Below are 119975 nucleotides of genomic sequence, written 5' to 3'. Positions count from 1 at the left end.
CAGCCAGCCGCTGTCAACCCCTTTCATAGATGATAAACAGTTTTAGCAGATTTAAGAGGAAGATCAATTTACAAACAATACAGTTCTCATTTACCTAAACAAAGTCATTTGGAGTCTTTATTTGATTTATATTATACTTGTGTACTCAAGTATAATTAACTCAAGTTATTACTAGGTATCTACGCTTCCTCATACACGTAGCGCAACGTGTAAGTTAAAGTAGTGAGTCAAGTTAGACCCACTACACAATTGGCCCATATCCAAAGGCGACTGGTCAGGCAGAATCATGTGTGCCAGACACCAGGCGCCGAAAAGCTACAACGGGGCGACCCTTCAGAGCGACCCTCCAAGCAGCAACCGCCAACTTCAAAGAGCAACTACCGCGAATCCCAGACCGGCAATGTAGCCATCGCTGTGTAGCCACTTCATATACGAGACCATGAAGTCATACTTCAGGCCCTGCAGGCACACCGCAGGCTCTTAGTCACATCCTAGGCTCGGAGCGGCAGCTGTCTTTCACCAGTCTTCAATTAACCTCCCAAACACCGTGTGTCCAGACGCCAACTTGTACCCACAACTACCGGATCTCAGTTTTGGCCCAAGTTGAAAGACTGCCAGGTTGAAAACCTGAGCTGGGACCAAATTACGCTACTGATTCCATATCCCGGCTGTTCAACCAATTTGACATGTCTCAATTCTGGCTCGAATTCTGGGACTCTGAGGCTAGGAATCTGAGCTGGGGGTAAAATTACGATGTTGATTCCACATCCCAACTGTGACACCAATTTGCCGAGTCTCCGTTTTGGCTCAGATTCTGGGAATCTGAGGCTGGGAATCTGAGCTGGGGGCAAAATTACGATATTGATTCCGTACCACAGCTGAGGCACCCCAGAGCCAAGATGAAATCAGACGCCGCACAACACACTCTCTTCCCAGACCCCAGACTACACATCTTAGGATCTGGTCCACAGGCAAACCTGAGATCGAACTCCAAATCCCAAAGTCTCAGACTTTTGACATCACTATCAGGTCCCAGAACCCCTGGCACTCCAAGTTAGGTCTCCAATCTGAGATCTGGGATCTGAGACTTAAGCAACCATGCGACTCCAAATCACAGATCCAAAAGGCCGAAGCTCAGTTCTCTGCCCATGGTCCGACTCAAGGCCTGGAACCCCAGAACTGCGGCCTCTAGAGCGAATTTCAGACCTCAGCCCCCAGACCGATTTCAAATCTCAGACCTGGGGCCCGGGGTCGTTACATCTTAACGTCCACAGAGCCCAGTTTCCAGATGCAGCCAGTCCAACTTGAAGTCTGTACAAAGACCAGACTTGGGTCAACAAATATCTGCGATTCAACTGACATGTGGCCGGTACGTGGTAGGGTTTTGGGCTTCTGACTGATGAGTCCTGGCCTGTAATTGGTTGGGACCTCATCGCAGTGTTCCCGCGGAGATGGCATCTTCCAAGCTGTCTCAGCACCTTACAGCCGCAGAGGCACCGACTTCGAGCTCTGGTGGGAAGATCTCCAAGGATATTTGCTTCGCATGCATGTGAGAAGTGAAGGTGGTCGCGCACGTAGTGTAGCTATTGATGCGAGAGCTGCCGGAGGACGAATGCGCTTTGTTAATCACTCGTGCAACGCCAACGCGCAATTTTTTTAGGTGGCCAACAAACGCCGGCATGCAGTGGTCGTTGTTAGCACCCGCCAGATTATTCCTGGTGAAAAAGTGACTGTGAACTATGGAACGGACCTATGGTTCGTGTTTTGATGCGGAGCTCCTCAGTGCATTCATCGGAAGCTCCCGCTCCAGCATCTGGACGATCCGTAAGCGCAAGAGGGATGGTGACAAGTCCGACGGGGCTGACAGCAGCTCTGTTGAGTATACGTTGAAGGCGAGTGACTGAGAGGGTAATGCTCCGTAAACAAGTTGAAGTGAAGAAGGGACAATCGTTTTGGTGGCCTACTGCGCAGTCGTGCCAGTTACCGCGCCACGAATCAGCGTGTCCGAGAGGAAAGGCCCCGCAGCGGGCGACCTGTAGTGGGTCTAACTTGACTCACTACTTTAGCTTACACGTTGCGCTACGTGTATGAGGAAGCGTAAGTACTTAGTACTTACTTAGGTTAACTATATTCGAATACACAAATATAATTTAAATCAGATAAGACTCCAAGTGACTTTGAATAGGTAAAATGAGAACTGTATTGTTTGTAAATTGATCTTCCTCCTAAATCTGCTAAAACTGTTTATCATCTATGAAAGGGGTTGACAGCGGCTGGCTGTCAGAGCCCCGCCAATATGCACGTCTCTAATTGGTAGAAAGATCCTGCTTTCTACCAATAGGATATTTGGGTAGGTGTGGCTCACTCATTGTGGTGGCCCACTTCAATGTATCCATTGGTGTGACTTACACCAAGGTGAGGAAGTATCTAAAACTTTTAACAGATATCCTATCTGTTAAATTCAGAAGTGGCTTGTAGCCACTTGTACGTGTAACCCCGTTACACCATCCCCCCCTTAAGGTTAGACGCGCGGGGTCTCCGCACATCAATCTTCTGAATTGACCATTCGTCAATTCTCCGCGTTTGGAGAAGAAATCCGCGCTCATTCAACGATGAGCGCGCCACAAAAGAAGACCTCGAAGTCGGTGGGGAGTCATCTCTCCATCGACGACTACTTCGAGCGTCAGAAGGCGAAGTATGGCGACGTCGTCGACTTCGACGACGACGATGAGGACATGGAGGACGAGGAGGACTCGCCCTCAAAGCGCAAGGACGCAGTGTCGAGCGAATCGCTCGACCCCCACGCTATTCGCCCGCGTGAAGGGGACGAATCGGACGCTTCGAGTTCGAAGCGTTCGCGAACTGAGAGTGATACCCCACTCGCTTCCGCTGGGGCTCTCAGTACTCCGCGCGCTGCGCCTGCAGCGTGCGATCCGTGGATGCCGTCCGCGTCTGAGATCTCGGACCGGTATGGGAACTCGGTACCTCCGAACGAGGTGCCGCTGCACGTGTGTAGCGCCATCAAAGATGACGCCGTGGCTGCCGAGCTGCACTTTGATGCGGAGACGCATCAAAGGCGCGATTACTACATCGGACTCTTTCATGAGCTCCGATGGTTCCAAAGCAAGAAGACCTCTTCTGGCAGCAAAGTGCCCGAGTGGCAAGCACTTTGTCAAAGTTGGAACGCTTTTGTTGAGAACTTCAACAAGAAGCCGAGTGCTTACCGTGATCGGATTAAGCAAGCGCGTGATCGCTTCGAGACGTACTCGAAGCGTGGTAAGTTGGAGCAACTCCATGTTGCTGCGGAGGAGGCTAATGTGCCGTGCGCTGTGCCCGAGGGCTTTCAGTGCACGAAGTGCTTCCCAGGCGCGGTCCGCTTGGGCGACCGCGACCTGAACGGGTACACGTCGTTCCGTGTGCCCGAAAGTCTCAAAGAGCTCCGTGCTAAGTTCTTAGCACGTGAGGGTTCGGGCGGTAGCGATGACCGCAGCGCTCGCACTACTTCCGCTGCGCCAGCGCGTACTGCCCTTCGTACGCCCTCACCATTTCCGGAACGTCCTCCAGCAAGACGTTCCGCGGCTCCCATGTATCTTGATGGAGAGGAAATTCTCTCCAACGAATACGAAAACGAGCCCCTTGAGGGTTCGTTTTCGGGATACTATGGTCAACAATCCGCTCAACAATCCAGCGGGTTGAGCCGCAGGCGTCACGGATCGGCGGTGGCGGGGGTGAGAACACGCCCCGGGTATGATCAACCCCGGGCTGATCAGTACGCGCCTCTCCACGCGCGGGTGACCGCCGTGGAGCGTCTGCAGGGCGCTGAGTTCGCCGCCCTGAAGCAGGAGCTGGCGAACCAGAAGGCCCAAGTCGCGGCAGTCTCGCAGACCACCTCGAATATCCAGGTCGAGTTGGGGACCCGGATGAAGGGGTTGCTCCAGCGCGCGGACGCGCGGTGGCGGAGAGGCTGCTCGTCGCCGAGGCCAAGGCTTCCGCTTCTGCCTCGGCTCCTGCCGAGGCTTCGGGTCAGCCGAGCTAGATGGCTCGTGCTGCAGGTATGGCTTCAGCCGTCCGACGTAAAAGGTCGGATGGAGGCGCATGCTAGACAGTATGTCTAGCGTGTATGCGTTGCCGTGCCGTGCCAACACAGTGAACGGCCCGATGAAGCGCGGAGCAAGCAAGCTTGCTCCGAAATCCGAAACGGCATGTTTAGGCAGGTTTTGAGTAGCTAACAAAACTAATGAACCAACTTTAAATTCATTTGTGTTGCCTCTGCCCGCATTGTCTGCGTTCAGCTTCTGTTGGTCAACAGAAGCTGCTATTGTGTCTTGGACAAACCGAATCACGGCTTGTCTTTTGGTGATGAAACTGATTGCATCCGAGCTGAAGTCATTCAACTCGCTCTCCGCTAGAGGCCCGGCCTCTGCGTGGTTCTTCGCGGTGTCTGCGCCCTGCGCAGACCCGTGGTCTTTGTCCTTGTTGTTCGGGGAGTCTGCTCCCTATGCAGATTCATGTGGTTTGTCCATTGTTGCAGCTGACACTGTGCAAGTGTCAGCGGTTTTCTGCGGCTGCTGTATTGCAGTCGTAGATCCTCCACCACTTAAGGTGGGAGCCATCACTCCGAGTAAACTCGGTAGGCGTGGATGCCGCATGGCATTCACGTAGAACGGTGTATGCCCGGTCGAGGCATGCACTGAGTTATTGATGGCAAACTCCGCCATCGATAAGCACTCGCTCCAGTATTGGAACGAGTGAGCGTAGCTCTTCAACATATCGACGAGTACGCGATTCACGCGCTCGCTTTGGCCGTCCGTCTGCGGATGATCCGCAGTCGACATGGAAAGCTGGCTCCCAAGAAGTGTAAACACTTCTTGCCACAGGTGCGCTGTGAAGCGCGGGTCTCTGTCCGACACGATGTCGGTCGGCATGCCATGGTGTTTGAACACCATGTCGACGAACAAACGGGCCGTCTGCTTCGCGGTCACTTCTGCCGGCACCGCAGCAAGATGTACCATCTTGCTGAAGCGGTCGACGAAGACCACAACACCGGTATTCCCTCCGCTGTCCGGGGCAAGACCAAAGATGAAGTCCAAAGACATGGACTTCCAACACTCCGACGGAGTCGGTAGTGATTGTAAAGGAGCCTGCGCGAATGGCGCAGGCTTTACGCGTTAGCATACCTCGCAAGCACGGATGTACCTGCGCACCCACTTATACTGGTGGTGCCAGTAGAAGTCGCGCGTGAGAAGGACGTATGTTTTCTCACGTCCGAGATGTCCCGCAGTCGGGGCATCATGATATTCGTACATGATCCTGAGTCGCAGATCATGGTCATTCGACACGACAACGCGGACCGCGTTGTCGTCGACCGCATTATAGAGGAGCAGTCCGTCGTGCACCCGATATCGGTGTGCACGCGCACGAAGGTGCTTGGGCAACTTCTGACGAGCCTTGCCAGAAGGTGCTGTGCCATTGGCCAGCAAGAGTTTCGCGTCCGCGTCGTGCGCGTATGCGACCTTCACATCGTCCAACAGAGACGATGTTGGTGTGCTCGTTCGCTTGACGTCAATGGCATTGACGTCGGCAGCTTCTGCGTAGTCCGGTCGACGTGATAACGCGTCGGCCACTACATTCAATCTTCCGGGTTTGTATTCGACCCGGAAGTTATACTCCGCAAAGAATGAGAGCCATCTCGCCATTCTTTGTGATATGTGTGGTGACTTCACTGCAGTGCGCAGTGATGCATGGTCGGTGTAGACCACAAACCGTCTACTTCCAAGCAAATACACTCGAGACTTTGCGAGTGCGTATTTCATGGCAAGGAGTTCCTTGGCATGTACCGGATAGTTGCGCTCAGCTGGCTTCAGCTGACGCGATTGGTAGTAGACGACACGATCACGGCCCTCGTGATCGTGCTGCATCAACGCGCATCCGATCGCGAAGTCGGATGCGTCGCACACTACGTGAAATGGGCGATCTTGGTCAGCCACTGCCAAGATCGGCGCCTCAGTCAAGCCCCGCTTGACTGCATCGAATGCCTTTTGGCAATCGGTTGTCCAACTCCACACAGCTTCCTTCTTAAGAAGCTGCGACAGCGGGCGGATCTTGCCCGCGTAATCCCCCACGTACTTGCACAAGTATGTGGCCAAGCCAAGGAACTGCCTCAGTTCCTTGACATTTGAAGGCGTTGGCCATTCATTGATCACTCTGACCTTTTCCGGGTCAGGGCGAACACCAATTTTCCCTACGAGACACCCGAGGACGGGTATCTCGCTCGCCCCGAAGATACACTTCTTCAGGTTCGCGTAGAGCTTATGCTTTCGCATAAGCTCAAGTAGCTTCCGGAGATGCACCCTGTGCATCTCTACGTCGGTCTTCCCGTCCACAGCTCGGCTGTGGATGAACACATCATCGAAGTAACTCGGTGCGAAGTCGCGCACCGAGCGCAACAAGTGCGTCACGCACCTGTTGAAGGCCGCAAGGGCGATCTTGAGCCCCTGAGGCATTACCGGCCACTCCCAGAGCATGCCGCTTGGCGTGCTCACTGCCGTGAGAGGGATATCGTTCTCACGCATTAGGATCTAATAGAATCCGTCTCGCAAGTCGAGAGCGCTGTAAACGGTGCTCCCGGCCATCAAATCGATGATAACATCTTTTCGTGGTATCGGCGTCTGCGCCGGTACCGTCGCATCGTTCAGCTTGTTATACGCATGAACGATGCGCCATCCGCCCTGTGGCGTTTTGACACAGAACGTCGGAGCACTGTGCGGGGACTTCGATTCCCGCACTTGTCCTGCTTTGCGACGACTTTTAAAGAAGTCATCGATTGCTTTTACTTGCTCTCGCGGCAGTGGCCACTGCCGCGTGACACAGTACTTCGTGCCCGGCATGAGATCAATCTCGTGCTGTATGCCCTTGTCCTGCGGAAGCTCCGCAGGAATCTCTTCTGGGAGTACGTCTTTGTACTCCCTCAACAATTCGTAATAGGGACTCGACTTCAGCGAGGCCCAGCCTTGTTCCTCGAAGCGCTCTCGCTTCGGCTTCGCACTGAGAGTGTTTTCACTCTCCGTGGTACTTCCCATGAAGAACTGTCTCAGCTCTTCGCTCTCGCTCTTCGTTCTTTCGCTGTTCGAAAGAACGCAGACTTGCTCGATGCGTCCATCGTGCAAGTCGCGCGTGAAGCGCTTCCAGCTCATGGCTGGAAGCGAAGTCAACTCCGACGCTTAGCGTCTCGACGTCCGGCGTCACCGCCTCAGTCTGCTCAGCAGACTGCTCTCGTGGCGTCTCGGTCCCGGACCGAGACTTGCGCAGCGTTCTTCGCATGCGCCGTCTTCTTGTTGTGCGGAGCCGGGCTCCGCACAGTGGTTCTTCTGGTCCAGGCCCGGCCGTGGACAGTTGTTCGCCGGCGGACCTGTCCGCGGGCGCGCGGTATCAAGCCCGGCTTGACCGCAAGTTCCTTCGTGCAGCCCGGCTGCACGGAATGTGTTTCTTCGCCGGCAGACCCTGTCTGCGGGCGCGCGATATCAAACCCGGCTCGATCGCATGGGGCTTCGTCGTGCAGCCCGGCTGCACGACAGCGTGCAAATTGCGTCAGTGCGGTACGTTTGCAACCGTCCGCACTGTTTGCAGCGTCAACTCCCAGAGTTGACACACCTTCGTCACCTCGACGCCATTCATTGGCGGAGCCCCTCATGACCGAGGGTGCGTCGGCTCCCGGAGCCGACGCGTCGTTGTTGACCTGACCTCTTCGGGTCAGGGACTGTCCCTTACACATTTGAACGTGGGTACTGGTTCCCGGAACCAACACATCTTTTTTTTCCGACGTCGGCAGCATTGCCGACGTGGGTCTCACTTGTGCGCGCCCTTGCGCACTTCTTGGGCACTCCGGGACAGCAGCATTAAGCGCTGTCTCGACTGGTGAGCTGCGCGCACCTGCTGGTGCGTGCGCTGCGGTAACAGGGCCATCGCTCTCTGTTCCGCTGTCGCGGCCGAAGCGCACGAGCGTGCGCTTCTTCCAGTCTATTACCGGATCATGCCGTGCAAGCCACGGCATGCCCATTACTACGTCGAACTTATCGTCCAGGTCCAGGACGATAAAGTGTTCGACAAACACTCGTTGTTTGTACGAGAAGCGCACGTTCACGACGCGCTTCTCGGTCTTCACGATGGCACCTGTTGCCAGTCGTACCTCCAGAAGACTTCGAGGTGTATCTACCTCCTCGAAGTCAAGTCTCGACAGGCTTCGTAGTCGAACAAAGTTGTTCGACGCGCCTGAATCTACCAAAGCTCGAAGAGAGTCACTCGCTCTCTTCGAGTAAACCTTCAAGATGACTAGGTTCGGCCTGTCATCTTGTTTCTTGCAGTGAGAGCTGGTCTCACTGGGGGCTGCAGTCCTCAGTGTCGCGTGCCCGATGTCGGCACGCGCGACTGCATTACCAGTAGGGCGCCCCGCGCCTACTGGATGTTCGCGTTTTTGTTGGTCCGCGGCGATGCCTAGCATCGCCACGACGGCCACCTCCAGGGGGCATGGGAGCTGTACACTCCCGTGCAAAGTGACCGATCCTTCCGCAGCGGAAGCATCGCACGTTACCTCCCTGCTGCTGGTAACCAGCGGTTGTTGCGCTCGAGAGGTCCATTGGCTCCGGACCTCCCGTCCTCGCTACCGGGCGCGGTTGCGGCCTCGGTACGTTTACATGGAGTTTAGCCTGCCGCAGGCTAAACTCTTCTTGCATGGCAAGAGTGATTGCAGCTTCGAGAGTACTCGGGTACTCTCGGAAGAGATAGGTCTTCACAGGCCCATCTCTAAGCCCCTTCATGAACGTGACGACCTTGGTCGCCTCGTCAATCGGGTTAGTCACGATATTTGATACCAAATATCGTGCGCGCTGTGCGTAAGCATGGACGTCATGCTTACCCTGCTGAAGGTCGAGGAACTCCGCCCTCGACCGGAACTCGTTTGCGGGGGCTCAAACGCTTGTTTGAGCTCCTCTTTGAACACTTCGTACGTGCTGAAGCACGTAGGATCGGAGAGTCGGCGTCCATACGCCCAACTCCTTGCGCGTCCGCCAAGGCAGGACATGGCGAACGCGACCTTCGACAGCGGGTCGACGATGCGTCGAGCCGCTATGGCTGTGTCGAGTTCGACAAGCCATCGGAGGAGAGGCTCGCCCTCTCTTCCCACGTAATTGCTTACGCTCAACTTTAATGGTTGAGCACGCGGTGTCGTCCCTGACGACGCCGTCACTGAGGAAGCAGCGTCACGCTGCTCCTTCATGATGAACCCCAGAGCAACACCATGTTGCTCCGTCGGCGGTAGCGTACGCAGCATTGTAGCTATCGCCTCTTCTCCAATGACTGTTGACAGTCGTTGGAGGGCCTCCCACTCTGGGTCAGACAGGTGGGGGCAGTCAGCGCGTGCAACATGCGTTGCAGGCGTGTTGGAGCTCTCCATGGGCACCTCCGTGCTCATGTGGTTCTCGGCTCCGCGTTCGTACACCGCGTACGAACGTCAAGCAGTCGGTCGTTGGACGGACTACAAAGTGCTACCAGGTGTCGTGGGTCTAACTTGACTCACTACTTTAGCTTACACGTTGCGCAACGTGTATGAGGAAGCGTAAGTACTTAGTAATTACTTAGGTTAATTATATTTGAATACACAAATATAAGTTAACTTAGACAAGACTCCAAGTAGCTACTTTAAGGTAAAATGAGAACTGTATTGTTTGTAAATTGATCTTCCTCTAAAATCTGCTAAAAACTGTTTATCATCTATGAAAGGGTTGGCAGCGGCTGGCTGTCAGAGCCCCGCTAATATGCATGTCTCTGATTGGTAGAAAGATGCTGCTTTCTACCAATAGGATCTTTGGGTAGGTGTGGACCACTCACTGTGGTGGTCCACTTCAATGTATCCATCGGTGTGTCTTACACCAATGTGAGGAAGTATCCAAAACGTTTAACAGACAACCTATCTGTTAAATTCACAAGTGGCTTGCAGCCATTTGTACGTGTAACCCCGTTACAGGAAGAGAGGGCGAGCCTCTCCTCGGGTGGCTTGTCGAACTCGACACAGCCACAGCGGCTCGACGCATCGTCGACCCGCTGTCGAAGGTCGCGTTCGCCATGTCCTGCCTTGGCGGACGCGCAAGGAGTTGGGCGTATGGACGCCGACTCTCCGATCCTACGTGCTTCAGCACGTACGAAGTGTTCAAAGAGGAGCTCAAACAAGCGTTTGAGCCCCCGCAAAACGAGTTCCGGTCGAGGGCGGAGTTCCTCGACCTTCAGCAGGGTAAGCATGACGTCCATGCTTACGCGCAGCGCGCACGATATTTGGCATCAAAGGTCGTCACGTTCATGAAGGGGCTTAGAGATGGGCCCGTGAAGACCTATCTCTTCCGAGAGTACCCGAGTACTCTCGAAGCTGCAATCACTCTTGCCATGCAAGAAGTGTTTAGCCTGCGGCAGGCTAAACTGCATGCGAACGTGCCGAGGCCGCAACCGCGCCCGGTAGCGAGGCCGGGAGGTCCAGAACCAATGGACCTCTCGAATGCAACAACTGCTGGTTACCAGCAGCAGGGAGGTAATGTGCGATGCTTCCGTTGCGGAAGGATCAGTCACTTTGCACGGGAGTGCACAGCTCCCATGCCCCCTGGAGATGGCCATCGTGGCGATGCTAGGCATCGCCGCGGACCAACAAAAAACGCGAACATCCAGTAGGCGCGGGGCGCCTTACTGGTAATGCAGTCACGCGTGCCGACGTTGGGCACGCGACACTGAGGACTGCAGCCCCCAGTGAGACCAGCTCTCACTGCAAGAAACAAGATGACAGGCCGAACCTAGTCATCTTGAAGGTTTACTCGAAGAGAGCGAGTGACTCTCTACGAGCTTTGGTAGATTCAGGCGCGTCGAACAACTTTGTTCGACTACGAAGCCTGCTGCGACTTGACTTCGAGGAGGTAAATGTACCTCGAAGTCTTCTGGAGGTACGACTGGCAACAGGTGCCATCGTGAAGACCGAAAAGCGCGTCGTGAACGTGCGCTTCGTGCAGCCGGGCTGCACGACGAAGCATGCCGTGGCTTGCATGCGATCAAGCCGGGCTTGATATCGCGCGCCCGCAGACAGGTCCGCCGGCGAACAACTGTCCACGGCCGGGCCTGGACCAGACGAACAACTGTGCGGGGCCGGGCGCCGCACAAGAAGAAGACGGCGCGTGCGAAGAACGCTGCGCAAGTCTCGGTCCGGGACCGAGACGCCACGAGAACAGTCTGCTGAGCAGACGGAGGCGGTGACGCCGGACGTCGAGACGCTAAGCGTCGGAGTTGACTTCGCTTCCAGCCATGAGCTGGAAGCGCTTCACGCGCGACTTGCACGATGGACGCATCGAGCGGTCTGCGTTCTTTCGAACAGCGAAAGAACGAAGAGCGAGAGCGAAGAGCTGAGGCAGCTCTTCATGGAAAGTTCCACTGAGAGTGAAAACACTCTCAGTGCGAAGCCGAAGCGAGATCGCTTCGAGGAACAAGGTTGGGACTCGCTGAAGCCGAGTCCCTATTACGAATTGTTGAGGGAGTACAAAGACGTACTCCCGGAAGAGATTCCTGCGGAGCTTCCGCAGGATAAGGGCATACAGCACGAGATTGATCTCGTGCCGTGCACGAAGTACTGTGTCACGCGGCAGTGGCCACTGCCGCGATAGCAAGTAAAAGCAATCGACGACTTCTTTGAAAGTCGTCGCAAAGCAGGACAAGTGCGGGAATCAAAGTCCCCGCACAGTGCTCCGACGTTCTGTGTCAAGAAGCCACGGGCGGATAGCGTATCGTTCATGCATACAACAAGATGAACGATGCGACGGTACCGGCGCAGACGCCGATACCGCGAAAAGATGTTATCATCGATTCGATGGCCGGGAGCACCGTTTACAGTGCTCTCGACTTGCGAGACGGATTCTATTAGATCCTAATGCGTGAGAACGATATCCCTCTCACTGCAGTGAGCACGCCAAGCGGCATGCTCTGGGAGTGGCCGGTAATGCCTCAGGGGCTCAAGATCGCCCTTGCGGCCTTCAACAGGTGCGTGACGCACTTGTTGCGCTCGGTGCGCGACTTCGCACCGAGTTACTTCGATGATGTGTTCATCCACAGCCGAGCTGTGGACGGGAAGACCGACGTAGAGATGCACAGGGTGCATCTCCGGAAGCTACTTGAGCTTATGCGAAAGCATAAGCTCTACGCGAACCTGAAGAAGTGTATCTTCGGGACGAGCGAGATACCCGTCCTCGGGTGTCTCGTAGGGAAAATTGGTGTTCGCCCTGACCCGGAAAAGGTCAGAGTGATCAATGAATGGCCAACGCCTTCAAGTGTCAATGAAGTGAGGCAGTTCCTTGGCTTGGCCACGTACTTGTGCAAGTACGTGGAGGACTATGCGGGCAAGATCCGCCCGCTGTCACAGCTTCTTAAGAAAGAAGCTGTGTGGAATTGGACACCCGATTGCCAAAATGCATTCGATGCAGTCAAGCGGGGCTTGACTGAGGCGCCGATCTTGGCAGTGGCTGACCAAGATCGCCCACTACACGTAGTGTGCGACGCATCCGACTTCGCGATCGGATGCGCGTTGATGCAGCACGATCACGAGGGCCGTGATCGTGTCGTCTACTACCAATCGCGTCAGCTGAAGCCAGCTGAGCGCAACTATCCGGTACATGCCAAGGAACCCCTTGCCATGAAATACGCACTCGCAAAGTCTCGAGTGTATTTGCTTGGAAGTAGACGGTTTGTGGTCTACACCGACCATGCATCACTGCGCACTGCAGTGAAGTCACCACACATATCACAAAGAATGGCGAGATGGCTCTCATTGTTTGCGGAGTAAAACTTCCGGGTCGAATACAAACCCGGAAGGTTGAATGTAGTGGCCGACGCGTTATCACGTCGACCGGACTACGCAGAAGCTGCCGACGTCAATGCCATTGACGTCATGCGAACGAGCACACCAACATCGTCTCTGTTGGACGATGTGAAGGTCGCATACGCGCACGACGCGGACGCGAAACTCTTGCTGGCCAATGGCACAGCACCTTCTGGCAAGGCTCGTCAGAAGTTGCCCAAGCACCTTCGTGCGCGTGCACACCGATATCGGGTGCACGACGGACTGCTCCTCTATAATGCGGTCGACGACAACGCGGACCGCGTTGTCGTGTCGAATGACCATGATCTGCGACTCAGGATCATGTACGAATATCATGATGCCCCGACTGCGGGACATCTCGGACGTGAGAAAACATACGTCCTTCTCACGCGCGACTTCTACTGGCACCACCAGTATAAGTGGGTGCGCAGGTACATCCGTGCTTGCGAGGTATGCCAACGCGTAAAGCCTGCGCCATTCGCGCAGGCTCTTTTACAATCACTACCGACTCCGTCGGAGTGTTGGAAGTCCATGTCTTTGGACTTCATCTTTGGTCTTCCCCCGGACAGCGGAGGGAATACCGGTGTTGTGGTCTTCGTCGACCGCTTCAGCAAGATGGTACATCTTGCTGCGGTGCCGGCAGAAGTGACCGCGAAGCAGACGGCCCGTTTGTTCGTCGACATGGTGTTCAAACACCATGGCATGCCGACCGACATCGTGTCGGACAGAGACCCGCGCTTCACAGCGCACCTGTGGCAAGAAGTGTTTACACTTCTTGGGAGCCAGCTTTCCATGTCGACTGCGGATCATCCGCAGACGGACGGCCAAAGCGAGCGCGTGAATCGCGTACTCGTCGATATGTTGAAGAGCTACGCTCACTCGTTCCAATACTGGAGCGAGTGCTTATCGATGGCGGAGTTTGCCATCAATAACTCAGTGCACGCCTCGACCGGGCATACACCGTTCTACGTGAATGCCATGCGGCATCCACGTTTACCGAGTTTACTCGGAGTGATGGCTCCCACTTTAAGTGGGGGAGGATCTACGACTGCAATACAGCAGCCGCAGAAAACCGCTGACACTTGCACAGTGTCAGCTGCAACAATGAACAAACCACAGGAATCTGCATAGGGAGCAGACTCCCCGAACAACAAGGACAAAGACCACGGGTCTGCGCAGGGCGCAGACACCGCGAAGAACCACGCAGAGGCCGGGCCTCTAGCGGAGAGCGAGCTGAATGACTTCAGCTCGGATGCAATCAATTTCATCACCAAAAGACAAGCCGTAATTCGGTTTGTCCAAGATGCGATAGCAGCTTCTGTTGACCAACAGAAGCTGAACGCAGACAATGCGGGCAGAGGCAACACAAATGAATTCAAAGTTAGTTCATTGATTTTGTTAGCTACTCAAAACCTGCCTAAACATGCCGTTTCGGATTTCGGAGCAAGCTTGCTTGCTCCGCGCTTCATCGGGCCGTTCACTGTGTTAGCACGGCACGGCAACTCTTACACGCTAGACATACTGTCTAGCATGCGCCTCCATCCGACCTTTTACGTCGGACGGCTGAAGCCATACCTGCAGCACGAGCCATCTAGCTCGGCTGACCCGAAGCCTCGGCAGGAGCCGAGGCAGAAGCGGAAGCCTTGGCCTCGGCGACGAGCAGCCTCTCCTCCACCGCGCGTCCGCGCGCTGGAGCAACCCCTTCATCCGGGTCCCCAACTCGACCTGGATATTCGAGGTGGTCTGCGAGACCGCCGCGACTTGGGCCTTCTGGTTCGCCAGCTCCTGCTTCAGGGCGGCGAACTCAGCGCCCTGCAGACGCTCCACGGCGGTCACCCGGTCATGGAGAGACGCGTGCTGATCAGCCCGGTGCTGATCATTCCCAGGGCGTGTTCCCACCCCCGCCACCGCCGATCCGTGACGCCCGCGGCTCAACCCGCTGGATTGTTGAGCGGATTGTTGACCATAGTATCCCGAAAACGAACCCTCAAGGGGCTCGTTTTCGTATTCGTTCGAGAGGATTTCCTCCCCATCGAGATACATGGGAGCCGCGGAACGTCTTGGTGGAGGACGTTCCGGAAATGGTGAGGGCGTACGAAGAGCAGTACGCGCTGGCGCAGCGGAAGTAGTGCGAGCGCTGCGGTCATCGCTACCGCCCGAACCCTCACGTGCTAAGAACTTAGCACGGAGCTCTTTGAGACTTTCGGGCACACGGAACGACGTGTATCCGTTCATATCGCGGTCGCTCAAGCGGACCGCGCCTGGGAAGCACTTCGCGCACTGAAAGCCCTCGGCCACAGCGCACGGCACATTAGCCTCCTCCGCAGCAAGATGAAGTTGCTCCAGCTTTCCACGCTTCGAGTACGTCTCGGAGCGATCACGCGCTTGCTTAACCCGATCACGGTAAGCACTCGGCCTCTTGTTGAAGTTTTCAACAAAGGCGTTCCAGCTTTGACAAAGTGCCTGCCACTCGGGCACTTTGCTGCGAGAAGAGGTCTTCTTGCTTTGAAACCATCGGAGCTCATGAAAGAGTCCGATGTAGTAATCGCGCCTTTGATGCGTTTCCGCATCAAAGTGCAGCTCGGCAGCCACAGCGTCATCTTTGATGGCGCTGTACGTACAGCGGCACCTCATTCGGAGGTACCGAGTTCCCAAACCGGTCCGCGATCTCGGACGCGGACGGCATCCATGGATCGCGCGCTGCGGGCGCAGCGCGCGGAGAGCCTTGAGCTTTAACGTCACGCGCTGCAGCAGCAGCGCGCGGAGTACTGAGAGCCCCAGCGGAAGCGAGTGGGGTATCGCTCTCAGTACGCGAACGCTTCGAACACGAAGCGTCCGATTCGTCCCCTTCACGCGGGCGAACGTTCTTGGCGTGAGGGTCGAGCGATTCGCTCGACACTGAGTCTTTACGCTTTGAGGGCGAGTCCTCCTCGCCCTCCATGTCTTCATCGTCGTCGTCGAAGTCGACGACGTCGCCGTACTTCGCCTTCTGACGCTCGAAGTAGTCGTCGATGGAGAGATGACTCCCCACCGACTTCGAGGTCTTCTTTTGTGGCGCATTCATCGTTGAATGAGCGCGGGTTTCTTCTCCAAACGCGGAGAATTGACGAATGGTCAATTCCAAAAGATTGACGTGCGGGGACCCCGCGCGTCTAACCTTAAGGGGGGGATGGTGTAACGGGGTTACACGTACAAGTGGCTGCAAGCCACTTGTGAATTTAACAGATAGGTTGTCTGTTAAACGTTTTGGATACTTCCTCACATTGGTGTAAGACACACCGATGGATACATTGAAGTGGACCACCACAGTGAGTGGTCCACACCTACCCAAAGATCCTATTGGTAGAAAGCAGCATCTTTCTACCAATCAGAGACATGCATATTAGCGGGGCTCTGACAGCCAGCCGCTGCCAACCCTTTCATAGATGATAAACAGTTTTTAGCAGATTTTAGAGGAATATCAATTTACAAACAATACAGTTCTCATTTTACCTTAAAGTAGCTACTTGGAGTCTTGTCTAAGTTAACTTATATTTGTGTATTCAAATATAATTAACCTAAGTAATTACTAAGTACTTACGCTTCCTCATACACGTTGCGCAACGTGTAAGCTAAAGTAGTGAGTCAAGTTAGACCCACTACACCTGGTAGCACTTTGTCCGTCCAACGACCGACTGCTTGACGTTAGTACGAGGCGTACGAACGCGGAGCCGAGAACCACATGAGCACGGAGGTGCCCATGGAGAGCTCCAACACGCCTGCAACGCATGTTGCACGCGCTGACTGCCCCCACCTGTCAGATCCAGAGGGGGATGCCCTCCAACGACTGTCAACAGTCATTGGAGAAGAGGCGATAGCTACAATGCTGCGTACGCTACCGCCGACGGAGCAACATGGTGTTGCTCTGGGGTTCATCATGAAGGAGCAGCGCGATGCTGCTTCCTCAGCGACGGCATCGTCGGGGACGACACCGCGTGCTCAATCATTAAAACTGACCGTGAGCAATTACGTGGGAAGTGTAGTGGGTCTAACTTGACTCACTACTTTAGCTTACACGTTGCGCAACGTGTATGAGGAAGCGTAGGTACTTAGTAATAACTTGAGTTACTTATACTTGAATACACAAGTATACTATAAAACAAATAAAGACTCCAAGTGACTTAGATTAGGTAAAATAAGAACTGTATTGTTTGTAAATTGATCTTCCTCCTAAATCTGCTAAAGCTGTTTATCATCTATGAAAGGGATTGACAGCGGCTGGCTGTCAGAGCCCCGCCAATATGCACGTCTCTAATTGGTAGAAAGATCCTGCTTTCTACCAATAGGATATTTGGGTAGGTGTGGACCACTCATTGTGGTGGCCCACTTCAATGTATCCATTGGTGTGACTTACACCAAGGTGAGGAAGTATCTAAAACTTTTAACAGATATCCTATCTGTTAAATTCACAAGTGGCTTGTAGTCACTTGTACGTGTAACCCCGCTACACGACCCTCCACAGAAATCAGACCAGAAAAGATTTTTTAGCTTGGCAGCTGTATTCAGACGACCACTCCCGACGGTGATGAAGACACATGCAACGGGACGCATGTCAACACGAAGCCGAGGTCTCGCCCGCGCGGCAGACGTGTGCCTCGAGCAAGGCTCTGAAGACGGCAAAGAGCAAGGATGTGACGTCGTCGGTGACGCCAACGCTCAAGACCGCGTTGAGTACACCAGAGGGCACGGGAATGGATCGAGCGCATGGAGGATCGCAATGAAGGCCACGCTGGTTGGAGTCTGCGCCAGCTATCGGAAATAAGTGGTTGAGATCCCATTCAACCCAAGACAGAGACCACCACAGGAGTCCGGACACATACGTCCGTGAAGACGACGACGCGGAGAAGGAGCTACTCGAAGACCTGTCAGATGAAGTGTGGACAGCGGTGGAACGAGGGTTTGCGGACTCTCAGATTCAAGTGTGTTTCTCGATGAATGAAGCAGCTGTACCGGTGTCCAGATCATGTAGCTGGCAGCTGGTGGACTTTACATCGGAGATAGTGGATCATTGCAGGAAGGCTGGTGTAGAGTTTGATGATGAAGGGCTATGCTTGGAGCTGAAATACCAACCTTACCTCAAAGCAAATCCTTGCAACAGGACCGGGCTCTGTGGCTGCTGCTAAAGAAAGGTTATATTCCGGTATCGACTCCGGTGATGGCGACCAGGATTTGGATTCAGCCAGCGTACACTGGTATCACGAAATCCAACCTTCCTTTAAACGAACTCGAGCATCGTAACTCAAACCACGTGACACCGGCGCAACTTCGCGCAGCTGTTAAGGAGTGGGGGGCATCAGACTGTATGGTAGTATCGCGCTCGAAGTATATGGGCATCAAGTAGCGTTTCTCACCTATTGTTTGCATGGGATACCCTGCGCGAACTTCGCCCTATGTGTTTTCCTATCGGTTGTTCTTTCCAAGTCCGGATGAAGCGAACACAGTCTACCACAACTACAAAGTGGCAGCGGCTCGTCATATCCGTAGGCGGGATCACCTGGAGGATACTATCCGCCTAACCATTCCGCAAGACTTGGAGTGGGATCCACAGCAGGCCACCTCGATACGGCCATCACCTACAGAACGAGCCAAGCGGGAATCTGAACGTGTCAAAGTCTTCGGGGTTACAACGGAAGTAAAATCAATGTATATCAAAGAGGCGTTTGAACGTAATGGTTACCACACGAAGATGATTCGCATGGTCCGAGGGGGCGGCCGATATGCTGTAGTGACACTCGACTCGGTTGATCAAGCACTAGACGCGGTAAAATTCCTTGGCCCCAACGGGACGGAGACACTTCGTGTGGGGATATCCCATTGCTAGTCGTCCCAGCTCGAGGCGCCGACCGCTGGGGCTGCAACAAACCAGGGCACATCAGGCGTAATTGCCCACTCCTGAGCCCTAGTGCGTCGACTGCACTGACACGACGCGAACCTGTACCCGAAAATATGACACCCAGCAGCACTGAAATACTCCCTGTAGTTACTTCCTAAGCTATTCAAGCAGCCGAGATGGCTGTCAGCCGCAAGGTCAACAGCAGAATGAACATGGTTGAAACGGCGTTGACGGATATGGCGCACAAATGTCAGGCTACGGAACAGCGCTGCCAAGACCTTTCTAACAAAATGGAGACTCTGGAGGTCACGTGGGAATTCCGTATTTCCCATGTGGTCGAAGTGACATTGGCACAATTGCAGATTGGAACGTCGATTTCAGCGAGAAACACGACGCACCAGTCCGTCCACTTACAGTCGGACCTAGACGATACTATGGGTGATGACCAGCCTCCTGCGCACAACCGTGGTCGGGATTTTGTGGAAGGAGACCATGTACGCCAGGCATGGTCTCCGGTTTGCTTAATCTTGGCACTATGTTGCGGTTAGTTTGGATGCTTGTTCTGGTAGTCGCATTGACAACTAGCACATCAACGGCATCGTTGATCTCTGCGGAGGGGGATACTATCACATCAGCGGGGACTCTGCAACCCGAGATAAATCTGGCGACCAGCCTGGATATCGGCTCTCGGAGCGGGTCAGATGAATCGGTTATTGAGGATCAGAGGTGTGTAGGGCAAGGCACGCAGCGGCAGCGACACCAGCGAGGTGATCGATTCCACCATCGGTGGCGGCCTACTCGTTGCCTGTTCCTTAGCACACGCGCACCTAATCTCAGTACTGTTCTACGATCTATCCTTCAACAAGAGCATCATTCAGGCGACTACATTGGAGACGACATCTCAGTAACGACAGACGCGGATGAAAATACTCGCATGTGCACAGTGAATATCAACAAAAAAATTCGAAGGAAGATGGAGGAGGAATTGGCAGGGTGGATCGTGGCGAACAATATCGACTGTCATTAGTGACACCAACTTACGTAACCAGCAAACCGACCAGATATGGCTAACCCCTCTTGATTCCGTTCGCGCGATACCGGGACTTGTATTGATGGGTACAAAGCGCGTGGCGATAGTCTTCAACAGAGAACGATGGGAAAACCGCGTGATTAAAAACAGTGCTCTTCACCCGCCTACTCGACGGTCGATGTGTATCAAAGCCCGCCTCGGAAAGGCCCGCAGACTGCTGGTGATTGGTACATATATACATCATTCACCTGAATTACACGCTGATGAAGTGCATGAAGAATGGTCCTGGATTCAAGAACGCGTTCTGGAGGGTCGGTCTCAGCGTGCCACAGTGACAATGGCCGGCGACTTCAATACATATCCTGATGAGCATTTAGACCGTGCTAGCCCAGCTGACATACCCCCAGCAGCGCAGGAAATGAGTCGACAGTTCGCAGCATGGATGGCGGCCCAAGGGCTCGTATCCAGCTTTCGAATTAGACATCCTGACTTGCGGCGATATACCTATTCCAGAAATGGAACTCAGACCCCTCTTGACGATACCTACATCTCCGGTGAACATGAATCCGCTGTCGCAGCCAACGCGGCGTGGTTGAACAGCATTACCAGCAGTGAAAACGTAGGTGTACCCGCCGTCGTACTCAAGTGCGACCGCGGGTCGCACGCAGCACATACCCTGTGTAATGTGAGCCCTATTCGAGTTGTGAATACACGCGCAAAATCCCCCGAGGAAATGATGGAGTTCTCCGAGCACACAGCGATATTGCTGCGATCAGGAAAAATCGATTTGATCGAAGACGTGGACATGGAAAACAGTTATCAGGAGCAGGTCATGGAGTGGCTAGAGCGTGCTATTGACAACTTGTACAGTTGCCTACATACTAGTACGAAAGATCTGTGGGGAGAGACTAATCAATCCCGTCGGCAATTAGCTCGCTCCGTTTGCTTCAAGCGTAGTAACAGATGTACTGCCCAGCTTCGCCTAGCCTGTCTGCTGCTAGAATTTCCCGATGTCACGGGTGAGCAGTATATGGCGGCGGCAGCGGCCATATGCTGGCCGAAGCGGGTGCATTCCCCTGGAACCATGGTTGAAGGTAGTGCTCCTCAAAAGGGTGCACGTGTATTGAAAGAACTGATCAATAACGTGCCGCCCTCGAATAGTACAACCGATTGGGCACGCTGGTTTAGGTCCGTCATCAGACGGTGGAAGAAAACAATCAGGTCACGGCGTAGCTAGCGGCTGACAATGAGGAGGCGATTATTGCAAGAACAGCGCCGGGAATGGTTTGTGAGTGGGAATACCAAGGCGTTTCTGCGTAGTGCACTGGGAAAGCCATCCCCACATGTGTCAATACGCAGTGCGGTCATTCAGAACGAGACAGGAGATCATTATACAGAAGATCGCGCAGAGGTGCAAAAGGCGCTGACCGCGCTGCTAGACGCCTGGATTCCTGACTCTGAGCGCGCACCACGACCACGGTACTTGGACACGAGGAACGCTGACGACGCCGCCACCTTACCTCGGTTGCGCAGGAATCGATCCTCCCCGACATCGAACGAGGTGGGCGTTAAACGGAGGTGTGGCAACAAGAAGGTAGTAGGTGCGAGGACTATCATTACACAACCGAGATGCAGGCGGCCATCAACCGCCAACTGAAACAACACGTCGCGCCTGGGTACGGAGGAGTTTCGTAAGAAATGTGGGTTACAGCCCCTACTGTTATACGAAGCCGTGAACTCCGCGTCATCAAACGTATGTTGCGCACGGGGCTGGCTCCAAAGATCCTCCGGAGAAAGCAAATGACTTTTTTGCCCAAAACAGCGACAATAGACCCAACATTCGACGTCTCGAAGGGCCTTCCGCCGTGGCGCCCAATAACTATTCAATCGGCTTTTGCAAACCGTCTTTTCCTGGTGGTGAAGTTGTTCGTCGACAGAGGCATGATCTCCAGTCCATTGCAGCACGGATTTCGGAGTGATAGGTCAGTAGCCGACGCGACACTACTGATCACGTTGTTAATCGAGCGGGCGAAAGAACTTTACGAGCGACTGTTCCTCATCTCGAAGGACTGTCTAAAATGTTATGACCGGGTCACCGCGTGGGTAATGGAGTTGCTCTATATGGGCATCGGTGTCCCGGACACGGCAAGAAAATTGATGCTCGATCTGTTAGGTCCCTGTGAAATTGAGATGAGGACGGCGTTCGAATGGCTCACGACGGGGGAACGAGAGTTTGGTATTGGCCAAGGATCTATTCTTGCAATTTTACACATCGGCGTATACATGGATTGTCTTCAGGAGCACACGGCACAATGCATCGGCCCAGCTCAAGTCCGTCACCATGAAGGAGGCGGGGGGTATTGATGTCGGCAGTACCATGTTCGTCGACGACCAGCTTGACGTTACTACGTCCTTCGATGGGCTTACGGACCGGGCAAACGTCACAAATCTGTTCACGGGTAAATATGCTACAGGGGGAGTTTTTGGCTCTGCCGAATCGTTTCAAATGTACCTCGCTCCACCCGGCGAGCATTACCCAGCCGTCCTTCTCAATGATGGAAATGGAACCCCACAACCGGTGCAGGTGGTTGCCCCTGAACAGGGATTTAAACACTTAGGGATCTACCAAGGTGGTGACGACCAATGGGTAGCATCATTAGAACTCACATAGCAACGACTTATATGTGATGCCGATCGTATTAAACGACTAAGACTTACACTACCCGAATTGCGGTATGTCGTAAACCACATCTGGATCCCTCGGTTGCGGTACCGCATGGTGCTTGGCGGGGCCATTTATGGCAGCTCAGGTGGATGTATTCATCAGACAAGTCGCGCGAACGGTGCTTCGTTTCCCATTTTACCTACCAACGGGAGTGTACTACGACAAAGTGAACGGACTAGGACTGGAAAGCTGTGAGCGAGACGCAAATAACAGCCGCCGAGTTGAAGCCCTCCGCGTCCTCAACACACCGGAACTTCCCGTCTACGATCTCCTTGTTGAAAGTCTGGAGATGTATCAAACTAGATCTGGGTTGACTGATAACCCGCGGAGACAACCAGTACGACCACCAGGTTGTGCCCGATCATGGACAGCTCAGTTGATCCGCTACGCAGCATCATTCGAACTTCCATTGACTTTGGCTGTGGACTGGAGACAACCACGTGCCTGCCAGTCTCGGCGTGGTAACGACAGACCTCTCATGGAGATCACACCCAACGAATTACAACGTATCCTAGTCGCGATAAATTGGACGGGGGATTTTAAGCTACGCTATGTAGGCGATATCGCTTCGGACATGGGTACACATGTCCTATCGCTAGCAAATGTGCTTCAGCGTGGTGCATGAAGCCCAAAGGTGTGTGAAAAGGTGACGCGCCTGTACAACATATGGCTTGGAGTGCTAACCATACCCACAACACGTCAGCTCCGCCACCCAGTCGGTTGCCTCCCTACACCACGAGGATCCGAAGGTTACCAAGTTCGTATTGGAATTGGTCAATGGGTTATCGCGGTGAAATTGGATACGTCGGTAGTGGACCCGGTGATCGCTCGCTACGAGCTTGGGTATCGCGACATCAGTGACATTCGAAGGCACCCGCTCGGACTCACAATTCCTATCCGGCGGTGGTATGAGCACCCTCGCGGCAGTGATATCTGGTACGAGCGGACGTACAGGTGCGTCGAGGACGAATTTGAAGCCGTATGTGTTCCGGTATCTCCAACCTACCTACCTACTACGTCGACAGGACGCCAACGCGTGATACTATGGACATCGACCTCTTTCAAATCCTAGTGATATAATATATCATGAGGGGAGGGGGCTTTGAGTATTAAGAATTGAGATTCCCCAACGTCGGGCATGACAATCTCACTTCTTAATACTCAACGCCCCCCCCCCACTTCTCCCTGCACCTCCCTATAGCTCCTTCATCTCAAGATGTCCCCAAACGACACGTAGACGACGATCTGCAGCGACATGGCTCGCGAAGATTCCCAGCTGCTGATGGAGGACATGAAGTTCATCATTATCGTGAAAAGCCAACCGGCTCCCTGCGTCGTGTGCGCCCAGCAAAAACCGCATAAGATGCGTTACCAGCTGTTGTGCTGCTGTTCGGAAACATGCAAGGCCGCCACGCCGTACGACGCGTGTAGGTGGAAGGGAAAGATGATGACATGCCAACAACTTGATCGTGTCACGATCATGAAGAGGGGTGTCCACGAGACTCTCGGATGAAATCCTTAAAATCCCAAGATGGCCCCTCGGTGTAGTGTAGCAGAACGCACAAATTAGCCCTTGCAACAAACACAACAATCGCCGAGCTAGTCGGCGCTTATCGGCCTGCGCTAGGATGTCCCCAGCGATTCGACCCATCCGGGACAGCGGTGGCGGTCCTTGTCAAGACTAGGCACCCAACCCAGTCGATACTCCGGAAATCAGCTGAGCTCACTCACTCCCGTTCTCCAAACCCCTGCCCTCCACCAAAGGATGGTCGACGGCGCGCGAGCGCTTTTACGGGACACCGAGAGCAAAGGCTTCCCGGCTAGAAGTGTCACGGCGGCTGGGCTATCTGGCGTACCGGCTCGCAGACTCGGCGAGACTTGTTATTGGCGCTCTCGGCGAGTTCCTTGCCCTACCCGGGCCGACTTGTCTCTTGGCGCTACCTGTCAACACCCCACAAGCTATACCTCTCGGGTGCTGACGGCAGACATAATTCAGCCCGCACAGGGACTTACCGGACAGTGTACGCATGTCTTCGACTTAGAAGATTCAGCTCTGTTTGTTTGTTATCTCTCCGCAGAGCCGCTAGGGTTCTATCTACCTTCCCCTATGTCATATACAAATACCTAATAAAATGAAGGAGTTTCGGATTTCAACCGACCCCTCACTGATGTAACTATCTTGTTATCCTTGCTGGCTTCTGGACTCAGTTTGAATTACCGTATCCGCTCTCACCTTGCGACCCGGACTGCTCTCACTCTGAGACATATGGCAAGATGCACCGTGATCGGTCTGACTCTGTAACATTGGGTCGCTTTGACTTTGAGACACATTCTCTAGTCCACGCTGCTTACACCGGAAGTCGGTGTCGGGTCACATACTGGTCACTGAATTTTGGTGTGGCACTACACCACATCGGCTCATAGAATACGGCCCTGAGCTGGCGACTCAAGGGTTAACGAATTCTTAAGTGTATGGCTCGGCGTTTCGGCTTGTCGGAGACTGAACTGCTGACACTGAACCAAATTCAATGATCACTGCCGCATTCACCAAGGCCAAGTTGCATCGAAACGACCACTACTATTTCCATTTTGGACCAGATCGATGCGTTAGCGTATGGACCGGAAACCAACGACATACAGCCATGTTCGATTACGTGGCAACGAAATGACCAAGGAAAGTTAGATGCCGGAAACGGTTCTGACGAGCGTCCCGTTTTGGTCAAAGCGACTGCAGTAGAATGCCGCCTGCGATCCAGCATCGTTCGTGTTTCACATGGACGCCACCTTCATGTTGAACCAGGTGTCATATCCAGTTGTTGTTTGCGGTGTGTCGAACAGGAACCGTTCGATCCACCTGGTGGCTCTGTTCATCACCTCCCAGAGATGTATGTGAAGGCCTTGTCGGCGCTTCGGAAAGTGTTTCCGGTGGTTACCAGGAAGCAACTTCTGGTCAAATACGTCATGGCGGATGCGGAAGCGGCTCAGCGAAATGCTGTTGATCAAGTGTTTGGCGTGGATTTGGACTACGTGTACCTGGTGTGCTTCTACCATGAATCTATGACTAGGTCAAGGCTGTTTCCTAGTGGTTGTGTGAGCGTGTAACAACAGACATTTACGATTTTGATTTTGCTGCTGATCAAGCTACTTATGATGAAAAAATGGTCGACTGTTTTTCGTCGAGTGGTCGCGTGAAAATGAGTTGGCTGATTTTCGGGTTTACGTTAGGTGTGTGTAGATAAAGAGAGCTTTTCATCGCTGGCAGTGCTTCCATAGCGTGACGGTGCCGACAGTGGCTAACGGTAGCTGACAGAGTTATGATTGGTGGATTTACAATTTAGGTTGATCAATTCAGTTATTGGTCTTATCGCAATTGGCTCCGGTGTGGACTACACACTGGGGCCATTTGAACAAGACACAGCACCAAATCACGGCAGACGAGGGTGGCGGTGGGACAAGAGCGGGGAGCGGGAGGAGAGCAGTGTCCGAGGGGAGGTGGTGGCGGGCAGGTGGCGAGCAGCCGGTGGCAAACAGGCAGAGTGTTTCGCCGGGTGGGGAGCTCGAGGGCGGTGGCCAGCGCAAGGATGACGGAAGCCAGGGGAAGGATGACTAGCAGGAGGAGGACGGCCGAAGGTGGAGCGCGGCGACCAGAAGGAGGGCGGCAAGACTGAGGAGAGCAACGGCCAAGAGGAGGCGTCCAGCAGCAGGAGCGACCGCGAGCCTGAAGCGGGTGGTGAATGTAAGGAGAGCGGCGTTTGGGGGAGCAGCTACCAGGAGGGGATTGGCGAGCTGGAGTGCGAAGAGAGAGGCCAGCGCAAGAAGAGCGGAGACCTGTTGGAGAGCGTTGGTCAGGAGAGCTGCGAGCAGAAGGATGGCGTGGATCAGGAGGAGGCCGTGGAGTGGAAGGGCGATGGCGTGCGAAAGGACAGCGCCGAACGGGACGAAGGTGCACTGTGGTTGCCTGCTGGTGTTGTTACTAGCAGCGCTATCCTGATGGGGTGGCGCTGATGATGGAGTGCTGCCGTTCGTGGATGGCGCTGCGTGGAATGCACTACATGAGTACCCCACGACCAGTACCTAGTAACTGTTGAATAGGAGTAAGTTGTAATAAATGGGATAAATTGATGATTTATTTGATTATTCCTCTTTGCGCTTTAAGTGGCTTAATGTTTCGCTTGCATCTAGCTAACTCCACCTGAATGCTGCTCGTTCATGTCGTGCTGGGGAATTGGAGGGTGTGGTGAAGTGGTTCTCGAAGAATTTAGGATATGAGAGAAGGTGGGGCCCGGACCACGTCATAAAACCGCAAGACTGACGGAGCTGGATCCAGATCCAAGATATGGAAGCGGAGTTTTGCAAGGCATGGATCTGGGTTACGGAGAGCGCAAAGAAGCACATGAAGTGTGTGGATAAACATTCAAGGGCTCCTGGAGGCAAAGCGGGAAATGAGAGGGCTAGATCCACAGGTTGGATGGATTTGGATCCAGATTCGGTCTGGATGCAGACTCAGGTGGATCAGGTCTGATTCCTGGATCCAACCTGATTCTTGGATCAAGGATACTCCAGTGGATCTACGACTGTGGCTTGGCGGAAGTAATCAAGGGACATGCAAGGAAGGTAACCAGGCTATGTAGCGTCAGTAGACAGTGATGGGAAGATAGGTTCCAAAGGGATGATAGGACTTTGGGATTGGACCGAACCTAACGGTAATCAGACCTGAATTTGCTTTGGACATCGCAAGACCTCCCTCTCTCGGGAATTACAGTGGCCCTACACGGCGCAGAGAGGTTAGCGGTACGAGATCTAGTGTTGGTTACTAATTATGGATAATATATTCGCCAGATCCAACGTCCTAGAGATCCATCATAAGCCTAGATCCAAGGTCCACCGGATATATCTACTTGGCCGGCAGATCCCTTCAGCTCTCGCAACCCAAGATCCCGTCATAGGAGACGGCAAGTACGACAAAGGAAGACTTGCAAAGGCAAGGAAATGCGCCACAACACACCCTAGGCATTCCTTCGGCCGGATCCAGATCCAGGCCTCCAGATCCAAGTGCACGGGTATTACATCAGGAGTATCTACCGTGAGTAGAGTGAGGATTTCCACACTGCTCCACTCGGATCCCCGCGTCTCACCAAGACATGCCTTCTTCACCGCTTGGATTCTTCGGAAGACACCAGAGGAGCTCAGATCCGGCCCTACCGACGGGTACACAAGGTGAGAAGTTCAGCACAGATCTCGGATCATCGGGGGACCCCCTCCGCTAGTCGGTGTCCGGACACTGTTGGGAAGTTGGATCCAGCGACCTCGCCGATTTTATTGATCCCGCTACACCACGAGGGCATATCCAGGAACCTCGGTCGAGGTCGCGATAATAGTCGAAACGTCATTGCGAATTGCTCGCGGCAGTCCGACACAATCTATACAAAGGTTAAGTAAATTGTCGGCAACAAGGCAGATATTCGTAGTATACCTTAATCACTTAGAATTGTGGAGTAGCGCCCTCACAGAAAACTGTGAATTCGTCCTCGCACAAACCCTGCACGTCCAATCTGGGTCGTGTCGGGCTATTTACCGGTCCTTTGAGAAGCGTATTTTCGGAAAAGGCACTTGTAGATCGTGTCGGCTACCACCTGAGTGGGGGGGGGGGGGTCCGGGTGATACCTTGCTTAGGCGCCGGCGTGTCGAATCCCATGGGCGTGCGGCGTTATAGGGCCTACGTGGTCTTGTGCACGGCGGTTATCAGGCCAGTGCGGTCCTTCGTCTTGGGCAGCGCGTTAATGGGCGCGCCCGTGGACGGTATAGTCTAACGTGCCCTCCTATTAGGCACTGGGTTCAAGAGTGTGAGACCCCAGCCAGCGAGCGTCGGAGGGTCACATGTTCCTGGTGGCCCGACTTGCCGGCGCTTGGTAGTTCCCCTGAACGTGGAAGATTTGTGGGAGGTCTTTGTGATTCAGAAAATTTTCGGGACTGAGCCTTGTCCTTTTCCTATCCTATGCCCTGGCTACCGGCTATTAGCTATCTCTGTCTGCTAAGCAACCTGTTTCGTACATATCCCTACTTCTGGCGTACTTCCCGCAGCCGACCTTCAACCTGATTCGTGGTCCGAAATCACAGTCCCCGTGTGACGGGGTCTTGAGTGACGGATTTTGAGTGACGGGGTTTGGGTGACGGAGTTTCCTGAATGACGGATTGTGTACAGCCGGACACCGAGGTTGGCGTCGGATCAGCCCTGATCCCGAGAAGGGATCAAATTCAGGCGTCATATCGCATTCCCGCTCCGTCAACCTTCTCGTCGGAGTCGCCCGCGTCACTCTCCATCCATCGTGCCGACACTTTCCTCGTCGACGGCAACTTCTTCATCTTTCTTGGGGCACTCTTCCACAGAATCACTATGGACTGGACACATATTTTGGTAGAATTGCCGACATTATACGTCGGTATGCCGTCGGTAGCACGTAAACCTACCCCTAAATATGATAATTGGTCCAAATCCGATTCAACCGGCTCCATATTCGCTGTGAAGCCATCTTAGAAATATGATTGGGACACAGAGGACATACAGTGGTCAAGCCAAAATAGTATATGTCGGCATCGCCATGACATTCATCCATGTCTTGGAGAGAGAAGGCGTTGTGGATCTGCATGGTATTTTTTACGGATTCAGGAGGGTACGGAATTATAGAGGTCTTCCAAGAATGTTCCTTTGGGCTAGCGGAGGCCTTCGTTGTTGCACTGGAACTTGCTTTTGGAATAAGGTGAGCGTGATTACCGTTGATTCTTCTTTAAGTATGAATATTTGTTCCAGAAGTACCGACTTAGTCCAGATGCTAAAGTTCTCTGTGCGAGCACCCTGGGATATAGAAGTTCCTACTGCATCGGATCAATCAGTGCTGTGAAAACTGAGGTGGTGATGCTGCCGCGCCAATTGCAACTCTGGCGGCCCTTGCAACTAACGGGTTTCATCGATTACAATCCTTTCATAAAACAGAAACCCGCATTTTAAATTCGAATTAGAAAATGAGAGACCTGCACAAAATATAAACCCGGTGGAACAGTTGGTATCGAACAAATGTCAGACGTGAGAGCGTATGTTTTAGCCACCAATGCACCGGACCAGTGGCACGCGTGTCGAGGTCAGTAACGCACTTGGCGACGTCGAAGTCGTTGACGAGTAGGGCGAATATGGATTTCGGTAGCGCTTTCAACTGTAATGAGAATACATCGAACGTGACGACGCTGCCGGTGGCAGCTTCCTAGTGGTTGGGAGAGCAAGAGCGCTGGGAACGATGCAGTGCGGGCATCGACGTCGAGGACGTGGCGCTGGTCTGCGAGCAGTAAGAAGATAAGAAAGTGGTGACGGCTTTCATCGCCGGTTCTGCAACAGCGAAGGCGTCGATGACAACTGCACGGTGGCAGTGCAGGGCAAGGCTGGACGACGTGGCCGCTGCCTAGTGGGGGCTGTGGGTGGCGCCGGTGATGTAGCGGCTGGACGACTAGGAGCACAAGATGGTGAGAAGTACGCCCAAGTGGTGGGACTTAGGAGGCTATTAGAGGTTGCCAGGGAAGCAGGTCGGTTAGAAAGATTAACTCCAATCTCACTTCGCAATTTACTTTCAAGCGCTTAACTAGCTACAATTCCGTTTAAAGCGTGATGTAACACAGAGCAGACTTTGTTGCACCTTTTTCGAATGATCGTTTCCAACACTGTCGCGTTTGGGGCAAATGATTCAGTTGTCATTGTGCCACCCATGAGAGCGTGGTGTGGCAGGTTAACAGCGGCGAGAAGTTCACTAATGAACAGTGCTGGAGGCTGCTCGCTGCGGAGCTCCTCCCGAACCTATCTATAGTGTTACTGCAACAATGGTAAACTACACGTGTGTCAGCAACCGCTCTAACCGAAATTGCCGTATTTGTCGGATCGAGTGAGACAAAAAATATTGCTCGAAGCCAAGTCAAAAATAAGATCATATAAAGGTTTTTAGCCCGACTGCGATTTCCCCGCAAATGGCACCCCTCCCGCACAAAAACACGACCAACACATTGCAACTACTGTACATGCCAATTTCGCTGTGCAAAATTGCTGAGGAGCAATTTTGGAGTTACCTGTATCGTGAGTGGCACATGGATCACGATTTTGCTAGCAACTCCAGCGAGCGACGTATGCTGAAATCTCGCATTATTGGTAAGGCGTGGGAAATGGTGGGTAGTAGTGACACCATCATTAGTGGCTTCAGAAAGGCAAACCATATTCCGGTAGGCCCTCGCTGCGAGAACGGTAGATTCAAGACGCACTTGCTGCCTCCTCCGCAAGATTCTGTGGGAGCCAATCAAAAAAGGTTCCTGAGTAACTTCATAATACATATTTTGTTCTGCGTCCATTATTTTATAAAGTTTTTGTGCGCATCGGATGATGTGTCACCCCTATGTTATTGATGTCTCCCTCGAGGCGTATGTCTCACAAATACTGTAGTGGGTCTAACCTGACTCACTAATTTTCCTTACACGTAGCGCGACGTGTATGAGGAAGCGTAGGTACTTAGTAATAACTTGAGTTACTTATACTTGAATACACAAGTATAATATAAAACAAATAAAGACTCCAAGTGACTTAGATTAGGTAAAATAAGAACTGTATCGTTTGTAAATTGATCTTCCTCCTAAATCTGCTAAAGCTGTTTATCATCTATGAAAGGGGTTGACAGCGGCTGGCTGTCAGAGCCCCGCCAATATGCACGTCTCTAATTGGTAGAAAGATCCTGCTTCCTACCAATAGGATCTTTGGGTAGGTGTGGACCACTCATTGTGGTGGCCCACTTCAATGTATCCATTGGTGTGACTTACACCAAGGTGAGGAAGTATCTAAAACTTTTAACAGATATTTTATCTGTTAAAAATCACAAGTGGCTACAAGCCACTTGTGCGTGTAACCCCGTTACACCATCCCCCCTTTAAGGTTAGACGCGCGGGGTCCCCGCACGTCAATCTCTGAATTGACCATTCGTCAATTCTCCGCGTTTGGAGAAGAAACCCGCGCTCATTCAACGATGAGCGCGCCCCAAGAGAAGAAGAACCCGAAGGCGGTGGAGAGTCATCTCTCCATCGATGACTACTTCGAGCGCCAGAAGGCGAAGTATGGCGACGTCGTCGACTTCGACGACGACGATGAAGACATGGAGGACGAGAAGGACGAGAAGGACTCGTCCTCAAAGCGCAGAGACTCAGTGTCGAGCGAATCACTCGCCCCCACGCTATTCGCCCGCGTGAAGGGGACGAATCGGACGCTTCGAGTTCGAAGCGTTCGCGAACTGAGAGTGATACCCCACTCGCTTCCGCTGGGGCTCTCAGTACTCCGCGCGCTGCGCCTGCAGCGCGCGATCCGTGGATGCCGTCCGCGTCTGAGATCTCGGACCGGTATGGGAACTCGGTACCTCCGAATGAGGTGCCACTATACGTATGCAGCGCCATCAAAGATGACGCCGTGGCTGCCGAGCTGCACTTTGATGCGGAAACGCATCAAAGGCGCGATTATTACATCGGACTCTCCCATGAGCTCCGATGGTTTCAAAGCAAGAAGACATCTTCTCGCAGCAAAGTGCCCGAGTGGCAGGCACTTTGTCAAAGTTGGAATGCTTTTGTTGAGAACTTCAACAAGAAGCCGAGTGCTTACTGTGATCGGATTAAGCAAGCGTGGAAAGTTGGAGCAACTCCACGTTGCTGCGGAGGAGGCTAATGTGCCGTGCGCTGTGGCCGAGGGCTTTCAGTGCGCGAAGTGCTTCCCAGGCGCGGTCCGCTTGAGCGACCGCGACCTGAACGGGTACACGTCGTTCCGTGTGCCCGAAAGTCTCAAAGAGCTCCGTGCTAAGTTCTTAGCACGTGAGGGTTCGGGCGCTAGCGATGACCGCAGCGCTCGCACTACTTCCGCTGCACCAGCGCGTACTGCTCCTCGTACACCCTCACCATTTCCGGAACGTCCTCCAGCAAGACGTTCCGCGGCTCCCATGTATCTTGATGGGGAGGAAATTCTCTCCAACGAATACGAAAACGAGCCCCTTGAGGGTTCGTTTTCGGGATACTATGGTCAACAATCCGCTCAACAATCCAGCGGGTTGAGCCGCGGGCGTCACGGATCGGCGGTGGCGGGGGTGGGAACACGCCCTGGGAATGATCAGCACCGGGCTGATCAGCACGCGTCTCTCCATGACCGGGTGACCGCCGTGGAGCGTCTGCAGGGCGCTGAGTTCGCCGCCCTGAAGCAGGAGCTGGCGAACCAGAAGGCCCAAGTCGCGGCGGTCTCGCAGACCACCTCGAATATCCAGGTCGAGTTGGGGACCCGGATGAAGGGGTTGCTCCAGCGCGCGGACGCGCGGTGGCGGAGAGGCTGCTCGTCGCCGAGGCCAAGGCTTCCGCTTCTGCCTCGGCTCCTGCCGAGGCTTCGGGTCAGCCGAGCTAGATGGCTCGTGCTGCAGGTATGGCTTCAGCCGTCCGACGTAAAAGGTCGGATGGAGGCGCATGCTAGACAGTATGTCTAGCGTGTAAGAGTTGCCGTGCCGTGCTAACACAGTGAACGGCCCGATGAAGCGCGGAGCAAGCAAGCTTGCTCCGAAATCCGAAACGGCATGTTTAGGCAGGTTTTGAGTAGCTAACAAAATCAATGAACTAACTTTGAATTCATTTGTGTTGCCTCTGCCCACATTGTCTGCGTTCAGCTTCTGTTGGTCAACAGAAGCTGCTATCGCATCTTGGACAAACCGAATCACGGCTTGTCTTTTGGTGATGAAATTGATTGCATCCGAGCTGAAGTCATTCAACTCGCTCTCCGCTAGAGGCCCGGCCTCTGCGTGGTTCTTCGCGGTGTCTGCGCCCTGCGCAGACCCGTGGTCTTTGTCCTTGTTGTTCGGGGAGTCTGCGCCCTATGCAGATTCATGTGGTTTGTCCATTGTTGCAGCTGACACTGTGCAAGTGTCAGCGGTTTTCTGCGGCTGCTGTATTGCAGTCGTAGATCCTCCCCCACTTAAAGTGGGAGCCATCACTCCGAGTAAACTCGGTAAACGTGGATGCCGCATGGCATTCACGTAGAACGGTGTATGCCCGGTCGAGGCGTGCACTGAGTTATTGATGGCAAACTCCGCCATCGATAAGCACTCGCTCCAGTATTGGAACGAGTGAGCGTAGCTCTTCAACATATCGACGAGTACGCGATTCACGCGCTCGCTTTAAGCCGTCCGTCTGCGGATGATCCGCAGTCGACATGGAAAGCTGGCTCCCAAGAAGTGTAAACACTTCTTGCCACAGGTGCGCTGTGAAGCGCGGGTCTCTGTCCGACACGATGTCGGTCGGCATGCCATGGTGTTTGAACACCATGTCGACGAACAAACGGGCCGTCTGCTTCGCGGTCACTTCTGCCGGCACCGCAGCAAGATGTACCATCTTGCTGAAGCGGTCGACGAAGACCACAACACCGGTATTCCCTCCGCTGTCCGGGGGAAGACCAAAGATGAAGTCCAAAGACATGGACTTCCAACACTCCGACGGAGTCGGTAGTGATTGTAAAAGAGCCTGCGCGAATGGCGCAGGCTTTACGCGTTGGCATACCTCGCAAGCACGGATGTACCTGCGCACCCACTTATACTGGTGGTGCCAGTAGAAGTCGCGCGTGAGAAGGACGTATGTTTTCTCACGTCCGAGATGTCCCGCAGTCGGGGCATCATGATATTCGTACATGATCCTGAGTCGCAGATCATGGTCATTCGACACGACAACGCGGTCCGCGTTGTCGTCGACCGCATTATAGAGGAGCAGTCCGTCGTGCACCCGATATCGGTGTGCACGCGCACGAAGGTGCTTGGGCAACTTCTGACGAGCCTTGCCAGAAGGTGCTGTGCCATTGGCCAGCAAGAGTTTCGCGTCCGCGTCGTGCGCGTATGCGACCTTCACATCGTCCAACAGAGACGATGTTGGTGTGCTCGTTCGCATGACGTCAATGGCATTGACGTCGGCAGCTTCTGCGTAGTCCGGTCGACGTGATAACGCGTCGGCCACTACATTCAACCTTCCGGGTTTGTATTCGACCCGGAAGTTTTACTCCGCAAACAATGAGAGCCATCTCGCCATTCTTTGTGATATGTGTGGTGACTTCACTGCAGTGCGCAGTGATGCATGGTCGGTGTAGACCACAAACCGTCTACTTCCAAGCAAATACACTCGAGACTTTGCGAGTGCGTATTTCATGGCAAGGGGTTCCTTGGCATGTACCGGATAGTTGCGCTCAGCTGGCTTCAGCTGACGCGATTGGTAGTAGACGACACGATCACGGCCCTCGTGATCGTGCTGCATCAACGCGCATCCGATCGCGAAGTCGGATGCGTCGCACACTACGTGTAGTGGGCGATCTTGGTCAGCCACTGCCAAGATCGGCGCCTCAGTCAAGCCCCGCTTGACAGCATCGAATGCCTTCTGGCAATCGGTTGTCCAACTCCACACAGCTTCCTTCTTAAGAAGCTGTGACAGCGGGCGGATCTTGCCCGCATAGTCCTCCACGTACTTGCACAAGTACGTGGCCAAGCCAAGGAACTGCCTCACTTCATTGACACTTGAAGGCGTTGGCCATTCATTGATCACTCTGACCTTTTCCGGGTCAGGGCGAACACCAATTTTCCCTACGAGACACCCGAGGACGGGTATCTCGCTCGTCCCGAAGATACACTTCTTCAGGTTCGCGTAGAGCTTATGCTTTCGCATAAGCTCAAGTAGCTTCCGGAGATGCACCCTGTGCATCTCTACGTCGGTCTTCCCGTCCACAGCTCGGCTGTGGATGAACACATCATCGAAGTAACTCGGTGCGAAGTCGCGCACCGAGCGCAACAAGTGCGTCACGCACCTGTTGAAGGCCGCAAGGGCGATCTTGAGCCCCTGAGGCATTACCGGCCACTCCCAGAGCATGCCGCTTGGCGTGCTCACTGCAGTGAGAGGGATATCGTTCTCACGCATTAGGATCTAATAGAATCCGTCTCGCAAGTCGAGAGCACTGTAAACGGTGCTCCCGGCCATCGAATCGATGATAACATCTTTTCGCGGTATCGGCGTCTGCGCCGGTACCGTCGCATCGTTCATCTTGTTGTATGCATGAACGATACGCTATCCGCCCGTGGCTTCTTGACACAGAACGTCGGAGCACTGTGCGGGGACTTTGATTCCCGCACTTGTCCTGCTTTGCGACGACTTTCAAAGAAGTCGTCGATTGCTTTTACTTGCTATCGCGGCAGTGGCCACTGCCGCGTGACACAGTACTTCGTGCACGGCACGAGATCAATCTCGTGCTGTATGCCCTTATCCTGCGGAAGCTCCGCAGGAATCTCTTCCGGGAGTACGTCTTTGTACTCCCTCAACAATTCGTAATAGGGACTCGGCTTCAGCGAGTCCCAACCTTGTTCCTCGAAGCGATCTCGCTTCGGCTTCGCACTGAGAGTGTCTTCACTCTCAGTGGAACTTTCCATGAAGAGCTGCCTCAGCTCTTCGCTCTCGCTCTTCGTTCTTTCGCTGTCCGAAAGAACGCAGACCGCTCGATGCGTCCATCGTGCAAGTCGCGCGTGAAGCGCTTCCAGCTCATGGCTGGAAGCGAAGTCAACTCCGACGCCGTCGTTGGAGGATTAGCGAGCTCCATTTCGCGATACAGGAATCCAGTATCGGTGCGCGTCAAGACGCTTAGCGTCTCGACGTCCGGCGTCACCGCCTCCGTCTGCTCAGCAGACTGTTCTCGTGGCGTCTCGGTCCCGGACCGAGACTTGCGCAGCGTTCTTCGCACGCGCCGTCTTCTTCTTGTGCGGCGCCCGGCTCCGCACAGTTGTTCGTCTGGTCCAGGCCCGGCCGTGGACAGTTGTTCGCCGGCGGACCTGTCTGCGGGCGCGCGATATCAAGCCCGGCTTGATCGCATGGCGCTTCGTCGTGCAGCCCGGCTGCACGAAGCGCACGTTCACGACGCGCTTTTCGGTCTTCACGATGGCACCTGTTGCCAGTCGCACCTCCAGAAGACTTCGAGGTACATTTACCTCCTCGAAGTCAAGTCGCAGCAGGCTTCGTAGTCGAACAAAGTTGTTCGACGCGCCTGAATCTACCAAAGCTCGTAGAGAGTCACTCGCTCTCTTCGAGTAAACCTTCAAGATGACTAGGTTCGGCCTGTCATCTTGTTTCTTGCAGTGAGAGCTGGTCTCACTGGGGGCTGCAGTCCTCAGTGTCGCGTGCCCGATGTCGGCACGCGCGACTGCATTACCAGTAGGGCGCCCCGCGCCTACTGGATGTTCGCGTTTTTTGTTGGTCCGCGGCGATGCCTAACATCGCCACGACGGCCACCTCCAGGGGGCATGGGAGCTGTGCACTCCCGTGCAAAGTGACCGATCCTTCCGCAACGGAAGCATCGCACGTTACCTCCCTGCTGCTGGTAACCAGCTGTTGTTGCGTTCGAGAGGTCCATTGGTTCTGGACCTCCCGTCCTCGCTACCGGGCGCGGTTGCGGCCTCGGTACGTTTGCATTGAGTTTAGCCTGCCGCAGGCTAAACTCTTCTTGCATGGCAAGGGTGATGGCAGCTTCGAGAGTACTCGGGTACTCTCGGAAGAGATAGGTCTTCACAGGCCCATCTCTAAGTCCCTACATGAACGTGGTGACCTTAGTCGCCTCGTCAATTGGATTGGTCACGATATTTGAGGCCAAGTATCGTGCGCGCTGCGCGTAAGCATGAACGTCATGCTTACCCTGCTGAAGGTCGAGGAACTCCGCCCTCGACCGGAACTCGTTTTGCGGGGGCTCAAACGCTTGTCTGAGCTCCTCTTTGAATACTTCGTACGTGCTGAAGCACGTAGGATCGGAGAGTCGGCGCCCGTACGCCCAACTCCTTGTGCGTCCGCCAAGGCAGGACATGGCGAACGCGGCCTTCGACAGCGGGTCGACGATGCGTCGAGCCGCTATGGCTGTGTCGAGCTCGACAAGCCACCCGAGGAGAGGCTCGCCCTCTCTTCCCACGTAATTGCTCACGCTCAACTTTAATGGTTGAGCACGCGGTGTCGTCCCCGACGACGCCGTCGCTGAGGAAGCAGCATCGCGCTGCTCCTTCATGATGAACCCCAGAGCAACACCATGTTGCTCTGTCAGCGATAGCGTGCGCAGCATCGTAGCTATCGCCGCCTCCCCGATGACTGTTGACAGTCGTTGGAGGGCATCCCCCTCTGGATCTGACAGGTGGGGGCAGTCCGCGCGTGCAACATGCGTTGCAGGCGTATTGGAGCCCTCCATGGGCACCTCCGTGCTCATGGGGTTCTCGGCTCCGCGTTCGTACGCCTCGTACGAACGTCAAGCAGTCGGTCGTTGGACGGACAAAGTGCTACCAGGTGTAGTGGGTCTAACTTGACTCACTACTTTAGCTTACACGTTGCGCTACGTGTATGAGGAAGCGTAGGTACTTAGTAATAACTTGAGTTACTTATACTTGAATACACAAGTATAATATAAAACAAATAAAGACTCCAAGTGACTTAGATTAGGTAAAATAAGAACTGTATTGTTTGTAAATTGATCTTCCTCCTAAATCTGCTAAAGCTGTTTATCATCTATGAAAGGGGTTGACAGCGGCTGGCTGTCAGAGCCCCGCCAATATGCACGTCTCTAATTGGTAGAAAGATCCTGCTTTCTACCAATAGGATATTTGGGTAGGTGTGGACCACTCATTGTGGTGGCCCACTTCAATGTATCCATTGGTGTGACTTACACCAAGGTGAGGAAGTATCTAAAACTTTTAACAGATATCCTATCTGTTAAATTCACAAGTGGCTTGTATCCACTTGTCGTGTAACCTCGTTACAAATACGGTACTCCTGCCGCTGCCGCAACCCATGAGTTCGATAAACACTGTGCTCGACGGGAAAATATACACGATATTTGGAGTATTGTAGCACAATCGATATTGCGAAATGGCACATTCTAATCCGTTATATTTGTAGCGGTGGAGTGAATCTGAAAAAACATACTTTGTCGAGCTGGAGTTATTTCTCTACGAGTGCGGTACTGTAAAACCTGTAATTGTGCCCCATCCCTTTAGAAGCCCCCCCCCCCCCCCCCCAAATGTGTTTGCTTTTTGTTGGTAAAAGTAAATAGTGACCCGGGTACTATTCCGTTACTCCACCCCCGCCCCACTTCCGGACGCAGCACATGCACCGCCTAGCCTCCTCATTGCCGAGACGCACCGCTCGTCGCAGCGCTGCTCTCAGCACCCGCGCCGAGTGGAAGCGCCAGGTGGAGGAGGGACCGAGTCTACACGACTTCCTCTCAAACAGTCGCCCCAAGGTCAATTCCAGTGGTGCACACGCGCAGCAGACCACTTCAAGCCGAGAAGAATCGTTGCAGCAGATCCGCCAGATCCTGGCAGAGATCCGAGAATCGGTACGACTGTGATAAACTCAGTGGGGGGCTCGGGAGGTAGACAAGGGTGGCATTGACACGGGACTAACTAGTTGGCGCTCGTGCATTGCAGGAGCGAAGGGAGACAGCGCCGGCGCAGCTGGTGGACCGATTCGGACGAGCTCACACGTATCTGCGGATTTCGCTGACCGAACGCTGCAACTTGAGGTGTCGGTACTGCATGCCAGAGGAGGGGGTGCCCTTGCAGCCCAATCAAGACCTGCTGACCACACCCGAGATCATCCGACTGGCAAAGCTCTTCGCTTCTTCGGGTGTGAAGAGGATTCGGCTCACAGGTGGCGAGCCGCTGCTTCGACGGGATTTGGTAGAGTTGGTGGCTCAGTTGCGAGCGATTCCGGGCATTGAGTCCGTGGGGGTCACGACGAACGGCATCACGCTGCAGAGAAAGCTGCTGGCTTTGCAGCGAGCTGGCGCGGATAGACTGAATATTAGTTTGGATACGTTGCAGCCAGAGAAGTTTGCTCATATCACGAGGCGGCAAGGCTTTACGCGGGTGATGAATTCCATTGTGGAGGCGCAAGCGCTAGGGTTTGCACCGCTCAAGATTAACTGTGTGGTGCAGCGGCATTTCAACCTGGACGAGATCGTGGGATTTGTGAAGTTCACTGAGAAACATGCAGTTGATGTGCGCTTTATCGAGTGGATGCCATTCGACAGCAACAGGTGGAATGACGAGACTTTTGTCCCGTTCAAGGAGATGATGGACCTTATCAAGGCCGTGTTCCCCACTGTGGAGAAGTTGCATGATGGCGCAAATGACACGTCTAAGGCCTTTCACGTGCCAGGGTTTAAAGGGCAATTTGGCTTCATCACATCCATGAGCGAGCATTTTTGCGGTTCGTGCAATCGACTTCGTCTGACTGCTGATGGAAATCTGAAGGTTTGCCTTTTTGGGAACACCGAAGTCAGTTTGCGGGATGCCATGCGTTACAATATTGCCGACAAGGACATCCTCGAAATTGTCGATGTAGCCGTGAAGCGCAAGAAATTTGCACTTGGCGGGCATGGGGACATGTACGGCCTCTCCAAAGCAAAGAACCGTCCAATGATTCTCATCGGAGGATAGAGAGGCATGTGTTGACTGGACAACGTCCGTGTGTTGAATTTGCGAGCTGGTTACGCTACGGATGATAACCGAAACCAATTGGCGAATCACTATAAGATCTGGTGCGGATACAAACACCTTTGTCGTGGCGATAACGTTGCAAGTCACTACTTTTACAATTTTCAAACGTGAAACTTCTGGTTTGAGGAAGCAAGGAACATCGCAATAATATGCATATCACTCGAATCATGCACCAATTCTCGGTGTATCAGTCGGAATGAAAGTTGTTTTCAGCCAAACAGTTTCATTTCATTCCCGACGTGTTGTTACGAAGGTTCATTGCCGTCAATGGTGCTGTTTTAAACCAGCTACGTCATATATTACGATAAGGAAAAATACCAGCGTTGTGCGGAGTGAGCACCTGCCTCTCCAGAAAGTTACCGTTTTCTCACGAGATCACCGATCAAATAATCGGGGGTAATGAGAGCGTTATCAAGCACCAAGCTCACATCTTGAAGGTTGCCGAGCACCCGTAGCAGAGGTGTCACCAAGTCCACGGCTGAGTCCAATCGTGACACCAGTCCGGTCGAGTCCCACAGAAAGCGGGTCGAGCATCGGCATTCAAGTCGCTGGCCGAGAAGGCGGGCGCACAACGGCAAATTGCCAGAATCAGCGTTAGCGCCGTCAGCGCGTGTCATCCCCAGTAGATGAGGAAACACGCACCTCAGCGTTGTCTCCGTGATTGTGATACTCAGAGAGGCTGACGTATTCAAGGCTCCAAATGGCTGTTCCTTCATCCACATCAAGTTCAGGTGAAGATTGCCGAAGTATGTCGAATAGCGTTGCCATTGCTCGCTTAGAGCATCAACCCCGAGAATCTCTCCGATCACCACAAGAGGGGACATTGACCTCCTCAGAAAGTTTTCTTGCTGCTGAAGGGTGGGCAATTGCGAGGTAATGGTTGAAGCCCTGGGCTCCACCTCGCTAATTGGCACGAGACAACCATAGCGGAACAGACGAAAGTACTCCGCGGCAAAACTCCACACGTTGCGTTTAGTGTGGATACCGTAGCAGACTGTGTAGCAGTGGGCACTCAAACTCTGCACTTCCTCACGAAGTCGCTGGACATTCTCTTCGAGATTGTACTCAAAATCGCGTTGTCTGGCACGATACCGGGCTTGGCTGCTCCGGCACTGCTCGCGTCGTCGTTCTGGATTCCGTCGAACTCGTTTCCGTTTGAGCTTCATCTCCTGAGGATTTGTAACTAGCGAATCCTTGAAAGGAGCAATTGTGGGGCTGAAAACGATGAGTTTTTCGGTAAGATGGGCTACCACTGGCACCTGGGTGTCAGCCAAATTCGACACGTCGCGTTTCCGGGTGAACAGTGACGCAAGGCGTCGGGGTGAAAACTGTTTGCTTTCCTTCATTGGTTGTTCTGTGAGTGCAATTACCGAGAATGGCGGCAAACGCTGTCTTGCAGAATCTCCATCTCCATGACGGAGACTTGAAATGCTGGTGCCAATCACTTGAGTGCCCTCGCTCCCTAGCATGCTTTGCTCTTGTTAAAACGCCAACTGCGGAGTGCTTGTTGCAGTGCGACTCGTGTCCTGGATTCAGAAGGTTTTGATTGCAGGATTGCGTGAGCCAATTCTGTTGACGAGAGGACCGCTACGCAGCGTAGCTTACGCCAGTACCTTCGACGATGGCCTATCAGGTGGAAAATATGAAGCCCTCCCTCCCTTCGCTCGTAGCATTGAAGTGTTCCAGGGCACTCGACTGCGCAACTTATCACGGTGCCGCTTCACCGACCCCATAGATTTTCCTACAGCACGATTCGTGACAGTGCGCAGGTGGTTAGCTGCCCACGAGTGTACCGTTCAGTACGGTTGACGGGCATCGTGGACACTTCATCATCAACGCGAACATAATGACGGTTTTCTTCCAAACGACGTTAGCATCGACACAGTAGATGAAAAACCGACAGGATTAGTCGCATTTCCAAGGACATGCGATCGCATTGGAAGAGTCCTCGCTATCGTGTCGCTACCAAGCGCAGCATGCTAAGTTATTGGAATTAAGAGCGCGTAATTCCACAGCCGCAACATTGCAACCAGCCCGAAGTTTCGGGCGCATGCGTTCGACGTGGGGCTTGTCGTGTCCATACTGTCAGGGAGAAAATAGTAGGAGTCCAGCGCATAGTAGCTCCTGATCCTGGCGCGAATTTGTCCGCTGTGGCCAACCTGTTGCTGCTGTCTTGCCTCTTGACAATCTTGGTCAGCACAAACACCGCCTTCTTGAACCTTGGCGGCGCCATCTTCGAACGCAAGCATCGTCATGAAACATTCTTGATCGAGTTAAAATGCAAGGCTCTTTCCCCGTTCCTGTTTCTTCGTGGCCGCCTCATCTTCGTCTTTCGCCTTTTTCAGGCTTGCGGCATCCTCTGAGTATGTCGAGTCCTTGGCAACAGCCCCGCTTGGGAGACTGCATCATGGGGATACAATCTGCTTATCAACAGCCCCCAGCTCACTGCAACATATCAACACATCACAGCACCACGTTCAGTACAGAGCTCCGACCTCCCAACACCACCGACCAACTGTCGGCAATTACCTCGGATACAGTCTCCTCGCCCTTAGCACCCCTGCCGACGCAACAGATCACAGCAAGTACGTGTCAGCACTTCTACATCCACCAACTCCTTCCTCTCGACACAGTACGTACTCGGCAGAAGGACTGCGGCCAGCGCTGCTCCCCTCTCTGTCTCACACAACAGTCACAATCAGTACTCTCCGCGCAAAGCCACTGACAAGACAAAGCCACCCACCGCTTGGGCGAAGGAGAAGCGCGACGCGGCGAGCCTCGAGGCGAAGCCGAGCCGCGCTTGTCCCCGGGACTGGCGCTGCGTCTGCACCAACAGCCACCATCACCACACATCAGTCACACGCCCAGCAGTCATCGAGACAGCGCTGGCCACCCACCTCGGCGAGCGAGAGCGCGACTTCGAGCGTCGGCGCGGCGAGCGTCTAGGCCTAGACAGAGAGAGAGACAGCAGTCAGTACACCGACACAGAGCGAGCTGCTCCTACGCTGCCAGCGCACGTACGAGCCGTCCGCCGGCAGGTTGAGGATGCGGCGCATCTCCTGCGGACTCTTGCGGTGTTGCTTGGCAAAGAGCACGGCGATCTCGCGGCCGCCGAGCTGCGTGCGGTCCATCTCGAACTTGATGTCGCGGCCCACGCGCGCGTCGGCGAACTCGATGAAGGCGAAGCCGCGCGGGCGGTTCGAGTTGTACTCCTTGGGGATGTACACGTCCAGGATGTCGCCCGCGCGGCGCGAGAAGGCGCGGCGCAGCTCGTCCTGCGTGGTCTCGGGCGACAGGTTGCGCACCAGCAGGCTGATGGGCTCGCGCCGCCCGCCGCGGTCGGCGGAGCGCGAGCGCGAGCGGCCGCGCCGGTCTCCGCGTCCGCGGCTGCGGTCTCTCCGACGGTCTCGCGATCGTGAGCGCGCGCGCCGGTCCCTGGAGCGCGAGCGCTTGGGTGGCGAGGCTCCACGGCCACCGCGACTGCCGCTACGGCTGCGCTGACGCGCGCGGCGTGGGCTGCGGCTGCGGCTGCGGCGCGGGGAGGCGGAGCGACGACCCATTGAGGCCGCGGAGGACGGAGGAGGAGGAAGCGGTTTTGAACTGCGTGGCTGGCGAGGCGCGAAAACTTGCGCTAGCGCATGACGCATGACGTAGTGCAGGTTTCTCTGCGCCAATGATGGCGGCCACTTCAAGTTGATGGACAGGGTATTAGTCGTTATGGTATGGATAGGTGATGTGTATGGGTCGGCTGCTGCATACTAGCGTACTTGGAGAGAGAGCTGGGATTATGAGCGCGGGCGCTGGCGCTGGATGGGCTCGGAGGAGCCGAGCTCGAGGCAGCGCTCGTACGCGGCCCAGATGGAGTCGGCGATCACGGCGCGGAAGCCGTTCTTCTCGGCGCGGTAGAGCCCGGCGGCCGTGGTGCCGCCCGGGCTCGTGATGTTGTTCCGCAGCTCCACTGGGTGCACGTCCTCCGACTGCATGTACAGTGCGGAGCCCAACATCGTCTGCTGCACTAGTTTCTGCGAAGCGGAGAGTCGTGCGGTTAGTCAACCGGTTTTCAATAGGGGGGAGATCTGTCGGGGATTCATTCGTACCGTGGCAACGGGTCGAGAGAAGCCCATGTGCACGCCCGTGTCGATCATCGCCTCCGCCACGAGGAAGAAGTAGGCTGCGCCACGAAGCCATAGTTAGTATTGTCAGATGCAATGCTGACAAACAAGCAAGACGGAGGGGTGACTTACCAGGGCCCGACCCGGACAGCGCCGTCGCCATGTCCAGCGCATTTTCATCATCAACAAACACCTGCGTCAAGCAGCACCAGTCAGATTCGACACTACACACGTGAGACAACGCCCGTCAGAGTTCCTTGTCGACCGCACCTCCACGCCGAAAGACCCGAGGATCTGCTTGGTCAGCTCGTGCTGCACGCTCGTGACCTCCGCCGACTGCGCCCAGACCGTCGTGCCCTCCCCGATCATGGCCGGCGTGTTGGGCATGGTGCGGATGATGTGGCTGTTCTGGCCCAGCATCTTCTGCAGCTGCTTGATGCTCTGCCCTGCCACGACCGAGATCACGAGCGCGTCCGGGTCCATGGCCGCCTTCACCGCTCGCAGCACCTGCTCAGCAGCCCAGCACAGTCAGAACTTAACAGTCAATCCACCTCAACTCCAGCAGCTGTGGCCACGTACGTCGTCGACCACCTGCGGCTTGACGGCCACGAGGATCACGTCCGCGTCCTTGACCGCCGAGCTATTGCGCGTGTGCGTCTCCACGTTGAGCTTGGCGTACTTGCCGCGCATGGCCGGGTTCGGGTCCGAGACCACGACCTTGGAGCTGGGGATCAGCCCCTCGGATAGCACGCCCGTGATGATGGCCTCGGCCATGTTGCCGCCGCCGATGACGGCCAGGCGGCTGAGCTCCAGCTCCGCCTGCTCGGCGGCCGCTGTGGCGCTGTGCTGCTGCTGCTTGCGCGACCTGGCGAACGGGCCCTTGCCGCTGGACGAGGCGGCGCGAGCCATCAGCAGCGGTGCGCGGTGGCGGACCACGGCCGGGCGGAGCTTGGACGCGAGCGACAGCATCGAAGGAGGGGGCGGACGCGTGCGCGACGAGCGGCGGAAGCGATAATGACGTTTCCAACGGTCGCGCAACCGCCTCCTCTGAGAATGAATATGTTCAAGATGGTAAAACCGCATTGAGGACATAACAAGATGACCTTCTATAACGCATGTTGACAGCGACGGCTAAGATCACGGCGTTCGTAACGGCATTTTTGGCTCGCGAGTAGCTCCGATAACATGCGCGGACAGGTACGCGGTATGGTACTCGCCGGGTGGCGCCGTGGCGGGGCCAGGGGCTGACGTTGCGGCGCGCTGCGTGCAGCTGGAGTTGACGCCGACCTACGCGGCGCAGCTGGACGGGAAGATCCTGGCCATGGCGCACGCCGTGGGCGACGTGGACGGCGACGGCGCCACGGAGCTGCTCTTCGGCTCGATCCTGGGCAAGGTCTCGGTCTTCAAGGTGCGGCGAGCAGTGCGCACTGTGCTGCTGATAGTGTAGATTCTGACGGGGAATTGCTGCAGATTGTGGGGGACCGCCTGGTGCAGTGGCGGTGCTGCGAGGTGAACGGATCCGTGACGTCCATTTGCCTCAATGACTCCTTCGTCGGCGACGTGAGTTGCGGCGGGGCTGATTGTTGTCGTGGAGGAGGAGGAGGAGGATCTGTGGTGCTGATGGTTATTGGGGTGCTGTGGGCTGAGGCAGACGCGGGTTATCGTGGCGACGGCGGAAGGGAAGTGCTCCGTGTTCCGCTCGGTGGAGGGCGCTGACGTGATGCAGCTGTGCTCCGAGTTTGTACGACGATGCTGTGTTGTGTGAGTGACGCAGTAGTGGACTGATGAGAGATTTTGTCTGCTGCGTTGCTTGGCAGAACGTCGCGCTCAATATCTGCGATGTCATTCACTTTGGGGGCGAGCTCATCGTTGCTACGCGCGACGGCCGGGTGTTTGCCTACAGGGCGAAACTTGAGCATGATGATCCTGATGAGGTGTGCATATCTGCCCCACGCGCTGAGATGGGAGCGACGTGAGCTCACCAAAATTATTTTATGTTGCTGCTCAGCTAGCAGAGTATTCGCAGGTCGCTCAGATGGAGGTCAATGGCGAGATCGAAACGCTGCTGGTGCTGCACTCCACCTTGTCGAACCCGGATGCTTCGCCCCAGCTCTTAGCTCGATGCTTCTCCGGTGAGGTATTTTGTGTTCGTGGACCTAGCGCAGAAGAAACCGATGACAAGCGAGAGATCACGCCCTGGAACGGCCCTCCTCATGACACCGACGGCATTACATTCGTGGTGGGCGATATCGAGCTGGGCGGTGAGCGAGGCATGGTTGCTCTTGTATCCATGAATGGCCTGGTGTCGCTGTTCTCATCGTCTGGAGAGCGGCAGTGGGATTTCCAGGTGTGTTAAGTGCTGATGTGGCTCTAGCGTGTGCTCAACTCGGCTTCTGGTTACAGTTGATTCTCTTTTGCTCAGTTACCGGAGGCAGTGGTGAATGCTGACAGGCTGGAGATGACAGCAGCGGGAGGAGATCGCCAAGATGCTGTACGTTAAAAGTGAAGATCATGTGCTCCTAGCTTACACGAGTAAGTTCTAACAGAATTTACCGTGGTCACAGATTGTGGTCTGTACTTGGAGTGGGCAGATTTACGCTATCCAAAGTGAGCGGAGACTTGTGCGCTTTCGGATGCTGCTGCCCGGTTGCTCCATGTTTTGCGGTAAGGTATTTTATTATGCACTTTTGATCGCCGTAGACTTTTGCTCAATTCATGTCTGATCTGCTTTCTCTGTAGTGGGCATCCGTGAGTCGTCGTCTACCCAGATCGACCCCACCATTGTCAGCATCAGCACTTCTGGCGCATTTTTTGTCTTCCGTGACGTGCAAGAAACGCTTATCCGCGGTCTGCGGGACTCCACACTGGTAAAATGCCGCCTTGGTACGCATTTCGTGCACATCCGCATCTAACTTTTGAGGTCTTCCGTTTGTTTATCATCAGGCTGATAAAGTGAGGGAAAGCGCAGTGTTTCCTAAGATGGACACCCCGGAAAAGCGCGAGTCGATCATGAAGAAACTCCGTGACGCGTTCCCTGAAGCAGTGGCGTCCACCGCAGCTACAACGCCGACAATGGAAGAGCTCATCAGTGCAATCCTTGCCGTTCCCGTGCAACCGTAATGTGGAATCAATGGGTATATATTGCATATTTTATCGCGCTCGCTAGTTCAGTTTGATCCGTGTGCCTACCAGTTCTGCAACTGGTAGGCGTGCTCGACGAGGCTAGTGACATTCTCAGGGCCCCGACGAAGCAGCTCTTGCGCGAAGTCGCCAACATAGTTGAGGTGGAAGCTGATGTCGGACGAGTTGGTCGAGTTGAGCTTCCACGATGCGTCGAAGGCCCGGAACGAGATGCAGTAGAGCTCGAAGAAGGCCATCGGGTCCTCAAACAGTCTCCAGAACGGCCGTTCCGACCCCAGACAGCCTCCATCTCTCAGCTGCAGCAAGTCTGACAGCACGTACGCGATCTGCGACCCCACCATCGCGTACGAGTACGCCTCCGGTCCGCTCTGGTCGTTCAGGATCGGCAACGCCACCGTGCGGTGCACCTCGTGGAAAAACACGAGGCACTGCAACGGCAGCAAGAACTGCATCTCCCTCATGGGGTCTCCGTGGCGGAAGCCGAGTCGATTCCACTCCGCACTGGTCAGGGCGAAGGGCTGCGTGTCGAAGCACGAGGACCAGAGCCGCTGCAGCATGTCGACATGCTCGGGGTTTCCAGGGTGCAGCGGGGCCTTCATAGCTCCGATGAGCTTGGCCAGCTGCGCCAAGGCCGCGGCCGTCGGCGGGGCATTGCCGGAGGCTCCCCCCACGCCGGCCGCGGCGGCCGTGACCTTCTCCCACATCTGCGCCGAGTGCTTCTGCAGCGTCTGGGCCATGGCCGAGCCCTTCATCTTGGAGGCCAGCGCCTTCTTGACCCCGAAGAGCACGCTGCCCACGTCCTGCTGCGGTGGGTGCTGCGGCTGCGGCATGGGGTAGCCCTGCTCCAGCTGCGGCTTGCTCTGCCAGTGGAAGAAGGCGCCGAACTGGCGGTCCTCCGGCACGTCCACGAGCTCCTCCTGCACGGGCGGCGGGGGCGTCGGCGCGTCGTGGGCGGCCTCCAGCTGCAGCACCTTGACGCGGATCTCCCCGTTGCTGGCCACGGGCAGCGCGCGGCCCTCGTCCGTCAGGTCCCTCCAGCAGTAGCCGCCGCCGCCGCTGCTGTCGACCTGCAGGCGGAAGTGGAAGGCGCCCTCGAACGGGAACTTGCGGCGCAGCTCGCCCAGCGTGGGGCGCGCGGACAGCAGCAGCGACGACGCGAACTCCTCCAGCCGCGCGTCGTCCGCCTCCAGCAGCATCTGCTGGAAGAAGTAGCGGCACAGCACGCCGCACTCGCGCGGAGCCATGGCCGACGTCCGATAATGCGCCAAGACCGGCGGGAAGCACCCTGCGATTGGCTAAATTTAGACATGGCTACATCACAAATGATTGGCCGGCGACATCACATGTGATTGGTCGAAACTGCCACTTAGCGTTTCATCAGCCTGGAAGCAACAAGGACGAGCGAGTGCGCACTCGCCGCGGACGCTGCTGGAGGCGCATGGAGGAGGACGAGTGGGACGACGCGCTGCTGTCCGAGATCGCGGCGCTGGAGACGCGCCACCTGCAGAGCCACAGCCGCCAGGGCGCGCCAGCAGCAGCAAGCGCCGCCGCCTGGAGCTGCCGCTCGTGCACGCTGCAGAACGAGGCGGCCAGAGCCGCGTGTCAGGTGTGTGGCACGCCGCGCGGCCAGACGTACCAGGCCCGGACGTCGCCGTCCAGAGTCTCCACCTCTTTAGCTTCCTCCACCGCAGCCAGGAAGACCGTGCAGGCCAGACTCTCGTTCGACGGGACGGCGGCGCCTGTCGCCGTGCCGCCCTCGCAGCAGAGACAGCAGCAACAGGCGCAGATACAGGATGAGGTGGGGCGCTCCGAGCCGTCGCCGTTCGCTGCTAGAGAGCAGCCGGTGCGGAGCTCGCAGCAGACGACGCTGACGTCTGCGGCCACCGGGTCGGGGCTCGTGCTGACCTCGCGGCGGTCGGGAGGAGCCACTGGGACGGCCGCTGCTGCTGCTATGAGAATGGCTTCAGTGTCGCCCGTCCAGATGCCGAGACACGCGGCGGGGGAAGACGCGCAGGCCAAGACGAGATACGTGGACGTCGTGGCGAGGTCGAACCTTCCCCAAATCGACTACGAGGCGGCGCAGCACTTCGTGTACCCGACCAACTACTCTGTCCGAGACTACCAGCTGACGATCGCGGAGAAGGCGCTGTACCACAACACGCTCGTGTCGCTGCCCACGGGGCTGGGGAAGACGCTGGTGGCCGCTGTGGTCATGTACAACTTCTACAGGTGGTTCCCCACGGGGAAAATCGTGTTCATGGCGCCGACCAAGCCGCTGGTGGCTCAGCAAATCAAAGCTTGCCACGAGATCATGGGCATCCCGTTGTCGGACACGGCGGAGTTGCAAGGCAACGTGCCTCCGACGATGCGCCGTGTGCTGTGGAACTCTAGGCGTGTTTTCTTCTGCACCCCGCAGAGCTTGCAGAACGACCTTCGACGAGGGGTCTGTGCTGCGGAGAAGTTTGTGTGCATTGTGGTGGATGAAGCCCATCGGGCTACGGGCAACTATGCGTACTGTTGCGTGGTGCAGGAGATCGAGGCAAAGACGCCCTTTTTCCGGATCCTGGCACTGTCTGCTACCCCTGGTGCCAAGTTCGATGTTATCCAAGATGTGGTGACTAATTTACGAATTTCGCACATTGAAAGCCGGTCTGCTGATGATCCTGATGTGAAGAAATACACGCACGCGCGCCAGGAGGAGGTGATTGTGTGCCGTCTCGGTGCTCAGATCGTGGAGGTTAAGACGTTATTCTTGAAGTGCTTCACGCCGATCATTCAGCGACTGCTACGAGGAAACATCATCCCATTCGGCGATCCTGAGAGACTGTCCAGCTGGCATGTACTACAAGCGCGAGAGAAGTTTCGTAAGAGTCCCAACTATGCATCGAATCGCAGTGCTGAAAGTGACTTGGCGCTTTTGGTAAGTTTGTTGCATGCCAAAAGCCTCTTGACAGGCCATGGACTTAGCAGCTTCCGCGACCAGATTTTGAATTGGGCGGAAGAGCGAAAGAAGGGCAAGATGTCGTGGTCCAAGAGGGAGATGCTGCAGTCAGCAGAGTTTCAGTCGCTGGAGATGAGTCTGGGGGTGACTGAGGGTGCCAGCAGCAGTTCTACCAATACTGCGAGCCACCCGAAACTAGTTAAACTTCGTGAGGTGCTTCTGGAGCATTTTCAGCGTCATGCAGCAGCTGAATCTAGCACACGAGCGATCGTATTCACGCAGTATCGAGCAAGTGTGTCAGAAATTGTAGCGCTACTGCGCCCGCTGGCCCCGCTCCTGAGTGTGCAGCCATTTATTGGTCAAGGCTCGTCGGGCAAGGCCAAAGAAAACAAAGGTCAGACCCAAAAAGTACAGCAGGAAATCGTGCGCAGGTTTCGGTTGGGCGAGTTCAACGTTTTGGTGGCAACATGCATCGCAGAAGAGGGTTTGGACATTGGTGAGGTTGATCTTATCGTTTCATTTGATGCACTAACGTCGCCGGTACGGATGATCCAGCGAATGGGTAGAACTGGTCGTAAACGTGTGGGCAGGGTAATCATTCTAGTAACGGAAGGCGATGAGCAGAAGAAATTGGCACGCAGCGCGTCAGCTGCAAAGAGTGTGAGTCGCGCATTGACGACGTACAAGAGCAAGTTCACGTATTCCAAGTGCCCTCGTATGTTACCAGCTACTATTTGCCCAGCATTGAAAGAATTGGCGATGAATATCCCCACTTTTCACGCATCTCAAGTAGGTGGTAAAATGGCATCAGCCCAAGTTGACCCTGATCTCTGGCAGCTGAGCGACGCGGAACGAGCTGTAGCTCTGATGAAATACTTCCCGCCAAACTTCGCTATAAGCTCAAGAAAGAGGCTGTTTCCGGTGGTAGCCAACCGAATGCATTTATTACGGCGCCAGCCACGGTATCTTGGACGGAAAGGTGTGAGCTCTCGGGTGGGCTACTCTGCTCGTTCGATAATTCTTCGGAGTATTGTGCGAAAGATTAATGGTGTGGAAGAAATTATGGAGTCAGACTCGGACGACGATGATAAAGGTGATAATGCAGGAAGCAAGACCGTAACTGCGGATTCTAGCAACACCGCGCGGTTTAACTCTACACAGGAGCCGACGAAGCGCTTACGCAGATCGAGCGTTGCTACGAATGACGCGGATACCGACAGTGACCTTGGCTCTCCATGGCGACAATCAAATATGCTCGACAATGCTGATGGTGAAGGCAAACATGACGAGTCGTTTGGGGCAATGGACGAGTCAGTGAACAGTATTGACATGCACTTCAGCCCGCAGTTTATTGATTCTGCAACTCAGTTTATTCCTGTTGTCGAGGAGAGTGGGCAGTCCAAGGAAAATACTAAACGGCAGCAAGATGGCGAAGCTCTGACACCGACAGCAAAGAAACAGAAGGTCGATCCCAGTAAAGAAGACTTGGCACAAGCGCCATGGTCATCAAATGGGGTGGCCTTTACAAGTAGAGTTGTTGCAGATACAGGGAGGGCACAGCCAGCGAACGACGTGCCAAACGTGCTGGGTGGCCAGGATGTCCCAGAGCACCCTGAAGCTGAGGAAACTCAACAAATGTCGGCGACATTATCCTTAACTCTAACGTCTGATTCCCCACGACCAGCTTCTCGCGCAGCCGAGAATGCATCCCATGAACTGTCAGGTGACGTGTGTGATAGCACAGAGGCGACACAGCAGCTTTCAGTTGCCCCTCGTCCGCGTAGCACGCGACAATTGCAATTCGATGAGAATGATGTTCACGAACACGAAACAAATCAAACGCAAAGCACCGAGCACCTGCAGCGTGAACCCCCAGCCTCGAAAACAGAGCAGACTTCGGAAAAGAATTCGACCACGCCAGTGGAAGATGGCGACACACCAGCGTTTTCGTTCGCATTACTTCCTCCTCAAATAAGCAGTACGGGCGTCGGAAACGAATCAAAGAGTGGATCAGAAGATGATGATCAGGATGAGGAAGAACCTTCTGCATTTTCGTTTGCGTTGCTTCCTCCTCTTTGTACGACAAATGGCACCACTCAAAGCAAACCCTCGCAAGAACTGGCAATTGCGGTTCCGCAAGAGGTCGAGCTCCAACCAGTCGAAGACGCTACTGATGGTGATGAAGTGGACGAAACAAATGAAACAAAACCTGCAATTAAGGAGGATGTCGCTGAAAGCTTTAACCAAGATTTGATCGTCGTCGATCTTACTGAGGAGGAGGATTGCTGTGCTATTGTGAAGGAGAAGGTAAAGTCAGAAAATGTCCCTGAGTCAACAACTGCCGAGGAAGCAGGCGTCACCTCGCAGCGGGCAACTCAGAAAAATACTCAACCAGAACAAGAGGAAGAAGAATGCTGCTCCGTTTGCCTGGCGAATGAATCGTATGACGATGATCCGATAGTTTTTTGTGACGGATGCAATGTTGCGGTGCATCAATTTTGCTACGGGATCCGAGTTGTGCCTAGCGACAAGTGGTTTTGCGACATGTGCACGGAAGGTCGGGCTGGTGGTAAGAATGCGAGCAAAAGTCAATCGCGTTGCGACTTATGTCCGCACCATGGAGGTGCGTTCAAACGGACCGAGTGTGGAAAGTGGGTGCACGTTCAGTGCTTCTTATGGATCCCTGAGTTTCGAGTGGACCAGGGAGAAGATGATATGCTTGTCTTTGGTGCGTTGAGCAACTTGGATCCAGACCGTGCAACATTAGACTGCTCATTGTGCCACTCGAAAAAGGGGAAAGGAATTATTCAATGTGCACACAAGCGGTGTTTAACTGCTTTTCATGTCAGCTGCGCTGCGTACGCGCACTACCGAATGGATCAATTGGACCCTCCTGACGAAGAGGACGTTGGATCTGGTACTCTGTTCCTAGCGTACTGTCCACTGCATCGTAAGTCGACAGCACCACTTAATATTTCGGAGTACCATAAGACTCCCCCGGCAGCCAAAGCTCGGTCACCAAAGCCTCCACTCCCGACTTCGGCTACGAGAATGACTTCTCCTAGCAATCTGTTGGCTTCGCCTTCGTCTGCAGAGGTGAAGAACAAGTATAAGACTTTTCGGCGACTGAAGCGGAAGTACGATGCGTCTCAATCGCAAATGTTCACACAACCAGGAAGCAAGGTATCCCCAGCTTCGACTTCACCGTGGCAAAAACGCATCCGGCGGTCAAAGCGACGCCGACAAACTTCTCGAGCTCTAGCGGCTGCGTACATTGATGACACCGCAGATGTTCGAGGTGGAGCAAACGATGACGATGACGATGAAGATGACTATGGAGATGACTACAGAGATGCGGCGGACGACTCGTTCATCAATGATTCGTCGCAGCTACTATATTCGCAGTCTGTTGAATCTCCTGAAGAAACAGGCGACAACAGCGCAAGGAAGAAGAAGCGAAAGAAGTATAGCCCAAATATGCGGGCTATCTATGCCCGGTCGCTGTTCGAATCGCAGAATTCACCTCTTTTGCTCCGTCGAGGTGGACGGCAATTGGGGGCTCTTCCAACGAACGGAATTATTCGCGCTTGCTTGGATGAGCTGCACAATGGACCGAGCGAAGCTGAAACCACACCGTCCCCCCAGCATCGCTCGCGTTCTCGAGTACCCGCGACCCCAGAAAACACCGCAGCGGCTGCACCGCTTAGCGCTTCAGCTACAGTGACAGAGTCAGATGGTGATAATAGTGCGACCGAGGCGGAGCCTTCCCCGAGCTTGAATTTGCTTGGTGCTGCACCACTTCAAAGTATCAAAGAGAATTCCGAAGATGAGGACGAAAAAAAAGACGGCGGTTTGATGGAAACAGATATGACCGCACCTAGCTTTAGCTTGCTTGGTACTCTTCCAAGCGCTCCAAGTGCTATTTCGACGAGGCTGAATTCGGGTTCCAGTGTGCATACAGCGGCTTTTCCTCAACCCGTGGGTCGTTCTCGAGGCACAAACAAAGACGAAGTTCAGAAGAAGATTGAAGCTAATCGTTTGAAGGCTCTCAAGAAATTGGAAGAACGGCGGAAAGCAAAACTCCAGGTGCAAACGCGTGCACCGCAACAGCAAGCCCCACCCGCAAAAAATGTTCAGCCGACATCAATTTCTCACAGTGGCAGCGGCCATGGATTTACCTCCGCCGCAGCTCTCATGTCTACCGAGACACATGATAGCGAAACTGCCCCCTCTTTCAGCTTGTTGTCATCGACGACTAATGCAGGACAATTACCTCCTCCTCGAGACATGCATCTCGCCGCGACACCTACAGTTGATCTGACATGGCAGAAGCCTACGAAACCTGAACCCAGCCAGCCGGAGTGGATAATTTTCACTAGCTCCAGTTTCGCAAGGTCTAGCGGTTTCCCAACATTTTTGTCAGAAAAGCATGGCGATTGCACTGTAGCCATCGATGATTCATTGGAAGCGGACACTCTGCTGAGTGTGCGCACGGCTGTGGTCTTCCTGACAGCCCAGCAACTGCATGAATTGGCTGTTTCAGCTCCTGCCCAAAATGTGGTCAAGAGCCGCAGAGTTGGAACGCTGCTTGCCATGTACAAGAAAATCGTAGTGGCCATGGTCCACGATGGAAGCGACTCACCAGAAATGATGCGATTGAGGCAACTTCCGAGTGTATCAATAGTTGCACAGCCTCACATCGAGTCGTTGTGCGCGCAACTGCACCGACTCGCCCACCAAGAGCTTGTTGAAGGGTATGAACTACCATCCCCGAGCCTGTGTCGCTCTGACTTCAGCGGTGGGGTTGTCCGAAGCTTAGACAAGGACTTTGCGTCGCGGCTTCAGTTTTTCCGCACGATCCCAGCGCTTTCGCTCGGAAGTGCTCTCTCACTGAGTTTCCGCTTCAAGAACTTCGTGACGGGACAGGTTCCTGTGCTCAAGTTTAACGAGATGCATTGGAGACGGATGCTGCCTTGGATTTCGGAGCTAACAGCAGAAGAGGTTCGGAACCATGTCCAGCAAAATGCGGAGCGGCGTTGAGCAGCATTTCAAGACTGGGGGTGACGGCGAGACTTACAGATGCGACATCTACGTTGCTCTATACGCGATCGGCCCAGCGCCTAGTTCTTGAGGGACTCGATCACGCGAATGGAATCGTCCAGCGTCTTGTCGTCCTTGCAGAAGGCAAGACGCACGACACCGGGGGCGAGGCGGTTCTCCGGGCGGCTGAAGAAGGGCGACGTCGGGATCACCGCGAGGTGGCCGGCCTTCGCCAGCTTGTACGCGAACTGGTAGTCCGGGAACTCCTGCAGTCGCCACAACACACAACCAAACACCGTATGAGCGTCATGGGGGACGACAACTCAAACCGACAGCACAGGGTCCAATCATGAACGCACCGTCTTGGGCGTGTCCGGGGTGATCTCGATGCCGCGGAACTCGTCGTAAAACGGCAGCCCCTCGACGTTGCAGCAGACGAAGTAGCCGCCCTCGGGCACGATCGGGCGCCAGTTGTACGCCTGGAGCGCGTCGCACAGACGGTCGCGCTTGGCCTGCAGCAGCAGCAACACCACCACCATGTAATGTTAGTGTACACTAGAGAATAACTTATCCGACGAACGCGTCGAATTCTACCTGCAGCGTCTCCCTCAGCTCGTCGTAGTAGCCGTTGTGCTTGGCCTCGCGGAAGGCCGAGGCCAGCGCCACCTCGATGGGCGTGGTGCCGCAGAAGGGCACGGTGCTGTGCGCCTTGGTGATGCCCCCGACGAGGTGCGCGGGCCCCACGGCGTAGCCCGCGCGCCAGCCCGTGCAGGAGAAGGTCTTTCCGGCGCTGAAGAGCGACACGGTCCTGTCGAAGAAGCCGGGCAGCGCGGCGATGCGCTCGTGCGCGAGGCCGTCGTACGTCATGAACTCGTACACCTCGTCGGCCAGCACGAGCACGTGCGGGTGGCGCTCCAGCACGCGCGCGAGCTGCGCGAGTTCCTCTCCGGACAGCACCTTGCCCGTGGGGTTGTGCGGGCTGTTGAGCACCAGCATCTTGGTCTGGGGCGTGATCATCCGCTCCAGCGCGTGCAGGTCCAGCTCGAAGTCGCGCGACGAGAAGCGCTCGCTCACGTGCGCGTCCTGGCTCAGGAAGGCGGCGCGCTTGGCCGGCGCGAAGCGGAAGGGCGCGCCCCTCGCACGCACGCCGTGCAGCTGCGAGACCGTCACGTAGGCGTCGAAGTACGGCTCGAGCGTGAGCACCTCGTCGCCCGGCTCGAGCAGCGCCGCCATGATGGAGGCGATGCCTTCCTGCGCGCCGTTGAAGGTCACGACCTCGCGCAGCGGGTCCAGCTCGCGGCCCAGCAGCGGCGCGTACATCTCGGCCAGCGTCTCCACGTAGCTCACGTGGCCGCCCGGCCGCGTGTACTGGTTGTTGCCGTCCGCGATGGCGTCCATGGCCGCCTGCTTGACGAACTGCGGCGTCTGGAAGGACGGGAAGCCCTGCCCCAGGTTCACGGCGCCGTGCTGCGCCGCCAGCGCCGAGAACTCGGCGAACACGTTCGGAGGCAGCGACCGCACGCGCTGCGAGATGCCGCGCGCGTGCGCGTGCGCCGGGAGCGACAGGGCGAGCGACAGCTTGGACGCGGCCTGCATCTTGATGGGGAGTGACGCGGGTGATGGATGTGCAAATAATAGACAGATAACTGGTCGGATACGTTGTGATGACTTCAAGTAGACGTGACAGGGATTCGGTATGCGGCTTACTGAGCGCAAGAGGGGTTTGTTTGCACAGTCGAGTGAATGTAAACGACCGGTTGATAGGACAGGACCACTTCAACTTGAGGGCTGCCTATCACGCCAATTCGCCTTGTGGTGCAGACTCCGACCGATAATGGAGAGAAAGGCTGCAGAGTCGAAGCTTTCGTGCAAGTTGTCGCGGTTTGTGTTCGAGGAGCTGTGTGAGCGTGTGCCGGGAGTGAGGGAGGGAGGGGTTATACAATTACTTGAGATTGACGAAGCCGACGCTGCAAACAAGAAACTCATCGACGCGCAATTCAGCAACGTCGCTGCCTTCATCATTGACAGGTACAGACTTCAGGGCGGAGAAATCCTGATGGGCCTGGACATCGCGAAACTGGTGTGGGGGGGGGGGGGGGGACTACGCAAGAAAGCTGTTGGCACCATCGACAGTCGTGCTCGACGCTGAGCAGTTGGCGCAACTCCAGCTAGCGATCAAAGCTACGTACGTGAATGCGCACGTCAAATTTCACGCATATCTCGCGCGAGTCTGGTCGGCCTACGAGAACAATCGCAGCAGTTATTTGGCTCCGTGTGTGGCGCTGGTGCAGAGCTCGGGCTTCGGCACGAGTCGGATGCTGAACGAAGTGGCCAAAATGATGGCAGATGACTCAGCCGTCGCGTTCACAGACCCTCCGTTGAGCAATCGGGTGCTGTACGTATGCACTCGTGACGGGCGCAAGTCGTCTGGTTTCCCGCTGGCGACACCCGAACTAGCAAGCTTCTTCTTTGGCGACCGGGCGACAGAGGAGGATCTAATCTCACGATTGCCTAATGCGTGGAAGCACGCGCCACAGCCCTGGGACGAGGTGGGCAAGCAGTAGCTGGAATTATTTACCGATAGAGAAGTTGACAAGCGTGTTGCCGCTGCCATTGGTGGTGCGTCACAGACAAGCAGACAGTGGGTCGCTCCTGAAAACTCAAAACCCATTTTGCGTGTACTAAACCAGACGTAGAAGGTTCGTCGCGTGCTTGCTGATCGTACCATTTTGGCCCAAGGAGGGTCGATTTGTACGGGGTCGTGTCACGGGCGTACAAATTGGGTGCCCGTACCATGCGTCAAAGATACGCATGTCAAATGCCTTTCATTCTCGAACTTGGTTCAGCATGGTCTTGCCTAACTCATCTAGTGAAGATGCGCCGCCGCCCCCTAGCTATGACTTCCCGTTAACGCAGCAAACACCGTCTGCAGCGACTCAAGCGTCTACTCCTGTTCCCACGCCTGCACCTAGCTTCGATTTCGCTTTATCGCAAGTGACGCCGCCAGAAGTTTCGCCCGCAGAAGCTCCGATCGGTAATGCCTCGCCACCAACAGCCCCTACTACTACTAGCACTCCACCAGCATCTGATCAACAAGCGCCTGACTCAGCACCGCCTGCAACTGCATCGACAAGAAGTGAGGGCCGCCGTGGAAGACGTCGTCGCACAGCACCAACTGCGACCCGTGGTGCTGGCTTCTCGCCAGCTGAAGTCCGTGATCTTCTCGATCTTATTGACCACTACAAGCCAATTGGGCGAGATGAATGGGACACCGTTACGCGGGAGCACAATGCAAACTTTCCTGCTCATAGATGCTCTGAAGCTTGTGGTATATGCCACCCCACTCAGATATCTGAGAATCATGAAGCGATCCAGGCGCATTTAGCGGGGACAAACACAAATACATTTCCGACGTAGTGGTCATGCTTCCAGCCGTTGTAGAACATGTTTTGCATGATGCAATCACCGCTCTGCTGTAGATATAGTTTGAGACCATCGGCGACCCCGAATACGTCGTTCAACTGGGGATACTTTCTGTGGATTGCTTGTTGATAACGCCGAACATCGGGTAGACTAGGCATCTTGATAGCAGCACGCTGATCCGAAGCAAGTACGCGGATTAAAATTCTTCGTCCAAACCGAATGAACAAGGAGCAGACGGATGCCGTTATACCAAACATCATGCAGAGAGTAAATTCAGAGCCTCTTGTCCGTGTCCATGCCAATACGAGGGCGAGGCATTGATATGCGTCCAAGCTTCGAGGCCGACCATGCCTTGAGCCACTTAGCGATGCAATTGCTGAGCCAGCCGGTCCGTAGGGAGTAAATCGTTTGTAGAGCACCTCAAAATGCTGTAGCACAGTAGTGAAACGCGGGGTGGTCTAACCCCGTGACTGTGATCAACGCTGGATCGTCACCAGAGCCAAACAGCACGGAGAAAGACGAAGTTGCTGGCGGCTGAAGTGCAATACGAGCAATGCGACGGTCGCGCTCGCGTCGACGGCGACGCTCTAGCGTCGAGCGATACGACTGGCGGCGGTGAGACCGGCGGCGGCGCTGAATGATGGAGAGAAGCAGCAATGCGGGAGCGATCATTTTGTCCTTGGACCGCGAGTGGGAAGTACGCAATTGGGTTTTCAGGAGCCAACGCAGATTTGGTAAGAGCAAAACCGCCCAAGCTATGCACTAAATTTGGTACTAGCAATTTGGGTTTTCAGGAGCGACCCAGTGTGACGACCCTCACAATCGATTGCTTGTTCTCGCTGTCGATGAGGCGAGGTCACTGCTGGACGAGAATGGTTTTAATGGCGATTCGTGCCATAAACGTTTACGCAGAGCTTTGAAGAAAACTAACGAAATCCTGTTCAAGCAGAAAAACAACTGTGGCGGCATCTTTGTGGTGCTGGTGGAAACCAACTCAGCAGTGCACAACATGGAACGCTCACGAGCTAATGACCCCTCTTCACGAACACACCAGCCGGAGGAGGGGATGGCGCTAGTTCCGCCGTTTGTACTGACGCACATCATGGATGTGTTTCGACGAAATTCCGAGCCCGGGACGATTGCTGCAGCATCCTCTTACAAGATGAGCGTCACCATTAAAGATCCAGCGGAGCAGTGGAGAGCGCTTCTCTCGATGAGCCGTCCGCTATGGTAAACGTTTATTGAACCAGACACTGACATCGAGTTCCAGCAGGAAACCATCTCGGATATGGCAGCCTCGAAGCTTTTGATGGGCCGGGCGATACAGCTCGAGAAGAGCTACAATGAGAGCACGATGTGGGGCGTCGCGGCCGTATGGTGTCGACTCGGACTGCATCCGCATTCCAAAACGGTTGTAGCGACGCGAGCGGTGGCAGATTTCATGGGTGTCCTCGGCCACGTTTCCTACACGAATGACAGTCATACCACAGGCTACCCGTTGGAGCCTGCTCTAGCGTTTGGCGCGGCACGCTTGTGGCATCAACTCCACTCGAAATCACTAGAGAAATACATCTTACCAACTTTCGAGGAGATGATCATGCAACGAGACGTGGACGCTGATGACGGCTGCGAGGTCGCTGCTCGTATATTCTTGTTACTGGCGATGGATGCGACTACTTTGCGTGAACACAACGGAAAGCGTAAAAGCGAAAAGGATCTCGTGTTCGCAGACCAATGGTGCTCCGTGAGACCGTTCCTCGATATCCTGACCATTTCAACTGCTACGACCAGTTCGGACCCGGAACTCAAAACCTTCTGGCTAGATGGCGTAACTAGACACGGAAGTGGGGATCAGTCATCTTGGATGGATCAGTGGAAACACTGGAAGATGAGTTTTGTTCAATTCACTGACCTACTGGAGGAACCCAACGAGGAGATGTTGTGGATGTTGCTGGCTCGCCGAGCTGCTGGTGTTTTTTGTCGAGATTGCAAGGATTCCGTTGTAATGATTCCGATTTTCTCTGGCCAACGGGTTTCGTTCATCTTCGCTCGAGTGAAGAATAAATTTGAGACTAGCTCCATTCTGGACAGGGGAAATTTCGTGTTTGAAGACGGAAACTCAACGCCAACGGCAGTGCCTCAAGATGTAATGCATGTAGATATTTATCTACGCACCACATCCACGAGTGGTCATCACAGCTGCATTCAAAAGAAAATTTATGCTAACGGTAGCAACTAACAAGCAATCGGTGGACATGGCCACCCGCGCACCAACAACCAAAAAGGCGAAGTTATCGACGGCCACGGATGTGGGATATATGCTCTCTCTCATAGACATATGCCAGTATGAAACGGTGGGTGGTACAAGCAAACGTCCGTGGTCGTTCTTATCCTCGGATATGGAAAAATGTTTGGAGAATATTGCGAATGCATCATGGCGGACGTGAATGAGCGAGTGTTATGTGATTTGAAGAAGCGCAGCAACTCGAGTTTTGGTGATCACTTGAATGTGTTGTCTGAGAGTGAGTTGTTGGAAATGTTGGAATACTCGGATGATTTGTGTATCAGCGAGTTCTAACAAACGCAAACAATGAGCATTTATGTGCTACCTGTTGTGTGCGTCGGGTGCATTTTCTAGGTCGTTAGGCACTAAATGACTGTAATGCACCCCACATGAAAACGTAAAAACGTGCTACCTGTTCAAGGTCGTTAGGCACTAAATGACTATAGTACACCTCACATGAAAACGTAAAATACGTGTTATCTGTTGTGGGCATGTTGCTACGTAGTGACATTTTTAACGGGTGCATTGTCGCTGCAGGCGCTGCGGCGACGGAGGATTCTCGCGATGCTGCTGTGCCGTCGATGATAATGCTAATAAGAGCACACAACCTCACGAACAATGGATTTTGCTCTTTCAGAGTCGCGCAAAATGGCCCAGTGTGGCAATGGCACCTCAAACGACCAGTTAGGCGACTCGTATCGGTACGAGTGCAGCCACAGCACCGTATCCTCCTCCTCTATCGCTAATTCCCCTTCACTTTCAGATATGCACACATCACACACGGAAATGCACCGATGTTCGTCGTCAACGCCTCTGTCCTTGCCAGCAGTCGCTTTGTCATCCACGGAACCCTTGTTTGGTGCTTGTTTTGGTGGGGATTCGGTGGACTGACCGTCGCCAACAGGTCCGTACATCGGATCATTCACAATCGGGAAGCCTAAATGTTGCAGATGCACTCGGATCTGGTGCGTACGTCCCGTCACAAGCCGGCACTCGACAATGCTTTCGCCCCCAACGAGCTCTCCTCGACGACGCATCAACGTGACACAAGGCTTGGAGTCATCGGCGTCGATCACGCATCGCACATGACCCTTTCGCGGCGACATCAGCCCGATCGGCGCATCCACGCGCCAGTAGCCATCTCCTGCGCTTTCAATCTTCACTAATCCGGAGCTCAGCCCCATAACATCGGCAAACCCGGCCTCATCGTCAGGGAACTCGCCCTTCACTCTTGCAACGTAGTACTTCTCCACCGATCGAGTCCCAGCGCCTTCCGCTGACGAAGTGGCGGTCAACTCGGCCGTAAGGCTCCTTGCCTTGTCCGCCGACTTGGCAAGAATCAGCAACCCCGACGTAAGTCGATCCAGTCGATGCACCGGAAACACCTCCAGCATCTCCACCTCCGCGTGCTCTGCAGCTTCACACCGATCGTGCTGCAGCATGAGCGTCAACGAGTTCAGCTGGAAACTGCCCGTCGGGTGCACAGGAATGCCCGACGGCTTGTCCACCACCAGCAACTCGTCCGTCTCCAAATGTATCCATTTCGTGGACAGAGCCGTCACGGTGGACAAGTTGGTTGCCGCGTCGGCCACCGGCAGGTGGACACTCGGCTCGTGTCGATGCTTGAGGTGCTCGAAGAAGTCTCCGCCTTTGATGACGGTGTCGAGCTCGGCCGAGGCCCCGTTCACCCTGATGAGACCCAGCTGAGCTGCTCGGGCGCAGTAGGCGGTCGACAGAGTCGGGAACTCGCTGGCGAACAGCTCGCGCAACGTGCGACCGGCCCAACGGCCTTTGACGAACAGCGCAAAGCGATGCACGTAAGGATCGACGCTGCGGACGACGCAGGAGCCGCCTGCCAGGCGGTTGTCACAAGTGGTGGACACGCACACCTGGTAGTGGACGGCGGCGGACGGAGGTCCACTCGCACTGGCGCGACTCTGGCGCTGGTTTCGACGCTTCCGCTTGGAGGGTGCGCCGCCCTCAGCCAGTTGTGCAGCCTTGCGCTCTGCCAGCCATCGGGCCTTCTCCTGCTTGCGACGCTGCTTCTTGCTCGGCGGTGGAGGGACGTCCGCCATTGCCCTTTTGTGTGGAGCTCCGAAAACTGTATTATGGTAGTCATTGGGAACTATTCACGTAAATTACAACTGTCCAGGGCTCGAGATCGAGGGGAAATACTTTTCGTTGTTGGGCGTTATCGAAGAGTGACACTGGTGGAGTTCCCATTAATTTAGCTGCGCACACTGTGGTGTTGTGCATTGACAGTCATCCTTCAACTTCGGGAGCGTGTTCTAGTATCGGGTAAATCTTCAGCCCAGGCTTCTTCCGCTCGTTGTCGTCTCCTGCAGCGCTGGGGCGACGGTCTTTTAGTGAACCGATTTTGTCAGGCCGATGTGCTCCTCCAGTGTTAGCGCTTAGCGCATTCCTCATTATTGCGAGTTGCTGATAAGCTCGGCGAAGAATGGAGGCGAGAGCTTCGCACTTTTCTCTTTCCGCTTCGGTGCTGTTTGACATTCGGTGGCTTGTCAAGAGTAGCTGCTCGTATTGGGCCTCCAAGACTTTGACTTGGCGCTGGAGGTCTCCAAGCAGGTTCTAACGCAATTGCAACTGGTTCAGCGCATCCTGTTGCAGTTGACGACGCAAAATGTATAGATCTTACCAGCTTCTCGCGCACCCGTTCCTGGGACTGCTCGCTACTGTTATCCCGCAGTGATGTCACGGTTTCAGAGGCAGAGTTCTCCATCGATTTACTGTGCCAAAGGTATGGGTGGAATTTGAGTTTAGTGTCGTGTGGTACAATAGAAAGTGAGGCCCTGCGAACCGCGTAGGAGACCCAGGACAAGAAGACCAAGTGCATTTCGCACAACCATTTGTCGTCTGGCTTGATCAGATTTTCGCAGATGTCAGTTATGGCAAGCTGGTTGGAGCTTGACATGAGGATGGAATTGCTTGTTCATCGTTGCTGTTTGTCGCCATCTCTCGAGTCGATCGGTTAGGCAGCTTTCTTGACTTCACCACGAGATGTTCGCATGATAAACACTCGAGTTCGTCATACTGGTGGTAAAAACGCTCGAAATAATAGCCCGCGTGCCTCGAAGGCTTACCCGTGTGAGCCAATTCGGCCTCTGCATCTTGTCTTGCCAATCTGAGATGCTCTTCTTCATCAGAACGAAAGCGCAAACACCACCAGCACCAACACTCAAGCTCCGCGATAAGTTAACGATCTATTAGTCAAAACCACCTACAAAATAAAAACACGTATGGGGACGGTATCAATTGCTGAGAGAGAACATGGGCGAGATGAGCGACGACTCGAAGCGCAGCACCAGGAACAAAATCTCCATGAGCCAGTACTTGACGCCGCCCTTGGGGATGTTCACGTAGTTGCCTCCGTATTGCACCACACAGCCAACTTCCGGGTGTTCCGGGTCCGTGGGCATGAAGCGCAGCACCGTGAGCGACTGCGTCCAAATATCTGTGGCGCATACCCGCTCCCTCACGTCCGGCAGGTCCAGCGTCCTCACAAAGTAGACGAGGTCGTTCTCCCTCCTCACGCGGCTGATGACTTCAATAGCGCGTGAGACTCGCCCAGTCTGCGGGTAGCAGATGACCCGGTAGATGATGATCGCGTCGTCGCAGACTTTCTGCAGCAAGTGTTTCTACACGAACCAAACAACAACAAGTTAGCCTCCGTTCACACCAGCCCAACACACCACAATTAATTGCACGCACCCTGATAAACAGCGACGGGCTGAAGAAGCTGGCGTAGCTGTCCGTGGAGAGTCGCTGCCACGTGACGTTCCAGAGGTTCTCGGCGCACACGTGCGGGAAGGCCTTGTGCAGCGTGAACTTGACGCTCGAGTCCTCGACGTGGCGGCGGTCGGACCAGCCCATGACGTTGAGCCCGGAGGCCTGCATGGCCTCCTGCGTGAGGATGCCGTCCACGCTCTGCAGCGTCTGGCACACGAGCTCCTGCCACTGCTGCAGCGAGAAGGGCGTGAACTGCAGCTCCACGGCCGCGGCCTCGCGCCGGAAGATGCTCTCGAGCGCCTCGAGCGTGGACACGGCGGGCGCCGCGCTCTGCGCCTGCTCGTGCTTCTCCAGCAGCGAGCGGTGCTCGGTCTCGAGCGCCTCGCGCTCGCTCGAGAGCTTGAGCACGGCCACCTGGCGCTCCAGCGCGGCGATGGACTTCTTCACGCCCGCCAGCATCTCCTTCTTGCGCTGCATGAAGCGGCGCTGCACCTCTCGGTGCTTCATGCGCTTCTCTTCCACGGTCACGCGCTTGCGGCCGCCCCTGCGCGGCGGCTTCTTGGCTGCGAGCGGCTCCGTCTTGACGGACGCGCTCGAGTCGGACGAGTCCGCGAGCGACGACGAGCTGGGCGACGGCAGCAGCAGCGACTCGAAGATCTGCTGGTCCGTGTCGCTCCAGTCCTCGGGCAGGAAGTCGGGCCGCGACGCGTGCAGCTCGAAGGCCAGCGGTGCGTGCGTGAACGGAGACGCCATGGGGGCCGCTGGGTGATGGGGTGAAGGCCGGAGGAATCGCGATTGAGGTCGAGGAAGAGTGGAAGACGAGGGGGTACTGAGCCGCTTCGGATAAGTGCGAATAGCTAGGGTTTCAGGTGCAGAGACGGGGTGAGTACCTGTAGGAATGAGTAGACTGCGAGATAAAATTTCTGGGTTGATGACGCCACCATAGGAAGTGACGTGGAGCGTGCCTGCCAGAATGGGTATAGAGGATGACGGGCGCACTGGCGAAAACGTTTTATCGGAGCTCGTGCCGATGGACAGAGCTGGGCGGGACAGATGCCATGGCGTCTGACACCGCTTGACACTTGCTGGCGGAGATTTTTTACTTAGAGCGCTGCCGTCTGGGAGCTCTACACGACGGGGTGCGTGAAAGTCTTTCACGTTAGTCTTTAACTGGAAGATCCACAGGCAGGCGCGACGGAGTTGAGGCCGGGGAGTGGGACGGGCGCGTTAAGCGGTCCGGCTAGCTGCAGGATTGGGCAAGCGCCGCTGACTACAAAACCGCCGGTCTCGCATGCAGCGGCAGCAACGGCCGAAGGCCTGGAGAGCATTTCTGTGATGACCCACGTCATTCGTGCCATTAGCAGGTGTTTGCCTCCTCCACGGAGGCAGCTGAAAGACGAGCTGCAATTGCAGTTCGACGGGTTGGAGGGTCGCCGCTCTGGCTACCGACTTGTTGGAGTGTAACGGACGGGCGATGCAATGCTCGACTACCCAGAGCCATGAGCTGGCAACAGGCTCTCGTGCGGTGTTCGCGGCGTTGGAATCTTTCGCTTCTCCGGCTCGTGCGACTCGTTATCCTCGAGATCTGTTGACGTTGATGACTGCGGTCGGTAAGCCTCGGGCCAGATCCCGTCAAAGGTCGAGGTTGAAGCGAGGGCGTTTCCGCGCAAATACGTCATGGTCGCCGGTTATTTCTCGAGGCTTTCTCCTCGGGCGCTCTGCTTGGCAGGACCCCCACCAAGTTAGATCAAAACCAGAGCAGAAACGCGTCCCCCTCGTCTGCACAACGCAATTGGCTCGGCGGCGCACGAGCGATGGCGGCGCGCGAGTCGGTCGAAGGCGTGCTCGGACGCCTCACGGTCGAGCTGCAGCAGCCGAGCTACGCCCCGGGCGAGGTCGTGTCGGGCGTCGTGAAGCTGTCAGCGCTGGAGCTGATCCAGGCGCGAGAGCGTGAGCATCTGCCGTTGCACATGTAAGTTCGCACATCTGTTCGCCCACTCACCATTGGTGTGCCTTTCGTGCCCCCAGCACTGGCCGTGGTCGTCCAAGGCAAAGAAGCAGTTGCATGGGACGAAGGCGGCTACAGCCCCGTGACCAACGCATTCGACAAGATCTTCCTTCAGGAGAAGGTTGGTCGGCAGTGGAAAAACTAGCGTGCAAGTCTACGCCTTGCATTGACCGCACTGGCCGTTTGTCGTTGCATTCTCCAGATTGAGCTAGTCCCGACCAGGATCTTCATTGCTGGAGACTCGGAGTTCATCTTCAACTTCAAGCTGCCAGAGGACTTGCCCTCGAGCTTTGAGCTACTGGACATCTACAGCGGAACGGCCGAGCGACTCCGAGTTCAGATCAAGTACCAGGCGAGCGTGTGGCTCCGAGCCGAGAGCGACTCGGTGGCGTATCTGCAGGCGTCGCAGGAGTTTTCGGTGCACGCGCCGCCGACAGTGACCCCACGGACGCGCGCTCTGGAGATCTCAGCGTCGGAGGTCGTGCACTGGCTGTGTTGTATCAATCGCGGCACTCTGCACTTAACCATCGAGATCCCGAAAGATGTTTTTGTCGCGGGCGAAGTGGTACCGCTGGTGTGTCGGGTGGACGGATCCTCCTGTCGAGCACCTGCCAAGCTGATCTCTGTTGAATTGGTCGAAGATGTAGCGCTCCGTAATCTGGGCGAGCGACCAGATTGGACTGTCACGCGTGAATTATCGGCGCGACAAGTTTTTGGTCCAGACGCCGGTCAAAAGAGGGAGCAAAAGGTGAATGTCGGGTTGGTTGAGAACGAAAAGCAGACTCCTCTAAATCCTGATGTGGTCTCGCATTTCTTCCGAAGTACTCATCGACTGATTGTTCGGTGCAAACCTTTTATGGCGAAGAGTATCGTAGTTGAAATTCCTGTGAGGGTGTTGCACCAGCATACGTCTTTCAGCTCGGGGGCACTTCGAGTGCTCAGATTACCTGCGGAGGCTACTTCCGGGAGTAAAAGTCCGTGAGTTTCGACAAGCAGTATGAGGCGTGATCTTGTGCTCAATCGCAGACCACGAAGACTAAGACTACGTTATTTGCAATGGCAATTCAGTGTTGATATCAGCGAGCGCAAAAGTTAATTGACCAGTCTGGACTCCCGTTCTCAACGTTAATGTGCGTGATCACTTTCCAGCGGAAGGCCGTTCTGAGCCGACGTTAGGTCGGTCACACTTGAAGTGGCCTAACAAAATGACAGAACTTGAAAACTCGTGAAGATCAGTCTTTTGGGGTGGTGTTGGTCGTGTTTCTAACCTGCGTTGCGTGCTTGTGCTACAGCGCTTGGATGGAATTAAAATCCTTTGACCTAGCCAAACCTGGCGTGGGTTGCTTGGTGTGACGCCGCTGTCCCGCAGCTACGCCTCGATTCCAGCAGCGTGTATTAATAATTTCAGCACTATAACACAATGGTGCCCAGAGCTTCGTCATTCCACCGTCGAATGACGCAACGAAGGGGAAAGTCCAAGTGACAGGCTGGTAGTTGGCTGTTCGTGACTTGCTCTTCAAGTTGATGCAAAGTGCGGGAAAAAGCTGTCTTTGGATCGTCTTCAAACCTGCTTCGTGAACTCCAAGTGAACTCCAAGTCTTATACGCGAGACACTAAGTGTGTGTGCGCCGACACGCCCAGTCTCTCTGCCAGAGACTTGGGGTCGTGTACCTATCGTACTAGAACTCCGTTCGGAGTACTGAGTATTAGATGAAATGCCCCAGTGCATCTCAGTTGTGTCTATGTGCAATTCGAAAAACAGTTGTAGCAGATGCTTTGAGCTGTGGCATTTACCCGACAGCAATGACAAACCAGGATCATATGTTCGGTAAAGACTCCGTTCCATAGCAAGCTGTACTCTCCCGCGTAGTCTATCAAGTTTTATTTTCCGCTTTCATTTCCAATTTGGTGGTCCATCGGCTTAGTAGCTATGGCCCCGTCCCGAAACCGAGCCCGGCGCACCCAAGAAGCCCGCGACAATCAAGACCGTGAACGCGGGGATCAGCTACTCGTTGAAGAGGAAGCTCGGCATCGCGCTCTATCGCGTAAAGAACTTCAGACCAACCACGGAGAATCTGACGACGATCTTGCGTCGCCGTCACCGATATACGACCGATGCCTGAATCATTCAGGCTGAATGTGCAAGGTGCCGAACGTGTGCTGAGAATGTGCAACTTCGCGCCAATAGAGTTTGAACGACCTTGAGACGCTCTGGAGGACCACATTCTACGTCATTGGAATGTTGGTAGAGGGAAGAAGAGCTCAAACGATCCGATGGATATTCTCTTCATGATGCTTGCTTCGCTGAAGCATTGCGGTAGCTGGGACTCAGTTTTCTCGATGTTTCACATGGATCCCTTACCGTTCCAGAAGATGATCAAGAAGTTCATCACGATGCTTGAGCCCTTCGTGTACCAGACCTTCGTCCAAGAGAAAGAAAAGCGCTGGACAATGAAGCAATTGACGGTCACTGGTAACACGTTTGCTAACGTTCCTTGTGCTCGTTATGTTACATTTCAGCACGCGGACACTCCCAGTGGTCGCTTCAACGAGATAAAGAAGTACATCTCGCACGATCAAGTCCTTGTTGAATATTTCTTCGGGCGGCTGAAGAAATTGTGGGGGGTTATTTCGCACAAATGGACCTGGGATCGACCATCTTACAACATGTTCTTCTGAACATGCTTGGCGTTCACGAATTACAGCGTGAGGTGCACTCCTCTGAGACGTGAGAAAGGTGTATACTTTCAGCGCTACGAGAGCGTCTTATTGAACTTGGCCTCGCCATCGAAGAAAGCAAGAACTTGAAGCGTCAGAATTACAGAGACAACAGACGAGCAAGACTTCAGCTTCAATCTCGCGCCGACGTTCGCCCCGGAACATCTTCAAGTCGTATTTGTACCGGCCAATAAGCAGAGAGGGGTCATTTTACACATGGAAGATGGTGACTTTCCATATACGATAGTTAGATATAAGGGTAATTTTCGCCCGTAGATTCCGATTTTGGGCTCACATTTGACGAATTCGGCGTCGTTATCGAGATATAGACGCTAGAAAAAACGCTCTCAGCTGGCCAAAAGTTTGGGGAATGGGCTCCAGTAGGGTTAGACTATCATCGGTCAAAATACGAGCACACCATTGGCTCAATCCGTGAATCATACGGCAAAACATCTGGATCCATGGGACAGGCAATCACGTTGACGTCGAAGGTCAGGTTTGATTATTTTAACAGATCAGGACAAATTCAAATCCCCTGTATCATATCTCACAGGATATTTTGTTAATTTCGTAGTTTCCCATCCTGTACCCATGTATCGAACATAATATATTACAGTGTTAACGGCACCTATCGATAACAAGACTCCGAAGCGAAGTCTTGGCAGGTTAGAAGCTCTCCTGGTGCCAATACTCGCCCAACTTCAGCCTACGTGCGCTCATTACGAAGCTGAAACGCTGTAGTTTCATGCTGCGTTGCTGTTTCTTTTTAGACTTGGCTTCTAGCCTCAATTATGGTACCATTTTGTTGGTGATGCATTGAAGGCTGGATTTGCTGGCAATATTGTCCGGGAACTATACATTGCTAGACAAACGTGTTTGCGATGAAATGTAGTATGCTAGAACGACAAGAACCGTGGGGTCATTTTGTGGGCGGTAGCGGTTTTGGTCGACAAATATTGATAAAGTTATGACCCAGAAACCGCTCATGTTACAAATCCCGGTACAAACTTTATTGGCCGGTACAATAGGGCGAGCGTCAGCAGTGTTGGAGTCGACAGTGACAGGCGCAACAGGACCACTTCCAGTCGTCGGGCGAGCGTCGGCAGCAGCAGCCTGCTTGACAGTGACTGCAGTACCGAGTACGGGTCGTCGTGACTTTTTTTTGCCTTTTTGGCACCCCCTCGAGGCGAACGGTCGATACTACTGCCGTAGGTATAGTAGCTGCGCAGTACGCCGACTAGATTCCTAATTCATTTGAGTCAGTCTGAATATACCTTGGACGCTTTTCATTAAATGTGCATCATCGTATCTGTTTGTTACAAATCTAAATCGACCTACCAGAGTCCATGCGACATTGTATTAGCGGTACTCCGTAATTGAATTTAGGTCCTTCTGTACCAAACCCAGTTTTGCTTTCCTGACTATTCACTCGATGAGCAAGCGTCAGCGCTGCATCTGGCTCTGCCTATCTCGTTGTTGCTCCCGGCTGATTGATCAGGTCGATCATCGTCACTTTGACTTATCTATCCACCAGCACACCACAGTCAACTCAGTCATTCGCAATTTTGCCCTCGAAGTCCCAGCACGTCGGCCCAATGGACTTCCTCGACCTCGTTGACGAGGTGAGATTCCTCACAAGTGCCGAAGAGCGCGCCAAGAACCGGGTGCACGTCAAACGCCTTTACTACAGAAAGCTGGTACGATTTGGTCCTCGCTCACTAATCTACAGCGGTATGTGCGGCGCTAATGCGAACGTGTTTGGTCTTTGCTGGCGTTACTAGAATGTGCTCGATCGTCTTCAACACGAGGTCGACACCTTGGAAGTTCAGCACAAACAGTTACTTGCCAAGCACCACCAACGGGATTCGTGCCCAACTCCACAAGGTGCCACCGTTTCCGCGCTGAAGGCGTATGTGGAGCTAGCACAGATTCAGACCGCATTGATCAAGGAGAATGCCGAGCTAACACGCGTCAACGCAACCTTCTTGGCAGCTGAGAAGCAGCTCGGCCAGCTCGTTGACGCACAAAACCGTGGAAATGTGAAAATACAGCAAGAGCAGGACCTCAAACGGAAGAACCCAGTAGTGTCGGTGGTCCGACTGACCCTCGAATTCTGCATAGACATCGCGAAGACAGCTTATGGCGAATTCAAGGCTATCCGGGAAAGATTAGAGTGCTCGTCAGGAACACGCATGTTTGGTTGGAGAGACCGGCATATTTTCCTCCCAGACCAGCTGATGTTCTCGCTGGAGAAGGTCTTCCCTCACCTCTCGATGCAGAAGATGGTGCAGAATATCTGGCAAGTTGTATCGGACCCAGAGTTAATCAAGATTGTGAGTCCGAGGGATGCAAGTATGCACTTCCACGTTATGCAACGAGTAAACGAAGACGCAGTCGTGTTTTTCCACACACTGGACCTTGAAGACTCGAACAAGCGCGTTCAAGCGTTCATACTGTCTATGCGTATCGACCTTGGAGCGGAAGGGTGCCTCATGATTTTTCGTACTCTGGATCCCAAAACATTTCTCACGCTTGAGCGCTCCACCCCAGCTCGTCGTGGCCGAAAGAAAATCGAGCCGCAGAAAGAGATCATTTGGATGGATATGTTCTTGTGGAGCTTCTGCGAGTACGCAGGCGACCGACAGGAGGTCTGCAGATACACGTACGGTGGGACAACTAAGGATACCAAAGCCACGTCTTGCGGGTGGTGGTACGTTCAAAAACTTCGAGCACTTTTAGCAATGGAAACCCAAGTAGCGGGGTCGCAAGGACTTCTACAAGTATGAAGGACTAGCGAGTCATGAAGTGATTGTGCATTCGTAGCTTGTTTTGTGCGCCTTCATTTCTCCTACGATATATGCTGTATGCGCGTGCTTGTTGAAAAAGTATTCTTGCTATTTCTTACCGGTTTATCAACAATAGCACTAATCGTTTACGATGCAGCTAGGAACACCATTTTTTTCAAGTACCTGCACTGTGTGCAGCAGCACAGCGCAAAGCAAGGTGAATTCCGAAATCGTGGTCTTGAGAACCATCACCTCGCACTACTTGAAGTATGGCTAAGGTGAATTTACCCACTTCTGCCGATACAAGAAATAGTGGCGTGTTGATGGGGGCGACGCCGATAAAGTGCGCGTCGACGGCACCACCGCTGCTGCTGAACGCCATGCACAGCTGGGTGGTGCGGAATGCGTCTACTTCAGTTGCAATCGCCTCGTCCATGGCAAAGTCGCAGTTACCTGTACGATAAAAACCACGGTGCAAATGCTGTACCAGTCGCTGCACTGTAGCTGATGCAGTGGCTTCATCCGTGGAAAAACTATCCGGCACCGCCGCCGCTGAGACACAGCGCTGCTTGCGCTGCTACAGCAAACTAGCTGGTCGTGACTGGACATGGCTATCGCTGCGATCCGACAAGACGCCAAGTGCTTATGGTCTGCCTCAGTCAGTGCGCTGAGCAGCAAATAAAATCTGCATCACCTCTCTGTTTCGTGGAGTCCGCCTATACACCACTATTCGGTGCCAACCTTCCATGGTGAAGAGTACCGTGGCTGAAGTTCCTGTGAGGGTGCTGCACCAGCATACGTCTTTCAGCTCGGGGGCACTTCGAGTGCTCAGATTACCTGCGGAGGCTACTTCCGGGAGTAAAAGTCCGTGAGTTTCGACAAGCAGTATGAGGCGTGATCTTGTGCTCAATCGCAGGTCACGAAGACTAAGACTACGTTATTTGCAATGGCAATTCAGTGTTGATATCAGCGAGCGCAAAAGTTAATTGACCAGTCTGGACTCCCGTTCTCAACGTTAATGTGCGTGATCACTTTCCAGCGGAAGGCCGTTCTGAGCCGACGTTAGGTCGGTCACATTTGAAGTGGCCTAACAAAATGAAAGAACTTGAAAACTCGTGAAGATCAGTCTTTTGGGGTGGTGTTGGTCGTGTTTCTAACCTGCGTTGCGTGCTTGTGCTACAGCGCTTGGATGGAATTAAAATCCTTTGACCTAGCCAAACCTGGCGTGGGTTGCTTGGTGTGACGCCGCTGTCCCGCAGCTACGCCTCGATTCCAGCAGCGTGTATTAACAATTTCAGCGCTATAACACAATGGTGCCCAGAGCTTCGTCATTCCACCGTCGAATGACGCAACGAAGGGGAAAGTCCAAGTGACAGGCTGGTAGTTGGCTGTTCGTGACTTGCTCTTCAAGTTGATGCAAAGTGCGGGAAAAAGCTGTCTTTGGATCGTCTTCAAACCTGCTTCGTGAACTCCAAGTGAACTCCAAGTCTTATACGCGAGACACTAAGTGTGTGTGTGCGCCGACACGCCCAGTCTCTCTGCCAGTCGTGTAACCTATCCTCGTCACTGGCGACGTCAGGAAGTCGTAGTAACAGCAATATGTATTAACATCGATAGTTATATAATAATATTATATTAATACTATAATATGTAGTCACAACATATCGCTCTTAGTAATATAATATAACTAAATTTGCATTGATAATATTGTGATAGTAATAAATCGACCAATGTAACATGCTGGACACTGAAGGTTCGGTTGGGTTTGCCTGGTTGCTAGTACACTTGTGCTTGCTACTAAAAATACCGGAGACTCGAGAAAAATGACTGTGTGCTAAGCATCAACGATGACGCACCTAATAGGTGTCACCCTTGACGACAGAGGACAGTGGCCTTAGCGATTAATAGAGCGGTCTCAGTTCGTAGATCTATGTGGTGACCAAAGCCGCGTAGCGCCTCCTGAGGGCCGTTCTTGACGGAACGGTAGGCTGGGAGGGCGGTGTGCGTAGAGAGTACCACTCTGCGCGTCGTCGTTAAGAATGACGGAGTGTAGGGCGGTAGGCCGTTGTACCAGACTGTACCTGTGTCCGAGAAATTGTCTCATTCACAAAACGCCCCGAACCCTGTGGCAGATACTACTACGTATGTTCCCTCAGCTAGTCGATTCGGACGACGAGGAATGGAGCAGTTCGTCCAGCGATGAAGTGTTGTTGCTTCCGAAGGAAATGTAGAAGTGAATATATTGAGCCTCACCATGCTCTCTTATGCAGTGCCTCTCGTTGAGGCTGTTTCCAACCGCTGCTACTAGCTGCTGTTTCTGTCCGTTTCCCACTACTGCTGCTGACTGCTGTCCGTTGCTAACTGTCTACCCGCTTGTCCGTTGTTAACCGCTGAAGTGGTGCTGTTGTTGGGCTTACATCCCCGCAACAGCATCGCTTTGTAGCTGCTGCTACAACACTTCCCCCTCCATAGAGTTCTTCATTCCCGAGCGGCAATTCGTTAGCCGCTGCAGCACACGAACTAGTTGTTGTCGATGCTCAGCGCCTCGCAAAGCGCCTTCACGGCCGCTTGCGTTTTGTGCTGGCGAGCAAACGCTTGGACAGCGACGGGAACATCTTGTAGCAGAATATCGGCGGGTTCCCAGGAGTCCTCGATAGCGTCGAGACCGCGCCAGTGTACCTTGATCTCGTGGCGCTTTTCTTGTTGATTGTAGCGGGCCGTTAACAAAGTTTCAACGACGTGACCCTCGCTGTTGTGGGTCATATGGAGTAAAAGGTCCTCCGAGACGTCTAGAGACGCATCAGCGTAGAATTTGAGCCGACTAGCGTGTGCCTCCTTTCGCTGCCCCGTTATCAGGTTTTGGATCTCGAAAATCCAGTTTGACACCATGTTCACCACTTGTGCGGGTCCACACCACTTCACTCTCAATTTGCTCCGTGTGTGCTGCCACACATCGGCGTACAGCACGAAATCACCGATCTCAAATTGTGCCATAGTAGTGCTATGCTTTTTGTTGTGATGCTTTCGACCAGCAGCTCTCGTAGCTGCATTCGCCTTGCTGCTGCGCTTGTGCATGTCGGCCAATGCTCGCTGAAGCCGCTCCACATGTGCGCGCTGTGCTGTTTGCACCTCTGCCAGGGTGGCTTGCTTTACAGGTCCGGGAACCTCGATATGATCAGCCGGGCCCATTGCTTTTAGGCCTGTCATCGCCGTCACCGGCGCTACGCCGCCCAAAGCTGGCGACGGTGTATGGTTCAGCACCATTTGGACAATCTTAATGACTCGCGGCCACTCCTTGGTCTGCAATCTCCACTCGGAAAGGAGCGCTCTGCAGCACCGCAGAATTTCCCGCATTACCACCTCCACAGTACCGTTGGCCCACGGGCACCTCGCTGTAGTGAAATGGTGGTGCGCGCCTATAGCATGTTGAAGGGCTTCAATTGTTTTGTTGCGAAAATGTGTACCCTGGTCGCTCACCCAGGTTCGACACACACCGAAGGAAGCAAGCCAGTCGAGGAGGGCATTGTAGGTCGTATCTGCATCTGCTGCAATGGATGGTACTAGCCACACATACTTTGATGCGTCATCTTTAATCACTAAGACGTAAGTCTGACCCGTGTCACTCTCCCCCATGTGGAGAAAATCCCAGTGTATAAGCTCGTTCGGGAGCTCCGCATGCATCGCTTCCCCAAGCAAACGCTGCTTGGGTGGACCACTCGATGTGCTGGCACAGTGCAGGCAACGCTGAACAAAAAATTCCACGTCGCTGTTTATACCGGTCCAAACAAAACGATCACTGATCTGCTTCACCGTCATCCTGCTGCCACGATGGCCTGCAATTCCAAAATGACCCACCACGCATACTCGCACTTGGAGGTTGGTGGCGTCATCGGGGATCCAGATCCGGCCCTGTTGGTCCATCCACAGTGAATCAGCTCCCTGTCGAGTGTAACCTGCTGGCGGTTTACTCGTCTTTTGCGCTGCAACGAGTTCTTTGAGCGTCGGCCACACGAAGTTTTCATCTAGCTGCGGTGACAAAGGCAGCGGGACGTGCTGAATTGCACAAATTGTTTTAAGGGTGGACCCCCATCTCGATAAAAGGTCTGCCCACACATTTTCATCACCGGAGATGTCGTAGATCTCGTACGTATAGCCCATGAGTAGTAGTGACCAGCGGTGATGTTTGTCCGCCGTATACTTCGGAACTGAAGTTGAAACACTGCGAGGATCAAAGATGTAGCGGAAATTTCGATGATCAGTGAACAGGGCGAATCCATCGTGACGGTGAAGCAAATAGTCAGCACGCCTGCATGTCTCGACTATTGCAAACGCCTCCTTCTCCACTATTGCCCACCGTTTTGCTGCTCCTGAGAAAGTCCCGCTCAGCATCATTAACGGTTCATGTTCCTGCTCGCTCAGCGGCCGAGAGGCCTGATCACGCGGAATCTGTGTGATTGCCGCACCCCAGTGCTCGTCACTGGCGTCAGTGTACACCGACAGACGTTTATCAGGGTCGGGATGTGCTGGCTGCAGTATATTTTGCAGTGCATCCTTGCAGCGGTTTAAACAAGCAACTTCATCGCCACCCCACCCCACATCAGAAAGCTGGACCGCGCGAACTTGTGTTTTCTTACGGCCACCAGCTCGCTCGTACACATTTTCCATCATTTTCACGAGTGGATCGATCAACTTATTGAAAGCGGGCAGAGAGGCTCTTGTGACGAGGCTCGCTCAGATCTTTCCGGCGAACCCGTCAATAGCCTGCCGCCAACGCACTCTATGTCCCGCGCACGACCCTTAGTGGATGGGAGACGGCAGCTGGCTTCAAGGAACCGCCGCTTCAACGAGAACTGGCTCGGAGACCATGGACACACTCTCGGTCGAAGCCCCAGGTCTCAGCTGAGAAGCTTAGCTATTTCGCTGAGACTATTGCGACTCTGAAGCCACGATGACTGAAGTTGACTATGGATTGGCTTGACTCCTGTGAAGTTCGGATTGCGGTCACCCCGCTGAGCTACGCTGAGCTCAGACGTCCCGGATAGACACCTGTTGATGGCTGGATGCGCGGCAAACAGAGCCGACTTGGTCTCAGCTGAACTCGCTGCAGCTCGGCTGGGAGTCGGCCAGCTTTGGTGGTGAAGGCGCTGAAGTCTCCAAGTCTCAGCTGGAAGAACTGAAGTCCCCGGGTCTCAGTTTGGATCACTGAGACTAGCTGGTCTCAGCTGAAGCCAGTTGATTTCAGATCTCACTGCTCTGAGCTTGGGTGGTCTCAGCCGGAACAGCTGGAATCTGTATGTCTCGGCTCAGATGTTTCAGCGGGATGTGCTTGGGCTCAGCGGACGCTCCGGAGTCTCAGTTTGGCGACCCAGGTCTCAGATGATGCGGACACTGGTGGACATTTATGCTGGGGGTCTCAGTTGGAATCTCGCCTGAGACTATGGGGGCTCAGAGTGGCCGATGGGTACACGGTGAATGCGCGCTGCTGGAGGGTCGCGTCATCAAATGATGACGGACTCATATATCAGCCGGGATGGGACCAGCTGTACCCGGGTACGACATACTTTCGACCAATGAGTCACCGGGGATCAGCCACTCATCACTGAAGCTTCGTTGAAGATCTGCCGAACCCATGCCTGACCACGCTGGATTTTGCTGAGCTCGGCCCATTATTGGCTAAAACTCAGGTTGAAGCGCCGAATGCCTTAGGCACACTGGCAGCTCTCAAGATGGTCTTAGCACCCTTTGTGGGTGCTCTCTGAACGGCGCTGTGCGCCCCCACTTGATAGGTCTTTGTTTGCATGTGTAATAATTGAATCAGAATCGAATTTGCCCCGAAGGGCGCAAGTGGGAGTGTTTCCTTGTGTAAAAGGGTGCCGAGGACCGGTTCCATCAAAACTCAACCCCATATAGTCTTTTTGGGTGTGCCTCGGTGTGAGGAGGAGCTTAATTAGCTATTTTATATTATTACGTGATCTGGACGACATTACCGACACGTATTTCGTATTTTCGGGGAGTAAGTGACTCTCCTGAGGTTTCGGCGGAGCGACTACGCGGGGGCTGAGATAGGCTCAAGTCTTCAGTGCGGTTGCTGAATTTCGCTCATTTTCGAGCGTGGTGCGCGGGCGTCCCTGGGTGCAGAGCGAGAACCCAGACTACGGACAGGCTCAAACCGAGCCAATTTTCTCGGGGCCACTCTAGGTCTGAGGGGCGAGTGAAGACCTGTGGAAGCGGCTCTCACCTGGAGCCGCCGGAGGAAGTGAAGAAGCTACGGAGACCAGGTCCAAGGTCTCGGAAGAGGTGGACAAGTTACGTGTGGAGTGTCGTGTTTTTGTATTGGAGAAAACCCGGGGCAGATTGGGTTGGACACGTGCGAGCTGAGACCTGTTGAGTGGGGAGCAGGTTTCGTTTGGAGAGCGCTGGAGACATCTGAAGTGGGAACAAGGTTGCTGTGGCTGGCTGACGTCTGGGCCCAAAGCGTAGCCCTAGGAAGAACCGTCAAGGGGATCGCAAGGGAGGTGCACACGCCGCGCCTGACCAAGGACCGGAGCTGGGAAGTTTCATCCGAGCCGTTGTTGGGCTCAGATGAGGTATTTCAGCTGAGACCTCAAGACTCTGAGCCTTCTGAGCTCTAGTCCGACGTTCGGCGGTCTACGTTTATTCAAGGTTCGATCTGGAAAGCCGGGAATTGGCCCGCACCTCGCCACAACAGGTGCGCGTGCCCGGATCAGGAAACGACTTTGGACGGACGAACGTCAGCTATGTCGACTGAAGCTAGTTCAAGTGTCTCCAACACAAGTGGTGAGAAGAGCGAGACTTCGCTGAGGCGGAGTCTGAGAGTTGCTGGATTGCCGGCTGAGGTGGTGCCGCAGGAGGCTGAGAAGTCCAAGTCGAAACGATCGACTTCTGAAGTCCCGGCCCTCAGCGCTGAAGCGGAAGCGTCAAGTGAAGCTGAGCCAAGTGCTGAACCTGAGACCCCACCGAAGCCGGAAAATGTTGTGTCGCCGCCGGATTCGCCTGAGACGAAGAGGTCTGGGACGGATCAAGGTGGTGGAGCGGGCGCTCAGCCGAGCGCTCGTGTTGATGAAGGTCTGAGTCAAGGTGTGCCCGCGGAGAGCAAAACTGAAGCCTCCCTAAGTGAGTCGAAGGCTCAGACCAAGGATTCTCAGCTGCCAAGTGCTCATCCGGAGCCAACTGCTGCGATTCGTCGCGGTAGCCAAGTCGAGGGTGGTGCGCTGAGCTTGTTGGGAAGTCGTGAAATGTCTTTGAGGTCGCAAGGCTCAGCGGAGGCTGGGACGGGACCAGCTCGGTTCAGTTATGCGCCTGGAACTGGTTTCTTTGGCTCAGGAGGAGGTGGAGCTTGGTCAAGTTCTCTTTGGCCGGAGCAACGCCCCTTTCAACGGCTGAGCGGAGTCCCCGAAGGTGTGGAAGCTGGAACGCTGAGCTTGGCGCGGCTACCTGAGATGACTGAGGCTGAGATGATCGCGTATGGCCGATCTCAGCTGGATATGTGGATGTCGGTGCCTCCTGAAGTCGTGCACCCTGTTGATGTGGCGTATACGCCGCGTCATAATGGTTATGACCTTTGGGGGTTCATCCGAGCTGCAAGTGCTACGGCCAGACACCTAATGTCGGTGACTCGGTCACCCTCGGCGAGATGGCTGAATGTTTTCCACGCTGAGCGTCGACGGATCCCTGTGGTGTCTGATCTGAAAGCCATCCAAGTCTCGCTGAGAGTGATGCCGCCTATCGCATGTGTCGCCTTACTTCAGACTATGCTGCATGAGGCTGGTTATGAATTTCTGAACCAAGTCCCTGTGTGGTACACTCTATCTGAGGTGGCTGGAGTGCCGGAGTCACAGATCCGACTTGAGATCGAGCGAATTGGACGACTTATTGGAGACGAGCTGACCGCCTGGAAAATTGCCGTTGGGTCTACCCCGTACTATGTTCGACCGGTCTCAGATTCGCTGCTATTGACGTCAGCCCAGACTGCTGAAGCTCAAGTTGGTGCTCAGCTGGATAGGGACGGCGATGCCATTATGGATGAAGACACCCAGTTGTTCTTGGGTCCTGAGGTGGTTATGCGACTTCGGCTGTCTGGCCTCAGGCCTAGGAGTCCAGTTTCAAGTGATGAAGGTGAACCGTCGCGAAAGCGACCATTGCTGACAAGGTCTGAGGCTGGGATTTCGATTCCGAGCTGGCATAGTTCAAGTGAAGCCACTTCTGGAGCGACTCGTGGTGCCAGAAACGATCCTGTGCCTAGCATGGTCGGTGCAGGTGCTGGTTCCGACCTATCTATGATGGCCACGGATGATGGTGCGAACCTGTCTGGATTAAGTTCCTTAGGGTCGTCCCTAATGACTGTGACCGACTATATGGTTGGGACTGGGGCGCATATGCCAATGTCAAGTGCTACAGTGATGCGAGGATCAACAACGACAATGCCGAGAAGTTCCTACCCTGGGATGGTGATATCGGCCACGTCTCAGTCTCCCCGAGCTATCTCAGCTTCATCTGGAACTGAGACCGGGACGCTCAGACTTGAGAACCCAGCCCAGATACCGTTACCTGGCACTCCAGAGTCGAGGAGACTGGCTCACGCGAGACATACTGGTTTTAGTGATCAGCGGGTCCCTGGACCTGCCGCCTCTAACTTTGGACTTCCATCCAAGGATACGAGAGTCTCAGCGGAAGCATTGATGATGGAGGAACAGTTTCAGCGGGACTTAGCTAAGCACGACGCTGATGCGTGGACTCGCATTAATGTTGAACGGGATCAGAGACGCATGCTAGAAGCTCGGCTGAACGCCGCTTTAGCTGATAACCAAGCTGAGCAGCTGAGACTTCGTGAAGAGTATCAGAAGTTGCAAGTTGCAAATGCCCAGATGTCCGAGACTCAGCAAAGGGCTCAAATAGAACCGCGAAGGCAATTGGAAGCCTTTGAGAAATTAGCTGAGCAACGTGCTGCCGAAGAAGCTGAGAGGCGCAAGGCAGACGAAGCTCGGGCTCAGTATCTCCTGGGTGTGCAGAAGGAACTTCAAGAAGCTGAAGCCAGAGCCAGACAAGCTGAACTGCAGAAGGCTCATGAAGATCGTGCCTCGAAGATCCGAGCTGAGTATGAAGTGGAATTGCTGAAACTGAAGGAGAAGCACGCCCAAGCCCAAGCTGAGCACAAGCGAGCAATTGATGAACAAGAGGAGAAGATCCAAAGGTTCCAGATGGCTCAGGAGCAGTTGAACACTCATGCTAATTCAAACGCTAGAGTGACCGGCTCAGCTCTGCCCTCAGCTCAGACCCGAGTCTCAGCTGGGATGCCAAGGTCTCCTCCGCCAAGCGATCCAGTCTTAGCTCAGCTCGCTCGGCTAACGGACGTTATGCAGCAGCTAGTCCAGGTGAACCAAGCTAAGTCGGAGCCAACGAAGGCGAGTACTACGACAGAAAAGTCTCAGAGTTCAGCTCAAGGTGCGCGGACCAAGTCAATATCCCGAACATCGACCTCGGCGTCGAAGCGAAGCGGGAAAGTCCGTGCAACCAAGTCCAAAATGCCTGATGATGATGACTGGGGCTCAGATGATTCGAGTTCCAGCGATTCGTCTCAAGATGAACTTGAAGGTCAGTTCGGAGCCGCCGCCCAAGCTAAGAGTGCTGGTACTGGGTCTGAGACCCGAGTGGTAGTGCAAGCCATGGTTCCCCACGACGCACTGGAGAAATTTGATGAACGTGCATCTTTGGATGATCGCGTCAATTGGTGGGAATGTTTTATGTACTATGCGACTATGGCGCCATGGGATGAGAAGACTCGGATAGTTCAGCTGAGGATGCGACTCTCAGGTTCTCTGAAGGATTGGTGCACTCAGCTCCCGGACTCGACCCGATCAGACTGGAAGAGGTTGTCTCACGTATTCAAGAAGGAGTGGTGCCGCAGTATAGGTTCTAAGGCTGAGCGGTATTACGCTATGGAGATGCGTGACTCTGAGACCCCTCGGATGTTTTTGTATCGACTCAACCGAGCTGCCAAAAAGGTTGGGATTGCTTTTGAGAAGCCGACAACCGATCGCGAAGCCCATATTCGCCGGTTCATCAAGGCGCTAGGAGATTCTCGGCTGCGGACCACTTTACAAGGTCAGCGGTTTGATACTCTGAGCGAATTGGAGGAAACTCTGAAGCGTATCGAAGCTTTGCAACAGGAAGATCATCGGAAGGATCGAGACTATCAGCAAAAGAGACGCCCAGCTCAGAACTTGCAGTTCGGCCGGTTTAAGCCTCAGCAGCGACGAGCTGAAGGTCGAGCCTTTATAGCTGAAGGTTTGGGATCAACATCTGAGCCTGGCCGTCAGGCTCATTTCGATGATGAAGTCGTCCAAGACTGCGATACCAACAACGAAGCTGAGCTGAAGTTTTCCGCGACGAAAACTGAGGTCGCAGAATCTCAACCGAGTTCAGCGATATCTGCTTCAGCTGAGCCCAGACATTTGGCCGCTGTGACGGATGAGGAGATTTTTTGAGTTGCTGAGCGTTTGGCCTGGAAGCCAAGGCCAGACAACCAACCATATGGAACTGGAGCACTTCAGCGTGAAGAAATACTGTGCAACGAATGTGGAAGCAAACGCCACAAGACTGAGAATTGCTGGAGTAAGCTCATCTGTGGACGCTGCCATGACGAAGGTCATCCGACCCAGTACTGCAGACGTCAGCCGTGCTCTAAGTGTGGCGATTACCATCGCCGGGGTTTGTGTGACATGTGGTCGGCACTCAAGGCGGTGCAGGAGGCAATCCGCGCCGGAGGCTCCGTTGAGGGCCTTGACCCTGAGACTGTCCAGCTATTGCTGGATAGCTCAGACCCTGAGACTGTCCAGCTATTGCTGGATAGCTCAGACCCTGAGACGCCGTTAAACCACTAGGCTCGCTGGTTCGGGAACCAGTGCGTGACGAGCCTAAGTCCCACGCATACTGCGCATTTGCATATGTGGGTCCGTCCCTTCCATGTTGGCGCAGTAATAACCCCAAATGCACAAATTCATCTGACCAAGCCCGAGTTTATTCTGGTTTAGCTGAGATCGATGATCCGAGCTCAGAGCTTGAGTTTGAGAACCATCTCGAGTTCGCTCTGTCTTGTGGAGAACGATACGGCTGGTGGAGCGACCATGTCTTGGTTGGTGACAGACGTGATATGGCTATGGTGCATGGAGCAATTTTCAACCGACGGATACAAATACTGATGGATACTGGAGCTACAACGAGTATTATGAGCTTAGACCTTGCACGCAGGTTGAGGCTGAAGCTCAGACGTGGTTACAGGCTCCGAGTTACCGGGTTTGGAGATGTTCCGACATACTCTACAGCTCAAGCTAAGATTAAGCTGACGCTCGGTGTACGGACGGGTTGTTTACGTTATGGATATCTGGGTTGGGAATATCGGCGCAGGCATAGACTGTCTCTTAGGGATGGACTTCATGATTGCTGCCGGTGTCCGACTTTGTCCTCGCGAAGGCGTTGTCCGACTCCCAGATGAAGAGTCTTTGTACTTGGTTGGTGGACCTGAGTTCGATCACGTTGGCCTTGAGGTCGGTGTATCCTTAGCTGAGACTGTACGACTTCAGCCGGGACGGTCCATGGTTCTTCCGGTCAAATTTCACCAAGCTAAGCCCGACAAGGTTACTGAGTGGGCTGGGCGTGGTGATCAATGGGTGACTCAGTTCATCTATGGCGCTGACAGGAGACCCAAGGCTGTCAAGGTGGTGAACATCTCAGACCAAGTGGCGCGCATTACTCAGCACACTGTGGTTGCATGTCTGGTTGAGAAGGGACATTTACCTCGGGGAGATCGTTTTGTCCGGCCTAAGGCTCAGAAGTACCGGGAATGGAGCGCATTGATTTATGAAGCTGAGCCCTCCCCGGAATATCTGAAGCTGGAAGAAATGGTTGCGAGGCAGGCTGAGCTTGTTGGACCTCCTGCCGTCGAGAAGCCAACTTACCAATGGCCGAAGAAGCTACTCCTGAGGAAGAAGCCCTCAGATCAGAACAACACATGTACCGCCAAGTCTGAGCTTGACGCTGGGGTGTTCATGGTAAATACCAACCCGCCCGTTCAGCCGAGGCAGGGACGTATGTTGTCAAAACCACCACGACCGCCCTCGAGTGACCCATCAACAGTGTCACCCAGTCTGCCAGTAAATGCCGAGGAAGCTCAAGGTTCTCGGTCTGAGGTCGGCCGGGCTGAAGGTGTCTCAGTTGGCGAAGGTTCCGAACCCGACATGGAGTCTATCAGGATGAACGGAGGTGAAAAAACGTCTCAGCAGGCTCCGCAGGAACTGGAAGGCTGGTTGCTCAGCTTTGATGGAGCGGCTAAGCTATCAGATCGTCGAGGCTCAGCAGGATGTATTCTCTGGAAATTACCGTCTTGGGATGTGGTCGAAGCTTGCGGTTTTCATTTTGAGGATGCTACGGTGAATGAGGCTGAGTACCATGGGTTGATCGAAGGCGTGAAGATGGCATTGGCTAGAGGGATCTCAGAGTTGGTCATTGTTGGTGATTCTCGGATTGCAATACAACAGGCTCAGGGTCTCATCCAGTGTCTGAATCCGAGACTTCAGATGTTGCTCAACGAATTTGAGAATCTGCGCCCAAAGTTCAGATCAGTCAAGCTGGTTCACGTTAAGCGCGAGTTCAATGCGGCAGCAAATTACCTGACGACGAAGACTTTAGCTGCTCGACACTCTGTAACAATTGATGACTCGGTCGAATTGGTTCAGCTGAAACAGCTGAATCGTATTCCTGAGAAGTTGGTCAAAGAACAGAGGTCTGAGGCTGAACAGCTCGAGCCAGATCTTGATCAAGGATCCGGAGTCAAGCTGGATATGGCAGTGGAGCCTACGACGCTGGCTGAAGCAGCCGAGCCTTTGTCGTCTGAAGCTAGGATATTTGTTGTCACAAGAAGCCGTGCCCGGGCTGAAGAAACTTCAGCTGAAGCCAAAATGGATGATCCGGACTCAAATGCCGAAGGCAATTCTCGGATGGGAGCCGAGGAATCTTCTAGCCGCTTCTCGCCTGAGGCTACGACACCAACTTTAGCGATTGCCGAGAGGTGGCGGCGAATATTAGCCCAGCAGGAAGCTGAGCCGTGGATCAACAGGCTCCGAAACTACTTGAGTGGGGATCTAACGGAACTGTCCTCCGCAGAAGCTGAAGATGTGGCCAAAATTGCTAATCAATTTGTGCTGGACTCTCGTGGAGCCTTGTATTACCTGAGCAGAGCTACGCCAAGACGCCCATGGAATGCGGCCAATAGCCTGAGACTAGTGGTGCCAAGTTCGCTCCGGACTGACCTGCTACACCTGAGTCATGAAGACTTTCAGGGTGCTCATCAGGGAATCACCCGGACGTTTGAGCGGTTGCGCCAAGAGTATTACTGGCCTGGAATGTACGCTGATGTAGAGCGCTTTGTCAAAGAATGTGTGGATTGCGTCACAGCGAAAGGAGCTCCGCCTAACCCTGGGCCATCTCCAGGAAATATCCTGGCGACTCGGCCGTTTGAGGTGGTCTCCATGGACTTTGTTACGAATCTGCCAAGGTCTGATCGCGGCAATACGTTTTTATTGCTATTCCAGTGTCTGTTCTCGGGTTTTGTGATCTGTAAGCCGATGGGTTCTACCACAGCTCAAGAAGTGGCTGAAGCCTACATGGATCGGGTGTTTCAGCGGTTTGGTGCAAGTGAGATGATACGCCATGACCGAGACCCTAGATTCATGGGCGAAGTTTTCGCGAGGTTCAGAGACATGTTAGGAAGCCGACAGAGAGCTACACTGGCGTACAGGCCCCAGGCTAACGGCCAACAGGAACGATCCGTTCAGACTGTGATCCGAGCTGTCCGAGCTTACGTGGCTGAGCCAGATCAGAGTGACTGGGACGATCAAGTTGATAAGTTGATGTGGGCTTTGAACACATCCTTTGATGCTACTCGTCTGGACACTCCGTTCTATTTGGTGCATGGCTGGGACCCTCAGAGTACAGTATCCGCCATGCTTGGACCTCAGCCAGTCGGGCTTGACCAGAAAACTGCTTACGAGTGGCGTCGAGGTATTCAGATGCAGTACGAGTACGCTCAGACTTAGGCTAAGGATCTACAAGCTCAGGCTAAGGCGAAACGCTCAGAAGCTCAGACGAAAGTTTGGCGGGAATTGTCCGAGAGGCTCAAGAAAGGATTTGAGGTCGGGGACGCGGTTTGGTTATACCTGGCCCGAGTCCAACCCGGATTGACGAAGAAATTCGCTCATCTGTGGCATGGTCCGTTCAGAATCATGGAGACCTCGGACGACTTCCGTTGCAAGCTTAAGATCGAGGGCTCAGGCTACAAGCTGCATCCCTGGGTTCATATAAGCCGGTTAAAGCCTAGAGCGCTGTTCCCCGATCGTCCGACCGAAGATGTGGAAGTCGCTGAAGAAGATGACTTTGACGCTGCAATCCTACCTGAAGATGTGGATGGTCCAGATGAAGCTCAGAATGAATACGAAGTTGAGAGCATCCGAGATGTTCGCTGGGTGAAACGAACCCGGACCTCTAGACGGGTGCGGGAGTACCTGGTGAAGTGGAAGGGCTACTCTGAGCTAGAATGGCTCCCCGTGTCTCAGTTGAATTGTGGAGCGCTTCTCTATGAGTTTAACAAGGGCGCAAAAGCACAAGCACGGTTCAAAGCTATGCAAGCTGGAGACGAGCTGCCCGAGTCTGACGCTCAATAGGCTAGTCTCAGCTAAACAATGCATGTGCGTGACGTCTTTGTGTGCAAACTCAAGCTTTGATTTGTTTTACGATTTGACTATGGATAGTGGAGAATGATATTTCGATTGGAGAGAGGCTGCCGACCCGGGAAGGACTTTGGAATGTGCAGTGGAGTCTCGGAAGATGAAAAGCTAAGACTCTGAACAAGTGATGAAAATACATGGAGTTGTAAATAATTAACGACTTCGAAACTCACTAATCACATGCAAAGAAACTTGGCCACAAACTCAGCGGATGGCCGCGAGCACATCTTCGAGCCTGTCGTGGTTGAAAGCTGGATCCGGTTTGATGGGGTTCTCGGAGCGCTCCTCGTCGCTGAGGAGTTGATTCACCAGCTCGTCCGGCGCCAGATTCATGACGGCGTTGTCAGAACGACGCGTTGCCCACTGGGTCCGAGCGCACTCGAGGTCATCGACCGTGTCCAGCTGAGAGGAGAGCGAAAAGCCGAGCTTGGGATCTCGCGTGATCCAGTAGCAGGGGTCTCGGGGAACCACCCAGAGACCCGGCTCGTACCAGATCTTCTCGTCGTAACCGTCGATCTTCTCCAGGCTGGTCATCAACTCCTTCCGCTTGGCGTCGAACTCGGAACCCCGCTCCTTGCGATCTCGGTACATCTCGGCCAGGCCAGGGATGCCACATATCTCAGCTGAAGCCTGGTAGTCGTGACTGGGATCCATCGTAACCCAGTGGAGCCGCTCCCAATATTCGCGTCTCCAGCGACTCATGAAATTGGCGATGACCGTCAGCGCTTGGACCATGCCGGGCTGCATGTCGCCATACTGGAAAAAGACAAGCGAGCGAACCCGGCCCTTCCACATCTCGTCCCAGGGAGAAGTCAGCAGGAGCCTCCAGTAGTCGAGCACCCTCCAGCGGAAGTGCAGGTGCTTCATCATGGACTTGACGGGCATGTACCGCGGAAAGCCGAAGGTTTGCTGGAGCAGCTCTTGGACCTTGATCCCGTAGTGGAACCAGCTACCGCGCCGAGGCCGCTCAATGACTCCGTCGTCCTCAGCGGGCTCGGGGATGTTTAACTTAGCTCGGCTGGTTTGCCCGGCTGAGCTCTGAGCCGAAGCCTTGGCTGCCTTGCCTGAACCGCTGCTGGACCCTGCTGAGCCGCGAGAACGCTTGCCACCAGACGAAGGCTGCTGCCCGCGAGTCTGTACTGCGCTGGGACCCCTAGCGGCCTTGCCCTGGAAAGTCTTGTCGGTCTTGGGATCGTCCTCAGAGTCCGAGGAGAGGAACTCGAAGATGGAGTCGTCTTGGCTGGGCGGAGACCCAGGACTTGGGTGCACAGGCAGGGAGCCCCAGCTTTCAGGGACGCGGTCCAGCGCGGGATCCAGGATCTGCTTCAACGCCGCCTCGTAGTAGTTGCCTGGGACGTACGAAGTCCACGGTGTCCGGTCCAGGCCCTCCCAGTAGATGGCCGAGACCAACATGCCCACCAGAGCACGCTTGCCGAACTGGTCGTGGAGCATTTGGCGCTTGCGGACCTCAGCGACGGCGTCCCAGAACGTGAGCCCGTTGAGCATCAGCTCTCGAGCGTCGGCACGCAAGTCCCCCCATTGATACGGCTTGGGAACGCGGCTGAGGGCCTTGGTCTCAGTGACCCGCGACGGAGACTTCTTCAGCGCCCGGACCTTCTGAGGCTTGAACATCTTCGGCCGCTGGTCCAGCTTGACACGGTCGACGTACAGCATCACTCGAGTAGAGCTTGGAGTGCTTGGCGCTGAGTGGATCAGGTCAATGGTTGAGCGGCCCGCTGAGCCATCCCCTTGGCCCGCCGAAGTGTCGGCTTTCTGAGACCCCGGTGGAGATGGGGCCCCAGACAACGGCAACCTTGGTAGCTTGCGACTTGCGTTGCCGGACGAGGTCGTCGCTGGATGAGACTTGCCGAGAGGTGTCCGCTCGGATCCAGCTTTGGCTTGCGGAGGCGATGTGCTGCTTGGCTGAGCCGACTTGGGCACCGCTGCCTTGCTTTCTTAAGGCACGTAGGGGTCACAGTCGTCGGAGTCTTCGTCACGAGCTGATACCTGGAGCAACGTCCGGTACTGAACTGGGACAGTGTGTCCTCGCTGGTAAATACGAAGCAACTCGAGCAACCGCTTCCAGTGGCCACTGAGGTTGGTGGTGTCAGCCAAGAAATCCATCAAGCCGTCAGCTGAGAATGGCTTCGCAGCCGCGAGCCGGGTTTCAAGCTCAGCAATCTGCTTGCCACGGAGGTCTTGCACACGTTGGAGCTCGGCCACCTCGGAAGTCGACGCCACGAGCCGATCCTGGAAGTCAGACTGCTCGGTACTGAGGCGCCCAGCAACAGCTCGGAGCGCGTCGATCTCAGCTTGGAACTTGTCCGACGTGGAAGAGCCCGATGCCGAGTCTGGGAGGTTCAGGATTTGCTCAGCATGAGCAGCTTCCAAAGCCGCCACACTGGCAGCATGATCGGCCTTCTGCTTAGCGAGCTTCGCAGTCAAGCGGTCGCACTCAGCCCTCAGACGGGCGGTCTGAGCCGAGGCACCCGGCGCTGAGCTCTCCTGCTCCACGGTCAGCAAGCGCTGGACCACGGCCTGCAAGTGCCGAGTCGTGTTCACTGTCCGAGCCGCAAGTTCTTCAACCCCCGTAGACCTCAGCGAGCGCGAAAGCTTCACGCTGCAATGCCACCTGGACTCTGAAGTCCGTGAGATTCGCCGGACGTCTTGGTTCGGGGCGCAGCACTTCAGCGACCGCGTCACTGCCGAGCAGAGAACTCAGCCGCACGAGCTCCGTGTCCGTAAGCCGAGGGAGCGGGACCACTCGCGAAAGACCATCGACGGTGCCCGCGAGGACACTACCGCGATTTATGTCTTGTATCGACGCGGGCACCGTCGTCGTTGTGGCTACTGGGATGGAAACTGCGGTACTGCTGGCGACGGAGGGGTCTGGCCGGATGAATGACGGCCCGGTGCGCGCGTAGCCGCTTGCTGCCGCCGTCGTGAACTGTATAACGAGAGCAGACGCCGCACTCAACGCGTCGGACGATGGGAGCGACGCTCGCGACTCTCCACCGCCCGATCCTGGCCGCGCCCCCGTCGAAGAAGCGCCTGCAGGCGCATGGGGCTCCCCAGGAGCCGCCAGTGACGTACTGGTGGCCTCCGGCAGCTCGTGGGACGCCGCAGAGGCACCTGCAGGTGCCGCCGTCGCGCTGGTTGTCGTCGCGCTGGTTGTCGTCGCGAGGCTTGCAGTTGTCGTCGCGGTGGTCGGGAGCGCAGTGGAGCTGCTGCCGGGCGCCCCGGAGGCGCCGTCGGGCGCGAGAATGCTTCTGCCGTGGCTGCCACCCGTTGTAATACTGCCGGATGTCGCTTGTGTGGTTGTGGAGGTTGCTGGAAGGTGCGCGGTGGTCGCAGGAGCCGCAGGAGTGCCCTGCTGCCCCCCACAGTCCCCCCCCCCGTGCTTGAAGAGGGCGCCAGAGGCGAGTGATCACCTGTAATACTGCCCGGCATCTGCGGTTGTGCAAAGCGGAGGCGGCGGAGGCGTCGCGCTCGCTCGATGTTGGAATTTGCTAAATGGCCTCGTAAGACAGACCAGGATCCGACGAGGTCGGGACGAGGCGATTGACGGCATGCTTGGTTATGAGGGCTGAGCCCAAAATCGTGATTGAGCTCTTTGGACTCGGTCCTCATAAGGGACGGTTGTGACGAGGCTCGCTCAGATCTTTCCGGCGAACCCGTCAATAGCCTGCCGCCAACGCACTCTATGTCCCACGCACGACCCTTAGTGGATGGGAGACGGCAGCTGGCTTCAAGGAACCGCCGCTTCAACGAGAACTGGCTCGGAGACCATGGACACACTCTCGGTCGAAGCCCCAGGTCTCAGCTGAGAAGCTTAGCTATTTCGCTGAGACTATTGCGACTCTGAAGCCACGATGACTGAAGTTGACTATGGATTGGCTTGACTCCTGTGAAGTTCGGATTGCGGTCACCCCGCTGAGCTACGCTGAGCTCAGACGTCCCGGATAGACACCTGTTGATGGCTGGATGCGCGGCAAACAGAGCCGACTTGGTCTCAGCTGAACTCGCTGCAGCTCGGCTGGGAGTCGGCCAGCTTTGGTGGTGAAGGCGCTGAAGTCTCCAAGTCTCAGCTGGAAGAACTGAAGTCCCCGGGTCTCAGTTTGGATCACTGAGACTAGCTGGTCTCAGCTGAAGCCAGTTGATTTCAGATCTCACTGCTCTGAGCTTGGGTGGTCTCAGCCGGAACAGCTGGAATCTGTATGTCTCGGCTCAGATGTTTCAGCGGGATGTGCTTGGGCTCAGCGGACGCTCCGGAGTCTCAGTTTGGCGACCCAGGTCTCAGATGATGCGGACACTGGTGGACATTTATGCTGGGGGTCTCAGTTGGAATCTCGCCTGAGACTATGGGGGCTCAGAGTGGCCGATGGGTACACGGTGAATGCGCGCTGCTGGAGGGTCGCGTCATCAAATGATGACGGACTCATATATCAGCCGGGATGGGACCAGCTGTACCCGGGTACGACATACTTTCGACCAATGAGTCACCGGGGATCAGCCACTCATCACTGAAGCTTCGTTGAAGATCTGCCGAACCCATGCCTGACCACGCTGGATTTTGCTGAGCTCGGCCCATTATTGGCTAAAACTCAGGTTGAAGCGCCGAATGCCTTAGGCACACTGGCAGCTCTCAAGATGGTCTTAGCACCCTTTGTGGGTGCTCTCTGAACGGCGCTGTGCGCCCCCACTTGATAGGTCTTTGTTTGCATGTGTAATAATTGAATCAGAATCGAATTTGCCCCGAAGGGCGCAAGTGGGAGTGTTTCCTTGTGTAAAAGGGTGCCGAGGACCGGTTCCATCAAAACTCAACCCCATAGTCTTTTGGGTGTGCCTCGGTGTGAGGAGGAGCTTAATTAGCTATTTTATATTATTACGTGATCTGGACGACATTACCGACACGTATTTCGTATTTTCGGGGAGTAAGTGACTCTCCTGAGGTTTCGGCGGAGCGACTACGCGGGGGCTGAGATAGGCTCAAGTCTTCAGTGCGGTTGCTGAATTTCGCTCATTTTCGAGCGTGGTGCGCGGGCGTCCCTGGGTGCAGAGCGAGAACCCAGACTACGGACAGGCTCAAACCGAGCCAATTTTCTCGGGGCCACTCTAGGTCTGAGGGGCGAGTGAAGACCTGTGGAAGCGGCTCTCACCTGGAGCCGCCGGAGGAAGTGAAGAAGCTACGGAGACCAGGTCCAAGGTCTCGGAAGAGGTGGACAAGTTACGTGTGGAGTGTCGTGTTTTTGTATTGGAGAAAACCCGGGGCAGATTGGGTTGGACACGTGCGAGCTGAGACCTGTTGAGTGGGGAGCAGGTTTCGTTTGGAGAGCGCTGGAGACATCTGAAGTGGGAACAAGGTTGCTGTGGCTGGCTGACGTCTGGGCCCAAAGCGTAGCCCTAGGAAGAACCGTCAAGGGTGTAACGGGGTTACACACACAAGTGACAACTGTCACTTGTGCATGACATTTGTCACTTATGGTTTAACAGATAAATATCTGTTAAAGGTTTTAGATACTTCCTCACATTGGTGTAAGACACACCAATGGTTACATTGAAGTGGACCACCACAGTGAGTGGTCCACACCTACCCAAAGATCCTATTGGTAGAAAGCAGCATCTTTCTACCAATCAGAGACATGCATATTAGCGGGGCTCTGACAGCCAGCCGCTGTCAACCCTTTCATAGATGATAAACAGTTTTTAGCAGATTTTAGAGGAAGATCAATTTACAAACAATACAGTTCTCATTTTACCTTAAACTACCTACTTGGTGTTTTATTTGATTTATATTATACTTGTGGACTCAAGTATAATTAATTCAAATTATTAATAAACTCCTACGCTTCCTCATACACGTAGCGCGACGTGTAAGCTAAAGTGGTGAGCCAAAGTAGGCCCATTACACCTGGTAGCACTTTGTAGTCCGTCCAACGACCGACTACTTGACGTTCGTACGAGGTGTACGAACGCGGAGCCGAGAACTACATGAGCACGGAGGTGCCCATGGAGAGCTCCAATGCGCCTGCAACTCATGTTGCACGCGCGGACTGCCCCCACCTGTCGGATCCAGAGTGGGAGGCCCTCCAACGACTGTCAACAGTCATTGGGGAGGCGGCGATAGCCACAATGTTGCGTACGCTATCGCCGACAGAGCAACATGGTGTTGCTCTGGGATTCATCATGAAGGAGCAGCGTGATGCTGCTTCCTCAGTGACGGCGTCGTCAGGGACGACACCGCGTGCTCAATCATTAAAATTGAGCGTAAGCAATTACGTGGGAAGAGAGGGCGAGCCTCTCCTCCGATGGCTTGTCGAACTCGACACAGCCATAGCGGCTCGACACATCGTCGACCCGCTGTGGATGGTCGCGTTCGCCATGTCCTGCCTTGGCGGACTGGCAAGGCGTTGGGCGTATGGGCGCCGACTTTCTGATCCTACGTGCTTCAGCACGTACGAGATATTCAAAGAGGAGCTCAGACAAGCGTTTGAGCCCCCGCAAAATGAGTTCCGGTCGAGGGCGGAATTCCTCGACCTGCAGCAGGGTAAGCATGACGCCCATGCTTACGCGCAGCGTGCACGGTACTTGGTCTCGAACATCGTGACCAACCCGATAGACGAGGCGACTAAAGTCGTCACGTTCATGAAGGACTGAGAGATGGGCCTGTGAAGACCTATCTCTTCCGAGAGTACCCGAGTACTCTCGAAGCTGCGATTACTCTCGCAATGCAAGAAGAGTTTAGCCTGCGGCAGGCTAAACTGCATGCGAGCGTGCCGAGGTCGCAACCGCGCCCGGTAGTGAGCACGGGAGGTCCGGAACCAATGGACCTCTCGAATGCAACGGCTGCTGGTCACCAGCAGCACGGAAATAATGTGCGATACTTCCGTTGCGGAAGGATCGGTCACTTACCAGAGAGTGCACGGCTCCCGTGCACTACAATAGTAGCCGTCGTGGCGATGCTGGGCATCGCCGCGAACAAACAAAAACGTGAACATCCAGTAGGCGCGGGGCGCCCTACTGGTAATGCAGTCGCGCGTGCCGACATCGGGCACGCGACACTGAGACTGCAGCCCCAGTGAGACCAGCTCTCACTGCAAGAAACAAGATGACAGGCCAAACCTAGTCATCTTGAAGGTTTACTCGAAGAGAGCGAGTGACTCTCTTCGAGCTTTGGTCGATTCAGGCGCGTCGAACAACTTTGTTCGACTACGGAGCCTGCCGAGACTTGACTTCGAGGAGGTAGATACACCTCGAAGTCTTCTGGAGGTACGACTGGCAACAGGTGCCATCGTGAAGACCGAGAAGCGCGTCGTGAACGTGCGCTTCTCGTACAAACAACGGGTGTTTGTCGAACACTTTATCGTCCTGGACCTGGACGATAAATTCGACGTAGTAATGGGCATGCCGTGGCTTGCACGGCATGATCCGGTAATTGACTGGAAGAAGCGCACGCTCGTGCGCTTCGGTCGCGACTGCGGAACAGAGAGCGATGGCCCTGTTACCGCAGCGCACGCACCAGCAGGTGCGCGCGACTCGCCAGTCGAGACAGCGCTTAATGCTGCTGTCCCGGAGTGCCCAAGGAGTGCGCGAGGGCGCGCACAAGTGAGACCCACGTCAGCAATGCTGCCGACGTCGGAAGAAAAAGATGTGTTGGTTCCGGGAACCAACACCCACGTTCAAGCGTGTAAGGGACAGTCCCTGACCCGAAGCGGTCAGGTCGACAACGACGCGTCGGCTCCGGGAGCCGACGCACCCTCGGTCATGAGGGGCTCCGCCAATGAATGGCGTCGAGGTGACGAAGGCGTGTCAACTCCGGGAGTTGACGCTGCAAACAGTGCGGACGGTTGCAAACGTACCGCACTGACGCAATTTGCATGCTGTCGTGCAGCCGGGCTGCACGACGAAGCGCCATGCGATCAAGCCGGGCTTGGTATCGCGCGCCCGCAGACAGGGTCTGCCGGCGAAGGGACACGTTACCGTGCAGCCGGGCTGCACGAAGGAAAATGCGGTCAAGCCGGGCTTGATACCGTGCGTCCGCGGACAGGGTCCGCCGGCGAACGACTGTCCACGGCCGGGCCTGGACAAGAAGAACAACTGTGCGGAGCCGGGCTCCGCACAACAAGAAGACGGCGCATGCGGAAAACGCTGCGCAAGTCTCGGTCCGGGACCGAGACGCAACAAGAGCAGTCTGCTGGGCAGACTGCGGCGGTGACGCCGGATGTCGAGACGCTAAGCGTCTTGACGCGCACCGATACTGGATTCCAGTATCGTGAAATGGAACTCGCTAGTCCTCCGACGACGGCGTCGGAGTTGACTTCGCTTCCAGCCATGAGCTGGAAGCGCTTCACGCGCGACTTGCACGATGGACGCATCGAGCAAGTCTGCGTTCTTTCGGACAGCGAAAGAACGGCGAGCGAGAGCGAAGAGCTGAGGCAGCTCTTCATGGGAAGTACCACTGAGAGTGAAGACACTCTCAGTGCGAAGACGAAGCGAGAGCGCTTCGAGGAACAAGGTTGGGACTCGCTGAAGTCGAGTCCCTATTACGAATTGTTGAGGGAGTACAAAGACGTACTCCCGGAAGACATTCTGCGGAGCTTCCGCAGGATAAGGGCATTCAGCACGAGATTGATCTCGTGCCGGGCACGAAGTACTGTGTCACGCGGCAGTGGCCACTGCCGCGAGAGCAAGTGAAAGCGATCGACGACTTCTTTGAAAGTCGTCGTAAAACAGAGACAAGTGCGGGAATCAAAGTCCCCGCACAGTGCTCCGACGTTCTGTGTCAAGAAGCCACAGGGCGGATGGCGCATCGTTCATGCCTACAACAAGCTGAACGATGCGACGGTACCGGCGCAGACGCCGATACCGCGAAAAGATGTTATCATCGATTCGATGGCCGGGAGCACCGTTTACAGTGCTCTCGACTTGCGAGATGGATTTTATCAAATCCTAATGCGTGAGAGCGATATCCCTCTCACGGCAGTGAGCACGCCAAGCGGCATGCTCTGGGAATGGCTAGTAATGCCACAGGGGCTTAAGAATGCCCCTGCGACTTTCAACAGGTGCGTGACGCACTTGTTGCGCTCGGTGCGCGACTTCGCACCGAGCTACTTCGATGATGTATTCATCCACAGCCGGGCTGTGGACGGGAAGACGACGTAGAGATGCACAGGGTGCATCTCCGGAAGCTTCTGAGCTTATGCGAAAGCATAAGCTCTACGCGAACCTGAAGAAGTGTATCTTCGGGGCGAGCGAGATACCCGTCCTCGGGTGTCTCGTAGGGAAGAATGGTGTCCGCCCTGACCCGGAAAAGGTCAGAGTGATCAATGAATGGCCAACGCCTTCAAGTGTCAAGGAACTGAGGCAGTTCCTTGGCTTGGCCACGTACTTGCACAAGTACGTGGAGGACTATGCGGGCAAGATCCGCCCGCTGTCACAGCTTCTTAAGAAAGAAGCTGTGTGGAATTGGACACCCGATTGCCAAAAGGCATTCGATGCAGTCAAGCGGGGCTTGACTGAGGCGCCGATCTTGGCAGTGGCTGACCAAGATCGCCCATTTCACGTAGTGTGTGACGCATCCGATTTCGCGATCGGATGCGCGTTAATGCAGCACGATCACGAGGGCCGTGATCGTGTCGTCTACTACCAATCGCGTCAGCTGAAGCCAGCTGAGCGCAACTATCCGGTGCATGACAAGGAACTCCTTGCCATGAAGTATGCACTCGCAAAGTTCCGAGTGTATTTGCTTGGGAGTAGACCATTTGTGGTCTACACCGACCATGCTTCACTGCGTACCGCAGTGAAGTCGCCACACATATCACAAAGAATGGCGAGATGGCTCTCATTCTTTCCGGAGTATAACTTCCGGGTCGAATACAAACCCGGAAGATTGAACGTGGTGGCCGACGCGTTATCACGTCGGCCGGACTATGCAGAAGCTGTTGACGTCAATGCCATTGACGCCATGCGATCGAGCAAACCCACATCATCTCTGTTGGATGATGTGAAGGCCGCGTACGCGCACGACGCGGACGCGAAGCTCTTGCTGGCCTATGGCACAGCGCCTTCTGACAAGTCCCGTCAGAAGCTGCCCAAGCACCTTCGAGCGCGTGCACACCGCTTTCGTGTGCACGACGGACTACTGCTTTACAATGCAGTCGACGACAACGCGGATCGCGTTGTCGTGCCAAATGACCATGACCTGCGACTCAGGATCATGTACGAGTATCATGATGCCCCGACTGCGGGACATCTCGGACGTGAGAAGACTTACGTCCTTCTCACGCGCGACTTCTACTGGCACCACCAGTATAAGTGGGTGCGCAAGTACATCCGTGCTTGCGAGGTATGCCAACGCGTGAAGCCTGCGCCGTTTGCGCAGGCTCCATTACAAGCACTACCGACTCCGTCGGAGTGTTGGAAGTCCATGTCTTTGGACTTCATCTTTGGTCTTCCCCCGGACAGCGGAGGGAATACCGGTGTTGTGGTCTTCGTCGACCGCTTCAGCAAGATGGTACATCTTGCTGCGGTGCCGGCAGAGGTGACCGCGAAGCAGACGGCCCGTCTGTTCGTCGACATGGTGTTCAAACACCATGGCATGCCGTCCGACATCGTGTCGGACAGAGACCCGCGCTTCACAGCGCACCTGTGGCAAGAAGTGTTTACACTTCTTGGGAGCCAGCTTTCCATGTCGACTGCGGATCATCCGCAGACGGACGGTCAAACCGAGCGCGTGAATCGCGTGCTCGTCGACATTTTGAAGAGCTACGCTCACTCGTTCCAAAACTGGAGCGAGTGTTTGTCGATGGCAGAATTCGCCATCAACAACTCGGTGCATGCCTCGACTGGGCATACACCGTTTTATGTGAATGCCATGCGGCATCCCCGTCTGCCGAGTTTACTCGGAGTGGTGGCTCCCACTTTAAGTGGGGGAGGACCTACGACTGCAACACAGCAGTCGCAAAAAGCCGCTGACACTTGCACAGTGTCAGCCGCGACAACAAGGACCAAGACAACCAGGTCTGCGCGGGGCGCAGACCTTGGCAGGAAGAACCAACGGTCAGCGCAGTGCGCTGACCCCCAGAACAAGGAAAACGAGTCTGTGCAGAGCACAGACTCCACAAGGAACAAGGACCACGGGTCTGCGCAGGGCGCAGACACCGCGAAGAACCACGCAGAGGCCGGGCCTCTAGCGGAGAGCGAGCTGAATGAGTTCAGCTCGGATGCGATTGACTTTATCAATAAAAGACAAGCCGTAATTTGGTTTGTCCAGGACACGATTGCAGCTTCTGTGGATAAACAGAAGCTGAACGCCGATAATATTGGCAGGGGCAACACAAATGGATTCAAAGTGGATTCATTGGTTTTGCTATCTACTCAAAACCTGCCCAAACATGCAGTTTCGGATTTCGGAGCAAGCAAGCTTGCTCCGCGCTTCGTCGGACCATTCACGGTGATGGCACGCCACGGTAACGCATACACGCTAGACATACCGTCTAGCATGCGGCTCCACTCGACATTTTATGTGGGGCGGTTAAAGCCATACCTCCATCACGAGCCAAGTGGCTCGTCTGACCCGAAGAGACAGACTCGGCAGGGAAACCCTCCTCTCCAGCGCGTAGTCGCGCAGGAGCAGTTAATACAGTCGGGCCTACAGCCCGACCGGCACGTTCAAGGCGGTCTGGGAGACCGCCAGAGCCGGGACACGAAGGAACAGAGCGGCAACCGCCGCGCTCTGAATGTACTCCACGACCGTCACTTGGTCGTGGAGCAACACGAGATGAAGGTCAACACGGCGTTGACCATCGGGGCGTGTTTCCACCACCTCCGCCACCGCTGCGAGAAGCACGCGGAGAAATTCGCTAGATCGTCCAGCGAATTGTTGATCATAGGAAAACAATCCGAGGTCCGGATTGTTTTCGCATTCGTTGGAGAGGTTTCCCTCCCCAACACGACACGTGGGAACCACGGAACGTGCTGATGGAAGACGTTCCGGACATGGTGAAGGAGTACGAAACCCAACACGCACTACCAGCAAGAAGGTAGTGCGAGCGCTGTAGTAATCTACAACGCCTGACGACTCGCGTGCTAGATAATTAGCACGGAGATCATTGAAGCTCTCAGGTATACATATAGTATACCTGTTGTGGTCGCGGTTGCTAATATGCACCGCCACCTGGACGGACAGTGCGCACGGCGCACGGACACCAGCCTCCACCGCAACAGCGTGGAGTTGCTAATACTTGCCACTTCGAGAAGGACTCGAAGTGCTTTGGCGCTTGCTTACCCGATCACGGTAAGCAACAGAAATTCGCTTAGAGATGTCGACGCATAGACGCGGTCGACATCGAAGAATCGTACACAGACACTGTGTTGTCTGTCCCCGTGGTAGCGGCGCACCTCGCGCTACCGCGCATTGTACACAGCAACAGAGAGTTTACACTCTGTTGCAATGGTGGTCTTCAGCTTGATCGTGCTCATTGCGGATGAGCACGGAAACCTAGCACAAACAATTGACAAGCAGTCAATATTAATTGACGTGTCGAGACCGACACGTCTAAGCTTAACGGGGGGATGGTGTAACGGGGTTACACACACAAGTGACAACAGTCACTTGTGCACGATAACGGTCACAAGTGACAACTGTCACTTGTGCATGACATTTGTCACTTATGGTTTAACAGATAAATATCTGTTAAAGGTTTTAGATACTTCCTCACATTGGTGTAAGACACACCAATGGATACATTGAAGTGGGCCACCACAATTAGTGGTCCACACATACCCAAAGATCCTATTGGTAGAAAGCAGCATCTTTCTACCAATCAGAGACATGCATATTAGCGGGGCTCTGACAGCCAGCCGCTGCCAACCCTTTCATAGATGATAAACAGTTTTTAGCAGATTTTAGAGGAAGATCAATTTACAAACAATACAGTTCTCATTTTACCTTAAACTACCTACTTGGTGTTTTATTTGATTTATATTATACTTGTGGACTCAAGTATAATTAATTCAAATTATTAATAAACTCCTACGCTTCATCATACACATAGCGCGACGCGTAAGCTAAAGTAGTGAGCCAAAGTAGGCCCACTACACTGGAAGTATGGCTTTAACTGCCCGACATAAACTGTCGGGTAGAGCCGCATGCTAGACGGTATGTCTAGCGTGTATGCGTTACCGTGGCGTGCCATCACCGTGAATGGCCCGATGAAGCGCGGAGCAAGCTAGCTTGCTCCGAAATCCGAAACTGCATGTTTGGGCAGGTTTTGAATAGATAACAAAACCAATGAATTCACGTTGAATTCATTTGTGTTGCCCCTGCCAATATTATCGGCGTTCAGCTTCTGTTTATCCACAGAAGCTGCAATCGTGTCCTGGACAAACCGAATTACGGCTTGTCTTTTATTGATAAAGTCAATCGCATCCGAGCTGAACTCGTTCAGCTCGCTCTCCGCAAGAGGCCCGGCCTCTGCGTGGTTCTTTGCGGTGTCTGCGCCCTGCGCAGACCCGTGGTCGTTGGCCTTGTTGTTGGGGGAGTCTGCGCCCTGCGCAGACTCATGTGGTTTGTCCATTGTTGCAGCTGACACTGTGCAAGTGTCAGCGGTTTTCTGCGGCTGCTGTGTTGCAGTCGTAGGTCCTCCCCCACTTAAAGTGGGAGCCACCACTCCGAGTAAACTCGGCAGACGGGGATGCCGCATGGCATTCACATAAAACGGTGTATGCCCAGTCGAGGCATGCACCGAGTTGTTGATGGCGAATTCCGCCATCGACAAACACTCGCTCCAGTTTTGGAACGAGTGAGCGTAGCTCTTCAAAATGTCGACGAGCACGCGATTCACGCGCTCGGTTTGACCGTCCGTCTGCGGATGATCCGCAGTCGACATGGAAAGCTGGCTCCCAAGAAGTGTAAACACTTCTTGCCACAGGTGCGCTGTGAAGCGCGGGTCTCTGTCCGACACGATGTCGGACGGCATGCCATGGTGTTTGAACACCATGTCGACGAACAGACGGGCCGTCTGCTTCGCGGTCACCTCTGCCGGCACCGCAGCAAGATGTACCATCTTGCTGAAACGGTCTACAAAGACCACAACACCGGTGTTCCCTCCGCTATCCGGGGGAAGACCAAAGATGAAGTCCAAAGACATGGACTTCCAACACTCCGACGGAGTCGGTAGTGATTGCAGTGGAGCCTGCGCAAACGGCGCAGGCTTCACGCGTTGGCATACCTCGCAAGCACGGATGTACTTGCGCACCCACTTATACTGGTGGTGCCAGTAGAAGTCGCGCGTGAGAAGGACGTAAGTCTTCTCACGTCCGAGATGTCCCGCAGTCGGGGCATCATGATACTCGTACATGATCCTGAGTCGCAGGTCATGGTCATTTGGCACGACAACGCGATCCGCGTTGTCGTCGACTGCATTGTAAAGCAGTAGTCCGTCGTGCACACGAAAGCGGTGTGCACGCGCTCGAAGGTGCTTGGGCAGCTTCTGACGGGACTTGTCAGAAGGCGCTGTGCCATAGGCCAGCAAGAGCTTCGCGTCCGCGTCGTGCGCGTACGCGGCCTTCACATCATCCAACAGAGATGATGTGGGTTTGCTCGATCGCATGGCGTCAATGGCATTGACGTCAACAGCTTCTGCATACTCCGGCCGACGTGATAACGCGTCGGCCACCACGTTCAATCTTCCGGGTTTGTATTCGACCCGGAAGTTATACTCCGGAAAGAATGAGAGCCATCTCGCCATTCTTTGTGATATGTGTGGCGACTTCACTGCGGTACGCAGTGAAGCATGGTCGGTGTAGACCACAAATGGTCTACTCCCAAGCAAATACACTCGGAACTTTGCGAGTGCATACTTCATGGCAAGGAGTTCCTTGTCATGCACCGGATAGTTGCGCTCAGCTGGCTTCAGCTGACGCGATTGGTAGTAGACGACACGATCACGGCCCTCGTGATCGTGCTGCGATAACGCGCATCCGATCGCGAAATCGGATGCGTCACACACTACGTGAAATGGGCGATCTTGGTCAGCCACTGCCAAGATCGGCGCCTCAGTCAAGCCCCGCTTGACTGCATCGAATGCCTTTTGGCAATCGGGTGTCCAATTCCACACAGCTTCTTTCTTAAGAAGCTGTGACAGCGGGCGGATCTTGCCCGCATAGTCCTCCACGTACTTGTGCAAGTACGTGGCCAAGCCAAGGAACTGCCTCAGTTCCTTGACACTTGAAGGCGTTGGCCATTCATTGATCACTCTGACCTTTTCCGGGTCAGGGCGGACACCATTCTTCCCTACGAGACACCCGAGGACGGGTATCTCGCTCGCCCCGAAGATACACTTCTTCAGGTTCGCGTAGAGCTTATGCTTTCGCATAAGCTCAAGTAGCTTCCGGAGATGCACCCTGTGCATCTCTACGTCGGTCTTCCCGTCCACAGCCCGGCTGTGGATGAATACATCATCGAAGTAGCTCGGTGCGAAGTCGCGCACCGAGCGCAACAAGTGCGTCACGCGCCTGTTGAAAGTCGCAGGGGCATTCTTAAGCCCCTGTGGCATTACTAGCCATTCCCAGAGCATGCCGCTTGGCGTGCTCACTGCCGTGAGAGGGATATCGCTCTCACGCATTAGGATTTGATAAAATCCATCTCGCAAGTCGAGAGCACTGTAAACGGTGCTCCCGGCCATCGAATCGATGATAACATCTTTTCGCGGTATCGGCGTCTGCGCCGGTACCGTCGCATCGTTCAGCTTGTTGTAGGCATGAACGATGCGCCATCCGCCCTGTGGCTTCTTGACACAGAACGTCGGAGCACTGTGCGGGGACTTTGATTCCCGCACTTGTCCTGTTTTACGACGACTTTCAAAGAAGTCGTCGATCGCTTTCACTTGCTCTCGCGGCAGTGGCCACTGCCGCGTGACACAGTACTTCGTGCCCGGCACGAGATCAATCTCGTGCTGAATGCCCTTATCCTGCGGAAGCTCCGCAGGAATGTCTTCCGGGAGTACGTCTTTGTACTCCCTCAACAATTCGTAATAGGGACTCGACTTCAGCGAGTCCCAACCTTGTTCCTCGAAGCGCTCTCGCTTCGTCTTCGCACTGAGAGTGTCTTCACTCTCAGTGGTACTTCCCATGAAGAGCTGCCTCAGCTCTTCGCTCTCGCTCGCCGTTCTTTCGCTGTCCGAAAGAACGCAGACTTGCTCGATGCGTCCATCGTGCAAGTCGCGCGTGAAGCGGTTCCAGCTCATGGCTGGAAGCGAAGTCAACTCCGACGCCGTCGTCGGAGGACTAGCGAGTTCCATTTCACGATACTGGAATCCAGTATCGGTGCGCGTCAAGACGCTTAGCGTCTCGACATCCGGCGTCACCGCCGCAGTCTGCCCAGCAGACTGGTTTTGTTGCGTCTCGGTCCCGGACCGAGACTTGCGCAGCGTTCTCCGCATGCGCCGTCTTCTTGTTGTACGGAGCCCGGCTCCGCACAGTTGTTCTTCTGGTCCAGGCCCGGCCGTGGACAGTCGTTCGCCGGCGGACCCTGTCCGCGGACGCACGGTATCAAGCCCGGCTTGACCGCATTTTCCTTCGTGCAGCCCGGCTGCACGGTAACGTGTCCCTTCGCCGGCAGACCCTGTCTGCGGGCGCGCGATACCAAGCCCGGCTTGATCGCATGGCGCTTCGTCGTGCAGCCCGGCTGCACGACAGCATGCAAATTGCGTCAGTGCGGTACGTTTGCAACCGTCCGCACTGTTTGCAGCGTCAACTCCCGGAGTTGACACGCCTTCGTCACCTCGACGCCATTCATTGGCGGAGCCCCTCATGACCGAGGGTGCGTCGGCTCCCGGAGCCGACGCGTCGTTGTCGACCTGACCGCTTCGGGTCAGGGACTGTCCCTACACGCTTGAACGTGGGTGTTGGTTCCCGGAACCAACACATCTTTTTCTTCCGACGTCGGCAGCATTGCTGACGTGGGTCTCACTTGTGCGCGCCCTCGCGCACTCCTTGGGCACTCCGGGACAGCAGCATTAAGCGCTGTCTCGACTGGCGAGTCGCGCGCACCTGCTGGTGCGTGCGCTGCGGTAACAGGGCCATCGCTCTCTGTTCCGCAGTCGCGACCGAAGCGCACGAGCGTGCGCTTCTTCCAGTCAATTACCGGATCATGCCGTGCAAGCCACGGCATGCCCATTACGTCGAATTTATCGTCCAGGTCCAGGACGATAAAGTGTTCGACAAACACCCGTTGTTTGTACGAGAAGCGCACGTTCACGACGCGCTTCTCGGTCTTCACGATGGCACCTGTTGCCAGTCGTACCTCCAGAAGACTTCGAGGTGTATCTACCTCCTCGAAGTCAAGTCTCGGCAGGCTCCGTAGTCGAACAAAGTTGTTCGACGCGCCTGAATCGACCAAAGCTCGAAGAGAGTCACTCGCTCTCTTCGAGTAAACCTTCAAGATGACTAGGTTTGGCCTGTCATCTTGTTTCTTGCAGTGAGAGCTGGTCTCACTGGGGCTGCAGTCTCAGTGTCGCGTGCCCGATGTCGGCACGCGCGACTGCATTACCAGTAGGGCGCCCCGCGCCTACTGGATGTTCACGTTTTTTGTTTGTTCGCGGCGATGCCCAGCATCGCCACGACGGCCACTATTGTAGTGCACGGGAGCCGTGCACTCTCTGGCAAAGTGACCGATCCTTCCGCAACGGAAGTATCGCACATTATTTCCGTGCTGCTGGTGACCAGCAGCCGTTGCATTCGAGAGGTCCATTGGTTCCGGACCTCCCGTGCTCACTACCGGGCGCGGTTGCGACCTCGGCACGCTCGCATGCAGTTTAGCCTGCCGCAGGCTAAACTCTTCTTGCATTGCGAGAGTAATCGCAGCTTCGAGAGTACTCGGGTACTCTCGGAAGAGATAGGTCTTCACAGGCCCATCTCTAAGCCCCTTCATGAACGTGACGACTTTAGTCGCCTCGTCTATCGGGTTGGTCACGATGTTCGAGACCAAGTACCGTGCACGCTGCGCGTAAGCATGGGCGTCATGCTTACCCTGCTGCAGGTCGAGGAATTCCGCCCTCGACCGGAACTCATTTTGCGGGGGCTCAAACGCTTGTCTGAGCTCCTCTTTGAATATCTCGTACGTGCTGAAGCACGTAGGATCAGAAAGTCGGCGCCCATACGCCCAACGCCTTGCCAGTCCGCCAAGGCAGGACATGGCGAACGCGACCATCCACAGCGGGTCGACGATGTGTCGAGCCGCTATGGCTGTGTCGAGTTCGACAAGCCATCGGAGGAGAGGCTCGCCCTCTCTTCCCACGTAATTGCTTACGCTCAATTTTAATGATTGAGCACGCGGTGTCGTCCCTGACGACGCCGTCACTGAGGAAGCAGCATCACGCTGCTCCTTCATGATGAATCCCAGAGCAACACCATGTTGCTCTGTCGGCGATAGCGTACGCAACATTGTGGCTATCGCCGCCTCCCCAATGACTGTTGACAGTCGTTGGAGGGCCTCCCACTCTGGATCCGACAGGTGGGGGCAGTCCGCGCGTGCAACATGAGTTGCAGGCGTATTGGAGCTCTCCATGGGCACCTCCGTGCTCATGTGGTTCTCGGCTCCGCGTTCGTACACCTCGTACGAACGTCAAGTAGTCGGTCGTTGGACGGACTACGAAGTGCTACCAGGTGTAGTGGGCCTACTTTGGCTCACTACTTTAGCTTACACGTCGCGCTACGTGTATGAGGAAGCGTAGGAGTTTATTAATAATTTGAATTAATTATACTTGAGTCCACAAGTATAATATAAATCAAATAAAACACCAAGTAGGTAGTTTAAGGTAAAATGAGAACTGTATTGTTTGTAAATTGATCTTCCTCTAAAATCTGCTAAAAACTGTTTATCATCTATGAAAGGGTTGACAGCGGCTGGCTGTCAGAGCCCCGCTAATATGCATGTCTCTGATTGGTAGAAAGATGCTGCTTTCTACCAATAGGATCTTTGGGTATGTGTGGACCACTAATTGTGGTGGCCCACTTCAATGTATCCATTGGTGTGTCTTACACCAATGTGAGGAAGTATCTAAAACCTTTAACAGATATTTATCTGTTAAACCATAAGTGACAAATGCCATGCACAAGTGTGTGACGAGGTCCGAGCCAATTCTTGGCCAGGACCCATCAGTCAGAGGCCCAAACCCTACCACGTACCGGCCACATGTCACTTGGAACGTGGATATTTCTTGATCCAAGTCTGGTTTTTGTACATACTTCAAGTTGTGCTGGCTACATCTGGAAACTGAGCTCTGCGAACGTTGAGTTGCGGCGACCCCAGATCCCCAGGTCTGAGATTTGAATTCGGTCTGGAGTCTGAGGTCTGAGAATCGCTCTAGAGGCCACAGATCTGAGGTTCCAGGCCTTGGATCGGGATCTGGGTGACGAATTGAGCCCTGGCCTTCTGGGTCTGTGATTTGAAGTCCCATGGTTGCTTAAGTCTCAGACCTCAGGTCTCAGATTGGTGATCTCACAGTTTGGAATGCCCGGAGTTCTGAGACCTGAGAGTGGTGGCAAAAGTCTGAGACTTGGTGATTTGGAGTTCGGTCTGAGGTTTGCCTGTGGACCAGACCATGAGATGTGCAGTCTGGGGTCTGGGAAGAAGGCGTGGCGTGCGGCGTCTGATTTCATCTCGGCTTTGGGGTGCCACGACTGAGATATGGAGTCAACATCGTAATTTTGCCCCCAGCTCAGAGTCCCAGACTCAGAGTCCCAGAAGTTGAACCAAAACTGAGACTCGTCAAATTGGTTGGACAGCCGGGGTATGGAATCAACATCGTAATTTTGCCCCCAGCTCAGATTCCCGGCCTCAGAGTCCCAGAATTCGAGCCAGAATTGAGACATGTCAAATCGGTTGGACAGCCGGGGTATGGAATCAACATCGTATTTTTGCCCCCAGCTCAGGTTTTCAGCCCGGCAGTCCCTCAACTTGTGCCAAAACTGAGACACGGTGATTGTGGGCGCAAGTTGGTGTCTGGATGCACGATGTTCGTGAGGATAAGTGGCAACTGGTGAAAGACAGCTGACGCTCCAAGCCTAGGACGTGACTAAAAGCCTACGGCGTGCCTACAGGGCCTGAAGTGCGACTTCGTGGTCTCGCCTGTGAAGTGGGTACACAGCGATGGCTACATTGCCGGTCTGGGAGCGGCGGTAGTTGCTCTTTGGAGTTGGCGGTTGCCGCTTGGAAGGTCACTCTGAAGGGTCGCCCCGTTGTGGCTTTTCGGCCCCTGGTGTCGGGCACACAAGATTCGGCCTGACCAGTCGCCTATGGATTTGGGCCAACGGGAGCCGCAGATTCTTGGCGTCATCCTGATTACACACTGATTTGTACCCAGAGTAATCAGTGTAATCAGGTGATGACAGACCAAGTCCGCCCAATCCCGGCCACAAGATCCTGGCGTATCAGGATATCACTGATTTGCACCCAGGTGTAATCAGTGTAATCAAGTGATGACTGACCCAGACAGGCCAGCGGAAGGACGCCAAGACAGTGACACGCATTCACGGGCGCCGCCGAGCCAGTAGTTTAGTGGGTGTCTCACCCTTGTTCAAGGTGTACCCAGGAGATGTTTGCACCCTTACTTGATAGGCCCTTTGTATGTGCATGTGCATGATAATAATCAGAGTTTGTTTTGCCCCGAAGACCGCAAGCTGCGGAGTTCGTCTTGCGCCGACGGGCGTGTTGCTACACAGGGACCAAGTCCCTGCCCCCGGCGGCGCGCGCAAGGTCAAGTGGAGTCGCTACGAGTGTTCTACGGTCAAGCTCAGCTAACTCCAAATAAATTCAAGTTCAACAACCAAGCCTTTTCGTGTTTCGGCCCGGTTTGCCTTCGTTGTTGTATTTCCACACGCGGGACGTTGGTTTTGCTGGTTTTTCGTGCTGGTTGGCTGGTTTCCTGGCGGTGCTTCATATTTTCGGGCGGAAGGTGCTCCGCTCTGAGGTTTCGGCAGAGCAACACCTGGGATAGTGGTTTCTGGGGTTGCTGGTGGTATCCGTGTGGCGCGAATAGTCTGGGATAGTGGTTCCCAGCTTCGCTGTGTCGCCTACATCAAGGCGTGGTGCGCGGAAGTCCCAGGGTGCAGAGCGAGAACCCTGGATCAAGGCAGGCTCAGACCGAGCCAACTCTCGGGGCCACTCTGGTCTGAGGGGCGAGTGAAGACCGTTGTGCGGCTCTCAGTCTGAGCCGCCGGAGGAAGTGTCGTGACTGGAAGCGACTCGAAGCCGGAGTCGCTGAGCAAGGAGGAGGCTGTTAAGGCCCAGAGTCCAAGGGCCTGAGAAGAGAAGTGGACTAAGTGTGTGTGGAGTGAACGTGTTTATATTCAAGAAAACGGGGCACAGCGGACTCAGCACGTGCGTACAAGGGCCTTCCAAGCAAGGAGCAAGCTTCGTCTGGGGGCATCTGGGAACTGTCGAGTTCGGAGGCAGCTGGTGTGGCCGACGCAAGTCTGGGCCCACAGCGTAGCCTTAGGAAGAACTAAGTCAAGGGATTGCAAGAGTGAGGAACACACGCCTCACCCAGCTTAGGATCTGAGATCTAATCTCAGATTCTGAGTTGAGTGGTCTGAGATCGAGGTCTAGCCGCGAGGCTATTCCCTGATTTTGGAGCCCGCATCGCCACAGCTGGTGCGCGTGCCCGGATCAGGAAACGACTTTGGTGACGGACGTGTGCAAGTCATGTCGACTGCTCCCGACTCGAAAGTTTCCAAGACAAGTGGTGAGATGCCTGAGTCTTCGCTTCGGCGAAGTCTCAGAGTTGCTGGTTTGCCGGCTAAAGTAATGACGGAAAATGCTGGGACGCCCAGATCCAGGAAGTCGGAAAGGGTCCCAGAAAGTGATGATCTGAGCGTATCTGCTGAGGAAGAAGCTGAGATGAGTGCTGAACCTGAAGCTGCGCCCAAAACTGAGGATGCCGAGCCGCCGCCCAGCTCGCCTGTGAAGAAGCAAGCTGAGACTGGTCGAGATTCGGATCCAAGACAAGATGTTCCGAGAAATGATGGTCCGAGTCTGGGATTACCACCAGCGAGTCACAGTTCGACATATCGAGGAAGTTTCTCAGCTGAGATGACCACTGCTCAAGCGCCGAGTCTCAGCCCAGAGCCAACTACTGGGAGTAATCCCGGTAGCCAAGCCGAGGGTGGTGCGCTCAGCCTTTTGGGTAAGCGCGAGCTACATCTGAGAACGAAAAGTGTTTCTGGGGCTGGGACGACCCCTACAAGGCTGAGTTATGCGCCTGGTGTCACACTTCCCAGCTATGCAAGTGGTGGCGGTGCTTGGTCAAGTACTCTGTGGCCTGAGCAGAGAACCACTCGCAGATTGCAAGGTGTGCCTGAGGGAGAAGCTGAGACTTGGGCTCTAGCCCCACTCCCAGAGATGACTGACGAAGAAATGCTGAGCTATGCACGATCCCAGTTTGAGATGTGGATGGGAGTCCCAGCTGAGACTGTTCACCCGGTCGACATCGCGTACAACCCGTGTCACGGTGGTTACGACCTGTGGGGATTCATCAAAGCTGCTGAGTCGACCGGTCGACACTTGTTTTCTGTGACCCGGTCGCCTGCCGCTAGGTGGTTGAACGTGTTTCGAGCTGAGCGACGGCGACTCCCAGTCATCTCAGACCTGAGAGCTGTGAAAGTTTCGCTGAAATTGCTTCCACCGATTGCCTGCGTGGCGCTCTTGCAGACTATGCTCTGGGAAGCTGGGTATGAATTTGTGAACCGAGTCCCAGCTTGGCCCAGCTGGGATGAAGTGTCTGGGGTCCCAGATTCTCGGGTCCGAGTTGAGATCGAGCGAATCGCTCATTTCCTCGGCATTGAGCTGGCGACTTGGAAATCTGTGGTTGGTACTACAGCATACTATGTTCGACAAACCTCAGATTCTCTTCAGACCCAGTCTGCTGCTCAGGGATCTGATACCCAACTCGGATTCCCAGTTGATCGAGATGGAGATGTGGCTATGGGTGAGGATGCCCAGCTTTTCCTTGGCCCAGAAGTGGTAATGCGTCTTCAGCTGACTGGTCTTCGGCCGAGAAGCCCAGCTTCGAGCTTGGATGAAGAACCAATTCGCAAGAAACCCCAGCTGAGCCATGAACCGGCTGAGATTCCGCTGCCCTCGTTACGCTCAGATCCTTCGATCCCCTCAACATCTCTGCTATCCTGGCACGGGTCTGGGAGTGATTCGGATGCTATGCGAAGTGCAAGATCGGGCACAGTTCCAAGTGTGGTTGGTGCAAAAGCTGGTTCTGATGCCTCCATGGCTGGGAATGACCAAGGGACGGACCTGTCTGGATTAAGTTCCTCGGGATCGTCTCTGATGTCTTTCTCAGATTATGGTGTTGGAGCTGGAACGTTTGGACCCACTTCAGGTGCAACGGTGATGATGGGATCTGTGACCTCAGCCGCGCGGAGTAATTTCCCAGCTGTAATGGTCTCAGTTACACCCCAGACTACTTCAGCCTCAGCTCGGTCTGAGACTGGGACGGCCAGGGACGCGAACCCCTCGCAAGTACCATTGCCTGGCACACCAGAATCTGAGAAGGACGCTCTCAGCGGCATGAATGATGCGGAACCTCAGAGAACTGTGACCCCATCTGTGAAGCCGACCTGGGAAATTCGTCAGACCCCGCAATATGTTTTTCCGAAAATTTCTCAGCCTCCTGTGACTGACACTGAACTGGAGAGTGTGTATCAACGCGAGATAGCCCGAGTCCGAGCTGAGGCGGAAGCCAGAATTGCTGCGGCTCAGGCAAGACGAGCTGAGCTCGAGGCTGAGCTGAGAACTTTACTTGTGGAGCAAGGAGCCGAGACGATTGATCACCGCTCTCAGCAGTACATTCCCCAAACAAGTTTAAACTCAGCTCCCAAATCTCAGAAGTCAGAGCAACAACTTCAGTTGGAAGCACTCGAGCGGTTGGCCAAGCAGAGGGCTGAGGAGGAGTCTCAGAAACGCAAGGAAGACGAAACCCGAGCTCGGTATCTCTTGGGTGTGCAACAAAGTCTCAGAGAAGCTGAGGATCGAGCTCGGCAGGCTGAGCGGAAGAGAGCTGAGGAAGCTGAAGCGAGCCGCATTCGAGCCGAATACGAATCTGAGCTGAGAATGATGAATGAGAAATATGCCCAAGCTCAGATCGACCACAAGAAGGCAGTCGCGATCCAAGAAGAGAAAATCCGCCGCTTCCAAGCGGCTCAAGACCAACTTCGCCAAACTGCTGTTTCTCGATCTCAGCCTGAGACCCCAGCTCAGATTATCCCAGCCATCCCGGTTACATCTCAGACTCCTGGAGACTCTGTGACGGCCCAGCTTGCTCAGCTGACGAGTATTGTGCAACAATTGGTAAAAGCCAGTCAAAGCAAGCCAAGTTCAGCTGGGAAAGCCCAGGCTTCAACCAGGACCAAGACTTCTGAGACCAAATCTGAGACCAGGTCTGAGATGAAGTCAGGCTCAGCGTCTCGCCGAAGTCAGAAATCTCGGACGTCGCCGCCAGAAGGCCCAGATGATAGCGGATCTGAGTCAGACGATTCCAGCTCAAGTGACTCTTCTCAGGATGAGCTCGAAAATCAGTTTGGAGCTGTGGCCCAGTCCAAGAGTGCTGATCCCAGCTCTGGGATTCGAGTGGTAGTCCAAGCGATGATTCCCCATGATGCTCTGGAAAAGTTCAATGAATATGCACCCCTGGAGGACCGAGTCAACTGGTGGGAGCGTTTCATGTACTATGCTACCATGGCACCCTGGGATGAACGAACTCGGATTGTCCAGCTTCGTATGAGACTCTCAGGTTCTCTGAAAGACTGGTGTACTCAGCTCTCAGATGATGTCCGCTCAGACTGGAAACAGCTTTCACACGTTTTCAAGAAGGAATGGTGCCGAAGCATTGGTTCCAAGGCTGAGCGGTACTACGAGATGAGGATCCGAGACCGAGAGACCCCCAGAATGTTCTTCTACCGCCTCAACCGTGCTGTAAAGAAGGCCAACATCGCTTATCTGAAGCCAACCCCAGACCGTGAAGCGCATATTAGGCGCTTCATCAAAGCTGTGGGTGATTCTCGGCTGAGAACCACTCTGCAAGGTCAGAAGTTTGACACGCTGAGCGAGTTGGAGGAGACTTTGAAACGTATTGAAGCTCTGCAGCGAGATGAAAGCCGGGATGCTCAGCAAAAGCGAAGCCCATCCCAGACTGTGCAGTTTGGCAGGTTTAAGCCTCAGCAACGACGAGCTGAGGGCCGGGCGTTCTTGGCTGATGGAGGAAATTTCGACTCAGATCTGAGACGACATGTCCATTTCAAGGATGACTCGGAGATTCCCTCAGATAATAAAGCTGAGACCGAAACTGAGACCGGAGCTGAGAATCTAAGCCCCAAAGAGGCACAGATGTCCGGGAAGGAGATCACAGAATCATCTGAGCTAAGCTGTACAACAGCCCTGCTGGATGAGGAGATTTACCGAGTTGCTGAGAAATTGGCTTGGAAGCCCAGATCCCAGCCCAGAAGCGATGAGTACCAGCATGCTGAGACTTGTGGAGAATGCGGCAGCAGCCGCCATACTACGGAGAAATGCTGGAGCAAGCTCATCTGTGGACGTTGTCACGAAGAGGGTCACCCGACTCAGTTCTGTCGACGCCAACCATGTTCCAAGTGCGGCGAATACCATCGCCGGGGTTTATGCGACATGTGGTCGGCTCTAAAAGCAGTACAGGATGTCATCCGTGCTGGGGGTTCCGTCGAGGGCCTCGCTCCTGAAGTAGTCCAAGCTCTATTGGATGGCCCGGAGTCTGGGATGCCGTTAAACCACTAGGCTCGCTGGTCTGGGAACCAGTGCGTGACGAGCCGAAGTCCCAAGCATGCTGCGCATATGCATATGTGGGCTCTGCCCTTCCATGTTGGCGCAGTAATAACCCCAAATGTATGTCTTCATCTGAGCAAGGATGTGTCTATTCCGTTGGAGCTGACCTCGAAGACCCAGACTCTGAGGCTGAGCTTGAGAACCATCTCGAGTTTGCCCTAGTCCCAGGTCAGAGATATGGCTGGTGGAGCAATCACACTTTACTTGGTGAAAAACGGGCGGTGGCAAAGGTGCATGGAGCGATTTTCGATCACAGATTACAGATTATGTTGGATTCTGGGGCTACTACGAGTTTTATGAGCTTAGACCTTGCACGCAGGTTAAGGCTCAAGCTCAGACGTGGTTACAGACTCAAAGTAACTGGGGTCGGGGACGTTCCCACTTATGTTTCAGCTCAAGCTAAGATCAAGTTGACGCTCGGAACTCGGGTTGTTTACATCATGGATATCTGGGTTGGTAATGTTGGAGAAGGTGTCGACTGTCTTCTGGGAATGGACTTCATGATTGCTGCTGGGGTTCGCCTCTGTGCACGCGAAGGCATGGTTCAACTCCCAGATGAGGAAAGTCTTTTCTTAGTTGGAGGACCTGAGGTGGATCATATTGGTTTGGAAATCGGAGTCAGAATGTTGGAGACCGCCTGGCTACAACCAGGAGAATCTGTGATTCGCCCTGTGAAGTATGACCGTGCCGACCCTCAGAAAGTCCAGGAATGGGCTGGGAGGGGCAAGCAATGGGTGACACAATTCATCTATGGAGCTGGGCGGAAACCGAAAGCAGTCAAGATTGTCAATATATCAGACCGGTTGACACCAGTATATCAACACACTGTGGTTGCTTGTTTGGTGGAGAAGGATTACCTGCCACATGGAGATTTTTTTGTGCGGCCGCGATCTCGGAAGAATCGAGAATGGGCACAGTTGATTTTTGAAGCTGAGCCCTCTGAGGATTTTCTGAGGCGAGAAGAGGAAGCTGAGAAACTTCGGGAGTTGAACGAACCCCCTGCCGATGAAAAGCATTCTTATCCTTGGCCTCAGAAGATCCTAACGAACCCGAGATTTGCGCGAAAATCTGAGCCAGGGACCTCTGAGAATGCTGATCAGGAACTGAAGAGAGTTTTTTCGAGACAATCGGAGACTTTTGTGAGCAACCCCAGATCTCAGTTGGACGAGACGTTTTCTCGATGTCTGAGAATGGAGGCTGAAATAGATGAAGAAGCTACGGTGTTTTATCACGAAGGAAGCGCGCTGCTGAGCGATCTCCGAGATCAACTAGCGGCTCTCCCTGAACTGAAGGACTTGAACCCCAAAGCGGACCTGAACTCAGCTGACATCGGCGAAGTTGGTGAAACTACACCTGAGATGGACTCCCAGATCCGGGAGATCTTGGAAAGACATCACGCAAGTTTTCTGGGAGATGGGAATGCAGTCCCAGCCCCTGCGCGAGGTGTTGTCTGTGACTTAGATGTTGGTGACGCCAAGCCTATAGCTCAGCGCTCGAGATCGATTCCTCCGCATCTGTTGCCGAAGGTGTACGATCTTCTCAAGAAGTTACTGGAAACTGGACTGATCGAGACTTCACACTCAGATTGGGCATCACCCATTGTCATTGTGATGAAGAAGAATGGAGTTGATATTCGACTTTGCATTGACTACAGACTGGTGAACCAGCTGATCAAGCTAATGCATTACCCTCTGCCTTTGATCGATGACTTATTGATCGGGTTTGAGAGTGCGATGTGGTTTCTCAGCTTGGACATGGCTAGTGGATTCTGGGCTGTGTCTATGACGATCAGGGCTAAGCTCATATCAGCTTTTATTTGCCCGTTAGGCCATTACCAGTGTACCCGCATGCCGTTTGGACTGAAAAATGCCCCGCTGATCTACCAACAAATGCTGGACAACTGTCTGTGGGGGTTTGTCCGCCTCCCAGCCTCGGAAGAGGCTCAGGTGGACCCAGATGTGTTGAGGTTTCTGGGGATTGAGCCAAAGGGCTCAGATGGAGTTGAGAATGAATTGCCGGTGTTGTGTGCAGAGCTGACGGTGTTTCGGAGAAACATACCAGCCCCTCCTCAGCTGAACCCAGTTCTGGGACGAAGTTCGTACATCGATGACATCGCCTATGGTGCTGAAACCTGGGATCAACTGTGTATCGACCTGAATCGATTGTTGTACCGACTGCGATACTGGGGAATTTCTGTGAGCCTACCTAAGAGTGAATTCGGTAAAAAGACGATCTCGTATTTGTCCCACGAAATTGGGGCTGAGGGGATCCGAGCTAAGCTGAAGATCGCCAAGGGAGTCCGAGATTTGCCGTTCCCGTCGACTTTAAAGGGAGTTCAGTCTTTTCTGGGAAGTCTCAATTACTACAATAAGTTTATTGAAGACCTCCCAGTTGTAGCCTCTGTCCTCTACGAGTTGACCGACGATCAAGTCCGGGAAGGTCGAGATCTCAGTCGAGCTAAGGAGGCGTTTGGGATCCTGAAAGAGAAAATTGTTTCGACGCCATTGCTCAGACACCCAGACAGGGAAAAGCCGTTTGTGATCATAGTTCACGCTAATCCTTGGGCTGTCTGTGCCGTGCTGGGACAAGAATACGATGGAGTAATTCATCCGGTGCGTTACACCGGAAGGGTTCTTCATGATCAGGAGCTCAGATACCACCCAGCTGAGAAAGAGGTCGTAGCCCTACTCAGGGTTCTCAGAGTTTTCTACACAATGCTGGTTGGATGCAAATTGCTGAAAGTCTACACCCGGTATTCAGTTCTGAAGTGGTTGTTTAGGTCTCAGTCCCTGGAAGGTCGCTGTGAGCAATAGGCTGCTCGCTTGGCTCCATGGCCCTTGGAGATTTACAGAGTAGAGCGTGATGAAGACGGACTCGCTGCAATTCTGGGAGCTGGGATTACCCCCCGAGAGCAGCTTGATAAAATCGCTGAGAACCTGATCCCGGCTAAGGGACGTGTAGTCCGAGCTCCACCCATCAGTCTGGAGATGCTTGAAGCTGATTACGAGGGATGGCTGCTTAGTTTTGACGGAGCAGCTAAACTTTCAGATCGGCGAAGCAGTTCTGGATGCATCCTGTGGAAGTTGCCGTCCTGGGACGTTGTAGAAGCTCGAGGTTTTCATTTCGAAGGTGTCACGGTGAACGAAGCCGAGTATCATGGTCTAATCGAGGGCACTCGCATGGCCTTAGAACGTGGAATATCAAATTTGGTTGTAGTTGGAGATTCTCGAATTGCTATTCAGCAGGCACAAGGTTTGATTCAATGTTTGAACCCTGGGCTTCAATTATTGCTGGCTCAGTTCGAGTCTACCCGCCTCAAGTTTAAATCGCTGAGACTAGTACATGTCAAGCGAGAATTCAATGCTGCCGCAGATTATTTGACCTCAAAGACACTCCTTGCTAAGGGCCCAGTAGTGGTTGATGACCCGGTGGAGCTGAGTCAGCTCAGACAGATGAATCGAATCCCTGAGAAATTGGTGAAATCTGAGGCACCTGAACCTGCTAACTCCGCGGCGGAACACTTAGTTGTCACAAAAACTGCGCCCGGACCCAAGACAGAACCAACCTCTCTCGAAGCTGCGGCTGAACCATTGACTCCTGACGCAAAAGATTTTTGTGGTCACTCGTAATCAAGCCCGGCGCCAAGAAGGGGGCGCTGATGCAGACAGGGAACCCCAACGGAGACTTCAGAAATCCAGGCTGGAGCAGAACCCAGGTATGTACCTGAGATGACGACACCCGCCGCATCAATAGCCGAAAGGTGGCGACGAATCCTCGTGCAGCAAGAAGCTGAGCCCTGGACAAAACAGCTCAGAGCTTATCTTAAAGGTGAACTTGAAGACATGTCCGCGGCCGAAGCTGAAGATGTGGCGAAGGTTGTGGATCGTTACGTGCTAGACTCTCGGGATATCCTGTATTATCTGAGCCGTCCTACCCCAGGTCGACCCAGGGACGCTGCTGGGAATCTGAGATTGGTAGTACCTTCCGCTCTCAGGGACGACCTGTTGCAGCTGAGCCATGAAGATTATCAAGGCGGCCATCAGGGAATTACTCGCACCTTCGAGAGACTTCGCCAAGAATACTATTGGCCTGGGATGTATGCAGATGTGGAACGCTATGTCAAGGAATGTGTGGATTGTGTCACTGCTAAGGGAGCTCCGCCCAACCCAGGGCCTTCACCCGGAAATATTCTGGCGTCTCGGCCCTTTGAGGTGGTCTCTATGGACTTTGTGACACATCTTCCTAAGTCAGACCGTGGCAATGTATTTCTGCTGCTTTTCCAGTGTGCTTTCTCAGGGTATGTTATTGGGCGGCCTATGAGTTCTACTACAGCTCAGGATGTGGCTGAGGTTTACATGGAATATGTCTTTCAGAGGTTTGGAGCGAGTGAAATGCTGCGTCATGACCGAGATCCTCGGTTTATGAGTGAGGTTTTCACCAAGTTCCGGGAAATGCTGGGAAGTCGACAGCGTGCGACCCTAGCCTACCGCCCTCAGGCCAATGGCCAGCAAGAACGCTCTGTGCAAACCGTAGTCCGAGCTATCCGAGCTTACGTCTCCGAACCTGACCAAAGCGACTGGGACGACCAAGTGGAGAAGTTGATGTGGGCTCTGAACACGTCCTTCGACGCTACTCGTCTCGACACTCCATTTTATTTGGTTCACGGTTGGGACCCGAAAAGCACAGTCTCAGCTATGCTGGGATCTCCCCCCGCTGGGCTGGATCAAAGGACTGCTTATGAGTGGCGACGGAACGTGCAGAGGCAATATGAGTACGCCCAAGCTTGGGCTAAGGACCTCCAAGCTAAAGCCAAAGAGAAACGTTCGAAAGCTCAGACTAAGGTCTGGGCTGAACTCTCTGAGAGGCTGAAGTCAGGGTTTGCTGTCGGTGATGCTGTTTGGTTATACCTGGCCCGAGTGCAACCTGGACTGAGCAAGAAATTTGCTCATCTCTGGCATGGGCCGTTCCGGATCTTGGAAGTCTCAGATGACTATCGGTGCAAGCTGAAAATCGAGGGGACTGGCTACAAGCTCTACCCGTGGGTCCACGTGAGTCGACTCAAGCCGCGAGCGCTGTTCCCAGACCAACCCACAGCTGAGATTGAAGTGTCTGAGGAAGATGATCTAGATGCAGCCTTACTGCCCGAGGATATTGACGAGCCCGATGAAACTCAGGATGTCTATGAGGTTGAGGCCATCCGGGATGTCCGCTGGGTCAAGAGAACCCGGACGTCGAGAAGAGTCCGAGAGTATTTGGTAAAGTGGAAGGGTTATTCGGAGTTGGAGTGGCTGCCGATGTCGCAGCTGAACTGTGGAGCTTTACTTTACGAATTCAACAAGAGCACGCGAGCGCAGGCACGGTTTAAAGCTGTGCAGGCTGGTGATGAACCTCCTGAGCCTGAGGCTCAGTAGAGGTATTCAGCCTAAACCGTGCATGTGTTAATGTTGCTTTGTGTTTGAAATTTGTTGAAGTTCTACATGTTTACCCTATCCTGAATATGCCTGGAGTGAGCCGAAGCGGTTTCTAACTGAGGAAGTGAAAACGAGCTGAGATGCATAAGAACTCAAGTGACACACGCAATGCAAAATCGTGAGGACGTCATATTAAGTTAAAAACGCTACATCTCTGTGAACTACTCATCCTCCTCTCCTCGGTGGCGCCGAAGGCTCTCCAAAACTCTCTCCAACTCAGCTTGATCGTAGATGATGCTTGGGTCGATTGGATTCTGGGCTCGCTCTTCATCGTCCAGTGGGTCTCTTTGGAGCTCGACAGGGGCCAGGTCCAGAAACGCGTCGTCCGAGCTGCGAGTGGCGAATTGCGTGCGAGCCGGCTCAGCATCGTCCAAAGTTTCGAGTTGATCCGGGAGCGAGATCTGGCGACTTGGGTCGCGAAGGATCCAATGACAAGGATCGTGAGGGACGACCCAGAGTCCAGGCTCGTACCAGATATCATCCGTGTAGCCCTTGACGCGTCCCAGATCCTCCATGAGCTCCCGACGTCGAACCTCGAACTCGGCACTGCGCTCCTTGCGGTCACGGTAGAGATCCACAAGCTCAGGAATGCCCAGGAGTGCAGCCATGGCTTCGTAATCAAAACGTGTATCCATCGTGACCCAGTGCAAGCGTTCCCAGTAAGCTCGCCGCCAGAGGCTCATGAAGTTGACCACACGCTTCAGAGCGCGAACCATAACCGGGCCCAAGTCGTGACATCGAAAGAACACCAGGGTCTGGATTCGCTGATTCCACATGGCATCCCAGGGCTTTGTCTTGAGAAGTTCCAAGTACTCGACCGGCTCCCAGCGCTGGTGCAGGTGCTGAATATGGCTCTTGCACGGCGCGTATCTGGGGAAGCCAAACGTCTGCCGAGGAAGGTCTTGGACTCTGATGCCATAATGCAACCAGCTACCTTGGCCCGGTTGCGGTTCTTCAATAACTCCATCATCTGGGCGCGCTGCGAGCCCTGCCTTAGAGCGTCCACTCGAGCGAGCTGAGATCTGCTGCGGAGCCAATGTACGAGCTGGGTCAATCGCTTGGTCAGACACTGGAACCTGCAGATCAACAGGACTGGACCTACCATGCGAAGTTGTACGGGACGAAGTCTTGCCGCGCTTGGAAGTTGAGCCACCGGCGGACGAAGTTGGGTCGCGTATCCTTTTGCCCCCACTGGAGCTTCTCCCTGAAGCGGCACCTGACTTGGAGCTCTTGACTTGGTAGTGCCCGCCACTGCCCAGCTCATCATCATCGTCATCGGCATCGTCGTCGACATCTGAGAAGTCAGTGTCGATTGAAGAGTCGTCGTCCTCGTCTTCCGGGCTGGGCTTCTCAGGCAATGGATCCCAGTTGGGCGGCCGCTGACTCAAGTGCACGTCGCGGACCCGCTTGATCGCTGCCTCGTAGTACGCTGACGGCACGTACGCCAGCCAAGGCGTGGAGTCCAATTGCTCCCAGTAGATCGCCGAGACCAGCATGCTCACGAGGGCCTTCTTCCCAAATTG

At 54.5% G+C, this 119975-nt stretch overlaps 13 protein-coding genes across 13 annotated transcripts; 6 read left to right on the top strand and 7 right to left on the bottom strand.

Annotated features, from left to right (window-relative positions):
* Positions 1-25405: 25405 nt before the first annotated feature.
* On the top strand, positions 25406-26527 carry IUM83_04919 (uncharacterized protein; the record flags this gene model as incomplete). The annotated part of the gene is made up of 2 exons (XM_067929023.1): positions 25406-25558; positions 26153-26527. 2 exons carry the CDS (start codon positions 25406-25408, stop codon positions 26525-26527), a joined length of 528 nt encoding a protein of 175 aa, XP_067794748.1.
* Positions 26528-38720: 12193 nt separating this feature from the next.
* IUM83_04918 (Molybdenum cofactor biosynthesis protein A) lies at positions 38721-40056 on the top strand (the record flags this gene model as incomplete). Its single annotated transcript, XM_067929022.1, has 2 exons — positions 38721-38951; positions 39043-40056. The coding sequence occupies 2 exons, from the start codon at positions 38721-38723 to the stop codon at positions 40054-40056; spliced, it is 1245 nt and encodes a 414-aa protein (XP_067794747.1).
* Positions 40057-42579: 2523 nt separating this feature from the next.
* IUM83_04917 (pyrroline-5-carboxylate reductase) lies at positions 42580-43676 on the bottom strand (the record flags this gene model as incomplete). Its single annotated transcript, XM_067929021.1, has 5 exons — positions 42580-42676; positions 42757-42792; positions 42860-42940; positions 43014-43064; positions 43138-43676. 5 exons carry the CDS (start codon positions 43674-43676, stop codon positions 42580-42582), a joined length of 804 nt encoding a protein of 267 aa, XP_067794865.1.
* A 225-nt stretch (positions 43677-43901) lies between these two features.
* On the bottom strand, positions 43902-45197 carry IUM83_04916 (pyrroline-5-carboxylate reductase; the record flags this gene model as incomplete). The annotated part of the gene is made up of 5 exons (XM_067929020.1): positions 43902-44138; positions 44214-44287; positions 44361-44421; positions 44499-44735; positions 44808-45197. 5 exons carry the CDS (start codon positions 45195-45197, stop codon positions 43902-43904), a joined length of 999 nt encoding a protein of 332 aa, XP_067794864.1.
* A 216-nt stretch (positions 45198-45413) lies between these two features.
* IUM83_04915 (uncharacterized protein) lies at positions 45414-47348 on the top strand (the record flags this gene model as incomplete). Its single annotated transcript, XM_067929019.1, has 10 exons — positions 45414-45425; positions 45499-45636; positions 45699-45788; positions 45880-45969; positions 46046-46162; positions 46237-46575; positions 46651-46719; positions 46793-46892; positions 46968-47095; positions 47172-47348. The coding sequence occupies 10 exons, from the start codon at positions 45414-45416 to the stop codon at positions 47346-47348; spliced, it is 1260 nt and encodes a 419-aa protein (XP_067794863.1).
* Positions 47349-47413: 65 nt separating this feature from the next.
* IUM83_04914 (elmo ced-12 family protein) lies at positions 47414-48613 on the bottom strand (the record flags this gene model as incomplete). Its single annotated transcript, XM_067929018.1, has 1 exon — positions 47414-48613. The coding sequence occupies one exon, from the start codon at positions 48611-48613 to the stop codon at positions 47414-47416; it is 1200 nt and encodes a 399-aa protein (XP_067794749.1).
* A 194-nt stretch (positions 48614-48807) lies between these two features.
* On the top strand, positions 48808-50876 carry IUM83_04913 (DEAD/DEAH box RNA helicase; the record flags this gene model as incomplete). Its single annotated transcript, XM_067929017.1, has 3 exons — positions 48808-50233; positions 50324-50806; positions 50866-50876. 3 exons carry the CDS (start codon positions 48808-48810, stop codon positions 50874-50876), a joined length of 1920 nt encoding a protein of 639 aa, XP_067794866.1.
* Positions 50877-55430: 4554 nt separating this feature from the next.
* Positions 55431-56946, bottom strand: IUM83_04912 (Kynurenine-oxoglutarate transaminase; the record flags this gene model as incomplete). Its single annotated transcript, XM_067929016.1, has 3 exons — positions 55431-55616; positions 55710-55862; positions 55945-56946. The coding sequence occupies 3 exons, from the start codon at positions 56944-56946 to the stop codon at positions 55431-55433; spliced, it is 1341 nt and encodes a 446-aa protein (XP_067794751.1).
* A 238-nt stretch (positions 56947-57184) lies between these two features.
* Positions 57185-58046, top strand: IUM83_04911 (uncharacterized protein; the record flags this gene model as incomplete). The annotated part of the gene is made up of 3 exons (XM_067929015.1): positions 57185-57430; positions 57504-57899; positions 57981-58046. The coding sequence occupies 3 exons, from the start codon at positions 57185-57187 to the stop codon at positions 58044-58046; spliced, it is 708 nt and encodes a 235-aa protein (XP_067794809.1).
* Positions 58047-61647: 3601 nt separating this feature from the next.
* On the bottom strand, positions 61648-63132 carry IUM83_04910 (rna pseudouridylate; the record flags this gene model as incomplete). The annotated part of the gene is made up of 1 exon (XM_067929014.1): positions 61648-63132. One exon carries the CDS (start codon positions 63130-63132, stop codon positions 61648-61650), a length of 1485 nt encoding a protein of 494 aa, XP_067794750.1.
* Positions 63133-63319: 187 nt separating this feature from the next.
* Positions 63320-63797, bottom strand: IUM83_04909 (uncharacterized protein; the record flags this gene model as incomplete). The annotated part of the gene is made up of 3 exons (XM_067929013.1): positions 63320-63467; positions 63537-63646; positions 63714-63797. The coding sequence occupies 3 exons, from the start codon at positions 63795-63797 to the stop codon at positions 63320-63322; spliced, it is 342 nt and encodes a 113-aa protein (XP_067794668.1).
* Positions 63798-64326: 529 nt separating this feature from the next.
* On the bottom strand, positions 64327-65557 carry IUM83_04908 (uncharacterized protein; the record flags this gene model as incomplete). Its single annotated transcript, XM_067929012.1, has 3 exons — positions 64327-64713; positions 64787-65348; positions 65409-65557. 3 exons carry the CDS (start codon positions 65555-65557, stop codon positions 64327-64329), a joined length of 1098 nt encoding a protein of 365 aa, XP_067794669.1.
* A 1061-nt stretch (positions 65558-66618) lies between these two features.
* IUM83_04907 (Arrestin domain-containing protein 2) lies at positions 66619-67459 on the top strand (the record flags this gene model as incomplete). The annotated part of the gene is made up of 4 exons (XM_067929011.1): positions 66619-66754; positions 66833-66933; positions 67015-67377; positions 67454-67459. 4 exons carry the CDS (start codon positions 66619-66621, stop codon positions 67457-67459), a joined length of 606 nt encoding a protein of 201 aa, XP_067794670.1.
* Positions 67460-119975: the final 52516 nt, after the last annotated feature.

This window comes from Phytophthora cinnamomi (assembly GCF_018691715.1).
Source record: "Phytophthora cinnamomi strain GKB4 chromosome Unknown Contig23, whole genome shotgun sequence".
In the NCBI taxonomy this organism is placed as follows: domain Eukaryota; phylum Oomycota; class Peronosporomycetes; order Peronosporales; family Peronosporaceae; genus Phytophthora; species Phytophthora cinnamomi.
Note: the sequence above shows the minus strand (reverse complement) of the source record. Positions and strands in the feature narration are given on the sequence as shown.